The sequence below is a fragment of the Panthera pardus genome, unplaced genomic scaffold (genome assembly GCF_024362965.1).
Source record: "Panthera pardus isolate Hobbes unplaced genomic scaffold, ASM2436296v1 HiC_scaffold_8, whole genome shotgun sequence".
NCBI lineage: Eukaryota > Metazoa > Chordata > Mammalia > Carnivora > Felidae > Panthera > Panthera pardus.
Genome location: NW_026527013.1, coordinates 84,180,856 through 84,325,034, shown reverse-complemented (window position 1 = coordinate 84,325,034; position 144,179 = coordinate 84,180,856). Strand labels below are relative to the sequence as shown.

The 144,179-nt window shown below is 37.5% G+C and overlaps 1 protein-coding gene across 1 annotated transcript; it reads right to left on the bottom strand.

Annotated features, from left to right (window-relative positions):
- Positions 1 to 46,293: 46,293 nt before the first annotated feature.
- GNAI1 (G protein subunit alpha i1) lies at positions 46,294 to 131,370 on the bottom strand. The gene is made up of 9 exons (XM_019451292.2): positions 131,250 to 131,370; positions 130,552 to 130,720; positions 75,687 to 75,729; positions 75,445 to 75,586; positions 66,051 to 66,208; positions 62,137 to 62,265; positions 55,850 to 55,979; positions 54,285 to 54,438; positions 46,294 to 48,364 (listed from the first exon to the last, which is right to left on the bottom strand). The coding sequence occupies exons 2-9, from the start codon at positions 130,667 to 130,669 to the stop codon at positions 48,174 to 48,176; spliced, it is 1,065 nt and encodes a 354-aa protein (XP_019306837.1). The 5' UTR covers positions 130,670 to 130,720; positions 131,250 to 131,370; the 3' UTR covers positions 46,294 to 48,173.
- Between the last annotated feature and the right edge of the window lie 12,809 nt (positions 131,371 to 144,179).

Below are 144,179 nucleotides of genomic sequence, written 5' to 3'. Positions count from 1 at the left end.
GAGCTTTGCAAGAAAGAACAAGGCCAGGGTATGGTGCAAGCAGCCCTGTCACTTGGGTCGCCAACCTGAAACACACCAGTCCTAGCATTATCTGTAGTGAGAATGAACACTGTGTGGATCTTACAAGCCCAATAGGAGAGAGCATCTGATCCTAGAGCATCAAGTGACTGTGTGGTCAGTTCCCTCATGAACTGTAATCACCAAGTAATAAGTGGGGGAATTCCAAGCAGAAATCAGTGGTAAGATAGAAGTAGTACATCTGGAACTGCACATGAATAGAGCCAGAAAGCACTAGTAAACTGCATGAACATGAGGCCCAGACATTTATCACTGTTGTCTTGCCCTTCCCGCTCAGACTGCTCCTACTGCCTCATGGAAAGCCCTTTATGGTTTCCACAGAGGAGAAAAAAGAAGCAGGATTAGTGGATAGGGCAAGCAAAGCATGGATGTTTCTGTACTGCAAGTAACAGGTTCTGGCCTCAAAAGAAATCAGTAAGAAAAAATCCTCCCGATGGGCAGACCTTCCTTTGGTAGACCTGGTCATCCATTTTGTAGGAAAGAGACATGGCCTGAGATAAGTGCCTCATCCCTGAGGTTGAGCAGGACCCTTAAAAGTTGCACCCTAAGTCAAGTCCTCACTTGCCTCACCTGGTCCTGGTCCTGCACAAGATCAAAGGAATCACTGGTCCTATCACATTACTACACAACTCAGAACCAGCCTCATAGACATAGATTGGCCTCTCCAAGCACCAGCTTGGAGAGGATACCCTGTAAAAAAGGTACCACCTGCCCAAGTGTCATGCAGAGCCTATTTAGATTGAGCTGTGTTCCACAGAAGTAGAATTCAGGGCTTGGAAATCAAAGAGATAAAGTAGGGTAGCTTTGATTGCCATCATTGGCAATGACCCACTTGGAGGGTTTAGTGTTTTCCACCCATTTAGTTTTAGATTCTATAGGTCTAGAAATTCTGGTTCCCAGTAACAGGATAATTGGGCTTTAGGCATCCATTGCCACCCAGTCTTCCAAGATCCTAATGCCAAGAGACCAGCAGGGAAGAAAACGAGCCACTATCCCAGCAGGGGTGATTGATTCCCTCTTTAGGAAGAGGCAGGACAGCTGTTACTCAATGCGGGGAGGGAGGAATATGTTTAAGCCTCAGGTGGTCCTCTGGGATGTCTGTAGGCACTCCTCGCTTGGCTCTAATGATATATGGAAAAGTAGAGCAGCCACAGCCTGGGAATGGCACAGTAACCAGGAGCCCAAACCTCTCAGGAAGGGTGGTGAGTCACCTAACCAGGCAAATTGCCTAGACCCGCAGAGGTGTCAGCAGAGGGAAAGGGGGATCTAAAATGGGTGGTGGAGGAGGGAGAAGATGAGCGCCAGTTTTGAGATCAGGTGGAACAATGAGTGTAGTTCATGTCACCAACCCTTTCCTCATAATTTCTCCCCAGGAAACCAGACTAACCAGAATCCTGGCAAAGCTTTTCCCTGATGGGGAGAAATCACTTACGGACCAAGTGGTTGTGAGCTCCTCAAAGAACAGATGTAGGGGATACCATGATGCTCCACCCAATCCCTTCTGGAGGGCCAAATACTCCATTCTTCAGCCAAGAATCACCATCTGCCATAGGCAGTTGCCCTCGGTTGCAGGGCACAGTCATGCACAAGGAAGTTCAGGCCAATGACTGTCTGTGAGGGGATTTAAAGGTCAGTCCCCTTGTTTCTGTTGGAAGAATTCTAGTGCTCCCCCACACGATCAACCGAGCACTCAGTAGGAATTACACTGTGGGTCACCTTCTCCATCTGTTTAATTCTGCCTTCTTTACTTCCTTCCTAGTACATCTTCTGCAAGCATCTCCTGAAAACACTTTTGTCTACAATTCTCTGGTCACAGAATCTATTCCAGAGACCCAGTGTAAGACATGGGGTCCTGCTGTAAGTAGAAAAGTAGAGGGGAAGCAAAGACAGTAACAGCAGAGAACTCTTGCAAGACAGAAAGAAACATGGTGGTAGCTGGAAGAAGAAGGTTGGGTTGAGAGTTTTTCTTTTGTTTATATTGGTTGATTGGTTGTTCAAGATAGTAAAGTCTTCAGTATACTTATTTGGTGATGGAGCAGAGAAGGAGAGGTGGAACATGCAGAAAAATATGAGATAAAGGAATGGAATGAAGTTATAGAGGTAAAAGGAAGGATGGAATCAAAGGCTTCAGTGGAAAGGTAACCCTTAACCTTATTTTAGTGTACAGTCTGATTTATAAGTCTGACCAAATGTTTTGCAAATGGTTAATCACTCTTCAACACTATTTTTTCCCATTTAGATAAATTGCTGCTTTTACCACAAACTAAATGCTTATATATTCACGAGCCTGTTTTTAGACTCTTCTATTGCATAACCTCTTTGTCATCCAATTAAATTAATAAAATTACTCTATATTTGTATAACATTTTGATAAATGATAGGAAAATCCTTCCTCTTTGTTGCCCTCTTATTTTTTTAATTTCAAGATTTATTTCCTATATATCCTATGCTTTACTTTACTTTTTGGGTTGATTTCCAAGACTTTTTTTTTTTTTTTTTTTTTTTTTTTTTTTTGCTATTCAGACAGTTTCCATTACACATTCAATTTTTTTTGGTGTTGTTGTTGAGATGGGAGGGCTATAGATGTTATTGTACTGATCTTTTATTGATCCCTTCATGGAACTTTTAAGAGTTTTTTTCAGTTTTTAATTTTCTTTGGGGTTTTTCAGAAAGTAATTTTTTTGTTTTCAGTAATTTATATCTTATTTATTTCTTTTCAACTTTATTAGCTAGAATCTACTATACTTCCCTCAGAGGTGGAGATTTGAGTGTGGGGAGATTAGGGGGAGTGCTCATGGATGAACGTCTGTGAGCAGGGGGAGAAAACAAGTTTTGGCACATTGAGAACGTGGGTGCTTATGCAATCACAGTAAAGGCCTTAGCCGCCCACAGAGAGCTCTAAAGTTCATCTGATCTTCAGAGTTCAGGGGACCTTCCACGTCCAGTCACACGATGGTGGATGTCCCTGAAGGGAGCATGGCCTTAAGCAGGTGATTCACAGCAAATGGCACGATTCCTGAAGACAGCTGAACCTGAGGGCTATGTTGGTTTGTGGGTTCCTCAGGAGCTTGACTGATGTGATGTGAAGCTGGTCCCTGTACTCAGAGGGTAGGGAGAGAGCAAAGAAAGAGTCAGGCCATCCAGGTTCATAGGTGGTAGTTTTACCAAGCAAAGGGAACATATATAGGAGGCTTGTCTTGGGTAACAGTAAGACAAATGGATCCTTGCATCTGCCTGCCATATCTTAAAATCTATAAAGTTTAACTGGGATCACTCATGGGTACTACATAGGTGTTCTCAACACCACATTACTGTCTCGAGGTTTTGTCCTTGGAAGAGCCTCTGGCAGTGGGAAATGCAAGCAGAACCCAGGTTCCAAGGACAGAGGAGGGGGTACAGAACTCTGATCACCCATATTCAGCTCACAGGTGAGCTGGCAGTCACTTCTTGATGACCTTCCCCAACAGGCCGGTGACTAGGCAGCACTCCAGGCAACCTTCCGACAGCGAGAAAGTGTCAGTACTGAAGGGGGATCTGGGCGGCATGTCATAGCATTCGCTACACCCCGTACATGAAAGATGAAGACATCTTTGCATGTATGTGTTCTCCCATTTCTGGTCTCCCATTTCAGGGGCACACTGCGGATTTTTTTTTTTTTTTTTGTCTTTTAGAGAAAAATTGTTATTTTTGTTATGCAGCTTTTATTTCAAGAATTGCAACTTTTATGTTCTTTTCTATAATCATATTCTATATTTTTTCAGTATTAATTCTATGTTTCAATGGATTCCACATTCATAACTGGTCTTTTACACAATGACTTCTGATTAATTAATTTATGTACGTACTGAGCATGAATCATATATTTCTTGGGCTTTGCTTATTGGAGAATGTCTTTCTGATGCCTTAAATTAATATCACATTTTTGTGGAGCAAATTTTTTTCCTTACAACTCAGCAAATATCGCTTCATTGATTTCTGGTATAAAATGCTGAGAAGATTTCTAAAGTCAGGGGAGTCATGAAATGGACAAGTGATCAACTTCCCTAAATCCAGTTTTTTGATATTTAAATGATAAATGTTTTATGTTTATAAAATAAAAGGCTCACAATACTTGAGTGGAACTACAGTCTGTAATCTAAAATCTAAGTCCTTCTTTCTCCCTTTCCTGTCTCATCTCGTTGACTAGTTCAATGTCTATCAGATATGCCCATTTCTCCACTTAATGTATTTATTTTTTTAATTTTATCACTGTGACTCTGGGCATACATATAGTGGCTGCATTTTGCTTTGTTCATTCAATAATCTATCATACTCTTTCCCTCCAATGTTTCTTTCCACATTTTTCCCATAAAGAGGTCTTAAATTTTAATACGTTGATGATGTTGAATTTAATCTATTACCTTTCTGATTTCTTCTACCCAAGCATTTCTAAATGTGTACATGGAATCTAACATGTGTTTAGATATTGCAGCAACGGGGGGCATTTCATTTACTGAGAGCAAATGATATTACTTTTTCATCTCGCCAAAATATAACTAATGTAAAAATAAGGATTCGAGAGAAAATTGAAGAAAGCAGAGCATTTGAAAGTTTGGCTCTGTGCTAATGTGATGATCTGATGGTCTTGGTCTCCCCAAATCAGTGACAGCTTCGATATCCCTGTTTAGCGTCGTTTTGTGAAACCAGATCTTTTACACCAGGGATATTCTGTTTCGATGCCTGATTTTAAAATGGCGTCTGCACGGGGACAGATCTGCTGGAAGTCAGTCAAGCTAACTATAATCTTAATAACTTCTTTCTATTCACTGATCTCTTATTTCTAATGCAATGCTTACTGCCTTGGTTGCTGCTTCCCCGTATGGTTACACCTTTAACATTCATTAATGCCTTTGTCCCTCAAGCTCCTTTCTTATTTTCATTTTTAACATGGCGCATAGTGCATTCACTTGCCTAGGGAATGTGAGACCCACTCCTGTATATTTAAAACACCTCTTTCTCTCCTGTATTTTCATTTAAAGTATGACTTACTCTGTGCAAAATTCTATTTTCCAAACACAGATTTGTGGCCCTGCTTGTGATCTCTTTGTCTTTGCTTCCAAAGTCTACTCTTTCTATTAATAGCTTACTTGCACATATAAGGATAGTTTTAGATGTCCAAGTGGGATTCTACATTTGGGTACATGCCAAAAAAGCAATGACTTCTTTCATTGATCACATAAGTTTTTGGTTTTGCTATGCCTCTCGATCACATGTATACTATTAGTCACAGTGAGCAGTCTGGTCTCCTGATCACCTTAACGTCAATTTTTTTTTTCCTCTCTTTTGGGGACGTATTTTTTTCCTTTTCTAAGAGCCTCAGATCCTATTAACCCCTTCATATATTGAATATGAGCAAGGATAAACTGACTTTTATAGTTTGGAACAAACTACTGCTAAAACTTATCTGCACATCTTTGCAACATTTTATGCTAGCAGATGAACACAATTTCTCCTCTCCTAGTTTCCCGCCATCCCTCCCCTGTCCACCCCATTCCACCCATGGCTGCACCCACCCGTTGTAACACTAGAAGCCTGGGAACTGCATTGTCTAGAATCTTTACCAGGAGCTTCCACTTTAGGCTCCACTAATAAGAAACACCTGCTTGAGATTTGGAGGCATAAAAGGAGCAGAGGCCATTTTATTGCTCTTTGGGCAACAATAGAGCAGATGTATGGGCGATACCACAGCAGCCTCTGGGCATTTTTCTCTCTCCCCTTGCACAGCGTGATCTAGCCCGGTTGGTTTTCAAAGAATTATCAGCATCATCGGGGAACTTGTGGAAGGAAACTTCTTGAACCACCCTCCAGTCCTACCCATTCAGAAGCTCTGGAGGTAAGTGTTCTGCTGAGTCCCTTAGTTGATTTTATATGTCTGTTGACTGGGTAAAGAGGCAGAACTGAAATAAAATAAAAGCATTTATTTGGGGTCTTAGAACTGTAATTCATGGAGCACAGATTGGGTAGCAATGCAAATTATGTCCCACTAGGGAGCAAAAGTCAGTGGTTTTAAAGAAAAAAAGGAAATGCTTGTGTACAAGGTTTACGAAGCATTTTGATTGGTGTTGGCCACAAAAAAAAAAAAAAAAAAAGAAAAAGAAAGAAAGAAAAGAAAAGAAAACTGACCTTAGCTGAATATAATTGGTTGCTAAGGGTATCGCTAGGCAAAGTCCCTTCCTGTATAAAGTTGCAGGTGTTCACAGTCCTTGGAGGATTTGCAGTTTGGCCCAGTTCAAAAGTTCATGGTCCCCCCAAGTGATGGCATGCATGAGGCCCAGCTCCTTAATAGGCTCCCAGCTCATTTTTTAAACCCCTTACTATGAGGGAGTCCATTTTATTTCCGCTTTCGCATACCAAAGTTGAGAACTGTTGAAGTCGATTTTAACACAATAAGTCATGACCTAGTTTTCAAACTGGGTTGGTTATCGGAATTATCAGAAGTGATTCTGAAAAGTACAGATTCCTGAGTACCACTACATACCTTCCCATACATAAGACTTTCCAGAAAAGGGGCCTATGAATCTGTATGTTTACAGGTAACCCCAGGTGATTCTGATTGTCAGGTGTGAGCAGTTGATCAAGTATTGCTCTGTGGTCTTCACAGTTTCTTAAACAGCATTCCCTTTTTTTAATGTTTTTTTTTTTCCCCTTTGAGAGAAAGGTGGGGGAGGGGCAGACAAAAGGAGACACAGAATCCCAAGCAGGCTTCAGGCACTGAGCTGTTACCACAGAGCCCAACATGGGGCTCGAACTCACGAACTGTGAGATCATGACCTGAGCTGAAGTCAGACGCTTAACTGACTGAGCCACCCAGGCACCCCCAGCATTCCCTTTTACCTTACAGTTGCAAAGAAAGGGAACAGCCATTATGTTTTGATGAAAAAGCTGTCCCTTATTTGGAAAGATGTGCTCAATGAACATAAAGCCCTTTTGTGAAACTTTCCATTCTACAGTTCTGCATTTCTCATTATTAAGGAAAGCTGTACCACATCACAATCAGTAGTGATTTTCTCACCATCACTGTTGAAATTGCAGATACCTGGACTCCATTCAGACACAGTGCACTGCTTGTCTGTAGCTGGGGCATGTTTAACAAATACACCGACTCACTAAAATTTGAGAGCCACCAACCAATTTTTCTGTAGTTGATATATACCACACCAGAATGTGTCCCCAGCTGTGCCATCTATACTACAAGGGCAAATATGACAAAAAGACATCTACAAAGAGTCCTGGTATTAGCTCTGGGTTTCAGTTTCTTCATGGGTAAATGAGGGTATAGAAATAGATTATCTCTAATTTCTTCTCCTTTTCTAAGGTGATATGATTAAATTGTATATTATCAACCTATACACATGTCCACTTCCAAGAACTATAAATAATGTTATATGGTTTTCCTTGGGGTTCCTGCTTGAACATGTCATTTATTGCATTGCATAGAAGCAAATATTTAAATTTTATTGCCCTTTTTGGCACAAAACAAAGGGGAAAGAGAGGAGTGCTCTAAATATTTGTTCATACTTTGATCCAGTTCTTACAAATTTGTTTTTCTTTTTTCTCAAAATATTTAATCACATTCTTAGACAATCTTACAAAATGATTGGATTAAATTATACTTCCAAATGAAAATATTATCTACTTAAACATCAGAAAACCAGTAATTCCCAAACATTGCATTATATTTCTATGCATAATTTTAGTAGTAAATATTTTTATAAAAACATAACCTAGGGGCGCCTGGGTGGCTCAGTTGGTTGAGCATCTGACTTTGGCTCAGGTCACGATCTTGTGGTTTGCGGATTGTCGGGCTCTGTGCTGACAGCTCAGAGCCTGAAGCCTGCTTCGGATTCTGTCTCCCTCTCTCTCTGACCCTCCCCCACTCGAGTTCTCTCTCTCAATCTCTCTCTCTCTCTCTCTCAAAAATAAACATTAAAAAACAAAATGAAACCAAAAAAATACCCCTATAATCTATCCTAATATTCTATTAATGACTAATATGAGTAAATGTTTAACCATGTAGACTTTTTATTATTGAGTTAAAACATGTCTTTTCACCCTGTGAATAAGTAACAATAAACACTCTGTTTCTACTGAAACCAACCTTGTGTTGAGAAGCATCTAGCACCATGTCTTACATTGGTGCTTAGCAAATGTTTCTGGAATGGTGAGTAGGTATGCCCACAAATTATTTCTGACACAAATGATTTTTGACAACATCTTTTGCATGATTTGAAAAAATGGAAGTAAGTCTTTCTGTGGGCTTGCAGAGGCTTCGGTTTTCTTTGCCTGTAATCTTAATGTATTTTAAAATAATTTCCAGGGAGCCTGGGTGGCTCAATCAGTTATGCATCTGATTTCAGCTCATGTCCTGATCTCGTGGTTCATGGGTTCGAGCCCTGAGTTGTAGGCAGCCTGGAGCCCACTTTGGATTCTGTGTCTCCCTCTCTCTCTGAACCTCCCCTGCTTGCACTCTGTGTCTCTCTGTCTCTCAAAAATGAGTAAACGTTAAAAAATTTTTTCAAAAAATTTCCCATTGCCCTGAAATGCAGAAGATGCTCTGGATAAATTAAGAGTTCCTAAGGGTGTGAAAGTGATGATTGTGAGCGTGGAAAAACCACATTATTTCTTTTGTAATGGAAATTTGGTGTGTGTAGGGACCTTCTTATTGAAGAAAGGTGAATGAAGAAAAATTTGAGTAAAGGTGAAATTGAGCAACCAGCCAAAATTGATTAAAAATTCTCATGGTGTTGGTGACTTAATCTGAAATGATAAATAAATAAAAAGTGTTTTGTTGTTGGCCCTTCTTGTCAGTAGTTATGATGTTCCCCAAAGCTAATTTAATAGTCACCTTAGTTCTGGAATATTCCAGTCTTAATAGTGGTAAAGTGTTAGGAGTTAAAGGAAAGGGCAAAACCCTGGCTAATGGTCATGGTCCAATAAAGCCAAGTTTATCCTCCTTCAGGGCTCAGTTCAGAAGCCATCTGTTTCACCAGATTTTTCCCAATTGCGAAGCCAGTCAGTTCCTAATTTCAAAATTGCATCATTTCATTTTATTTTGATGGCTTCACTTTTATATGCGTAGTTAGTGATGTTTAAAGTTAGTACATTTTTAGAAGTAAAAGTCTCTAATGATAATGTTTTTGGTCTTTGAGTAGATTTCATTTTGTTACTGCCAAAAATAATACTGATGCAATAAAACATACAGTTTGTACAAAACATGCCAAACGTATTTTAAAACATGTATTTTTTAATAAACTATTCAATATGAAAGTTCCTCACTATGTGGAAGACATTATTCTGAAACAAAAGACTCCACATACATAAATTAATAAAGGAACAAAATAATAAAACTTAGTTCCTCCAGCAAAAAAAAATGTTTTCTAAAAATCTCATTTCCAAAATGATTGCCTAAGATGAGTGGTTCTCAAAGTGGTGTCGGGACCAGCAGCAGCAGCACCTTTGTACTTGCTATAAATGCGGATTCTCCGGTCCCACCCACACCCACTGAATCAGACACTCTGAGAGTAGAACTCATCTGTCTGAGTTTTGACAAGCTCCCATGTAATTCTGATGCCTTAGACTATGGAATGTAAGTTAACAAAACTAAAATAGATAGGTCTGAATTTCTGGGTAGACTCATTGGTTCTCATTAAATCTCAGTCCTACTTACTGATCCCACTCTAGAATATTTTCAAGACCCCAGTCCAGATCAAACGAATCAGAATCTCAGCCTTAGTGACAGCATTTTAGAAAGTTCTCTGGTGGTTCTAAAGAGCAGCAGGACTAAGAGACGCTGTTAGGAGTTACGCCTACGCATTCTATACGCCAGCCACTGGCTGCATCCGCTGCACAGACTAATGTGGGGTGATTCCTGTTGCCCTTTTCTGCTGATCCTCCTTCCTGGCTTTTCCTCATGACCCCATTAACTGAAGCCACCGAAAGTGGAAGACAGCAGGGATCAGTTGCCAGAGTGGCTTATAGGAGTTGCTGCCACTTGGGGAACTTTCATGTTTAACTTAAAATTTAGCCAGCTACCCTTGCTTTTAGTCTTAACCCTTTTCAATCCATTCTCCACAGCATAGTCAACATTATCGTTCTAAAACAGAAATCCGATTATTACCAAACTTGTTTTATTGTTTACTTTCATTCCAGTACAGTTAACACAGTATTATATTACTTTCAGGTATACAGTATAGTGATTCATCAATTCTACACATTACTCAGTGCTCATCATGAAAAGTGTCCTCTTTAAACCCCATCACCTATTAAACCTATTTCCCCACCCACCTGCCCTCTGGTAACCATCAGTTTGTTCTCTGCAGTTAAGAGTCCGTTTCTTGGTTTGTCTCTCTGTCTCTTTTTTCCCTTTGTTTATTTGTTTTGTTTTTTAAATTCCACTTATTAATGAAGTAATATGGTATTTATCGTTCTTACTTTGCTTCGCAATATACACTCTAGCTCTATCCATGTTGTTGCAAATGGCAAGATTTCATTCTTTCTGATGGCTGAGTAATATTCCAATGTGTGTGTGTGTGTGTGTGTGTGTGTGTGTGTAAGTAACATTTATCCATTCAACTATCAATGGACACTTGGGCTGCTTCCATAATTTGGCTATTGCAAGTAATGCTGCTAAAAACATAAAGGTGCATGTATCCCTTTGAATTAGTGTTTTTGTATTTTTGGGTAAATACCCAGTAGCTCAATTCCTGAATTGTAGGGTACTTATATTTTTAACTTTATGAGGAGCCACTATACTGTTTCCCACCATGGCTGCAGCAGTTTGCATTTTCATCAGCAGTGCAAGAGGGTTCCTTTTTCTCCACATCCTTGCCAACACTTGTTTCTTATGTTTTTGGTTTTAGCCATTTTGATAGTTGTGAGGTGATAATCTCAATATAGTTTTGATCTGCATTTCCCTGATTATGAGTGGTGTTGAACTTCTTCTTATGTGTCTGTTGGCCATCTATGTCTTCTTTGGAGAAGTATCTGTTCATGTCTTTGGCCTATTTTCAATTAGATTATTTGTTTTTTGGGTTTTTTGTTTTGCTTTAGATTATTTGTTCTTTATATATTTTGAATACTAGACCTTTATCAGATATGTCAGCGGAAAATATTTTATCCCATTCTGTAGGTTGCCTTTTAGTTTTGTTGATTATTTACTTCACTGTGCAGAAGCTTTTTATTTTGAGGTAGTCCCAGTCGTTTATTTTTGCTTTTGTTCCCCCTTGCCTCTGCAGACCTATCTAGAAAAATGTTGCTAGGGTTGATGTCAGAGAAATTTCTGCCTGTGCTCTCTTCTAGGATGTTCATGATTTCAGGTCTCACATTTAGGTCTTTAATCCATTTTGAGTTTATTTTTGTGTATGGTATAAGGAAGCGGTCCAGTTTTATTCTTCTACATGTGTCTGTCCAGATTTCCTGACACCATTTGCTGAAGAGACAGTCTTTTTCCCATTGTATATTCTTTCCTCCTTAGTTGAAGATTAATTGACCATATAAGGGTGGGTTTATTTCTGGGTTTTCTGTTCTTTTCTTTTGACCTGTGTCTCTCTTTTTATGCCATATTGTTTTGATTTCTACAGCTTTGTAATGTAACTTAAAGTCTGGAATTGTGATACTTCCAGTTTTGTTTTTCTTTTTTAAGATTACTTTGGCTATTCAGGGACTGTTGTTGTTACATACTAATTTTAGAATTATTTGCTCAAGTTCTATGAAAAATGCTGTTGGTATTTTGATGGGATTGCATTAAATGTGTAGATGGCTTTAGGTAGTCTAGACATTTCAACAAGATTTCTTCTTCCTCTCCAGAGGCAGATCAAGATCATGTCCAAACTCTTAAAAATGGCTTGCAAGGCGGTGCCAAAGTTCTTGCTCCCTGTATTCTCCTCCCCAAACTCCTTCTATGCTTCAGCCATGCTAAATGTTTAGTATGTTACTTTGAACCCAGCACATTTTCTCTCTCCTCCTATCAACAGATCACATGCTATTCTCCCTACTTGGAATGCTGCTCCCTGATACGTGGCCACTGCATCACTCATTCATCAAAATCTTTGATATGGTTCCTTCCAAGAAACTTTAACTGATCACTGATCATCAATCTTGTGATAACACTTGGAGTTTCCTTAGAATCTGCCATGTGATACTTTGTTATATAGCTTGCTTACTTATCTCAAATTCCTGGTGGGCTGAAAAATTAAAGAAGGTATTGTTCATATAGTTACTATTAAATTTTTATTCCTACGTCTAGCACAGACCCTATACATAAAGTTTTCAGTAAAATTTTAGTAAGTATTTGAAAAAAAATGAATGTAAAACAACCTAAGGACCGGTAACACAACTAAATAGCAAATTAAAAATAAACAGAGAGACACCTGGATGGCTCAGTCAGCTAAGCCTCTGATTCTTGGTTTTGGCTCAGGTCATGATCTCATGGTTCATGAGTTCAAGCCCCATATCGGGCTTTGCACTCACAGTGTAGAGCCTGCTTGGAATTCTGTCTTTATTTCTCTTTCTCTGCTCCTCCACTGCTTGTGTTCTTTCTCTCTCTCTAAATAAATTAATTAACTTTAAAATAAATAAAAATAAGCAATAAATTTACCAAAGAAAAAACCAAAAAGGTGATATAGATTCAGAAGTTAAAGTTGTGCATTAACTGTACTGTGATAGACAACAGGCCCAGATGGCTGATCTCCCAGGTAAATGGCCTTTTTCCTACACCAGCCTGACACTTTAATCCTTTTCTTTTCATCTTGCATGAAAAACATGTCAGAGATGGCAATGTCTTTTAAAGGAAGTTAGTATCTCTTCATTTGTCAGCATTCTACATACTTTGTTCCTCAAGCACTTAGCTTTACAAAATTGTAATAAACATGTCATATAAAACTGTTCTCTGGTCAAATAAGTTTGTAATGTACTAGGTTAAATTAAGCAATTTTCTTTAGTGCAGGCACATTCATAATTTCTATTATGCTAACCTACTTTGTAAATCTCCAAAAATCTTTTTTGAGAGCCATCTTGCAATATTAATTGTCAATATATTGAAACAGCTTGAGTAATATTAGTTTAAAAGTATTAGATTTTTTATGCCAAGAAAGTTGGGGGGAAAAAAGAGGGGTGTTGCAGAGAGATTTCTTCCATCCCACAGGAAACTAATTCATCAGAGTTATGTTCTGAACTATGTAAACTTTGTGGGATTAAAAAAAAGCCTACATATATAAATTTATACATTACCAAGGCTATTTAAAAGTGTGCATTAAGTGCATACAGTATACAATATGATACATAAAAGATATTCATCTTTCTATAACTACACTCTTGTGGGACATACAGTTCACTGTGGTGTATAGATGTTCTGAATTGTAAAGACTATAAATATATAACAGTTCAGAGAAAGATGAGGAACAATATGTCAGGTGAAATAGACAAGGAGAACATAAAGATGTAATTGGCCCTGAGGGAAAATAGTATGACACCTTTTGGGAGTCTTGGAACTTAGGGTTCAATTTATATTGAACACAGTGGAAGGCACCATTCATTTCCAAAGTTAGGCTTTGAGTGTCACTGGGTAGCTTTAGTGGGTACCTCTACCCTGTGCGCAACATTTATACTTAAAATCCTCCCAGGAGAAAAGGTACTGACACCTGATGACTGGGATTTGAAGGCATGAAACCCTAACTGACTGTCTAGAGTGGAACTGGCTGAATGAGTCTTGCTTTCCTCAGGCTTGAATTCCTCAGAAAGAAATTCCTCTCAGTAAGGGAAGCTTGGCCATTGAGCAACACTTCAGTGTGCCAAGGTCTAAGTGATCAGAGGAAAGTGTCTTTTCAGGCCCCTTGTGCTACTAATTGTGTAACTTTTCTGAGTGGCCATTCTGGCACTGAAGGAAAACTTAGAGACTGATAATTTGAAGGTTCGTGCCATAAGAACCATTTCAGGTTTCTGTTATACGTGGAGACATGGAAGTCTTTAGTGTAGTATCTTAACTGGGCTTATTTTAGAGGGCCTAGTGGACTCTGTGCGTGTGTGTGTGTGTGTGTGTGTGTGTGTGCGCGCGCGCTCATGTGTGTGCATGTACATGCACACATGTGTTCATAATTCATTACTCTTTCCACTGAGGAAATGTTCCTCTTCCTTTCATCGTGGTTCTGAGGGGGCCTGTCAATCACATAGTCTCACCCTCTCCTAACCACAAAGTTTGGCCTAGTTCATCAGGATAACTTATCTAGTCAATGACTTTGATACTCCAAGGGGTAGACTTGTAATCCTAGCAGGACATATCTGAGTCCTTCGTGAGATTAGACAAATATTGGGAAACAGAGAGGCTCTCTTTCTATCAGTTCATAAACTATGGAGATAATGGCCTGAGGCTGACAGCTATTCTTTCCTATCATGTGGAAAAGCTTAAATAAGAATAAATTTGTCTTGTAGAGGGAGGCAGAGCCCAGAGACAAAGAAACTGAGTCAGATAGCTTTGTTAGAGACCCTGGATTGAAGTGCACTCAAAGTCTACCTCATGCTTTCACTTCCCAGGTGTATGAATCAATGTTTATTTACTTATTTGCTTATTTAAGGGATCTTGAATTTTCTTTTGGTTCCTTTTAGAAAGAGGCTTTTACTAATGGATAGACATTTTTACAAGAAGGAGGCAGGAAATGGATGAGGTCACTGGCAGAAGTTTTCACCAGGATCTTGGGGAGCATGGCTTTAGGGATTCAGGAAGAGATATTTGATGTTTAGGTGAGCCACAGACTTGAAGAATTGCTTAGGGCTTCCAGCAAAGTTAGCAGTGATGTTTTATGTCCAGCTTCACCATTAAGAAGAACAGCCATCAGTCACTGGTGATGTCACATGCGCCATGCTCAACTAATGAAAGAAAAGGGTTTGGAAATGAAGTTTGACCTCTAGGAACCTGACCTGAAGTAGTGCTTCCTTGGAGTCTGAAGGGTAAGTCCAGAGACAAATATTTGATAATTCATCACAAACAAACGTTAGAAATTCCTAAAAAAATGGAAGTCCTTACAAATACTGGAATTTCTGTAATCAAGATTGGTGGAGGGTTGTAGCAATTATGATTTAAGATACAGTTTTAAGTATAACTTCAGACTACTTATATAGAGAAAGAAATTAGGAGAGGTCCTTCTAAAGAGAAGGAAATACTGACAGTGAAATCTTGACATATTCATAAGACTATGAGAACATCAGACTGACAAGACAAGGTGAAAATTTTGGAGGAGGTTGTGAGAAATAAGGCTGGCTAATTATAAGAAGGATGTGTTATGGTGCAGCTTGTCAGAGAAGTTTAAGTCACATTTAGTATATAATAGGGGATAAGAGAAGGGTTCTTATATCACCAAGTGGTATAAATTCAGCAACACCGGTTTAACTTGCTTGCAATATAAATACAATCACACTTTTTCTGTTCTAGTTAGTTGTTTGAGTTTTCAAGCTTCATTCTAGAAGTTACTTTATTTCCTTTTTTAAGATGTCCTGCTGCACTCCCACCCCAACCCCACACTGAATTGTCGAAGAATTAAAGGGCTTACTCAGTGCAAAGGAGATTAGTTCTGCTTCAAACACCACACAGGGAGAGACGACTGTAAGGTCAGACGGGCCCACATCCACCATTGGTTGGGTCACAGGCATCTCACACAGTTGAATGATGCTCCTGTCCTTCGGAAATGCCCTTGCTGGTCCAGATACCTGCACAGGATGGACTGGTGACCAGTTTTCAGCTTCGAGGGTATAGAACTTAGGTAAATATTTATTTTCCCAGATGTTATTTCCAAAATCAGGACACCATATACTGCAAGGACTGGGTCTCAACTCACGCTGCCTCACAAGGATGCTAGAGCAGAGGAATGTTCTTTGAGGGTAAACTCAAAATTCCACAAGTTCTGCCTCCCAGCACTGATCATGGAGTACATTTTTGCTGCCCTGCTGCAAATTGGCTACAACTTGAACAATACCAAGTGTTCTTGGGATTGTGAATAAACTGCAAGTTTTATACAATGCTGGTAGGAGTACAAATTGCTACACTCATCTTGAAAAACAATTTCACATTTAGCAAAGTTCAAGCTGTGACTATGCTTGTGCTCCATAATTCTGCTTCCTAAATATAAGCTCAAGTTGAGCATGTTCATGGCAGTATTGATGAAAGAAGGGACATCAAAATGTTCAACAACGAAGAATGACTACATAAATTATGATATGGTTTTACAGTGGATTAGAGTTCAGTGACAATAAACAAGAATTACACATGTCAACATGGATAAATCTCACAATGTTGAGCAACAACAAAAGAAGCAATTTGTAACAGCACATGAAATTTGAGGCCGTATATCATATATCGTTTCAAAAAATATGAAAAACTAAGCAAAATATAGTTTAAAACTATGTACATGTGTGATAAATCAATAAAGTAACACAAGGATTGATAAAGACAAACTTCAGGATCCAGATTAGTTCCGGAGAGGATGGAGAGAGCTATGCTCGGGGTTAGGCATGTGGGGGCTCCAAAGATATTAACTTCATAGAATAAAACACAGTGTCTGTTTTATTCTTTAAACCATGCAGATAAACTCTGTGTTTTGCACACACCTATCTACATAAAAACACATATAGGATTTCATAATTAAAATAAACAATTCTTGATCATTTAAGTGAGCTCTGTAGCTCTCTAAGTACAAGTCCAGTCCAAAAATCTTGGCTCTGTCTTGACTCCCTGGTTTGCAAAACTCTATGGAGGTGAGGAATCATTAGCATGAGAGTCTCAGGGACTTTCTGAGAGTGGAAGGGCCAAAATAGCAACTCCTCCCTAGCACTTCTCTGCAAGCAACCACAGATACTTGTGACCAGACCATGAGATACTGGGAGAGCCTCCTTATACAAAAGCCTTCCTGTGGACAATGACCACTCACATCTTCTTGCAGAAGTTTTACCTCCAGGTGTCTCCCTTTCAGGTGCCCGTGGCTCAAGAGTGTCCACCTGTGTACCCATCTACTCTACATTTGTTCAACATTTGTTCACTTCTTGCTTCTTTTCTCTCTTAAGGCACATGGTAATAGAGAAGAAATGGGGTGAGAAAAAGACAAAGAGAAAAGGAAATACTTCAAAAATACTGTTCTAAATATACTCATTGTGTCCCCGTAGGTGTTCGAGAGGGATAGAGCCCCCCTTACTCAATAAGTATAGCAAATGTAAAAACAAGTTTTGTTTTGCATCAGGACTTATCAGAATCTTTAAAACTCTAAGAGGAGGAGCGAGTACACTATTTATTTTCAAATTGAAAAAAGTCCTTTTCCACATATCTTTCTTGAATAATACTATGTTCTGTGGAGAAATTATGGGAATCCTGAGTTTGAATTATGACCAATAATGTTTTCATAATAAAAGGAAAATAAGTTATCTATTACACTTTTTCTACATGAAATATTAGCACTAAAATATTTTAATTGAATTCTCCTACTTTCTATAATGGATTCTTTGTTGATATGTGTGCAGCCAATTCTCTATGGTAAATACTGCAGTTTAGTGAATATTTTCTCGACATAATCACCTTAAAAAAAAAAAAAAAACTTACCTCATGCTTTCTCTCCCAATACTGAATGAGTGTCTGCCCTGTATTAGGTACTATGTTAGTGCTGGGGACACAGTAGTGACAAGTATAGACATAATTACTGTTCTAATGGAGCTTATATGTAAGAAAAATAAATTATTAGAAATTAATCCCCTCTCTATCAAGTGCACCTAATAGTAAAATAAGGAATAAAATTTTAAGGCCAATTTAAGGTGATTTTTAGCCCCAAATATTTTTTTCAACTTATTATAACTCTATTCAAGTAATAGCCTGAATTAGTTACTGGATTTCATTATTTGAAAAAAATTAAAAGTAAAAAATATTGGGGCGCCTGGGTGGCTCAATTGGTCGAGCATCTGACTTCCACTCAGGTTATGATCTCGCGGTTTGTGAGTTCAAGCCCTGCATACAGCTCTGTGCTGACAGCTCAGAGCCTGGAGCCTGCTTCAGATTCTGTGTCTCCCTTTCTCTCTCTGCCCCTCCCCTGCTCACAATCTGTCAATCTCTCTCAAAAATAAAGAAACATTTAAAAAATTAAAAAAAATAATAAAAGTAAAAAATAGTGCTCAGGGAAGAAAAAGTCATTATATGAGAAAAACATTTATTTAGAGTTTTGGATTTAGTTAGTCCCTGCTCAAACATCCCTCTTCTATTAATAGCAGTACATTGCATCCCAGGACAGAAACACTGTTATCCCTCTAGGCTTTTAATTATTGTATTTGCCTTTTATTACCTGAAATTTTATGTAAATATAAGTCAAATCAATTGAGGAGTCAAATTATCAATGCCATTGAGAATATAAGATTTAACATAATTGATGAAAATAATGATGGAAAAATACTGTAATCAAATCTGAGATAGAAATAATGACCTGGCAGAATAAGTCATGATTAAAAAAAATAAAGAAAAATACTTATAAGAATGATAACAACATGAATTACTCAGGGATGAATTATTAAGATAGATGCTTGAGAAATTTGGTAAGCCTGTAATGTATTTTCAAAATACCTCTTTAAGATCATTCTGTAAAAACAAAATGTGAAGGCAGTCATACTCTATCACATTTATTTATTTATTTATTTATTTATTTATTTATTTATTTATCTATTTATTTATTTATTTGGAAAATACTATACCAGAAGTATATATTGCTTTACTCTCTGTTCACCAAATTAGAGCACAATTAAAATGTAATCTAAATGCTGTTTAATATAAGTTATGTGTATTTTTCAGAATCTTACGTTTCATCTGTCAGGAAAATACCCAGGCAACTTTATCATTATATATTATACATTTTTCTCTCTGTTTTAAAAGGATTCACTTTAAAAGGCTTTCCCATTGTCAGTTATTCTCATATAAGGAAGATTTCCTACACTGGGTATCCTCCTAGTTTAAACATATACTTGAAAGTCACACTAAAGTATAGAGCCCTATTTTCTCAGTAAATGACTTCCTAATTCCACTTTTGGAAATTGCAGTTAGCTGACTTAGCCATGTGTCTGAGGTGGCTAAAATATTGAACCTTTCATTTTTAATAGGATGGTATTTAGCTCCAAGGACTATGTTCTTGACACCAAAGCAATGAATACAATAAGTCTCTGTGGTAGACAGAATAATGGCTCCCCAAAGATGTCTATGATCTAATCCCTGGAACCAGTGGATACATTATATAGCATAGGGAAATTGAGTGCGGGGGAGAGTAGCCTGGCTTATCCAGGTGGGCCCAATGTAATCACAAGAGTCCCTATCAGAGGGAGGCAGGAGGGTCGAAATATTTATGGAAAATATAAGGATGGAAGCTGAGGTCAGAGAAGAGAGGTTAGCCTGTAGGAAGAAAGGGGCCTGTGAGGCAAGAAATGCAGGCAACCTCCAGAGGCTTGAAAAAGCAAGGAAATAGATTCCCCCCTAGAGCGTCCAGGTGACATGCAGTCCCATGGACCCATTTTAGACTTCTGACTCCAAAATTGTAGAATGTTTTTATTGTTTTAAGCCACTAATTTGGTGGTAATTTGCTGCAGCAAGAGGAAACCAATACAGTCTTGTTTCAATTTTTTCTGTTTTCTGCTCTGCTGAAAATGCAAAGAAAACTTAGCTTTCCCCTATTCAGGTCCCTTTTAGGAGGAGCTTGGCAAGGAACAAAGAAATGGTTTTTCTTTTCTAACTGTTCCTTTTATGGATCAGTTCAAATGTCTTTCCTCCATGAGGTCTTACATCCATCCCCTGGCCTCTTATATCAGTGTGCTTTTATTTGCAGAGGCCATAGGACAGTTATGAAGGTGCAGTAAGTGACATTAATAGCCCTGCTGGGAAAACAGGGATAAACTAGAACTTTCCTGGGACAGATGGTCACCCTACTTATATTTCCACCACAGTGCTCATCAGTTTTCTTTGAATTACAATTAAACACTTACTTGTCTGTCCCTCCCATCTCCTTTCTCCTTCTGCCAAAGATAAGGGAAGACTTCCTCTTCATCTCTATTCTCCATAATATATTTAGCATCATCATTACCATTAGCATCATCACTACCATCAGTATCATGATCCTTAAAATCACTAAAACTCCCATCATACTTATTATGTGTCGGGCAGATTGTCCACATCTCGTGTAATAACTCAATCCTTACAACAACTATAGAGGATGGCATTAATGCTATCCTCAGTTGATAGAGAGGTTATCAAGGCTAAGTTATATGCTCAAGATCACACAATGGAAGGTGGTAGAACCAGGATTCCATTTCAGAGAGTCTGGCTTCTTAATCACTATTGCCTTCCCAAGTAGAACTTTTCACTGACACAGTGTGTGTAGTCATTTGAAAAGTAAAGGCTGCACATGTACAGCCCTAATTGTACATGTTAATGGAAAAAGGCATTTAGGAAGCAAAAAATTTCAATATAATACTTTGTGTGGTGGGACACCTGGACGGTTCAGTTGGTTAAGTGCCTGTCTCTTGGTTTCAGCTCGGGTCATGATCTCACAGTTTATGGGACCAGGCACCACGTCGAGCTCTGTGCTGACCGTGCAGAGCCTGCTTAGGATTCTCTCTCTCCCTCCCCTGCTTGCGCTGTCTCTGTCTCTCTTAAAATCAATAAATAAACATTAAAAAAATTATTTGAAGCAAAACAGATATCCACACAAAATGCTGTCCCTGATGTTTTAAGAAGTAAATTAAAATTATTAGAATTAACTTGGGGAAATAAGAGTTACTGGGAGGATCAGATGCATCTTTATTTTATTTTCCAGTTTTGTTAAGATCTACATATGACATACAGCACTGTGTAAGTGTACAGCATAATGATTCGACTTAAATATATTGTGAAATGATTAACACAGTAGGTTTAGTTAACATCCATCATTTCATGTTTCTTTAATTAAAAAGTTGTTTTCTTTGTGTGAGAAGTCTTGTGATGAGTAGAATCCACTCCCTTAACAACTGTCAAATATACCAGACAGCAGTGTTAACTATGTTCATTATGTTGCACATCATATCCGTGGTATTTATTTATAACTGGAAGTTTATACCTTTTGACCACCTACATCCAATTGCCCTTCCCCACACCACTCATGTCTAGTAACCACAAGTCTGATCTCTTTTTCAAAAAGTTTGGTTGGTTGTTTTTATTTTTCTCTTCTTTTTTTTTTTTTTTTTTTTTTTTTAGATTCTCGATCTAAGTGAGATCATGTAGTATTTGCCTTTCTCTAACCTGTTTCACTAATCATAACCTGAAGGTTATATCACAAATGGCAGGATTTCTTTCTTTTTTATGGGTGAATAATAGGGCATCGTGTGTGTGTGTGTGTGTGTGTGTGTGTGTGTGTGTGTGTGTGTGTGTCTGCACACATGCACCACATTGTCTTTGTCCATTCATGCATCAGTGGTTAAGTTTGCTTCCATGTCTTGATTATTGTAAATAATACTGCTGGTAACATGGGGCACAGACATTTCTTTCACACAGTGTTTTAATTTCCTTTATATAAATTTCCAGAAATGGAATTGTGGGATCATATGGTAGTTCAATATTTAATTGTTGAGGAAACCCCATACTGTTTTCCATAGTGTTTGTAAAAATGTACAGTCCCACCAACAGTGCACAAAGGTTACCTTTCTGCAACATCCTTGCCAGCAGTTATCTCTTCTTGATGACAGATTTCTCATCGTGGTTTTAATTTGCCTTTCCCTTGTGATTAGTAATGTTGAACACTTTTCCTTGTTCATGTGGGTCATTCATATCTTCTTTGGAAAAATGTCTTTTCAGGTCCTTTGCCCATTAATTGGGTTATTTGGGTTTTTTTTTTGTTGTTGTTGTTGTTATTGAGTTGTCTGAGTTCTTGATGTATTTTGGATATCATGCCTTTATAAGTTATATGGCTTGCAAATATGTTTCCCATTATGTAGTGTGTACTTTCATTTTGTTGATGCATTTTTTTTGCTTTCCATCAACTTTTTAGTTTGTTTGTAGTCCCACTTGTTATTTTTTTTAATTTTGTTATTTGTGTTTTAGGTGTCATATTAAAAAAAAATCATTGCTAACGCTGATGTCAAGGAGCTTACTGCCTATGATTTTTTCTAAAAGTTTTATGGTTTCAGGTCTTATATTTAAATCTTCAATCCATTTTAGTTAATTTTTGTGAGTAGTGTAAGATGGGCTGTCTAGTTTCACTCTTTTACACATGAATACTAATATTCCTAGCACCATTTATTGACAGGACTGTCTTTTCTTTATGGAGTATTCTTGGCTCCCTTTCAAATATTAGTTGTCTTTATATGAATGTGTTTATTTCTAGGCTCCCCATTCTGTGCCTCAGATCCGTATGTCTGTTTTTATGCCAGTACATAGAATTTTGATTACTGTAGCTTTACAATATAGCTTGAAATCAGGAAGTGTGATGCCTCCTCCTTCTTCTTACCAGGATTGCTTTGGCTATTTGGGGTCCTTGGGATTCCAGAAAAATTTTAGGGTTGCTTTTCCTACTTCTGTAACAAATGCCATTGGAATCTTAAGACAGATTGATTTAAATCTATAGATGGCTTTGGGCAATATGGACATTTTAACAATATTAATTCTTTTGATCCATGAACAAAGGATCCTTTCCATTTATTTGTGTCTTCTTTGATTTCTTTCATCAATGCCTTGTAGTTTTCAATATAGTGAACTTTTATCCCTGCAGTTAAATTTATTCCTAGGCATTTTATTGTTTCTCATGCTAACATAAATGGGATGATTATCTTTACTTACTTTTCAAATAATTTGTTAGTATATAAAAATGCTTGTTTTGCTTATTAATTTGTATCCTAAAACTTTATAGAACTTGTTGATTAAATCTAACAGCTTTTTGGTGCTGTCTTCTAAGATTTCCTATATATAAAATCATGTCATGTGCAAATAAAGACAATTTTACTTCTACCTTTCCATTTCTGATGCCTCTTATTTATTTTTCTTGCCTAGTTTCCTGGCTAGGATTTTCAGTACTGTGTTAGATGGGTGTGGAGAGTGGGTATTCTTGCCTTACTCCTAATCTTAGAGAAAAGCTTTCAGCCTTTGACCATTATGTTAGCTGTGGGCTTGTCATGTATGGTTTTTATTATGTTGAGGCACATTTCTTTTACACCTAATTTGTTAAAAGTTTTTATCCTGAATGGATGTTGAATTTTATCAAAAGCCTTTTCTGCATCTGAAATGATCACATGATTCTTTTATTCTATTAATGGGATGTACCACACTGACTGATGTGTGTATTTTGAACAATCCTTACATGCCAAGGATAAATTTCACCTGATCATGGTGAATAATTCTTTAAATGTACTACTGAATAAGATTTGCTAGTATTTCACTGATAATTTTTATATCTGTATTCATCAGAGATACTGGACTGTAGTGTATTTTTTTCTTCCTAGTGTTGTCATTTTCTGGCGTTAGTATCAGGATAGGGCTAGCGTCATAAAATGCATTTGAGACTATTCCCTTCTCTTTGATTTTCTGGAAGAGTTTGAGAAGGATTATTATTGATTCTTCCTTAAATGTTTGGTGAAATTCACTAAGGAAGCCATCTGCTCCTTGGTTCTTCTTAGTTGGCAGATTTTTTATTGCTGATTCAATATCCTTACTAGTAATTGGTCTGTAGAGATTTTCTATTTCTTTCTGGTTCAGTCTTGGTACATGGTATGCTTCTAGGAATTTTTCCATTTTTTTTTTTTTAGGTTGTCCAGTTTGTTGACATATCGTTGTTCATCAAAGCCTCTTATGACTCTTTGTATTCTTATGATATCATTAGAGTGTTCTCATCATCTTTTATATTTTGTTGATTTGAGCCTTTTCTCTTTTCTCTTTGGTTAGTTTAGCTAAAGCTTGCCAATTTTATCTTTTTAAAAGAAATAACTCCAAGTGTTGTTAATATTTTCTTTGGTTTTCTTCCTTTCTATTATATTTATTTTTCTTACAATCTTTATTTCCTTCATTCTGCTAACTTTTATGCTCCATTTGTTCTACTTTTACTAGTTCCTTGAGGCATAGATTTAGGGTGTCAATTTGAAATCTTTCTAATTTCTTAATGTAGCCATTTATTGTTATGAACTTCCCTCTTAGAATTATATTCACTGCATTCCGTAAGTCTTGGTATGATGTTTTTCTATTTTCATTGTTATCAACAAGGTTTCTTATTTTCCCTTTAATCTCTTCTTTTATCAATTGGTCATTTAGGAGAGTGTTGTTTAATTCCCATGTGTTCTTGAGTTTTTCTGTTTTCCTCCTGTTATTGATTTCTAGTTGCATACCATTAGAGCAAGAGAAGATACTTGGTATAATTTTTGTCTTCTTGAATTTACTAAGACTTGTTGTGTGACCTAAAAAATGGTCTGTCATAGAAAACATTTCTTCTGCTCTTCAAAAGAATGTTTTCTCCTATTCCCAGGTAGAATGTTCTGTATATGTCTGGAAGGTCCGTTTGGCCTACAGTGTTGTTAATATTCACTGTTTTCTTGTTGATTCTCTGGATGATCTGCCCATTGTTAAGAATCAGGTTTTAATGTTTCCAACTGTCATATTGTTAGTTATTTTTCCCTTATACCTCTGTTAGTTTTTGCTTTATATCCACAGGTACTTCAATGTTGGGCACATAAATATTATAATTGTTATATCTTCTAGAAGTTTTGACTCCTTTATCATTATATAATGACCTTCTTTGTTTATTTTTACCATTTTTAGTTTAAAGTCTATTTTGTGTGATATAAATATAGCCACTTTTCTTTTGGTTTACCATTTGCTTGAAATGTCTTTTTCTATCCTTCACTCTAAGTCCCTGTGTCTTTTAAAGCTAAAGTGGTCTCTTGTAGACAGCATATCATTGGATCTTTTGTCTTAGATCAGACATTCTGTGTCTTTTGACTAGAGAATTTAATCCATTCAGGTATTAAGTAAATGTTGATGGTTAAGGATTTGCTGTTGCCATTTTATTAATAGTTTTCCAGCTTTTCTAGATCTGTTGTAGAGTTGTTGTTTTTTTTTTTTCTTGTCCTGCCTTTTTTTGTGTGTGTTTTCATGTCTCTTGGGTTTCAATATGATTTAACTACTTTATCATATTCTTTTGTGTATTTATTATAGGTTTTTGCCTTGTGGTTTTTATGAGCCTTATATAAAATACCTTAAAATTATAATACTCTATTTTAAACAGATAATTTAATTTGGTAGAAGTCTTAAAGTTTACACTTTACTTCTCCTCCCCCTTATATTTTAATTTATTGATATTACTGCATTCATATTTGATATTGTGAATCTAATAACAGATTATTGTAGCTGTGATTATTTTTCCATTTGTTTTTAAACTTTTAAAAAACAGTTGTAAGTAAACTATGCACCACCATTTACCATATTACAGAATCGAACTCTATATACTTATTAATGCCAATGAATTTACACTCCCTTATTATATTTTTATGATGTTAATTAGTATGAGTTCTTTCCACTCAAAGAACTCCCTTTAGCATTTCTTGTAAGGCGAGAATGGTGATGAATTCCTTTAGCTCTTGTTTATTCTGGTGAGTCTTTATCTCTCCATTTCTGAAGAACAGCTTTGCCAGGGATAGAATTCTTGGCTGACAGTTTCTTTCCCTTCAATATTTTAAATATATCATCTCATTCTCTCCTGACCTAATAGTTTCTGTTGAGAAAGCCATCAGTACATTTATGGGAGTTCCCTTATATGTAACTTTTCTCTTCTTGCTGTTTTCAAAATTCTTTCTTTGTCTTTGACTTTTGACAATTGAGTTACACTGTGTCTTGGTGTAGCCATATTAAGGTTCAACCTATTAGGGGTTCTTAGGGCCTCATGAATCTGGATGTCCATTTCTTTCCCAGGTTCTTTCCTAGGTTACTTTAAATATACTTTCTGTCTCTTTTTCTTGATCTTTTTTCTGGAATTCCCATAATGCAGATATTGTTTCTTTTGACTGTGTATTGTAAGTCCTGTAGGCTCTCTTTGCTTTGTTTCATTCTGTTTCCTTTTTGCCCTTCTAACTGGAGATTTTCAAATGTTCTACTTTTGAGGTCACTGATTCTTTCTTCTTCACAATCAAGTCTCCTTTTGAAGTTCTCTATTCTGTTCTTCAGTTAAGTCATTGTATTTTTTTAGCTCTAGGATTTCTGTTTGGCTTCTTTTATCTCTTTGGATAGTTTCTATTTTGTTGAACTTGTCATACACGATTTTCGTAATTTCATTTAGTTGTCTCTGTGTTCTTATAGTTCACCAAACGTCTTTAAGATTATTTTGAATTCCTTATCTGACAGTTCATAGATCTCTATTACTTTAGGGTTGGAGCAATTAAAGCTTTATTAGTTTCTTTTGTGTTTTCATGTTTAAGTGATTTTTCATGATCCTTGATTCCTTCTGTTGGTATCAGTGCATTTGAGTAAGCCATCTCCTCTTCCAGACTTTAAAGATTCACTATGGCAGAAACAGTTCTTTACCAGTCAGCTCAGTTTGGGCTTCTGCATGTGTCCACTTATAATGTGCTTTGTGAGATGGAGCTTGCTTTATCAGGGTCTATTTATGAGTGAGGCCACTGCCCAAGCTCTGAGGAGAAGTGGGGATGGTATTGCTGGCTGAGAATAGTTGGATAAAAGTCCTGGCTTTGTTTGCTGCCCAAGCAGAGGCTGTAGGGTGGGGTCTACAATTTCCTGGGTTCTGTAGTTGAGCCTACTAGATGGTCAGGATTAGGAACTATACTGCATAATAAGTAGGAATATGAATTAGCTTTCCTGCCCTGGTGGGGCAGCCAAAAAGACCCCAGGGTCTGAATGGTTCATTGTTTGGGAACCTGAGTCAGGTAAGACTATCACTGAATTCCCTGGTATTGGGGCCATCAGTTTTGTTCTGCACATGGGGAAAAAGCCCCAGTCTATGCTTTTTGTTCCAGTACCAGTGTAAGCATGGATGTGGGATGAACTATGCAGCTTCTGTGTGCAATATTGACATTCAGTGGTTAAGTGGGATGAGGCTGTATTTGGCTATGGGTGGGGCTACAAGTTAATTTTCCTGCCTGGGCAGGGTGGGAAAACTGGCTCGAAGGCCAGAAGGGCACTTTGTGGTCTTGACTCAAGTTGACCCACACCCTAAATTCTCTGGTTGAACAGGGCCAATGCATTTGTTCTGTGGATAATTGGGTCCGCCTGCTGGACTCTGCTCAATGATTGCTGGGCTATACAACATTCCAGATGTTTTTGGCCAGGCATTCTGGTAAAACAGTTTCAGGAGCTACACTTAGCATAGGGCTGGGCTATGACTCAGTGCTAGGGCCAGCAAGGTCTTTATTTGAAGACCCAAATCAGGCAGACCTCTCCCTGATCAGATTGCACCACTGTCTTGGCTTTGCAGATTAGTACAGCTGCTGGTTGGGACTGCAACTCGGGTCCTGCAAGTATAAACTCAGTCATTCAAGATCTAAATGCTGGTTAGTGCAACCTCCTCCCTCCCTTCTCCATTCCAACCAGATTCCCAGTGGTCAAACCCCAAAGATCCCACCACAGTCTCTGTGGGATGGGACTGGAGTGGGAGTTCTCAAGAAATGACCCCCAAGGCTGGGGGAGCTGGACGTCTACCCTGGGTTCTCTTTCACCACTGGAAGGATGATAGGCTCAGGGGTGACCTCTGTGCATGGTCTCTATTGGTCTCTGTTGGTCTCTATTGGTCTCTGTTGTAGAGTGGGTCCTTTAGTCTCAGCCCTGTGTTCTAGGATTCTCTCAACATTGTCTTGTACATGAATAGATATTAGTCCTTCTTGTGAGGAGGAGCAAAGAGATGGATGACCTATGTTGTCATTTTGGTGACCTCACTTCTGTATTTTTAAGTTGCTTTTTGATTAGAGATTAACCACAGTATCTGTAAGTGGAACTGGCAGCTATATTTTCCTTAAAAGGTAAAATGCTTTCCAATTGCCCTTACCAATAACTAAACAAAAGGCCTTTTTGCCAAAGCTTCAGGAAAAAGAAGGATAGCATTTATTTAGAAAATATGGAACATTTATATGGCTTATTAGATAAACTCTTGCCACATTTGAAAAAATCATGTTGAGAAAGAGTCCCGGGCTGAGACTACCAGCCAAGTGTGTGAAGTCTTCTGCAGCTTAGTAAACAGAATAACCATGATATTGATTATCCACATACTTATTCAAAAAAAAAAAAAAAAAAGACCAGTAACAACAACAACAACAACAGAAAGGCCTAAAAGATGAAGTTCGATTCTGAGAAATTACATTGCAGGACTGATAGCTCGTCTCTATGGAAAAGTATTGCTTCCAATGTGAACCCTGGTGTGTTTAAGTAAAGGTGAGCTCATCTTATTGCTTTAGGGATACAAAGGGTAGAAACACTTGGAATTACCAGAATGCAGATGAGCATAGTGATTTGATTTTTTAAAAATGTATTCTTTTTTTTTTTTAATTTTGTAAATGTTTATTTATTCTTAGAGAGAGAGAGAGAGAGAGAGAGAGAGTGTATGAGCAAGGGAGGGGCAGAGAGAGAGGGAGACACAGAATCTGAAGCAGGCTCCAGGCTCTTAGCTGTCAGCACAGAGCCCAATGTGGCACTCAAACGCACAGACCATGAGATCATGACCTGAGCCGAAGTTGGACGCTCACCAACTGAGCCACCCAGGCGCCCCTTAAAAATGTATTCTTGGGGATCCTGGGAAGATGGTGGCATAGGACGCTGGGCTCACCGCGCGTCCTGCTGATCACTTAGATTCAATCTACACCTGCCTAAATAACCCAGAAAACATCCAGAACACTAGCAGAATGGAGTCTCTGGAGCCAAGCGCAGACGAGAGGTCCACGGAAGAGGGTAGGGAGGGTAGGAAGGGCAGAGAGGTGGTGCGCGCTCCACGGACTGGCGGGAGGGAGCCAGGCAGAGGGGCGGCCCGCTGGCCAAGTAAAGCCCCCAAGTCTGGCTGGCAAAAGCGGAGGGACCGAATGGAGTGTGTTCCGACAGCAAGCGGGACTTGACATCTGGAAGGTTATAAGCTAACAACTCTGCTCAGAGAGCGGAAGGCTGGAGGACAACGGGAGGGAGAGTTGTTGAGCCCCGGATGAAAGAGCTCAGCTTGGCGGGAAACAAAGGCACTCGCCAGCGACATCTCCCTCGCCCATTCCCCAGCCAAAATCCCAAAGGGAACCAGTTCCTGCCAGGGAACTTGCTTGCACCGTGCAAACACCCAAAGCTGTGCTTCTGCGGATCCATCCCTCCTGCGGTCTGACTCCCTCCCGGTGCCGCAGGGCCCCTCCCGAAGGGGATCACCAAAGAGAAGCGAGCTGAGCCTGCCCCTCCCGCCCCCGTGCACCTTGCCTACCCACCCCAGCTAATACGCCAGATCCCCAGCACCACAAGCCTGGCAGTGTGCAAGTAGCCCAGATGGGCCACGCCACCCCACGGTGAATCCCGCCCCTAGGAGAGGGGAAGAGAAGGCACACACCAGTCTGACTGTGGCCCCAACGGTGGGCTGGGGGCAGACATCAGGTCGGACTGTGGCCCTGCCCACCAACGCAAGTTATTTAAGATAGCACAGGGGAAGGGCCCCGCAGTCCCGCACCACTCCAGGGACTATCCAAAATGAGGAAACGGAAGAATTCCCCTCAGAAAAAACGTCCAGGAAATAACAACAGCTAACGAACTGATCAAAAATGATTTAAACAATATAACAGAAAGTGAATTTAGAATAATAGTCATAAAATTAATCGCTGGGCTTGAAAACAGTATAAAGGACAGCAGAGAATCTCTTGCTACAGAGATCAAGGGACTAAGGAACAGACAGGAGGAGCTAAAAAATGCTATCAACAAGTTGCAAAATAAAATGGAGACAACTACGGCTCGGATTGAAGAGGCAGAGGAGAGACTAGGTGAACTAGAAGATAAAATTATGGAAAAAGAAGAAGCTGAGAAAAAGAGAGAGAAAAAAATTCAGGAATATGAGGGGAAAATTAGAGAACTAAGTGATGCACTAAAGAGAAATAATATATGCATAATTGGTATTCCAGAGGAGGAAGAGAGAGGGAAATGTGCTGAAGGTGTACTTGAAGAAATAATAGCTGAGAACTTCCCAGATCTGGGGAAGGAAAAAGGCATTGAAATCCAAGAGGCACAGAGAACTCCCTTCAGATGTAACTTGAATCGATCTTCTGCACGACATATCATAGTGAAACTGGCAAAATACAAGGATAAAGAGAAAATTCTGAAAGAAGCTACAGATAAACGTGCTCTAACATATAAAGGGAGACCTATAAGACTCGTGACCAATCTCTCTACTGAAACTTGGCAGGCCAGAAAGGAATGGCAGGAGATCTTCAATGTGATGAACAGAAAAAAATATGCAGTCGAGAATCCTTTATCCAGCAAGTCTGTCATTTAGAATAGAAGGAGAGATAAAGGTCTTCCCAAACAAACAAAACCTGAAGGAATTCGTCACCACTAAACCAGCCCTACAAGAGACCCTAAGGGGGATCCTGTGAGACAAAGTACCAGAGACATCGCTACAAGCATGAAACCTATGGACATCACAATGACTCTAAACCCATATCTTTCTATAATAACACTGAATGTAAATGGACTAAATGCACCAACCAAAAGACACAGGGTATCAGAATGGATAAAAAAACAAGACCCATCTATTTGCTGTCTACAAGAGACTCATTTTAGACCTGAGGACACCTTTAGATTGAGAGTGAGGGGATGGAGAACTATTTATCATACTACTGGAAGTCAGAAGAAAGCTGGAGTAGCCATACTTATATCAGACAAACTAGACTTTAAATTAAAGGCTGTAATAAGAGATGAAGAAGGGCATTTATATAATAATCACAGGGTCTATCCATCAGGAAGAGCTAACAATTACAAATGTCTATGTGCTGAATATGGGAGCCCCCAAATATATAAAACAATTACTCACAAACATAAGCAACCTTATTGATAAGAATGTGGTGATTGCAGGGGACTTTAACACTCCACCTACTGAAATGGATAGATCATCTAGACACACGGTCAATAGAGAAACAAGGGCCCTGAATGATACAATGGATCAGATGGACTTGACAGATATATTTAGAACTCTGCATCCCAAAGCAACAGAATATACTTTCTTCTCGAGTACACATGGAACATTCTCCAAGATAGATTACATACTGGGTCACAAAACAGCCCTTCATAAGTATACAAGAATTGAAATCATACCATGCATACTTTCAGACCACAATGCTATGAAGCTTGAAATCAACCACAGGAAAAAGTCTGGAAAACCTCCAAAAGCATGGAGGTTAAAGAACACCCTACTAAAGAATGAATGGGTCAACCAGGCAATTAGAGAAGAAATTAAAAAATATATGGAAACAAATGAAAATGAAAATACAACAATCCAAACCCTTTGGGATGCAGCAAAGGCAGTCCTGAGAAGAAAATACATTGCAATCCAGGCCTATCTCAAGAAACAAGAAAAATCCCAAATACAAAGTCTAACAGCACACCTAAAGGAAATAGAAGCAGAACAGCAAAGACAGCCTAAATCTAGCAGAAGAAGAGAAATAATAAAGATCAGAGCAGAAATAAACAATATAGAATCTAAAAAAGCTGTAGAGCAGATCAACGAAACCAAGAGTTGGTTCTTTGAAAAAATAAACAACATTGATAAACCTCTAGCCAGGCTTCTCAAAAAGAAAAGGGAGAGGACCCAAATAGTTAAAATCATGAATGAAAATGGGATTATTACAACCAATCCCTCAGAGATACAAGCAATTATCAGGGAATAGTATGAAAAATTATATGCCAACAAAGTGGACAACCTGGAAGAAATGGACAAATTCCTAAACACCCACACGCTTCCCAAACTCAATCAGGAGGAAATAGAAAGCTTGAACAGACCCATAAACCAGCGAAGAAATTGAATCAGTTATCAAAAATCTCCCAACAAATAAGAGTCCAGGACCAGATGGCTTCCCAGGGGAGTTCTACCAGACATTTAAAGCAGAGATAATACCTATCCTTCTCAAGCTATTCCAAAAAAAATAGAAAGGTAAGGAAAACTTCCAGACTCATTCTATGAAGCCAGTGTTACTTTGATTCCTAAACCAGAGACCCAGTAAAAAAAGAGAATTACAGGCCAATATCCCTGATGAATATAGATGCAATAATTCTCAATAAGATACTAGCAAATCGAATTCAACAGCATAAAAAAGAATTATTCACCATGATCAAGTGGGATTCATTCCTGGGATGCAGGGCTGGTTCAGCATTCGCAAATCAATCAATGTGATACATCACATTGATAAAAGATAAGAACCATATGATCCTGTCAATCGATGCAGAAAAGGCCTTTGACAAAATTCAGCAATCTTAATAAAAACCCTCGAGAAAGTCAGGATAGAAGGAACATACTTAAAGATCATAAAAGCCATTTATGAAAAGCCCACAGCTAACATCATCCTCAATGGGGAAAAACTGAGAGCTTTTTCCTGAGATCAGGAACACGACAGGGATGTCCACTCTCACCGCTTTTGTTTGGAACTGCTAGCATCGGCAATCAGACAACAAAAGGAAATCAAAGTCATCAAAATTGGCAAAGATGAAGTTAAGCTTTCACTTTTTGCAGATGACATGATATTATACATGGAAAATCCAGTAGACTCCACCAGAAGTCTGCTAGAACTGATACATGAATTTAGCAAAGTTGCAGGATACAAAATCAATGTACAGAAATCAGTTGCTTTCTTATATACTAATAATGAAGCAACAGAAAGACAAATAAAGAAACTGACCCCATTCACAATTGCACCAAGAAGCATAAAATACCTAGGAATAAATCTAACCAAAGATGTAAAAGATCTGTATGCTGAAAACTATAGAAAGCTTATGAAGGTAATTGAAGAAGATACAAAGAAATGGAAACACATTCCGTGCTCATGGATTGGAAGAATAAATATTGTCAAAATGTCAATACTACCCAAAGCTATTTACACATTCAATGCAATCCCAATCAAAATGGCACCAGCATTCTTCTCGAAACTAGGACAAGCAATCCTAAAATTCATATGGAACCACAAAAGGCCCCGAATAGCCAAAGTAATATTGAAGAAGAAAACCAAAGCAGGAGGCATCACAATCCCAGACTTTAGCCTCTACTACAAAGCTGTAATCATCAAGACAGCATGGTATTGGCACAAAAACTGACACATAGACCAATGGAATAGAATAGAAACCCCAGAACTAGACCCACAAACGTATGGCCAACTCATCTTTCACAAAGCAGGAAAGAATATCCAATGGAAAAAAAGACAGTCTCTTTAACAAATGGTGCTGGGAGAACTGGACAGCAACGTGCAGAAGATTGAAACTAGACCACCTTCTTACACCATTCACAAAAATAAACTCAAAATGGATAAAGGACCTGAATGTGAGACAGGAAACCATCAAAACCCTAGAGGAGAAAGCAGGAAAAGACCTCTCTGACCTCAGCCGTAGCAATCTCTTATTTGACACATCCCCAAAGGCAAGGGAATTAAAAGCAAAAATGAACTACTGGGGCCTTATGAAGATAAAAAGCTTCTGCACAGCAAAGGAAACAACCAACAAAACTAAAAGGCAACCAACGGAATGGGAAAAGATATTTGCAAATGACATATCGGACAAAGGGCTAGTATCCAACGTTTTTTTATTTATTTTTGGGACAGAGAGAGACAGAGCATGAACGGGGGAGGGGCAGAGAGAGAGGGAGACACAGAATCGGAAACAGGCTCCAGGCTCCGAGCCATCAGCCCAGAGCCTGACGCGGGGCTCGAACTCACGGACCGCGAGATCGTGACCTGGCTGAAGTCGGACGCTTAACCGACTGCGCCATCCAGGCGCCCCAAGGGCTAGTATCCAAAATCTATAAAGAGCTCACCAAACTCCACACCCAAAAAACAAATAACCCATGAAGAAATGGGCAGAAAACATGAATAGACACTTCTCTAAAGAAGACATCTAGATGGACAACAGGCACATGAAAAGATGCTCAACATCGCTCCTCATCAGGGAAATACAAATCAAAACCACACTCAGATGTCACCTCACGCCAGTCAGAGTGGCCAAAATGAACAAATAAGGAGACTATAGATGCTGGCGAGGATGTGGAGAAACGGGAACCCTCTTGCACTGTTGGTGGGAATGCAAACTGGTGCAGCCACTCTGGAAAACAGTGTGGAGGCTCCTCAAAAAATTAAAACTAGACCTACCCTATGACCCAGCAATAGCACTGCTAGGAATTTACCCAAGGGATACAGGAGTACTGATGCATAGGGGCACTTGTACCCCAATGTTTATAGCAGCACTCTCAACAATAGCCAAATTATGGAAAGAGCCTAAATGTACATCAACTGATGAATGGATAAAGAAATTGTGGTTTATATACACAATGGAGTAGTACGTGGCAATGAGAAAGAATGAAATATGGCCCTTTGTAGCAACATGGATGGAACTGGAGAGTGTTGTGCTAAGTGAAATAAGCCATACAGAGAAAGACAGATACCATATGTTTTCACTCTTAGGTGGATTCTGAGAAACTTAACAGAAACCCATGGGGGAGGGGAAGGAAAAAAAAAAAAAAAAAGAGGTTAGAGTGGGAGAGAGCCAAAGCATAAGAGACTGTTAAAAACTGAGAACAAACTGAAGGTTGATGGGGGGCGGGAGGGAGGGGAGGTTGGGTGATGGGTATTGAGGAGGGCACTTTTGGGATGAGCACTGGGTGTTGTATGGAAACCAATTTGACAATAAACTTCATATATTGAAAAAAAAAAGTATTCTTAAGTAAATAAATAAATTTATTCTTTCAAACATTATATTGCTTGATATAAAAATGTGGATATAAATTTACTTTAATCTTAATGCCTTTATTAGATTACATAATCATTTAATCAAATTATAATTAAGTTGATATAAAACTTTTTTTTTCTTCTTCATAACTGCCAGAGCAACTTAAATAAGCTTTAATCATGTAAGCTCTTACAAACTTAAAAAAAAATATATACACACATACACATTCCTAAAATGTTTAGTGTCTTGATAATTTCAACTAATTGCAAATGAAATTCTTCACATATTCCAATATAATTAACTTTCTTTGTGCATATTGTGCCAAATAGAACATGGTGATATTTCTCATGGAGTGATTTATATATGTGTATTTTTAAAAGGAGTATAACTAAACAATGCACATATATATAACAATCTTTCTTAGATTAATACTATTAAATGAATGAGCTCAAATCCCGAGGGAAGTCTGAGAATCTAGAAAACTTCAATTATATAGATAAACAGATGTGATCTTATTGAAACTTTAAGAACAGATGTGATTTTATTGCTGTCTTCTGTCTTTATCAGAGAGCAAAATACACATCTAAGGCATTGGAATATTTGATATGCTATCATGATTTAAGTCCTGCAGAATATGAAATTCCTGTCCTCCTCCACAGCTCCAGGGAGCTACTCTTTCCGAAAAAAGTTCAGAAGCTTTTTTAATGCGTGACTATGCTAAGCCCAGTCCTGTGGGAGGTGTGGAGGAAGAAGGAATTTGGCTAAGGGAATTGAAACATAATAAAAAACAAAACACAATACAATAACAACATTAAAAAAAACAACAACAACAGCTAATCTTGTGATTTGGCTAAAGAACACTGAAGAGATGGGTTTGTAAACCAGGGCTTAGTAATTTTCTGGTACCCTGATGGGTCTATATCCACTCCATGTATTGGAACTAAAAATAAAGACAGAAGCTAATTTAAAAATTCAGTTTGAGAGTATGGATTTTAAAATGTGTATTACTCTTTTTTATTACAGCTGACATATTTGAAGTGAGAATGAGATAGTCCCCCTTACGCCCACAGTAAAAGGCTGTATTACATCAAACTGTAGCATTTCAGAACTGGAATAGTCTTCACATCTTAGCTTTTCATCTATGGTATCTGCTTCTCTAGAAATTTGGGAACTGTTCCATGGAATGCAAGTTGAGTTGTGGAAGAAAAAAAGTGTTTTACTTTTCAAGTAGAAATATAATCCTAGATGCTTGAATATTTTATATATTCCAGTAGCCACATTAACGATGTAAGAAGAAAGAAGGAGGCATTTTAATGATACATTTAATTTAACCCACTATACCCACAATATCAGTGTAACATGTACATTCTTTTTTGTTCACATCTTTGAATTCCTGTGTGCATGTTTCCCTGGCTGCCCATCTCAGTTTGGACTAGCTGTATTTCAAATGCTCTATAGTCACATATGGGTTGTAGTTGCTGTGTTAGCACCGCTCTGTTTGTGAAACAGCGGATAACATACCAGGCTTCTTTCCTGCAGGACTTCTCATAGCCATCAGCATGCTGGTGTGCAGCACCATGCACACTTATTAACATTTGCTTAGGCAACAGCTTTTGGGATATGCTACTCTATACCTTGTGGCAGTCTTAGGAAAAACATCCTTATGCTCCTGGATATTGAAAACATGTCTAACAAATGACCTATAGCCCTGGATTTTAGCCTGCTTCTGCCACTTTACTAGGTAGTCAGCATTATACCACATACTTAACCTTTCTTAGTTTGTCTCCTTATCTGAAAAATGGAACTTTCATCAGTAACTTTGTGGGACTATTCTAATGACTAAAAGAGAACATTGGTGGTGCACCTGATGGGTCTGGTACTACAGGCACTGAGGAGATACCTCATGTATGTATTTTTTAATATATTTATGATGTTAGGGGAGGCAGATTATCTGTAATATATTTGAAACTATGTACAGGTTTATGATTTTCAGTGAATCTTATCACACTAGTAAAATTTTTCAAGGGACTCCATTTGGAACTATGTTGTTTTGAGTCTGCACCGAGAAGCCTTAGGAGATTACAGGTGGTCATCTTAGAGAGTAGAAAGGGTACTTTATACTGGCTCCAAGTTTTCCCTCCCACCTTCAGTCATTAATTACTAGACTTAGATGAGCTTCCTTTTGAAGAAAAGATAAACAGCTAACATTAATCGGTACTCTACTGTAATAGAGAGTTTAAGAATGGAGTAAAATGTATGTCCAAGCCTGCAAAAATGTTCTGTTCAATTAGAGGTTAACTGGTTTGTAAAATAATTGCTTGAGAAATGATCACTTATATTGACAGGTACTTAATTTTGTTAAAACAACAACAGAAGGAAACATATGTGATTCTCTAGTAGAGTGCTGCAAAAGGATTCCAGAACAAATCAGATGAATGAGTTTGCGGCCAGGATGGTTCACATTCCACAGGCTTAAGAACTGACCATTCAGATTTCTTTTATCCATTCATCCATGGTGGAAGCTTAGGTTGCTTCTGCCAACACTTGTTATTTCTTATCTTTTTGAAAATAGCCATTGTGGTTTTGATTTGCATTTCCCTGATGATTAATGACTTTGAACACCTTTTCATGGACCTTTTGTCCATTTGTATGTCTTCTTTGGGAAAGTGTCTATTCAGATCCTCTTCCCATTGTTTAATTGAATTGTGTGGCTTTTTTTTTTTTTTTTTTTTTTTTTTTTTTTTTTTTTTGCTCGAGTTCTAGGAGTTCTTTATATATTTTGGATACTAACTCATCAAATATATGGCTTGCAATTTTTTTTCCATTCTATAGATTGCCTTTTCATTTTATTGATGGTTTCCTTTGCTGTGCAGAGCTTTTTAGTTTAATGTAGTCCTTGTCCACATTTGCTTTTATTGCCTTTACTTTTGATGCCAAATCTAAAAAGTCATCAAGGCCAAAGTCAAGTTACTTGCTATGTTTTCTTCTAGGAGTTGTATAATTTCAATCTTACATTCAAGTCTTTAATTCATCTTGAGGGTTTTGTTGTTTGTTTTGTGTGTGTGTGTATGTATGTGTGTGTGTGTGTATAGGGTAAGATGGTTGTTCAGTTTTATTCTTTTTGCATGTAGCTATCCAGTTTTCCCAACATCATCTATTAAAAAGACTGTCGTTTCTCCATTGTATATTATTGCCTCTTTTGTTGTTGATTAATTGGCCATATATGCCTGGGTTTATTTCTGGGCTCCCTATTCTGTCCCTCAGATCTTTGTGTCTATTTTCATGTCAACATCATATGTTTTGTATATAGCTTTATAATATAGTTAGAAATTAGGGTGCATGATGCCTCCATCTTTGTTCTTCTTTCTTAAGATTGCTTTGGCTATTTGGAGTCTTTTTTGGTTCCACACAAATTTTAGGATTGTTCATTATATTATGTGAAAAATGCTTTTGGCATTTTGTTAGAGATTGCATTGGGTAGTCTTTCCATTTATTTGTGTCTTCTTCAATTTCTACTTTGGGTACTATTGTCTTTTGTTTGTGTCTTCTTCAATATCTCTCATCAGTATCCTGGTGTTCAGAGTACAGTCTTTTCCCTCTTTGGTTATTCCTTTGGAATTCCTTTGGTATTATTTGGTTTATTCCTTAGGTATTTTATCCTTTTTGATGCAATTGTAAATGGGGTTGTTTGCTTAATTTCTTATAGTTTATTGTTAGTGTATAGAAATAGATTTCTGTATACATGGGGTTTATATCCTGCTACCTAACAGAATTTGTTAGTTCTAACAGGGAGCAGCTTTGAAAATATGAAGATATATACTTCAAGCCTAAGTCTCATTGGCCACCACATCCAGGTATCCCGGAGGTGTCCTCTGGGTGGCAGTGGCAAAAATTAGGGTGCCAGATGAGTGTAGTAGCTCCTTTCCAGGAGATACTGATGACCTGCAGTGAGGCAGTAGAAGGCAAAGATGGTCCACCGGCCTCTCTCCCTACAGAACGGTTCAGTAGACCCTTAGATGTGTGCCACATGGGAAGCCTGTCCCTTAGGTTGAAGCTCCACAACAAGCAAAGAGGCCACTTTCAAAGAAAGACTTGGGGTAGCTCTCAGTCTGTTGTAGGTGCTGTGCCCTGAGGGTGGAAACGAGCCAAGAACTGTTTCCTCATTTGTTCCAGTCCCATGGAACCCATGAAAGCAACCTCTGCTGAGCTACCAGAGACAAGTAATCAAGGGGCATCCCTGGGTGACAGTCACAGAAACTGGGCCACCAGACACATGTGCAAGCTCCCATCTGGAAGACTGCCACTCAAGAGCACAGCAGGATAGCACAAAGACCGGGCCAACCGTCTTAGGTCTCTGGAGAAGATTACATTTCGCCCTTAGATGGGTGTTTAATTAGCCTGATGCTCAAGCTGCAGGTACGAATATCTGTGGGGATGAAAAACTTCTTTCCCTGAAGTACTGGGAGCCTCAGTCTGTTGCCTCGTGCTGTGCCCTGGGGGCAGTAGCAGTTAAGAACACTGTCTCTGGTACAGTCCTGTGACTGTGTGAGCATAATCCCTGCTGGCCACCACAGCCAAGAGTTCTGGAGGTGTTTCCTGGGCACAGCCATAAAAGTCAGGGCGCCAGATGAGGGCACGGACTCCTTGGGAGGAGATAACAGCAAGCTGGAGTGAGCCAGAGGAAGAATGCCAAGATGGTGCCTGCTGACCTCCATCCCACAGAGTATTTTAGTAGGCCAGGTGTGTTTTGAATTAAATACCTGCCCTTAGGCTGAACCTTGAAGATAAGCAAATAAGCTTCTTTTATAAAAGTCTGGGCACTTTTTCAGTCAGCTGCCTCTGCACTGGGCACTGGGGTGAAGGAGTTTGTCCACTTGAGCCCTTTAAGAAGTATTTTCTCAGTTCACTGTAGTCTTGTGGGTTTCATGGATGCAAGGCCCTTTGGCTTTCAGAGCTGGATGTTTAGGGGGGTCATCTCTCAGGTGCAGGGGTTAAAAGTTGTGGTGACCAATGCCAGGTTCAAACAGAGGTTTTGAGGGGTTTGATATTTTTCCCAATTGTGGGGAACCATGCTTGGAGTGGGTTGTATGGTGAGATTGTGACTTCATCTCTCCTAGGTACTGCAGTTTGGGTTTTTAACCCTCAGTCACCCAATGTTTAGGAGTTGCTCAGCTGGTTTGGGGCTTTTTGTTTAGTTTGTTTTGTTTTTGTATTTTTTTCAGAAGAAATTATTTCTTTTGTAGCTATAAATTCAGTGTGTCTGTGAAAGGAGAGGAGTTTGGGATCTTCCTAATTTGCCATCTTGAACCAGAACCATTTAATAAAAATGAAGGACAGAGTTGTCTGGGAATAGCTTTGACTTCATTCCTTTTTGATTTCCAAGGGAAGGATTGAAGCTGTACTGTGAAGTTGCACAGAAAATAATTAAAATTAAAGAGCACCTAATATAAAAGGACTTATTTCACAATGACTTATTTTCAAGACTCGCTTTACACTGAATTTGTATAAACGTCTCTCAATTTAGTATAAATGGGCTCCAAAATTTCAGATCTAAATTAATAATAATAATAATAATAATAATAAAAGAAAATCCTGGTAAGATAGGAAATACACGCGTAGTTTGGGCAGGAATAAAATTAATTTTAAGAATCTTTTCATAGATACTGCACTTGGAGAAGTAACTTCTTTGGATTTTATTCTTAGCTTATCATCATTCCTACTCTCTATCCTACTCTTTTTCAGGTGAGGCCCTGTGCAATTCAGGAGAAAACAACACCTCCTTTGTGATTATTATTACTATTGTTATTATTAAGTTTCATTTAAATCCAAGTTAGTTAACATATGTTGTAATACTGGTTTCAGGAGTAGAATTTAGTGATTCATCACTTAGATATAACACTCAGTGCTCATCCTTTTATTAAAAGCGACACTCTATCACCTGCTAAAGTAGTAGTTAAAATCTACCTTGATCTTCTTTTTTTATTTTTTTTAACGTTTTTTAATTTATTTTTGAGACAGGGAGAGACAGAGCATGAACAGGGGAGGGTCAGGGAGAGGGAGACACAGAATCTGAAGCAGGCTCCAGGCTCTGAGCTGTCAGCACAGAGCCCGACGCGGGGCTTGAACTCACGGACCGCGAGATCATGACCTGAGCCAAAGTCGGCTGCTTAACCAACTGAGCCACCCAGGCGCCCCTACCTTGATCTTCTATACATGCTTTCCTCAACACTGTTGCTTAATTTTAATCAGTAGAATAACACATTCTTAATTTGAACAACTGTCTCTTGGCAATGGCAGTGTTTCCACCCACTTTGTTGGTATGGGAGCTCAGGAGGATGGCCAGTAAGTCAAGGAAGCTGGAAATATTTGCCTTTCTATATGGTGCTTGAGAAGCTTATTCACACAGTAGGACTGTCCCAGGGCCCTGGTCTGCATGACTGCAGCAGATTCCTGCCGATGCACATTTGGGTGTTCCTGGACTTGATGAAATGTGTCTCACAACTTTTAAAGTAGCTAAAAAATCCAAGTAAATAATAGAAATCACAACAGACGCCAAAGCAATAGTTATTGGTTAAAGGAAAAATGCCTGGGAAACAGGTCAATGGAGTTTGTGACATAGAAAACTCACAATAGTTGGGGCGCCTGGGTGGCTCACTTGGTTAAGTGACTGACTCTTGATCTCAGCTCAGGTCATGATCTCAAGGTTCATGAGTTCAAGCCCTGCATCAGGCTCTGTGCTGACAGGATGGACCCTGCTTGGGATTCTGACCTCTTTGCCCCTCCCCTGCTGTACTCTCTCTTGCTCTCAAAAAAAGTAAACTAAAAAAAAAAAAGAAAAAAAACTTTGATAGAAAGCTATTTTAACTATCGTGGTACAGTTTCAAAAAGCAAGTACAAAAAAAAAACTTTCCAAGTTAACTTTAAAATAACAGAAATATCCCGTATCTTTGGTTACATGAAAACAAGAGAAGTATCCTGAAGTTGAATAACATAAAGAATATAAAATAAAAAAGATGAATTTTTCTCCTCCTTCACATTTTCCATTATATCAATAGCGACATGAGATACTCAGAAGTTTTAACTATAAAGATGAAGCATGATGTTTATTTTGTTTTTGAGGCATTTCATCAAAGGCTCATAGGAACAACCATTGGTCAAGCACTGATTAGGATTTTAAAGTTGCCCCCAAATTAAAATTTTTTTTAACGTTTATTTATTTTTGAGACAGAAAGAGACAGAGCATGAACGGGGGAGGGTCAGAGAGAGGGAGACACAGAATCTGAAACAGGATCCAGGCTCTGAGCTGTCAGCACAGAGCCCGACGCAGGGCTCGAACTCACGGACCGTGAGATCATGACCTGAGCCGAAGTCGGCCGCTTAACCGACTGAGCCACCCAGGCACCCCAAAGTTGCCCCCAAATTAAATAGTCTTTGTAATCAACAGTAAATTTATTTACCAAGTGCTAGGTTCACTTCTGAGTGCTTAACATGCATGATGAACTTATTAAATGATGACAACCAAATTAGTGGTTTGGTTAGTTAATCCTTATGTTTTCAGGTTGATAAAAAGGAAGCAAAGAAAGGTTAAATAAATTGCCCAGGGTTACCCAATGAATAAGAAATAGAGCCCAGATTTGAATCTATACTGGATGGGAGGGTCCAGGCCACCACCACCACTCTCTACTTGTCTCTACAATAGAAGACTAGGCAGTGAAAATAGTAACATCTGTAACATTCATTACATTATTAATGAAATTCATTTACACAAGGTACCAGGGTTGGTTCTACAGACAGGGTTAGGGGTTAGGGGTTAGAGTTAGGGTTCAGGTTAGGGTTAAAACATCTAAAACTGTTCATACTCTTAAGTAGCTTTGGGGTGCCTGGGTGGCTTAGTTGGCTAAGCATCTTAACTTTGGCTCAGGCCATGATCTCATGGTTTGTGCGTTCAAGCCCCTGGTCAGTCTCTGTGATGACAGCTAAGAGCCTGGAGCCTGTTTCGGTTTCTGTGTATGTGTGTGTGTCTCTCTCTGCCCCTCCTCCACTCATGATCTGTCTCTCTCTCTCAAAAGTAAATAATCATTAAAAAAAATTGTTTTAAGTAGCTTCAAATCAAATGGATGTTAAGATAGCATAAATAGCTTTGGTATAAGATATAATAGGTATCATACTTTTTAAGTTTTTAGTTCATTTTTATTGAGATATGTAACATAAAACTTTATATTAGTTTTGGGTGTACAACATAATTAGATATTTGTACATATTGCAAAATGATCTCCACACTAAGTTTAGTTGACATCTACCACCTTACATAATTGCAAATTTTTTTTTCTTGTGCTGAGAACTTTTAGGATTTACTCAGACTTTCAAGTATGCAACACAGTATTAACTATTATCACCATGCTGTACATTATATTCCCATGACTTTTTTTTATTTTTGTTTTATTTTTTCATTTTTTTAAATTATTTTGAGAGAGAGAGAATGAGCAGGGAGGGGCAGAGAGAGACACAGAATCCAAAGGAGGCTCCGGGCTCTAAGCTCTCAGCACAGAGTCCAATGCGGGCCTCGAACTCATGAACTGTGAGATCATGACCTGAGTCGAAGTTGCACGCTTAACAGACTGAGCCACCCAGCTGTCCCTCCCATGACTTATAACTGGAAGTTTGTACTTGTTAACAACTTCTTTCACCCATTTAGCCTACCACCTTGCTACTGGCAATCACCAATCTGTTCTCTGTATATATGAGCTGCTTTCTTCCTTTTTAAAAAAAAAAATCCACATATAAGTGAGAGCATGAAGTATTTATCTTTCTGTCTTATTTTACTTAGCACAGTGGCTTCAAGGTCCATCCATGTTGCTGCAAATGGCAAGATTTCTTTTTTTATGGCTGAAAAATATTCAATTGCATGTATATACAGCATATTTTCTTTATCCATTCATCTGTTCAGACACAGATTGTTTCCATATCTTAGCTACTGTAAATAATGCTGCATTGAACATGGGATGCATATTATCTTTTTGAATTACTGTTGTTTTCTTCAGATAAATACCCAGAGGTGAAATCGCTGGATCATATTATAGCTCTGTAATTTTTTCAGGAACTTTGATACTGTTTTCAATAGTGGCTTGTACCAATTTACATTCTTACCATCTGCACATAATCATTTTTTTCTCCACATTCTCACCAACTCATTATTTCTTGCCTTTATGATAGCTATTCTAACAGGTGTGAGGCAATAGCTCATTGTGGTTTAGATTTGCATTTTTTTCTGATTAGCAATTTTGAACACATTCATGGACTTGGCCATCTGTAGGTCTTCTTTGGAAAAATGTCTGTTTAGATACTCTGCCCTTTTTAAAAATCAGAGTGTGTGGCTTATGCTATGGAGTTTTAGGACTTCTTTATATATTTTCAATATAAACCCCTCATCAGATTTATGAATGTATTCTCTCATTCCATAGGCTGCCTTCTCATTTTGTTGATGGTTTCCTTTGTAGTAAGTAGCTTTTTAAAAGTTTGTAGTTCTAGTTGTATGTTTTTATTGCCTTTAATGTTTGGTATCACATCCAAATCTATTGCCAAGCCCCATGTTAAGGAGCTATGGTTTCTTCTAGGACTTTTAGGGTTTCATGTCTTGTATTCAAGTCTTCAATCCACCTAGTTATTTTTTGTGGATGTTTTGTAATAGTGGTCATTCCATTCTAGACCACATATGGCAGTCTAGTTCTCCCAACACCATTTATCATAGAATGTCCTTTCCTCATTGTATATTCTTGGTTCCTTTGTTGTAAACCAGTGGAGCATAAAGAGCATGTTTCTGAGCTCTCTAGTCTGTTCCTCAGATGCATGTATCTATTTTTATGTCAATACCATACTATTTTAATTACTCTGTCATATAGTTTGGAATCAGGCATGATGCCTCCAGCTTTGCTCTGTCTTATGTATTTATAATCTAAAAAAGTGTTTAGATAAACTCAGATGGTTAAGAGTGGGGATAAACAACTTACATATTTTCTAGAAATAAGGTAGCATTCTCAAGAGTTCTACAATAGACATGAAGTTGAAGTGATAGGTTTGACACCTTGATTTGGTCTTGGTCAAGTTAATTAACCTCTCTGAGCCTTTTCTGATCTTACAGATCCTTTGACATTCAGTAAGAACATACGCATTTTGAGACTTTTTCAAAGTGATTGAATCTGAATTTAATGAAGTATATAGAGTCCTTTAAAAGGATACTGAAATGAAGGGAATTTTAGAAACCAGAACAGCTTTCATAAATTTAGGGATGATAACTGGGACTATGACTGGTTCATTTTGGGTCACATGCCTAGTGATGAGAGACCAGGACTGGTCAGGTTTGATCCTATGCCAGGGAGGATTGGCAGCCCTACTGGAACCATGTAGTTCCCCAAAAAGCAGACTAAAGAGATGACAGGTGAATCTAAAAAAGGTAACACAAACAAAAGTCCTAATAAAAGTAACATTACTAGATATGAATGAACACTTCCCATGTTCCATGGATTGTTTTAAGCATATCTCACACAGTATGTAGACAAATACTTGGAGGAAGGCCCAGGCTATGCACAAAGTACTTTTAGGATGTAGTGTAGAAGAGGAGTGGAGACATAATGAAGTGGGATCAGATAGTGGATGAGCTCTGAATAGGAGGCAAAGTTAAACTTGGTTCTATTGAAAAGTCAGAGCCAATGCCCTGATAACACAAGATAACACAATCAGGATAACTAGCCTGTATGAGAGAAAGGAAAAATGGGAAGTGGAGAATTTAATTAAGCCATTTCACGCAGAAGTGAAGCAAAAACCTGCATTTGGTAGGTGGTAGTAGGAATGGAAAGGAAAAATAAAAACTGGCAAGGCATTGGAAGACTAGAGTTGTGAGCAAAATGGTGGCTTATCAGAGATGGAGATGAGGGCTAAAGAGAGTTATAAGTGGCTAAAAAGTTGCCTGTTGAGGCACTGAAGAATGATGGTACTGAGTGGTTACACTGGCAAAATTAGGGGGTAAGAACTGGTTTAATGAACTGGTAAGAACTGGGAGAATGGTGATGAACGTGGTTTGGGACATATGGACTTAAGGGCAGGCAGTAAATTCTCAGAAGGGGATATCAACCAGGCAGTTCTAAATGTGGCACCATATCTCCTGAAGAAACTTGAGGCAGGAAAAACTCAAGTTTGTGGAGATGAAATTGCAAAAAGATAAAGAATAAATGGGCATTCCATAGACTGATACTTAGTAAATCCTAATGTAAAACATGTGTTTAGTCAACAGGTTTGTAAAATTTTAAAAATTTAAATTTATTAGGATTTATTAGTAACACAATTACACAGAATAAAGTTCAGGAATTCACCAATTATGGTCACCAAGATGTGCTTCTTTGTGGCTTTTTAAACAATATTTCTCAGGATTCATATTTATTCATAGTATAGGTGAATTTCATACATAGCTTCACAATAAGGATGTTACAGGTCTTCCATCAGTAAAATTAATGAAAACATCTTTCATGAAAGGCACGTAAAGAATCTAAACTAACACATTTAAGAAACTGTGATAACTTTGAATTTCTTTACATCACAAAGAAGAAAAACAAATCCCCAAAATATAACAGATGAAAATGTAGTCTGTGGTTACCCACACCCACACACACTTCAAGAAATATACTTCAACAAAATGACAGCACGTAACTAAGAAACTACTTATCCACAAAGCTTATTGAAGGACCTTTTTCAAGATGAGTAAAACAACAGAAGTAGGGTAGGGAATGCTGTTCATTTTGTTGAAATGAAGTCACAGAGACACATCATGAATCATGAAAAGAAATGACTATCAAAGTCCAATATCTAGCTGATATGTAACACTTATTTGAGCATACATAAAATCACTGACTTTATTAAGTACTATTACTCATTTTCTAAGTGTAATTGCCCATTTAATTGTCAGAAATAATAGCACAATTTAAAAAGAAATATTAACTCAAGCAAGTGGTGGAAATTTGAGTACGAGAAAAAAGTAATTTTAATATATAGTGTGACAATTAAATTTGAAAGTAGTTACATATAGGAATCTAAAGCTTGCATTAGATCAGCAGCTGAATATTCAAAGATCTTTCTTGTTATCTTCCAAATAAGGAACTATCATGTATGCTAGGTACAAGGGATTTCCCAAAGGAAATACACAAATGAATGTCTCAAAATTCATTATGCTGACATATTTTTACCCACAAAATGCTCTCAATAATCCACCTAAACTTAGTTATAAATAAGAATGTAGTTATTTAAAGTGTATAAAAATTAATCTGGCATCACCTTTAAGGAAATGCATGAATACCATCCAAATATTAAAATCCAAAGTGAAAACAAACCAACTGAATAAAAATTAAGTGTTTATAGTAAGTCTGAGAGTATAGCCTCAAAAATCTGAAATTTCAGTTTTTCAAACCAAATCTAATGTAGAATTAGATCAGCATGCACTTTTAGAAGAAAAATTAAAATGCATACAATGTTTATATAACTGATCCAAAGGCAGGTATATTCATCCTAAGAACATTTCAATAAAACACATTAAATTTAAAGAACAAATCATGTTATTAAAATAGTCTGTGCAATGTTTGTACAAATAACTTTGTTAAGATTACAAGTATACATATAATCAAGATAAGGGCTGCAATGTTTCCTAATATTAATAACTGTACTTAAAAATTTACAAGACATGAACATAAATAAAGCTGTTTAAAACTGGCAAACACGGTAATAGTCTGTCATTCAGTACAAAGTACTTAGTATTTCTGTTTATTACCAAAGCCATCACGCTAGAATAAGTTGCCACTCTTAAAGCCTAAAAGTAATGTGGAAAACAAAAGTTATAAATACATGTATACATACATTTGCATATTTACACGTAGGCAGAAATCATCAATACACTAGAGTCGAGCATTAACACTGCCCTTAGTTTCCCAGTGCAGGACCACCTCTCACATTTAAGAAAGGTCCTTCTATTACTTTCAGTTAAAAAAACACAACAGAACAACTTTGGTCAGGTCCCAGATACATCTGCTGTATACTACATTGTGTTGCTGCAAGACTCTAATTTAGAGAGATCCACACAGAAGTACTCATTTGGTTTGAAAATGCATTTTACCATTAACTGCAAAATTTAGAAGAGACCACAATCTTTTAGATTATTTTTTATGATGACATCTGTTACAGCATCAAAAACAAACTGCACATTCTTCGTATCTGTGGCACATGTGAAGTGGGTGTATATTTCCTTTGTGTCCTTTCTTTTATTGAGGTCTTCAAACTGACACTGAATATACGCAGCTGCCTCTTCATATGTGTTTGAGCCTGAGATGGGAGAAGGCAAGAACCATAAGGCGAAAAGTTAAAATGAGTACACATCTAAGCAAAATGGACCTGAAAATATTGAAATCAGTTCCATACATATAAAATATGTGGATTATGTCACTGTATTTTTCCTTCTAGAACAAGAGGAAGGCGTTCCTCTAAATGAAAAATACCCAATGTTAATTACCTTTCAATGACTGTTAAGTTACCCTTAAAAAAAAAAAAAAAAAAACAACACAACACACCAAAAGCATGGTATTCTTGGCTCCCCGGGGTCTTTGTTCCTGCCCAATCCAAATGCCAGATCTTCCTTTTTCTTCCCCTTTATACTCAACATCCCAACACCAAACCAACTCCCTTCCCTGATGGTGGTATGCTATTTCATTTCCAGTCTAGTGGATGATCTAGAAATTACCTGGTTGAATGGTAATCGGTATTTTTTATTCCCTTTCCTCTATACACATTAATTAGCATTTGTCACTCTTCTTTATTCAAAAATTGTAGACGGGTCTACAATGTGGTTTACGGCCATGAGGTTAAAAACTTCTGAGTAAACACTCCAGAAATGGTCCGTAGCTAATGATAATCACATGCACATGCAGCAATAGTTTCTAGGCAAGCCCTTGACAGACCTACCTACCTATGTTCATCATTAGACACATAAAGACTGTTAATAACAGAACTAACTTGTTAGGAAACAACCCAAAAGTTTTGGTATATCTATACAACGAGCTGCCATACAGGAATGAGAAAGGAGAATAAAAGGACTATTGCCACATACAACATGAATGTGTTCCATAAATACACTGTTGAACAAATGAAGCCAGACACAAGAAGAGTATATACTGTAGGACTCAACTGATGTTGGGAAAAAGAAGTTGGAAAACAATACAAATTAATCAATGAAGACAAAAGTCCTAATCACTCGGTGTGTTGAGGGTGGGGGCATTTGTTTAGACTGGGAGGCACGATGGAGTTTCTGGGAACCTGGAAATAATGCTGTCTCTTGATCTGAGTGCATATACCTGTGTTTTCCCTTTTTAAAATTTCAGTGAGCTTCACATTTATCCTAAATGTGCACGTATGTATAGATTTTATATGTGTACACACATGATACTTCAAAAACTGTTCCATTTAAAAAAAATTATTAGATCTCTCTCTTGCAGTGTAACACAAAAGTATTTGCTGGGCTTTCAAGGTCCTCGGTTACCCAGCCTGCTTCGTAAAGCTATTCTGAGATCCTGTGGTCCACACCTGTAGCTTACTCTGTGTCAGCAGAACTCTATATAACCAACTCCCACCTGGGACCCTGCTCACAGAACTCTACCAGCTGCTTCACCAGCTACTGCAAATGATGCTGCAATAAACATGCAGGTAGCACCTATCTTTTTTAAGTCAGTGTTTTCATTTTCTTTGGAGAAATTTCCTGAAGTAGAATTGCTGGATATCTCTAATTTTTTTGGAATCTCCTTACAGTTCCCACAGGGGCTGCACACCAAATTACATTTTCACCAACAGGGCAAGAGAGTTCCCTTATCTCTATAACCTCACCACACTTGTTTTTTTGCTAATACCTATTCTAATCAGTGAGGTGGTAGTTCACTGTGGTTTTGATGTGCATTTCCCTGATGATTATAGAGATTCTGAGCACCTCTTCATGGACCTGCTGGCCTTTGTAGGTCTTCTTTTGGAAAAATGGCTCTTCAGATCCTCAGCCCATTTTTTAGTGGATTGTGTTTTTTGCTATTGAGTTGTAGGACTTCTTTATATATTTTCAATACTAACCCCTTATCAGATACATCATTTGCAAGTATCATCTTCCATTCCATAGGCTGCCTTTTCATGTTGTTGGTTTTCTTGGCTGTGCAAAAAACTTTATAGTTGGATGTGGTACTACTTGTTTATTTTTGCTTTTGTTGTCTTCACTTTTGATGTCCGATCCAAAAAATCATCACCAAGACTAACATGAAGGAGCTACTGCTTATATTCTTTCAGCAGTTTTATGGTTTGAGGTCTTTGATCCATTTTAAGTTAATTGTTTGCATGGTTTAATATAGTGGTCCAGTTTTCCCAGAACAATTTATTGACGAGACTATCTTTTCTTCATTGTATGTTCTTTGCTCATATGTTGTAATTTTTTGATCACATATGTGTAGGTTTATTTTCTGGGCTATTTCTCACATCTGTGTGTCTATTTTTGTGTCAATGCCATAATGTTTTGATTACTATAGCTTTGCAACACAGCTGAAAATCAGGGACCCTGCTGCCCCCAGCTCTGTTCTTTCTCAAGATTGCTTTGGCTATTCAGGTTCTTTTGTGGTTCCAAACAAATTTTAGGATTGTTTATGCTATTTCTGTGAAAAAGAATGCCACTAGTATTTTGAGAGGGATTGCACTGTATCTGTAGGTTGCTCTGGGGTAGTATGGTCATTTTAACAATATTTTTCTAATCCGTGAACATGAAATATCTTACCCTTACTTTTTCTTCTTCTATTTCACCAATGTCTTGGAATTTTCAGTGTAGAGATATTTTTTTCTCCCCTTCTTACATTTATTCCTAGTTATTTTTTTTCTTTTTGATGCAATTGTAAATGGTATTGTTTTCTTAATTTCTTTCTGATCATTCATCACTAGTGTATGGAAATGAAAAATATTTTTGCATATATACCATGTATCCTGCAAATCTACTAAATGCATTGATTAGTTTAACAGTAGTTTAGTGGAGTCTTTATATATGTATACATATATAAAGATGTTGAATAATATGTATATATAATACTATAATCAAATAATACTATGTTGAATAAAAGTGGCAAGAAAGGCAGTCCTTGTTTTATTTCTGATGGGTTTCCTTGTTTTGTTGAAGTATGATGTTAACTGTGAGCTAATAAATGGCCTTTCTGTTTTGAGGTACATTATTTTGAGTTTTTAGCATAAATGAATGTTGAGTTTTGTCAAGTGGTTTTTCTGTATCATTTGAGAAGATCAAGATTTTTATCTTTAACATTTGCAAATCAATATGATATACCACTTTAACAAAATTGAACTACCCTTGTATCCCTGGAATAAATCCCACTATATCACGGTGTATAATTATTTTAAAATATTGTTGAATTTGGTTTGGTAACATTTTGTTGAGGATTTCTGCATTTAAGTTCACCAGGGGTACTGGCTTGTAATTTTCTTATGCCATCCTTGTCTAGTTTTGGTATTAGGGTAAAATGCTGTCCTCATAAATTGATTTTGGAAGTGTTCCTTTCTCTATTTTTCTTTTGCAAGAGCTTTAGAAGGACTGGTATTAATTATTCTGTAAATGCGGGTAGAATTCATCAGTAAAGCCATCTGGTCATGGACATATTTATTGAGAGATTTTGATCATGAAGCAATTGGTCTGTTTAGATTTTCTGCTTCTTCATGATTCAGTCTTAGTAGGTTCTAAGTTTCTAGGAATTTTTCTACTTTTTCTAGGCTGTCAAATAAGTTTATATTTTAACTCTTTAGGTGGCTAGCAGACAACCATATACTTTACAAATCAAAACTGAGTTTATTGGTACTCTGAAATTCTAAAGCAATAAACTGTGTCTTATTGACAGATGTTAATGCAACCTGTCAGTTAAAAATATGTTTTGAGAAAAAAGCTTCTTGAACAGAGTGCAGAGCTTAACTTGCTGTATATATTATGGGTAGCTAGACTGCAAAATGCCAAGAACTAAGATACATGAATAAACTCATGAGCGTATTTCTCAATCTGACTTTAATTCTTAAGAATGGCAAAGATGTGGTGAGAAGGTAATAGGTATTTTCTAGATGTGATAGAACCGTCATGTATAAAGGCAAGTATGATCTGGTTCAAGAATGAAGAACTGGGAAGGATTGGTAATATAATTGAAAGGGAGATGGAGGATATTTGAGAAAATAGTAACAGGAGTTTCGGGTGTTAAAAAAACACGTATATGTTCAATAAGCAGCTGGAAACTCAAGCCTGAGGCTCTAGGGAGAAATTAGAGTTGACAATGGAGTTCAACGTGGTGAGGAAAAACATGACCATGAAAGCAGGGAGCGCTAAAAGATTGCAGGTTGCAGATGGAATGTGGTGAAATGCCAACATATTGATATTTTAACAGAACAGGTGCAATAGGAGCAGGCAGAGGTGGAGATAAACCCACCTCTGCCTGCTCCTAGTTTAGAGGCTACACAGGCAGGAATTAAAAGTGGAGGTTGCAGCAAGAAGCAATGGAATCATGACTTAGAGCATGTAGTGAGGACTTTACATTCTAATCCTGATATTGGCATTGTGAAAACATTATGCAATACTCTCTGTGTTCAAAGATTGTGAGATCACGGATTCTTAGTAACTTGACAACATAAGAAATATCCTTTCTTGGCTGCTCTGAAATCCCTGTAGGTATGTGATATTTATGGATTCATTTGGGCAACTCTGGTAATATTAGAAAAAATGGCTACTTCATAATAGAAAATGACAAAAATAAACTGAAAGACAGATGAAAGTAAAGGCAAAACTGAGCCACCTTGACTCTGGATAACTTCAAACTCAGGCCTACAAATAGTTTTATTCTTAATGAGCACTAAAATGTTTCTGAACAAGGTGACAGGATACGAGGACTTTCAAAAAGAACACGGAAGTTTAAAAATAAGCAACTGTGTGAAATTTTTTTGAGTCAACGTATGGAAGTACACAAAATGACCTGCAATAATGAGTAGTGTGATTATATTTATCCAAGAATCTTCCCCTTTGGTTCTAATGAGAATTTAACTCTGGCAGTCTGGTTGTTAACGGGCTGGGTGCAGGCGCGCCCATAGACCTGGGGTTGGATTTAGACTGTCCTTGAGCCCCAGTGTTCTCACCTGCATGAGTGGGATGTAAGAGCACTGAAATCATAGGGCTGTTTTATCTTAGGCCTGTGAAAAGGCAGTAAATACTCAGTGTACTATTAATATACTCAATACAAGACTACCTTTGTGTTTATAATGAAACAGATTCTTGAGACTTTAAAAAAAATAAAGGATATGGTCAGGGCAACTTGTTTTCAATTAGCTAAATTAACCAGACTCTTCAGAATATTTGGGTTTAGAGACCATATAAACCAGTGGTAGTCAAACTCTCTTTGAGGCACAGAATCTTTCTTCCTCATTAAAATAAAATCTTATTCAGAAACCTAATATGTAAAACAGAGAAACAAAGTCACCCTGCTTTAATAAGAGAGATGCTGTGTGCATGGATAGGGGAGGGAGGGAAGTATCTTTAGTCCCTGTACCTACTTTTCAGTAGCAGCCCAGGAGGTGCTCTAAGGAGCTAAACTAAAACCAAGTTTTAGCTCAACTTCTGATTTTACAAATGGGGTACTGAGACCCAGATAAATTACCTGCCTTGTTCAAGATCAAAGAGCTAGTTATGGAAATGCCAGGACCGCATCTCAGGTCTCCTTTTCTAAGTTCAGGCCATTGTCCACAGCAGGCGAATTACAAGACCATTAACAGTCTCCTTACCAGTGTTGGGATTACTTGTGAAACTGTGTGACTCCCCTGAAAAATAAGTGGTTCGCGGATTCCTTCTTCATTTATAACCCTTATAACTACGGTTCATGTTCTCTTATAGTAACATGCAGCTTTTTTTGTGTGTAAGAGTACATCCGTCTTTGAGATTAGACCGTGAACACAGACTGGTCTTATTTACTGTGCATCACACATAGCTGACAGAAGATCATCATAAAAAAATTACCTAACAGCTTTTCTATTTGAATATGTTATTTCCAATAATCTTAGCTACACCTCAAGGAACTACTTGTACTTGAATGTAGTTTAATAATTTTAATTAAAGGTGATCTACAACTGAAATCTTGCCTTAGGGGAACTTCAGTTAGAAATACATGACTTGACAAGTTATCCACAAGTAAAATACCTGCGTATTCTGGATAGCATATAGTGAGAGGGCTCTTTTTGATTTTTTCTTCAAAGAGATCCTTCTTGTTTAGAAAAAGTATAATAGACGTGTCTGTAAACCATTTGTTGTTACATATGCTGTCAAACAACTTCATGCTTTCATGCATTCGATTCTGTAACAGGAAAGAATACAGTTTGTCACAACACGAAGGGTTTTGAAAGTATTACTTTTAAAAAATAGTGTTATCAGAAGAGAGAGCTCGGTCAGCTGAAAAATAATGTAGCACAGAAATACATTCCCGCCATTTAAGAACAAGTATTGATTGCAGGTGAGATGAATGTGTACACTACTCATCACTTTTTGCATTCAACCCGTACTCGCACAGTGCCCACTATGTGTCACTGTACCTGGGAACACCCTGCTGCAGGACCCTGCAATCTAGAGACACCAAGTGTGAACATTCAAAAAGAGATCTCACTGTTACAAAGTTAATGGAAGCTTCTCCATTAAAAGATAAGTAAAGGTTTTTAAACATTAATAAATTGAGCAATTAGCCCAACCCTCTAAATATAATGGTGTGTGAGGGACGGAATCCTCCACCCCAGTTTCCTGTTCTTCTAGTATACGTGGTATCAAAAGGACACTGACAGAAAGGAATATGTGATGGTGAACTGCACTATAATTGCACGTGCCTGATTTTAAAAATACAAAAGTGACATTTTGATCTCTTTTTCCCCAGTCTGTACTAAAGTTAATTTAGAATGACAGTGCTCTGAGGCGCCTGGGTGACTCAGCTGGTCAAGTGTCTGACTTCAGCTCAGGTCATGATCTCACAGTTTGTGGGCTCAAGCCCCGCATCGGGCTCTGGGATAATAGTTCAGGGCCCGGAGCCTGCTTCGGATTCTGTGTCTCCCTCTCTCTCTCAAAAATAAAGACTTAAAACATTTTTTTTTTAATGACAGCACTTTAGGAGTGCCTGAGTGGCTCAGTCGGTTGAGCATGTGAATCTTGATTTTGGCTCAGGTCTTGATCTTGCAGGTCATGAGTTTGAGTTCAGGCCCCGCAGAGCTTGCTTGGGATTCTCTCTTGCCCCCTCTCCCTCAAAAATAATAAACAAACATGTTAAGGATAAAAAATAAAATGACAGAACTTTAAATTTCTATATAAAAATATTTTCCCTAGATTAATGGTACATTGCAACACCTCTGAAAATTACACGGCAATAGCAAAGTATAACATGGATTAAAGATTACAGAGCTGGCAGAAGTAACAAGTGAAGAAAAATGAGCCTTGGACTATTACAGGAGTTTACTTTTAGTCACTTCCTAGATAGCAGATACAGGAAATGCATAATTAAGCATATCGGGTTGAAGGGAGATTAACTCTCAGTCTTTTCTTATTCTTGGGGTCCCTCTGTGCTTCTTTAGTGTACTTCCCTTTCAGTATATACAAAGAAGAGCCAGAGGAAAGAGCCTGAACTTTCAAATAACTCACGCCATTAGCGAGAATTACTCAAGAATTATTCTCAGAAAAATCCTTGGCAGTATCTCCAGCCCTTCATCTTTCACAGTGGTTCTACTTGCCATTTCCTCATCTTCGGCTAGAACCAGGTCATAGTCACTCAGAGCCACACAGAAGATGATGGCGGTCACTCCTTCGAAGCAATGAATCCACTTCTTCCGCTCAGATCTCTGTCCTCCCACATCAAACATTCTATAAGAGAAAAAAGGAGTTGGACATCACCTTAAATGTTAGAAAGGGGTTCTAGAATATCATCAAAAAAGCTCCAAATTGCAGGGGGAATGTGGCATGGGAGAAAAGAAAAGGACATTACACGGGAGGAAAATGATGTCACAAATTGGTTTTCGCAAAGGGAAAAAAAAGTCTGGTTTTTAAAATTTTTGATTGAAAACAAAGCTCAAAATACCCTCAAAAAACAACACATTCATTAACATACGAGAACACTTAGATCAGAACATGAAAGCAGATACAAATGAGTGGACTGCACTATGAGTAAACACTGAGAAGTCACAGGAAGCAACTAGGGAATGCAGAGATTAGAGTAAATTCAATTTGCCAGAGTCACAGAACATTAGAGGCAGAGGACATGGTCCCTTCTTCCCACCACAAAATGTTTTAATTCTTTCAGAGGCTAAAAGTAGGACTCTGACATAAAGGGGAAACCTCATTTCCAGGTAAGAAAATGCTGAGTGAGCAAGTGATACTTAGCTGGGGCCAACAGGTGGCCTAAATTAAAAAGCAAAGCCAAGGTATAGGAACAAAAATAAGAAATAGGAGACAAATGGGTTTCCTTACTGAATAGTCTTAAAAGTTAGAGGAAAAAACCCAATTTTTATACAATGTTTAACTGCAGACTATTGTAGCCTGGTGTACAAGGTAGTAACACAAGCAGCATACAGAAAATGATCTTTTCATTTTTTTCTTATAAGAATTTATGAAGTTAAGCAAAGGTTGAAATGCACATAGATTGTTATGCAACCTAGAAATAACCACTTATATAATGGAAACACTATGCAAACTGGTGCATTTTAAAAGGCTCCATTCATCTAGATGGTGCACTAATTAAAATAGTCCCTATTTAATTCTCAGGCAAAAAGAATTTCCCTGCAGAATAGTATTGGCCTATAAAGCAAATCGGAGTACATCAACTAATATTGTTACTTTTATCATTATTTCAATGCCGTTCATTCTATTGGGTTAGCTAGTGATTTGTTCCTTAAGTACGATATATAACAAAATGATTCTACCACACAGTAAATTAAAATGGGTTTAACACACAAAAAGGAGAGCTGGTAATAAAGATTAAATAAGAACAAAATAAAAGAAATTAAAATGATTACCCATTAACAGAATTTGAAAATAACCTTACCAAAAAGGCTTTATTTACTTTAGGTAACTTCTCTGATCCAATGTTACATGTATCTTGACCACTCAATATAAAATAACAAGCAAACCCTTTCCATCCCATCCGACATTTTCCTTCTGTGATGGTTTTGTGTGTCAATTTGGCTAGGCCATCATACGCAGTTATTTAGTCAAACACTAACCTAGGTGCTTCTGTGAAGGTATTTTACTGCTGTGCTTAACATCTAAAATCAGTAGTCTCTCAGCAAAGATTATCCCTGATAAGGGGAGAGACCTTATCCTATCAGTTGGAGGGCCTTAAGAACAAAAACTGAGGTTTCCCCCAAGGAAAATAAATTCTACCTCAAGACTGAAACATCAGTTCCTGTCTGAGCCTGCTGTCCTGCCCTACAAACTTGACACTTGCCAGGCCCCGTGGTCACGTAAGTCAATTCCTTGAAATGGACAACCCTGATGTTAGTGCTCAGAGTGGGGTGCTACTGTAACCAACACCTAAAATGGGGGAAGTGGTTATGGAATTGGATACTATGTAGAGACTGGAACAACCTTGAGTTACTACACAATAAAAGCCCAGATTGTTTTGAAAAGATGGCTGGTTCGAAACAGACATCTAAGGTAATAATTCTGGAGATGCTTGGGAGTGAAAGGATGGCAGAAAAGCTTCGATCTTAGAGGATATACATATATCATTCATGAACATGATGTTAGGAGATTTTTTGATGAGGTTCCAGAAGGAAATGAGAAATGTGTTACTGGACACTGGAGCAAAGGCAATTCTTGTTGTAAAGTCGCAAAAACTAGGGCTGGCTGTTAAGAAATTAACTTGAATGTTGGCTGAGGAAATTTCCAAGCAAAATGTGCAGGGTATGGCTTTGGTTCACCTTGTGGCTATAGTAAAATATAAAAGGAAAGAGAAACTGAGGCGGGAACCAGGGAAGAAGCCCATGTGTCAAAGGCCAAGGAACACCAAGGATTTCCAACCACTACAAGAAGCAGGAGGAGGCAAGAGAGGATTCTTCCCAAGAGCCTTCAGAAGGAGCACAGTTGTACAGACATGTTGATTTTACACTTCTAGCCCCCAGAATTATGAAAGAATATATTTCTGTTGTTTTATGCCACCGAGCTTGTGGTAATTTGTTATAGCAGCCCTAGGAAAGTAATATATCCCCCCTACCTTGTTTTATTCTTCGTTATAGTGATTATCACCTCCTGAACATCTGAACATTTATCTCCCTTCCCCCAACAATGTAAAGACAAAGACTTTGTCATACTTCACAAATTTGTTGAATGAATGCATGAACTATGTCTACAGAATATTTTAAAACACCTTCAAGCAATAATAGACTAGCTTTACTACGTTAAAGATCCACGTCTTGCAAGGCACCTGGGTGGCTCAGTCAGCTACGCTTCTGACTTCAGCTCAAGTCATGATTGCATGGTTCATGGATTCAAACTCCATGTCGGGCTCTGTGCTGACAGCTCAGAGCCTAGAGCCTGGAGCCTGCTTTGGATTCTGTGTCTCCCTCTCTCTCTCTCTGCCCCTTCCCAACTCATGATCTGTCTCTATCTCTGTTTCTCTCAAAAATAAACAAACATTAAAAAAAAAAAAAAAGAAAGATCTAGGTCTTCCAGTTATGCTGTGGGAATGTTACATATAAAAAGGCTTTTTAACTTATAATCAAGTAATTTACAGAAGAAATCTCCTAAATTTATTCAGTTTAGAAATGAATAAACTGATACTTCTCAAACTTCAGTATAAATCAGACTCACCAGGTGCATAAAGTTGATTCTGCTGGTCCGGGGACCATACTTTGAGAATCACTAGTCTAATTCATTAGCCAAGGAACAAAAATGACTAAAATCTAATGTAACAAATGACTGTGCATAAGGCATTATTCCTTTTTCACACATACTTTAGAATTATCTTCAAATTCTGAACTTTTTAAAAAGTCATCAAAAACAAAAATATGTTCTCCTTCATATGAACAGATGAAACTTTTTTCTAGCATCAAATTGGAAGTGGATTTGATTTTTCTCAGGTTTCTTTTAGGGAGAGAGGGGAAAGTACAAGGGGATATTGAAGATCGTGAGATTTTTTTTTTTAATTTTTTAATGTTTGTTTCTTTTTGAAGGAGAGACAGATAGAATGTGAGTGGGGAAGGGCAGAAAGAGAGGGAGACACAGAATCCTAAGCAGCATTCAGGCTCTGAGCTGTCAGCACAGAGCCCGATGTGGGGCTCAAACTCACAAACCATGAGATCATGATCTGAGCTGAAGTCAGATGCTTAACCTACTAAGCTACCCACGCATCCCCCCCACTTTTTTTTTTTTTTTTTAAGAAAGAGTGCAAGCCAGGGAGAGGGGCAGAGGGAAAGGGAAAATCTTAAGCAAGTTCCACTCCCAGCACAGAGCCCAAAGCAGGGCTCAATCCCATAATCCTGAGATCATGACCTGAGCTGAAATGAAGAATTGGACACTTCATCAACTGAGCTACCCAGGTACCCCCAAGAAGATCCTGAGATGTTCTGACATTCTCAGACTGTCATCTGATAGCACAGTGATCAAGACTCACTGGTACAAAGCGCTGACTGTAGGTGCACGTCAACCCTGTAAATACACTCCAAAACCCACTTTACATTTACAGTACTATATGAAAGTAACATAAATTTGTCTTATAATTTTATAATAGAAGGGATGCTTTAATTCTGTATTTGGCAAAAATATTATAGTAAAATTGCTGATTCCTTAAAAGCAATATAGTAGTCCACAGAGACACTTTCCACAAACACTCAGAGGTGATAAATATATTCTAAAATTATTGTGCTTTATTGCCTCATTTTGAATTTAATTCCAATCATACCAAAATTAAATGAAACTGAAATTTTACATCAGCCATTCATTAAAATGAGACGATGAATTATAATACAAAGCACACAAAATTCAAGAGTTCCCTGTAGAATTATTCTAAGTATATTTCTGCCCTCATTCTTCTGAGACTCAACATATAAAAAGCAAAGTTGGAACCATATGTTTACAATGATAGTAATTTAACAGAACCCAAATCCAAAATAAGACAAAGTTTATCTGAAGTTCCTGACAAACCTATGCTTAAGGCAGCAAGTGAAAACAGTAATGAAACACATCCTGTGAAATTCTACCTCACCCAAGGAGACTAAAGATAAAGGGACTTCCTGGGGGTATCATGGTGAGAGAGAATTTACAGAATCTCAGCACTTGCTTGAGGATGAAATGACAACTTCGAGAAATTGAGGGTAGAATGAAGAGCATGGTCGGGAAAGCGAATGTTTACGATTAATCTAACCAACACTGAAAGTGAATTTTGTACAGATTCCATCAAGTGCCACATGACAGACTGCGCATTTAGCACTGTGCCTTCCCACTGACAGAGCTCTTCCCTCTACAACATTCCCCTGAGAGGCAATCACCCCATTTATGTTTATACCTCCAACAGTGGGCCAGAGTGTAATACCTTCTGGTAAGACTCTTAACCAATCATCCTCTTTACCTAATAGGGAAACTTAATTCAAGTATTCTTACTTGCTAACCGCCAACTCCATGCATTTTCTCCTCAAACTACATTTGTTAGAACAAAGCCATTATCTGAACATAATGATTTAAGTTTGCTTTTAAAATATGGTCTTTAAAACAAAGTAAACAAAAAACAAAACAACAAACCTCTGGAGCCTCATTCTGACAGTGAGCTTCCTTATTTTATAACTTTAAGATAAATATGACAATAGTTCTCAGATCAGACATATCAGACTATTTAAATATTCATGTTTTACTATTCCTGACTGGTCATTTAATATCCTAAAAGTAGTAAACAGATGAAAAGAAAGTAAATGATTTTGATAAGAGCTATTGCCAGCAAGGAAAAAAGTCCAGTGACCGCTTCAACAAAACTTTACCAAGTATTAAAGTACAAAGTTACATGGTCAGATAGACTAATTATGATCTGTAATTCTCTTTAAAAAAAGGCAGGGCGATGTTTGGATTTGGGTTTTTTTCTTTTTGGAGGGAAGCTGCCATGGAAAATTAAAATTCCATTTTAGTTTGCTGGAAAACTCAATTACATGAACCAATGAATGTAGAATAAATCAGTGACAAGCGGTAATAGAAAAAATGTATTTAAGATATTCAGGGAAGGAGTCAGAAGTATAGTTGCATATAGGTAACTACTTTCCACAACTTATTTATAAAGAAGCTCACCAATATATTTGTTTTTTATCTTTGACTATAAATCTTTTTTAGATGCTCTCAGAAATTCTGCTTTATTATTTACTATTTCAGAGCACTAGAGTTAACTGAAGCAAAGTCCAAGTGGTTTTTTCATGCTTTAAAAAAGAGGAACACAGGTCTGTAAATCTGAATGTAATGTTTCACTGAGAGTCCCTGGGTCTGGTCTGTCACGACCCGAGTGGACTGGACAAAGTGAGCATTTCCAATGGCTCCAAGTCTGTGCTTCTCTACTCAAACCTCAGTAAGTCAATATTCATTACATTCTACATTAAACGAACATTTTTCAACCTAAAAAAGTACACACGTTTGCATGAAGAAGAATTTTCATGAAAACTTTTAAAAAGGTACCCTTCACTTTTAGTATTTCCATAAATAAGCATTTATTCAATCAGTATTTTTTTGTGAAGAATGTAGGACAACACTTTATAATATCAGAGTAATATTTTCTATTCAGAAATAAAAGTCAAAAACTATTTTTATTTAAATGACTTTGAAAAATCTAGGCAAAAGAGACTGCATGGCCATTTTTTCTCAAATAAAAATACAAATATTCCTTCTGAGAATGTTTGTTACCCTCTTTTACCCAAAAATGCTTTGTCCAATAACCTAAGAAAAGTTTTCTTTTGTAATTTTTAGCTCAGTTTTTAAATACTTTTACCACTTTTTTACTAAACAAGGTGTTTTATATCTAAATTTGTAAATTCTATGCTTTGCAGCTACTCACTTAAAATGAAGATCTTTGAAAGTAAAATGGGTTTCAACAATTCCTGTAGTTTTCACTCTAGTTCTGAGAACATCTTGTTGAGTTGGAATGTAGTTTGGTTGTGCTATTCTGTCCAAGTCATTCAAATAGCTGAAAAAATAAACAAGACAATAAGTTAATCGTTAATACAGCCATTAAAGATCTCCTCAATCAAGGAGTAAAACATTTTGATGCATGCAATATTCAAATTACTGGAAATCGTTACATTTCTCGGTAATAAAACAATTTAAGTTTATATGTTCTATTAACTCCCACTGAAATGAAAACGTTTATATAAGTCTCCAGCCACAAAGCTCTTTTAACACTTTTCAAGTGTTGTGTTCTTTGTTTCCTAAGCACACTAGTCATTCTCCTTGTTGGAAACAAAACAGAGTAACAACTTCTTAAAAACCACACAAAACCAACTGTACACTACAAGTTTGTTTCTTAAAATTCTTTACTACACATTTTTTATATAGCACTGTGTTTATTTTCCAGACATTACTCTTGAGGATTCTGAGAATCTTACACTTTAAAGAAACTAATGAGTAACCTCTAGTCGAAGGCTGAATTCAACACTGTTCCTTTTCAACCAGCCTTAAGTTACACATAGGAAAACAGCACACATGCTCTTTTACTCTGCATTTTACTGGCTCTCTAAATCAATATTCGTATTTTACTTCTCACTGATTTTAGTCACCCACCCATTCAAAACTCTCTGCCAATGATGCCAAATATGTTGTGCTATTCAAATGTAGCGGTGTCATACCACGAAATTATTCTGTGTAAATTATCTCATGCCATTTTATATAGTAAATAATGTTGTAGAATGTCCAAATAGATTAATGTGAACCTCGGTGGTTAAAGAAGCATTCATGGGTGGTGAGGGGTTTAAACAGAAATCTGAATGATGGGACAGAAAAAAAAGAGAATGCCATCCACATGAGGAGAATTAGTAAAACAGTATGGAGACAGGAACAGTCACATCTCGTTTCTCAGAAAGCAAGGCCCCTAGGAAGGGTGATGCAGAAATTCAAAAGAGAAGTCTGGACTTAATCTTAAGGTCAGCTGATCGTGGGGACCATCCCTACAGTGTCTTCTAATAGCTGAGAGTAATCAGTCAATGACGATTTAGAAGACACATCTATGTTTATTACAGAGAGGCACTAACTACTGCAATGTTAATTGAGGTTATCCTCTGAAACTGTTCCTTAGCCATTTACAACAGGTCTTGCGAACAAAAGGAGCTTAATAAATATTTGATTTGTAGACATGGAGGTCAAAAGCTATCCAAACACTGAGTAATCAAAAATGTTTTAAAGACAGTTAAGTATATGTATGTGATACTAGAATACAACGAGAGAGGACACCTTGAGTTATCTGTATTATTTGCTGAACTTAAAAGAATCTTATTATCTAACTGCACTGGTAATAATCCCCCAGTACTTATCTGTGTTTTTAATTCCACATATATAACGTTATGTATTATTGTAAGAAAATCTAACTTAATAAACAGGCCATGGCAAGATTTTACTCATTGTCCCTTTTAAGTAGTGTTACTCTCAAAATGGGCTTTGATTACTCAGATTCATTTCTTTGCTTAAAACTGCTTCAGAATTGCCTCTAAAGATAACGCACATTTATATTTCAACGTGACAAATAAGAAAAACTGGCACTATGAAAAACTCCAATTGTTTTAAATGATCACAAATTTAAAGTAAACTGGTGCTTGGACAGTCGTAATGGGCAACTTGGCAGCCCCTCCCCCCCCCCGCTCTGCCCCGCCCCCCCCAGTCAAAAACTCGGAAATCAAGATGTACTGTAACCACTGTGGAGGAGAAAATTTCTGTGACTTCCTTCATTCTTGGAAAATGGTTCCATTATTGCCATCTTAAGGTCAGAACCACTAGTAATGAACTACTGGGGAGACAAAATGGCTTATTCTTCTCAGTGCACTGTACACAGGAGACAAGCCTTGGCCATTAGACTGCAGGGGTCCAGGAAGTACCACCATATGGGGAAACACACTTCAGTCGATTGTCCCCGAGAAGCACCCCTTTACTACTGAAAAAGCTCCCCTTGGTGGGCTCGGCTAAGAGCACTCTTCTCAACATGACAGGGATTCCCATTTAGATCTTTCTGCAGGTGCTCGTGGTGCTAAAGCAAATAATATGGTGTAACAGTTATGTTCTTCTGTAAATAATTTTTTTTCTAATTTCTCTTCTACCTTCTGTAAAGTATGGTTTGTTAGTTCATTCATTACTAAACAAAGGCACAGTGAATGACAATTATGTGTCAGGCAATGAAGAAAGAACATACGGTAAAAGCAGACCTTACTGAATTTACAGTGTAGTGGCAGAGGCAGGAAGTAAATAATTTCAACAAAAATACAAATCAAATTATTCAAAGTAAATGTAAATCTGTCAGCGTTCTGAAAAAAAAATTTTGTGTACTGTAAGTATATAAAACAGGGAGGCAAAGACCTAATCAGTGAGTCAAACTCACTGATGAAAAGATGACAAAGGCAAAGATGACACCAGTGGAACTACATATTCAGTAACATGTGACTTATACGTGTATAAAATACGTACATACTAACATGTATGGTGTATAGAGTGGCAAAGCATTAAAACACAGACCAGAAAATAGAGCATGACAAAAATGGGCATGGGTTCCACAAAAATGTCTGTTATTTACTCATCTGCACTAAACCACTCATGTGACACATACTGAGTACTCTGATGTGTAACCAATGACATGCGACGTGGTAATCAGGAAGAGCCATACCCAGTTTGTTTTTCACTGTGAAGTATGTGTATTTACCTAAATCTTACTAATACCCATCATCTTCTATCTTATTCTCACTTGTGTCCCTAAAAGCCAATAGCTCTTTCAAGAAAATGGAACAACCTTGGGAAGCAAAATGAGTACAGCAGAGCACATGTCTGGAGACCAATCAAGGCCATTCATATCTGACATTTCTGCTGAGTATGTGTGCCAAATAATGGAAACAAATACTTGATTTTTTTATCAAGTGATCTGCTAGATCACCAAGCAGAAAGCTCCCTGACCAGGTTTTATCACAACTTGCTTTATGAACTTTCTGTGGCCACCATCCAAAAAAACCAGGGTAGATTTTTCTTACAAAATACTGATGTCTAGTGCAACAGGGAACAGTTGATAATTTTCAAGTGTACAGCTACAGAAGATATCTTGGGATCACCATATACCCCTTCACCATACACACAAAGTGCCTGTCACTGGATGAGTAACTCTTCTCAGGCACTATTAGTATAATGAAAAGAACAAAATCAGGGTTGCCTGGGTGACTCAGTCATTTAACTTTCTGACTCTTGGTTTCAGCTCAGGTCATCATCTCACAATTTCGTTGAGTTTGAGCCCCGTGTCTGGCTCCACACTGACAATGAGGAGCCTACGTGGGATTCTCTGTCTCCCTCTCTCTCTGCCCCTCCCCCACTCATGCCGTCTTTGTCTCTCTAAAAATAAATAAATGAAACTTAAAAAATAATAAAAAGAACAAAATAAGTTACCCTCCCCTTGGGCTAGTCCCGGGAAAACTAGAGATATACCCAAATTCAGAGTGAACTTTGTGAAGTTCCAATTACTTTCTTGGAAATTCACTGGAAAAAGTCCATTCTGCATGTTTCAATTAGAGTTACATAAGCATGAGTCTCTTGAGACACTTCTGAAGGCAGAGAAAATAACTGCAATGCTATCTACACATAAAAAATAAAGTTTTCAAATACTGTCATCCTGAATATCCTGAGTTTTACAAGAATGTGTCAGCCAATTCTGCAATAGCATTGACTTGGAGGTATATTTGACTTCCAAGTAATTATTCATGATAGTTTAGTTCTAAAGTTATGATTACTTACTATGCTGCGGAATCATTAAGCTGGTACTCTCGGGATCTGTTGAAACAGGCTTGTACACCACTATCTTTCCACAATCTCTTTATAACTCCGGCAAGTTCTGCAGTCATAAAGCCTTCTTCAGCGGCTCCAGCAAGCACAAACAGTTGGCGGGCATCATCCTGAACATTCAAAGACCATTTTTTTTTTTTTTTAAGTGAAGAGAGACACATTACAGGGTAAAATTACAAAGGGAGGCATTGCAGATTATAAGAAAAGTGCAACAGTGAACTTCCTTTGTTTTTCATTGGGGTCAGAACTTAATTCTCAATAGCACCACTTAAAAAACTGGCTTAACTAAAAGAGTAATCTTCAATCATGAGTCTATGTTTTATAATATCAGTAACAGCTATCAAGGCACTAGGAAAACTGGAAGAATGACACACTACACTTACAACTCAAGAGGGGATCCATTAAGTGACTATTCATGATCTCTCACAGTTTTTTTGTGCACTGATAATGATCAGTTTTGAAAACAGAGAAATAATATATGTGTCACCCCTCCCTCCCAAAATGTTTCTAAGAAACACACTAACACCATTAAAGATTATTTTAAGATAGAATCTAATTAAATGTTAGCTTTCTGATCTTCTTTACACAAGGAACAGATTTAATTCAGAGAAGGGAGAAATCAATGTGGAATAGGCAGTTTCACATAGAACTATTTTCTCAGATTTTCAGGAGACCTTATATATGTGTGTGTGTGTGTGTGTGTGTGTGTGTGTGTATATATTTTGTGACATATATATATACATATGTATGTATATACATATATATATGTATGTATATGTGTGTGTGTGTGTGTATATATATATATATATATATATATATATATATATATGTATTAAATCAATGGGCCAGGGGTGGGGGGCAGGTGTTTGCTCACACAGGCATAGAAAAAAGCAAAATAAACACAGCTATGAAGTAGAAATACAATGCATACTGAAGACAGCATGCAAAATATTTTAAGTGAAGGAATGCTGTGTATAAAGTTAATTAAATTTTCCTTACGTTTTGAGGCTACAAATATTTAGTATTATGATCCACAGGTAATCAACCACACTAGTTTAGTGCTGTCCAAAGGAAATACAACATGAGACACTGATGTACTTCTAAATTTTCTAATAGCCATATTTGTAAAAGCAAAAGAAAGGTGAAATTAATATAATAAGATGTTTTGTTTAACCTCTACCTAAGATGACATTTCTACATGAAATCAAAATAAAATTATTGGGATATTTCACATTTTTATACATATTTAGTGTTCAGAATCTGACATTTATTTTTACAAACAGCATATCTCAATTCAGATGAGACATTTCTAATACTCAATAACCATATGTGGGTGGGGGCTACACTGCTGGATAACAGCAAAAGAGTATAAAACTGGATTAACTATAGTTTTCAGGTAAGAACATAGTTAATCTAAAAATAGGGGAGATATGAAATTGCTATCTTCATAGAGATTCTCTGTAGCCTAAGACTTACAGCTTTACATTAAGTCAGTGGACAATCCCTAGTTTTTCTAAACAAGGGGCATTTTCCCAAAGTACTACAGTAAATGTTTATGAAGTGATGACACACATAAGGTATACAGTAGAGAAGCCATTTGGTGACACAGGACAGCAAACGTATTAGCTGACAGTAAAATTCATTCTGCTGCCAATTTGTGAACCTTCTCTTTTTTTTTTTTTTTCCAGATAGAACCCATACTGAAAAATAATTAAGTATCTCAGCATGGGAACATATTATTCAAGCATATGTTTCCCTTTTTAGTAAATCACAAGAGAAATGCATGCAAGCAAGTAACACATGTACAATAACCTTAATAAAACCCAATATAACATGGTTTCAAGTTCATTCGTAGCACCATTTACCTAATTACAGTAAACATTCAGTTTTCCAAATAACTGTCTATATATGAGAAATTTCTAAATTTGGCCATTGTTATTAACATCACACAGAATTTTCTCCATTTCAGAAAAGCACTTTTCACTTAAGTAGTTTTTAATGAGCTTTCATTATGATATATTTATTCAATTTCATTAAAATTTCTTGACAGAAAACACTAATGCCTTCTGGTATGGGTCTTAAGATCACATTCTCTTCAAACTGTCTAGGAAGAAGCCTGAAGAAAAAGACATGAGAAACTTTGGAAGTGTACTTATAAACTGTACTGTTACATTCAAAAATGTCTCTTCTTCACAAAATGTAAAATAGTCTCTTTTCCTTGAAAAACTAACTAGAATATTCACTACCGTGTCATTAGGAGGACATTCAGAGGTCTATCAATTACACCTTCTGGTAATACATTTAAACTTACTTAAATTTATTCTTATTCTTAAACTTATCTTATTCTTAAACTTATTCTAAAAGTACTTTAGAAATCATTCTACCTAAACTTTTGTTTTGTATAAAAAGACTCTGAACACAGAGTGGTTAAGCAACTCATTTGATGTTTCACAGCTAACCGGTCATCCAATCACACATATCAGTCAACAGCCATTGTCCAAGACAAGATAAATGTTAAAACTACAGAATGATAACAACAATCCTACCTGGCCATGGAATGAAGTCTTTTCAAAATGTATGTAACATAATGTTACCTAAGAACATTTAGAACGCTAAACATGGGTGTACCAAAACCGTGAGACATAGGGTCGAAAAAAGATTGGGATTGCTAAAGAGTGAAGTTTAGTCAGAAAGGATACAGGTGAGTAAAGCAGCACAGGCATTCTTCTGTGTGTGTTGAAAGAAATGTTATTTGCCAGGCAATTATTTGTGAGTAGCAAGGAAAAATCCTTGGATGTAGCCACGTTTAATATGTTTTCAAGCTACTAAGACTTAAATGAAAATAAGATGGCGGAGAGAATGTAAGTGCCTCTTTATACAACTGTGTGCTCTGGGAACTCAGGAAGAAGTTACGCAAGGCTTTCGTGTGAAGGGACATGGAACAGGGTCGCTTTTCCCACTGAGGGTCAGGAACTTGGCATGCTGTATTTATTTAGTGACAGCACATTTCATCTGAGGCTGTCACCTACTTTATGGGAATTCAGAAGAGTCCTTTTGGGATGGGGAAGAGAAGACTCTGAGGGACCAGGACAGGTGTCTTCTGACATTTGAAGTAAGGATTATTAAAGGTAAGAGTAGACTTCATATTTAGATATAAAGCATAAAAAAGAGAATTCTTAGGGCAAAAGATACCAGATTTCAATTCCATACAAAGAACACTTTTTAACAATCAAAGCCATGCCAAAAAAAAAAAGAAAAAAAAAAAAAAAAAAGGAAGGGAAATGAGAGACCAAGTTTTTTAAGCAAAGGCTAGATGATTATTTTAATATAGCAGACAGAATCATAAATGAGATTAAGAGTTTAAACAGAAAAAATCAGAAAGCCCTTCTATAATAGAGATTAAATAATATGATAAAATAGTCTTAAAAATAGTGACAACTCTAAATTTTTGGCCCCAATGATAATATATTGATGTCATGATTGATACAAGTATGGAAATCTTTTGTTCCAATGGCTTAACTCAGTTATTTCATTAATAACATTAGTGAATACCACATATGAGAACTACTCATATATTTAATCTGCCAAATTTCTACAGGATATAATCATTCCTATAAATTTAAGTCCACTATACTGCTTTTATCAAAGTTAGTATACCTTTAAAGAAATCCTGAGAATAGGGAAGTCACCACTCCATGGCCCATGGTGCCAATCCCAGACATTTCAAGAATTGCTTTAAGAATACATAGGCGTTAAATTTTTTTTCTCTCAAAACACACATATAATCAAAGTAAAAATGACTGAGGCAAGGAAATAGGAAGTCATTTTTCTTTTTTCCGATAGTACTGCTTAACACGATGGGGGAATGCTAAAAATAAAATAATCTAATTTTAAATAAATTGCAGAGAGCAAAATTTCTCATTAAATTGCAGTGAACATGAGCTTCTCTACATCAAGATAAGAGATTATAATAAATATGCTACATAAAATTAGCCTGTATACGTATACTTATGAAGCTTATAAATACGTGTATTTTTTATTTTCAAGTTCATAAAATAAAAAAAATACTTAAATGTTTTCTGGATGGACAATAAAACTTGTTGTCAAGAGCTATAAAAATATGTGCTGATATGTGAATTGAGGAAAAAAGAAAAACAGTGCTCGAGGTACATATTACATTTCAAAGGAAGATTAATACCACTTAGCCACATACAAAAATCAATTTTCCTCAGAATCAAAAATAATATAATCCTATAACAACCTCTTAGTTCTCAAACATAAGCCAGAATATAAAACCAATTCAAACATTCACCTGGAGAAATAACAAGTAGAAATGACTAGGAACATTTTGAGCAAGAATACTGGGGAAGGAGGGCTAAAATTATCAGATATTAAAAGCTTACAACATGTCGAACACTCTTGTATTAACGCAGATCAATAGAAAAAGATCAAATCTGAACTTATTACATGATAAAGGTGGCTAGGTAAATTAGTAGATAGGATATGATTAAGGAAAAAAACACAACTCTACTTGATAATTAGATAGCCGCCTGAAGAGGAAAAAAATAATGTAGATCTCAACTTCATGCATACCACAGAGTAAATTTTAGAGTAATTAAAGAACAAACACATGAAATAATGTTAAAATTCACTTCCCTAAAAAAAAAAAACATTTAAAATAGTATGAATACTTAGTAAATCTTGGAGAGATTTTCTAAATTTAAACATAATGGAAAAAATAACAGAGGAAGATGTAAGAAAACAAAACCCTAAGATTTAAAGGCAATAAGCAACATGTGAAAGAACATTAGTGGACAAAGGTTTCATACATAATCAACACACCAAGAATCCAAGTGGTAAATGACTAAGGCATAAAACAGGTCACTGACAAAGAGAAAGAAAAATATAGTCAGTAGAGATATGGAAAACTGCAATTACACTAAAAATTAAAAATGCACATTAAAATGAGATAACAGGTACTAATAAATTAGCCAGTATTTTTAAAATGTTAAGATTTCTAAATTTTGGCTACCCAGAGTGCTAAGAAAAGGCACTCTAGGAAACAGGACTGGAAGGTAAATTGTTACAACCTTTCTCAGACACAATCTGGCAATTTAGGCAGACAGACAGAAACTAACTAATGAAATACACTACAAAATTAGAAAAACCGAAAAGTAGCCATTATGCAGGTGCATGCTGAGGCTGGGGGGAGAAAGGGAGGTCTTTTCAGTCAATTCAAATCAGTTTCCTAAATTATTCCAAGTAAGTGCTTCTTAAACTATCCATGACAAAGGACCAGTCCTATGTTTTGTTCTCTTTTATTTCCAATCTGTTTCAAAATAAAATTTAAATCGCTCAAAATATAAACCTATTTTCTTAAACTATCAAAGTTACCATATAAATTACTCTGCCAATTGCATTAAATGTAAATTCTCCTTAATTCCTGTACTCATGTGCATGCTTGTGGACAGACACAGATTCATGAACCACATTTTGAAGAGAGCACTATTTTAAATGATGCAATGCCTGAGACATGTTAATAGGCTCCTACATAATGCTTCCCTAACTCCCCATTATTAAAAACAATAATTTATCATCCACAGATTGAGTAACTCATTCTGAGAGAGTTTTGAAAGGATAGTCAGCACAAAATCTGATTGCTCTATGCAATCCTTGAAAACAATTTTGTTTCCTCTGATTTTAAATAACTAATGTGTAATCTGCTTTGCAAATCTGGTAACTGCCAAATATGAAGCATACCACAGCAAATTAGTACCATTTCTGTAAGTTTTACATCTTTTTAGTCAATTCTCATCAAATTAACCTACATATTAAGATGTAATTCCAATCAAGATACCAACAGACTGTTTTTGTTTTGTTTCAACAGGGATGTGGGGCATTAAGTTGATTCTCAAGTTCACCTGGAGAGAAACGCAAAACCAACTTCATATTTTGGTAACAACAACAAAAAAAAACAATGGAATGAGTGCTCTTACCCTACCAAATACCAATTAACCCTATGAGGCAAGAGGAACTAAAATACATTGATTCTGAGAAGGATGACAGTAATATAATAATTATAAATGGCAACAATAGGAGCAATAAACATTTAGTGAGCATCTATTATGAACAAGACATGGTAAAAGCTTGATGTTCATTATGTCATTATCTCTCACAACCCTCCCAGGTAGATGTTATTATTTCCATCTTATTGTAATAAAAGACACTTATAAGGGCTAAGTAATTTAACAAGTGACTGATCTGGAAAAAAAAAGAAAGAATACATCAATGGAAAAAAATGGGGTTCAGAAAAACATCCATTTTGCTGCTACAGGAGGAATTTTCAAGTCACTAAGGAATGGCTGTAGGGGCAAAGGATGATCAGATTATAAAATATATTTAGATCCCACCCACCAAGAGACACAAATAACTTTTCCAGGTGGGTGAAGTGATCAGTCTAAAAAATAAAACTATAAACATTCTAGAAAAATAAGAGTATTTAAGTAATTGTAAGTTTGAGAAAGATCTCTCTAATAAGATACAGCAAAGTCAGAATTAATGCAAAAAAATTTAAGAGTTCTAAAACAAAGTTACTGCTATTTCAAAAAATTGAAAGAAACATATTGAGCAAAATTATCTGGAAAACTCAAAGAAAGGTTAATATACCTTATATTTAAAGAGAATCAATGTGAAAAGAACAAGTAATTTAACAGAACTGAATGACGAATACTCAGAGGAATTCACGGAAGAAATACTAAAAGACAAAGATTTCCCACCTCACTAACAGGAAAATAAAAACTAAAAAAGAAAAAAAAAAGGAAGACAATATTTTTCAGGCATGAGACATTAAAAATCAAAATGTTGATAATATCTAAGTTTGCAAGACTCTGGTAAACACTGATACACAGTTGTTAGAAAACATTATTCACATCACTTTCTGAGAGCTCATCTGTTGTTCCTATCAAAACTAAATATCTGGTTACCCTTCGACTCAGGGATAATATGTCCAAGAACTGGTATTTGAGAAATAGAAATATATTCAGCCTTTGAATATATTCTTATTCACAGAATGCTTTTTCCTGGCTTTTGTCTAGAAAACTCTTACACGTTTCAAGTTCCAATGTCCCTTATGTACATGTTTAGTTCACCTTTGTATTTCTTAGCACAATTCCAAAAGCCTCCAAATATTTTAAAGCTTAAGTAGAACACAAAACCAATCAAAACCAGCCTGAGAACATGAAGACATATGTGTGAAGGAGTTAGTAATAATGGCTAAAGCAAACAGAAGGAATAGTCTGAAGGTAGGAGGGAAACAGTTACTAGGCTACAGCTAGACAGTCTAAGAAGAGTGACTCAAACTAGCACTAAGTGAAACAAAGAGGAGAAAAAAAGTCCCACACGTAGATTTTCAAAGCATCAGAACCAAGGAAGGAAGGAAGGGAGGGAGGGAGGGAGGGAGGGAGGGAGGGAGGGAGGAAGGGAGGAAGGAAGGAAGGAAGGAAGGAAGGAAGGAAGGAAGGAAGGAAGGAAGGATGGATCGGAGTGAGGGGGAGAGGCAGGCAGGGAAACTTAAAAAAAAAAAAAGTTTGTAGTGACAGAGCAGTTACTTCAAGTCAGACCTGTCACTAAGTCCTTGAAAGAAAAATATGAAATAAAAAGACTTCATAAAAAACTGCTTGCACTGACTCTTCAATCACCTCCTAAAATGGAGGCTACAAAATCTTTCTAAATTATCACATATAACATCTAAATGCAGAATACCCTATATGTGATACGATAAACGATTTAAATCACTGTCAGTGGAACTGATGTAAACTACAATCTACATCAATTCTTTCTCCTTTAAGGATGGTTCCCCACTGTTAAAGACAAACAAAAGCATTTGTTGAATGAATCAATGATAAATGAATAAAGATAAAAATGATTAAATGAATAGTAGATAAGGCATAAATGTCTGGATATGATCAAATCTTGTTCCATAAAAAAAGGATTCAGGAAAATGTAATGAATTACTATTAAAAATAATCTTGTAATCTACTTGAACATTTTAGTTCATTAACACTAAGTTTTTAAATTCTTGTTTAAAAGGAAATGGTTAGTAGATTAATATGGACCAAAAACTTACAAAGATATGTTAGTATAATTTATAAATAATAAACCAGGTTTATTTTAGATTTCCCCAATACATATTTTCTAATATTGTTTTCTTTCATTTTTTTCTATAAGCATGAACAAAGCCTCAATGTTAAAAAAAAATTGACCAGACACTAAGAAGACAAAAAGAAAAAGTCTCAATATAAAAAATCCTCATGGTATTAGTATAGGTAGATGGCATGCGCGCGCGCACGCACACACACACACACACACACACACACACACACACACACACACACACATACAAAGCACTATAAAAAGCAGCCGTAGTAGTAATAGTACACCTACTCTGCACAAAAAAAAATGTTAAAATTTAAGCTAGAGTTTCAGTTAAAGTTTTATGGGAAGGTCAACTTTTATTATCAGTTATTAAAAACAAATCAGTTTTAAAAAAACACACAAATAATAAACTCTAAATAAACAGATTAAGCAAGCAAACGGGTGCAGTGAAATGAAAAATAAAGTGTCATATGGATTAGGCCAGGGTTGCTGCCATCAAATGCAAAATGTGTTATCAGGCCAAAGAAGTAAGTGTGGGCCCAGTGCCTTGGTTACCATCTTCACCTTGGTTACCAGTCTTCCTATCTTGTCAAGTCTTGGCTTCCAGTTTCTTTACCGATAAAATAAAGGGGTGGAACTTGCAGGTCTCCTAAGGTCCTCAATCCCTTTAGCTCTGAAATTCTGATGCATGTTTTCTAACAGCCAATATTTTCCTATTCAAAGACAGGCAAGATTTTATACCATTTCCACTATATGAGATTAGATTGCTTTTTAGGCTGGGCATAAATAAAATAATTAGATTATATCAGCATTCCAAATTATGAAAAAAAAAAATTCTGAAGAGAATCAGCACAGGAAGTTTACTAAACTCCACAGTAACTACTAAAAATCATCATGGAAATACATGAGTACCCAGTATCTCATGTTATACAGAAAATATTGCATGGTTATGGAGTTGTCAAAATCACCTGATGGATAAGGAAAAAATTCTAGTTATAAAAAGAAGATTACACAATCTTGTGTATTCTTAGGTCCTCACTTCTAAAGCTTCTGACTCACTTCATTCACCACTGTCCTTTTATAAAAGGGTCCCGAGACCGTGGATAAATCTACGTTATGTAGTATGGTATTATCATGTAAAAGTTATTCTTTGTACTCCAACAGGCCTGTTCTAATGAATTTAACAACTCACCGCCCGAGCTGAGTCACCGAAGTCTATCTTCAACCTCCCCATGGCCCTAATGATAGCAATAATTGATTGGATGGTGTTGCTGTAGACCACCGCTTTGTACTGTTTACATTCCTCCTCCGAATAACCAGCTTCATGGATAATTCTAATGAGACAAAAAGAAAAACACAAAACAACTTACTTCCTTTGATGGAAGGGTACACTTAAACATAAAAAAACAAATTTAATATTTTAAGTCTACTTACTTCATTTGCTTCACAATTGTGCTTTTCCCAGATTCACCAGCACCTAAAAAAAAGTAAAATAAAGGATTTCTAACTGCATCCTTGTGCTATATCCAATCCAAAACAGGCACACATACACACCTTCTCTGTCTCTGAACAGCTGAATTTTATTCGATATCAAAACAATCTTTAATGGTTTCCAAACATATAGAAAAATTATCAAGAATAAGTCCCTTTTGTTTATTACTTCATAATACTTAAATTCAATAAACTCAACTAAAAAATATTTTTATTGCTGTCTGTGTATATTCACTAAAGCAATAAAAATATTCAATTCTATAACTTAAACTTAAGCACTATAAATTAGTTTTATTTAAAATTTTGCTCCTTCTTGGAAGATGTTCTGTTTGGTCAGTTATTCTAATTTTAACCTTTGCTTCATCACAGATATGAAGTAGATGGCAGTGGTGTCCAAACCATACAACAAATAATTTAAAAATATTATTAAAAGTTATGTCTATGCAATGCATGTTCAACCACCGTTATTAAACATCTGACACAAGGCCAACATAATGTGCTAGCATGGTGATCCAATGGTATGGAGGACAGAAATGTCTCTCCCCCATGTTCTTCCAGCTTTCCTGTCACCCAAGTCAAAAATCCATTTTCAAAATGCTCCTTCACTTTCTACATATACGCAAGGTCTCTTCACAATCTGGGTTCCTAGCATTATGCCATCATAAGATAAAAATATTACTAAGGAAACAGCCCTTCATAAAAGTAGAGCCCTTTTATGCTTCACACTTAACAGTAGCTGATACCTTTACATCACATCATATCAACTATTTGTCAGGATCGTTCTGATTGCTAGATACAGAGAACATCTGAGCAAAGGACACCAAAGAAGATAAGACAAGTCTATCATTTCCCTTCATGTTGTCTTTGGCCAGGGCTACATATCATAGAGCTATTTATCACGGTTTGAGAGACACAGCTAGGATTTTTATTATCTGGGCCCCATTTTCCTACGGCCATTCCTACAGTGTTTTCTGATCCAGCATTACTGAACAACTTACAGTTCCGAGAATACCTACTGTGACCACACCACAAGTCTTCAAACATACTGTTTCCCCTGCCGAAATTTAATTTACTCTGCTTCTTATTACCACCCTGGTTATCCTCCACCAACCATAAATTCACCTCCTTTATCAACCTTTCCTGAGCCACTACCCCTGTGATCCCTGCTGCCCCTCACTCTGCACGTTTCCGTGAATATTTCTTGAAGTCTCAGCCCCTAACTTGTGCTAGACACACAATCAACCCCAAAATGTACTTGCATTTATTTAAGCTATTTGTGCCTATTATAATTAGATGTCAAACTTCTGGGCGCTGTTCCTTTTGCTCCCATCCCTCTCCAGCTACACACACACACACACACACACACACACACACACACACACATACACCCAATCAGAGACATCTGAGAACAGATCATAGTTAAACGGCGTATTTAAAAATCTAGGGGAAAAAAGCTGCTTAAACTTTACTTGTGATTTAATATTTAAGAAATTTTCTCAAGATACCAGCACATTAAGTAGAAAAGCGGGAGCTGAATAAATAATGAGGGCATTCTTCATTTATAGACAGCCTTTGATTCTTTCAGGGCATCTGCCAATAAAAACAATTCCAAGATAAACAATCCATTATTTATTAATCAGCAACAGTGTACTTGGCTCTGTGAAAAGCACCATTGTAGGCATTATGGCTCACACATTTCTCTCATTCAAGAGAGATCCACCCACCTAACATACCCTAGGCAGTTCCCGGCAGGGCTATCTTCAAGACGGCCCTCTGGGTTTCTAGAGCACTGCCAAGCTAGTCAGTAGCAGCCATGCTGTGAAGATGAGACCTTCCAGATCCCCATAACCACCTACAGAAGTGGTGATTCCACTGGCATAGTGAGCTTTGATGAACCACAGACCATTCTTAGTCAAACTCAACAACTGAAAGTCCCAGAGAAAGGCTCACATTATACAAGCCAGTGAGGTCTGAGAGCCAAGTGGGGTAAAATCAGAAATAGAAAAAAAAAATTATGAGTTAACATGAGAATTTTATAATCTTAACAAGAAAAAACATTTTCCTAATATTAACTTCTGATTCATTTCATATCTTTTAAAATAATAACATGGGACACTTAGATTACTTTGCAAGGAGCATCTTGGTCAATGGCTTGTGGTTCAAAATATCCTGAAATCTGTTTACCATTAAAGATTGAGGATGGGAGTGTTATTAATTGGATATCCACCTAATTTCTTCGTTAGTCACAAGGTGCTCTTTGAGGAATAGATATCCTAGAGGCAAAAATGCTGAAAAGAGTCTTTCAAAGCTTAGCAATTTATGTAATTAGTTTTCAGTTCTCATTTTCATGCAGACATTCTCCTAATAGGAAAATTACAAATGCTGCCTGCTTAGGGTTCCAACATTCTAAATACTGGTATTCTTCCCACACAGCACACAGAAAAGAGTTAAAAGTTGTTCTTTACAAATCTTAGCACAATAGTGTTTGAGAGACTGACATGAAGCGATACTGGAAAAAAAAAAAAAAAAATCTCCGAAGTAGTGGAAGGGCAGGGGAAAGGAGGAAAGGATCAATTTTCCTAGCAATACCTAACTAGGCAGCTATTGCTTTTCCCTTTAAATCCAGAGGCAGATTATAAAGAGTTGGGAGCACCCTTCTTTCAAGGAGAAACAAGGAATATACACTATGTACGTATGGAAAGATCAAAGTGTGTGACCACTGTGGTCGCAAGGTCAGGCCGGTCAAGGTGACTAAGAGACTTTATGAAGTAACTGTGAACAAGCTGGTCACTGTGAAATGAGAGACTTCAGAGTTCTAGGAAGGGAGATTTTAACTCGCAAAGGGCCACGGAGGTGTGCAATATGATCATGGTAGGCCAGTAAGCCAATAGTTATAAAGTCAAAGTTGGGATCACTGAGAGGGTCCCTCGGGCCTCTCTTTAAGGAGGAAGTGGCTAATAGAAAATTGCATCTTTGGGGCACCTGGGTGGCTCAGCTGGTTAAGCATCCAACTCTTGGTTTCAGCTCAGGTCATGATCTCACAGTTCATGAGTTCAAGCCCCACATCAGGTTCTGCACTGATGGTATGGAGCCTGCTTGGGGTTTTCTCTCTGCCTCTTTCTCTACCCCCTCCCTTGCTTTTGCTCTATCTCAAAATAAACTTAAAAAAAAAAAGAAAGAAAATTGCATCTCTGAGAGCAAACAGTAATAAACCCAGCAGGTGTATGAAATGGAGCTCAGCATCTGATGATAACGCATCATTCAGATGGTAGCAAAGAGCACCACCACAGTAACACTGAGAGGAAGGAAATTCATCGCAGTCTGGGGTCACATGTGCATAGCCACCTATTAACAATGAGATTTGGGAAAGGGAAACACATTCACTTAGGACAAGCAGGAGGATGGAACCAAAAACCAAATCAAGATCTAAGTAAAGTAACCCTTGGCTAGATTCTAATTCTTTCACTAGGATTATATAATTTACCATTATAAAATAACAATCAAATAGTATCTGCCCCTGATTTTGTTAAAGGGCAGTATAGTAAATCTGAAGTTTTAACTGCAAGTAATTTAAAGACAAAGAACCTCTAACCTCTTCCAAACACTCATTATTCCCCCCTGCCCCCAAGAATATTCTTTGTCCAATTCTCTGCTTAGGGTCACATTTATAACATTTATTTCTTGGTTCAGGATTCAAGCTGCCCAGTATCACATGCAATTCAGCTATTAAAATGGTGATTTAGTTATTTTATTCTGAATTCCTGACATTCCACTTTTAAGAAATGCAAATTTCATGTAGAATTTAACAATTTCAAAATTTTACACTGAATAAAACTACATTACAGTTTAGTTTAAATGAGAATAAAACCAAATTACAAGTTGCATTTAAAGTCACTTCTGTTTATCATGGTGCTACACAAGGGTGACCCAGTCGGTTGAGCATCTCTCTCTCCCTCTGCCCCTCTCTTCCACTCACATGTTCTAAAATAAAAAATGATAATAAATCAAATAAAAACAAAAATAAAAATAAAGATATGAGGCTTTATTAAACCCTCTGAAAGTACGGGTAGAGATAATGGTCCCCTCCTTATCCTTAGAACATTTACTTCAGAAAAATTAGAATTGTAAGTACCTTTTTTCCTCTTCCAAATTTGTGTGTGATACACACACACACACACACACACACACACACTTCAGAAAAACAACAGGCCAGGGAGCCTGGGTGGCTCAGTCGGTTAAGTGTCCAACTTTGGCTCAGGGCTCAGGGTTCGAGCCTCGCATCAGGCTCTGTGCTGACAGCTTGGAGCCTGGAGCCTGCTTCGAATTCTATGTCTTCATCTTTCTTTGACTCTCCCCCATTCATGCTCTGTATGTGTCTCTCTCTCAAAAACAAATAAACATTAAAAAAAAAAAAACAAAAAACGAAAAGAAAAACAAATAGGCCTTGTTTTGGTCAGCTTTATGACCCAGAATGTCTTTCTCAAGAGACTGGCAGCCATTTCTTTGAAATGTAAACATCAAGAGAGATAGCAACCCTATCTTCCATTTTCTGTGGAAGGGTAGGAGCCTAACTTGGGTGGGTACCTTGCTCCAAGATGCAAAGCTACCTCCTGTCATAAAGATATGAGATGTGTTTCTCCTTTGGGTAAGGCCAATTAGCTAACACAAATGGTCTATCCAACTAACAAAGTTAAGATGAAGTATGTGTATAAGGCTGTCAAGCCTCTTACTTAAAAACTAGTTAAATCTAACTTGAAAACATGTATGTAGTTAAGTTGTATTCATTTGGCTATATATGGAATGAGATTCCTTTCCATCTTTGCAATCTCTTAGTTGACTGCCTCTAACATACACCAAACTCTGGTTCAATGCTTATTCAAAAATTGATAAAAATGTTTTCTTTCTCTGCTACCTTTGTAAGGAGGATGTCTGGGTTGGGAGAAGATTTTGTTTCTAATTATCATTCCTCAACAGGAATCATAACCTAAAAATCTTTCTAAGTTGGCTATAAGAAGCTATGAACTATTTAAATAAATATATACATATTTATGGAATATATCTGGCATTCTAAGATATAACAATTTGATAATGACTATAAACACCAGAATCTAGTTTGCCCAAATGACCAACTTTCTCAATTTTTTTAAGAGAGACAGACAGAGAGACAGAGACAGCACCAGCAGGTGAGGGGCAGAGAAAGAGGGAGATACAGAATCTGAAGCAGGCTCCAGGCTCTGAGCTGTCAGCAGAGAGCCCGACACAGGGCTCAAACATGTGAACCAGGAAATCATGACCCGAGCTGAAGTCAGATGTTTAACCAAATGAGCCAGGAGTCCCTGGACTTTCTCAATGTTAACTCTCCATAAAACTAATCCCTAAGCCATTCATGCCTGAAATAGGTCCCATACTACTACACTGAGCAAGAATGACTGCACACTCAAGACTACTCTAGAAAGGTAGGACAAAAGGAGACAACTGTGGGCAGCACAGGAAGCTTTTTCCTGGCAGACCATGTCAATTCAGGTTTCCTCTACCCCAACATATCCCAATGCTTGTGCGGTCATCAGGTGGCTCTCTTCATGTTGCTCTTAAGGTACTGGGGTTTGGTAAATGGCCATAAATACAGATCTTCTGGCAACTACAATTGTTGTAATAAAGTCCTTTTTATCTCTGAACCAGGCAACTCCTGTCTTCTGAAGACAGAAGTTAGCATACAACTGCAGTAAGCTAATGTGTTAGCTTGTAAGTAAGGTAAAGCCTCAAATATTGAATAGTTCTTGACATCCTATTGTTTAATTTTTAATTACCTCCCCAAGTCTGGCAACTACAAACACTTCCAGTCATTGTTTCTATATCTGTACTACTTACCTTTTAAAAGCTCTGATCTTTTGGGTTACCTAGGTGGCTCAGTTGGTTGAGTATCTGAGTCTTGATTTCGGCTTAGGTCATGATCTCAAGGTCATGAGACTGAGCCCTGCATCAGGCTCCATGCCGAGTGTGGAGCCTGCTTGGGATTCTCTCTCTCCCTCTATCTCTGCTCCTCCCCCACTTGCACACACACTCTTAAAATAAACTTAATTTTTTTTCTTCCCACAGATGGTAAACTCATACACATTTGTTCAGTAAATCCAAAGGAACAGAACAATGGTTCTCAAAGTATGATTTCAAGACTAACACTATCACCAACACTTAAGAAATATACATTCCTAGAACCCACCCAGAACTTACTGAATCAGACACTCTGGGAGGGGGCCCAACAATCTGTATTTTAACAAACCCTCAGAGTGATTCTGATGGAAGCTAAAGACAAAGAACCAGGTAGACGAAAGAGGTAAAAGAAAGGTCACCTCCTTTTTTTTTCTGGATTAGTGATCAGAGTAACTGTAATCATTTAGTTGTTGACTAGGTCTCCCCTGTTCCAAAAAGTGAGATAAGTAATACTGCTTTACATTTCTGCAAATAGGTTATTAAAAGGCAGCTGGGTTCTCAATTCCCTGCATTTAATATAGTGCAATTACTTTTTACTTTGGTTGAGGTACATAAAAAAACTATTTTCACATAATTATGTAATTATTAGAAAAGGGAACAGCAATTTAACAGCACTTACAGATAACTGTAGATAGCCTTCTTTGATTCTATACCAAAATTTTAAAAAGGGTAGCTTTGGGGTACCTCGGTGGCTCAGTTGGTTAATGGTCTTTGACTCAGGTCATGATCTCACACACAGTTCATGGGTTCAAGTCCTGCATCAGGCTCTGAACTGAAAACTTGGAGCCTGAAGCTTGCTTCAGATTCTGTGTCTCCCTCTCTCTCTGCCCCTCCCCTGCTTGTGTTCTTTCTCTCTCAAAAATAAATAAATAAAACATTTTTAAAAAAGATTTAAAAAATAAATAAAAAAGGGTAGTTTAAAGACTGGTCATAACGCATTTCTATAAACTTTTCGTACTTTGATACATTACAGCTCATTGGTCTATCTTGTACTTGGATGGGTATTTTACCCATGTTTGATTTGAAAATTAGTTCACTGAGCTGTGCAGAATTGAATGTTGATGTATTTTTAATACCAAATAATAACAATATATATTATCTATATTATATGTATATAATCATCTTATTAATATTACCCATAATCATCAGAAAAGACTTTAAGTCTTGGAAAGATATCAAGCTCTCAGTGCTATGGATAAGTTTTTTAAATTTTCAAAAAAAATTTTTTTTTGCTTAAAACCTTTAATTTTATTATTGGCAACAAACACTGTTAGCTATTTTCCTTGCAATGACAGACTAACTCTGCCAAATCCCCAAGTAGGACTATACCACAATTTCTTTCAAGTATAAATGGTATTCCAGGAAAAAAGCAACTAGTTCAATTCACAACTTAATCCTACAACTATCTTTCCTCAAGATAACAAACATGGTTTGGAATATGGCAGCATACTTTGGTATATTTCATATTTGGTTACACAGCATATTGAAGAGGTATGTACCTAATGGTCAAGATTTAACAATGATTTTTACAACTTGAGCATTTTTTATCACAAGTGCACAGTAGTGAAGAATACAATGACTATTAGTACAATTTAGTGCTTTTGACATGATTCAGTATTTTGACCTATTATTATCTTGGTTCTATCACAACAAATAACAACACAATTAAAAAGGCAAATACCATCTTAGTACAATTATGAAAACGGTCCAGAGACCCCTAGGCCCATGGGTCACTCCTAGAATTGCTGGTTTAATGTCTTTCTCACGCCCTGGACTATAAGCTATGAAGGAAGGGAGCCCTGATGTTTTTCACCATGATGTCCTCCAAGTTTTCTCCTACACTTAGCACATGGCAGGAGTGAAGTAAACATATTCGCTGGCTGGCAGGCAGGCAGGAAATACACCATGAAGAAAGTATTAGAAAATGTAACAATATTTCCATGAACTGTGGAAAAGGAGAATTCTGTTAAAAACCGGAAAAAATAAAGGAAAAGTGTGGTGGAAGCTTGTGATTGCCCATTAAAATGGGTTCTCACCTATTGTAACAGGAGTAGTGGCTGGGAACATGGCAACTAAAGACTATATTTTCCGTCCTCACTTGCTGCTAGGTGTAAACCACATCAACACATTTCTCATCAAAGGAAATGATTTGTGTAAAAGAAAAATGTAAACTTGGATTCTCTCTCCTCATCCTTTGTATGAGCCAGAAATTAGGTGTGCCTATGGTCTTCTTCTAAGCATGTATATTAAGACAATGCTCAGGGGATGCTGGGGCAATGAGAAGGCAGAAACTTGGCTCCCCCCCTTTAGGCTGATGAGTTTACTTATTTATTTAGTTAGTTAATTTTAGAGAGAGAGCACATGAGCTGGGGAGAGGGCAGAGGGGGAGAGGGCAGAGGGGGAGAGAGAATATCAGCCAGGCTCCATGCTCAGCACAGTGCAGGGCACAGGGTTCAATCCCATGACCCTGGGATCATTATCTGAGCTAAAATCAAGAGTTGGACACTCAACCAACTGAGCTACCTAGGCACCACTATGCTGACAAATTTTTTAAGAGCTGTCTAGTTTAAATATATAAGCAAATATATAACCATATAAAGAAGTCCCCAAACCTATGAACATTTTTTTAAAAACATCACCATAAATAAAGTGAAAGGCAAAGAAATCAGTAATTAATGAGTATAGACTTAATGTATAATGAATTAACATCAACTGACCAAGAAAAAAATAATTTGTAGATAAAAAGAAACATATATAGTATTAAGCTATAAATATATATTCATGCAAAAAATTACATTAAAATAAATACATCAAAAAATGCTTATATCTGAGTAAGACAATTTTATTCTGCAAATATTTCTGTAATTTCTAAATTTTTACATTGTACATAATAATACTGACTCAAAATTATGCACTTTATTTAGAAAAACTTGGGTCATATCTCTCGATTGAATATGAATAAAATTATCTTTTAAAATCTCATTTGCTTCAACTCATATCCCCATATCATCACTCATGTATATAAATCTCACATTCTAATCACAGCAAATTACTTTTACTACCCAAACTTTCATGATCATCCCTACCGCCCCCTACTTTATCCTAAATGGAGCCCTTTATCAACATGGACACTAAAAAGGACCACACTATGTTTAGGTGGGGGAGCATCTGAGGTTGTTCCTTACCAACCAAGGCACATCCTATTTTCAGGAAATGTGGAAACTAAGTTGACAGACACTGGGTTTACTACATGGCCCATTATAGCAGGTGGGATGACCACAGCCCTACACAGACTTAGGTGAGAGATTATGAGGCCCGCAGTTAGAGGCAGCTCAAGCAGGAAGGCTCTATGCAACCATCACTGATTGCACCAGACACTTTGATTGTGATACCAGGGCCACCTAGGTAAGAGCTATCATGTTCATGACTAGAAGAGACAGAGCACAATACATCTAAGGGACTACTTTGTCCCCGTTACAATGAGTTGTAGTAAGTCACTCTGCCCTTTCTTCCCACTCACACACTGACCCTCACACCAATTATGGATAACAGCCAGGAAGGGAGGATGGCAAGTGATAAAACATTTTCATCTGAAAACCATACAGACTGTTTACTCAGCCATTAAAAAGAATGAAATCTTGCCATATGCAACATGGATGGACCTAGAGAGTATTATGCTAATCAAATACCCTATGATTTCACTTATATGTGAAACCTAAAAAGCAAAAAACCAAACAACAACAAAAACAAATAGACTCATAAATACAGAGAACAAGGTGATGGTTTCCAGAGGAGAGGTGTGTGTATTTGTATGGAGGGCAGGGAATGATGCACAAAACAGGTGAAGGGGATTAAGCAGTATAATCCTCCAGTTTCTAAATTAGTAAGTCACGGAAATAAAAAGTACAGCATAAGGGATGTAGTCAATAATATTGTAATCGCACTGTATGATGACAGATGGTGACCACACTTTTGTGATTAGCATTGAGTAATGTATAGAATTGTGAAATCAATGTTGTACATCTCAAGCTAATACAACACTGCATGTTAATAATACTTCAATAAAAAAATAAATGGGCTGTTTAATCATATTGGACTAAGGCTTAAGCAACATTGAACATTTTGTAACTTTCTCTACTAATTATAATTAGCAGGTAGGGGTTTAGCAGGAGGTAGGTTGATTTTAGGCTAAACTAAAATAAAAATGGTATCCCAAACACCACCACAGCCTGCTCTGACAAATTATCAAAAGGGACACAGAGGAGCATGTGTTGTTATACACGTGATGTATAACACCACTTTAAAAGTTTTCCTCTAGAAAGTAATCCGATGCATATACTACCATTCTACTTTTGTATTTTCACCAACTCAAATGAAATCATTTCTGTGACACCATGCTTTTGGTAGTATGGAACAGAACAGAAAAACCCAGAAATACACCCACAATTATATGGTCATTTAATCTCCGACAAAGGAGAAATGAATGAATACACAATGGGAAAAAGACGATCTCTTCATCAAATGGTACTGGGGAAATTGGACAACCATACGCCAAAGAATGAAACTAGACCACTTTCTTTCACCACACACAAAAATAAACACAAAATGGACTGAAGACCTAAGTGTGAGACCTGGAAACATAAAAATCCTCGAAGACAACACAGGCATTAATCTCTGACATAGGCCATAGCAACATCTTTCTACATAGGTCTCGTAAGGCAAAGGAAATAAAAGCGAAAATAAACTACTGGGACTACACCAAGATAAAATTTCTACACAGCAAAGAAAAACAGCAACTAAACTAAAAGGCAATCTACTGAATAAGAGAAGATATTTGCAAATGACATATTTGAAAAAAGGTTAGTATGCAAAATATATAAAGAACTTATACAGCTCAATACCCCAAAAACAAATAATCCAATTTAAAAAAGGGGCAGAAGACACGAACAGATATTTCTCCAAAGCTGACATCCAGATGGCCAAACACGTGAAAAGATGCTCAACATCAATCACCATCACGGAAATGCAAATCGAAACTACAATGAGATATCACCTCACATCTGTCAGAATGGCCAAAATAAAAAACACAAAAAACAACAAGTGTTGGCATGGATATGGATAACAAGGAACCTGAGTACACTGTTGGTAGGAATGTAAACTGGTACAGCCATTGTAGAAAACAGTATGGAGGTTCCCTCAAAAAATAAGAACAGAACTACCCTATTATCCATGAAACACACTACTAAGTATTTACACAAAAAACACAAAAACACTAATTCAAAGGGATACATGCACCCCTATGTTTATGCAGCATTGTGTAAAATAGCCAAACTATGGCAGCAGCCCAAGTGTCCAAGAATAGATGAATGGATAAAGAAGTGGTATACTGGAATGGAATAGCATAGAATGGAGTATTATTCAGCCATAGAAAAGAATGAAATCTTGCTATTTGCAACATCACTGATGGAGCTAGAGAGTATAATACTAAGTGAAATAAATAAATCTGTGAGAGAGAGACAAATACCATAGGATTATTTCATTCATATGCAGAATTTAAAAAACAAAAGAAATGAGCAAAGACACACACACACACACACACACACTTAATTATAGAGAACAAAATGATAGTTACCAGAGGAAGGTGGGTGGGGAGATGGGGATATAGGAGACGGGAACTGAAGACTACACTTACCATTATGAAAAAATAAAGTAAATAAGTAAATCATTTCTATGTGACACCATACTTTTGGCATATAAACATTTAAAGTTTTCAAAAAATTTTGGTTTAGGCAAAAGAAATGATTTAAACAAGAAAGAATACCACCTCTCTTTCACACAGCAGTCCAAGTGTAAGCAGTTCGGAGCTCAGGATCAGTGTGATAATGTTAGGGATCCAAGTGCCTTTTACTTTATTGTTCTACCTTAACAGTGTGAGACACTGTTAAATAGAGAGAGGAAAACATTTTTTAAATCTAGTAGAATTTTTCATTCAGATTCCTTTGCAGTTATCTTTAAATTCTCACATGAAAGAAACAGAAATTGAAAATAAGGGGTCCATTTTGGATATGCAAAAGAGACAACTCTGAACTGTAATCACACTCAAAAAAGGCCATAATCCCTCAATTTTTCACCACTATGATGTTAGCTGTGGGTTTTTCATACAATCCCACATCAAAAAATTGTGGTATAAAAATATACTTACATATTTTTAACTAAAAGTAAATGCTCAAGGTATGTTTGCAGTTTTTTTAAGGATCTCCTCTTAAGACAGGTAGTTTTTGACAGATAAATTCTAATCCCATCAGTGCAGAGGAAATTTCCCCCTGCATATCAACATATTCAAAACTTAATTACCTCAATCTCCCAATGCAAATTTCTCAGTGCGGCATTCTTGGCAAAGGATTTGAACCCAAATGCCTTTTATTCTTACCTCTGTACATGCCTGCAACCATTTTCTAGCCTTGTAAATCTTCAAAATAATCTATCTAATCCACACCACCAGAATTCTTGCATCTTGATGTCAACAACACTGTTAGGCAATCAAGTCAGTTAAGTAAGACAAAGGTTCTGATTCTAGGAAGTTGTATCCAGAATGTAAGTAGACAGTCAAGGAAATGAACAATCACAGTATTTTTTTTCTTTCATATATGAAGTACCCTCTATACAGAAGGCTTGATGCTAGACACTCAGGACAGAGTGAGTGGAAATGAGAGTTGTGGTCCCTGGTTTCATGAGGGGGAGAAACAGGTGGCAGAAACACTGCAGATTGTGTGATAAGGAAAGGCTACTTAGTAGGAAATGATTAATACACACAGTCCACTTAAAACCTTATAAGGTGTTCACTTATCAACACCTGCTACAAAGGTATCTTAAATGAATATATCTAGTAATTCACTAGAAGAACTAAATTAATAAAAAGACAGTAGAAAGTTACAGAAAAGTTAATACAAACAAGATATATACAAGTACATATAATTCCAAAATATAAGAACTATATAACCTATTCTACTTTCCCATTGCTCCATTAACATCTGAAATACTCTTTTTAACCACTCTTCTAGAAAGGACATTGATAAATGCGACGATGTCCAGAGAGGTGGCATACAGGTCTATAACTACTTCATTCCAAGAAAGGCAAAAGTTAAAAGAAGAAAAACATCAGGGAAAAGAAGATGTCTGATAAACAGCTGAGGAGCCGTCACGCAGAAAGAGAAGGCTGAAGAGAAGGCTGAATTAAGATCAATAACAGAAATCACAAAGAAGCAAATCTGGCTCAGTAAAAGTAATAATCTATTAATAATGTGATGTCAGAATCTATAAAACAATATCATCTGTCAATAGGATTGTTATTCTCCCAGTTCTCTATCACAGAAGGCATATACACGGCTTTGCTAGATGTCATTTTACAGCAGATATAAATTAAGAAGAAATGGGCCAACCCCACATTTCCCACATACTTAACAATACTGTATTGTACATTAAATATTTTGTTAAGAGGGTCAATCTCATGTTAGGTGTTCTTATCACAATTAAAGGAGGGGGTGGAGGGAGGAAGGGAGGAAGGGAGGAAGGAAGGAAATGGGGCACAACAGAACCCTGTATTACATTGCTGGAAATCATTAAAATTATTTGTACCATCCTGACTCATGCAGTTGTGTTAAAATGTAGGCTTCATATAAACAACATTAATAAAAGACTTGGTTGAGTTCATACATTCTGGCCATTCCCAGTTTCTATACAGGGTCAAAGTTCCATGGAGATCAATACAAGACAAGGCTCTACTGTTTTTTCTCATCAGCTGTCTCTACCAAACAAGAGCAAGTCTAACCATGATAAATGATGGGGCAGCTCTAACTAAATCCCTGCCCTTCTTCATGCACGTTGACACACACAGACCTCAAACTTATAAAGAAGAAAAAAGGCAAAAATTCTCACATAAATATCCCCTTCCCAATATTAATTTTTTACCAGGAAACAGGGAACTATTTTTTATTCAAAAAATGAGGATAAATAATGCACCCAATCACTGCCTTTGACATGACAAAACAGGTTCGCAAGCAGTGGCACACTAATCAGAAAGGTTTATAAAAACAAAACGGCTTCACATCATGAGTTATTTAAGTGTTGTCTGATGAAGTGCAGGAGAAAAATTTATATGATCCCAACTTGAGACTACTTTAGTGTCCAGTTGAACTAGTTGCTCTAGGGCTACGGAATCATGATTAGTAAACTTCTTAAATGAAAACTGGATTTTTTTTTTCAAGCTGTTTTCACTAAAACCATATTAATTAACACTTGGCATAAGATGCACTGATACCATGGTGTTAAATGTGAAAAATGTGTCTCTTCGAATGAAGGAGAGATATGATTGTCCCCTGTTTCATCCTCACTAGTGGATCTAAATACCAGGTTAGGGCTTCTGCTAGGGACTTAGTATACTTAAGCATGAAGAGTTAATAAACATGAAAAACTACTCACCATCAACAGTCATCTGGGAAATGCAAATCAAAATCACACTAAGATGCTATCTCACTTGCTAGAATGGCTACAATCAAAGAGTAAGATCATAATAAGTATTGGGGAGGATGTGGAGAAATTGGAACCCTCGTCATACACTAGTGGAATGTAAAAATGGGACAGCCACTTTGGAAAATATTCTGACAGTTCTTCAAAATGTTAAACAAAGAGTTGTCATTGGATCCAATATTTCTATTACTAAATATATACCCAAGAGAAATGAAACATAAAACCAGGAAAAATCATACTTGAATGTTCATAGCAGCTTTTTTTTTTTTTTTTTTTTGAGAGAGAGAGGCCAGGATAGAGCTAGAGAGAGAGAATTTTAAGCAGGCTCTACACCCAGAGCAGAGCCCAACATGGGGCCCAATCTCTTAACAGTGAGTAAGCCTGAAGCCTGAATCTAACCTGAGCCTAAATCAAGAGTTAGACCCTTAAATGACTAAGCCACCCAGGTGCCCCCTAGCACCATTATTCTTAGCATTACCATCAATTGATGAACAAATAAATAAAATGTGGCCAATCCATATATGCAAACAATAGATATCACTCCACCATAAAAAGAAATAAAGTACCAATAGATGTTATAACATGGATGAACTTTATAAACATTATTCTGAGTGAAAGAGGTGAAAGAGGTCAAACACAGAGACCACATATTATAGGATTCCATTTACATGAAATGTTCAAAGATGTCAAATCTGGAGACAAAACGATTAGTGGTTGCTTAAAACTGGGGGTAAGGCGGGGTTCAGGGGAAATGGAAGGTTATTGACAAAGGATATGAGGTTTCTTTTGAGGTAATAAAAAATGTTTATTTTTTACTTTTCTTAAACGTTTGTTTATTTTTGAGAGAGACTGAGCACAAGCAGGAGAGGGCAGAGAGGGAGACACAGAATCTGAAATAGGCTCCAGGCTCTGAGCTGTCCACACAGAGCCTGACACTGGGCTCAGACCCATGAACGACAAGAACATGATCTTGAGCCACAGCTGGATGCTCAACTGACTGAGCCACCCAGGCACCCCAATAAAAATGTTCTAAAACGGACTACGGTAATGGCTGCACTACATTGTGAATATACTAAAAATCGCTGACTCATATACTTTAAATTGGCAAATTTTGTGTTTGGTGAATCATACCTCAATGAAGATGTTTTTAAAAGTTAATAAGGGGTGTCTCGGTGTTCAGCTGGTTAAGTGCCCTACTGTTGACTTCAAGCTCAGGTCATAATCTCATGAACTGTGACATCAAGCACAGAGCCTCCCTGGGATTCTTTCTCTCCCTCTCTCTCTGTACCTCCCCTACTTGGGCTGGCTCCTACTCTCTCTCTCTCTCTCTCTCAAAATAAATAACTAAAATCAAAAAAATATTAATAAAAAATAAAAACTTTGTAAAATAATCAACAACTAATTTAAGAATAATATTTTAAAAACCTGATTATACATATTCCATTTACCTCCTTTCCACAAAATCTTCCCCAAACCTTCAAGAACACTTGGTTTCTTGCTCAGTATGATTAAAATTTTTCTAAAGGGAACCTTCATTCTACACCCCTTCCTCTGCTATGGTGTAGCATTTCTGACAGCACAGTTTGCTGGAAGACTAGTGATTTTATCTAAAGCGTTAAGTACAAAGATTTTATACCGAAGCAGACAGGTGGTGTTTGATATGAGAGAATGATGTAAGTTCTATACTTTAGTATTATTCTAGTACTAGCAAAACATTCATGAAGGAGGAAATTTGAGCCTGTGGACTTGAAAAAGTTAAAAGCTTTTAAGACAATCATTTTACACATAGTAATTTTAAAGCTTAATAAAGCTTTTAATAAAAAGAACCAGAAGGGCTCACAAAGAAGGAAGTGACTAGAAAAAGTCACCCAACTGCCAAACGTAGGACACAGAATTTTCCTACAATTGTCATTTCTCAACTCACAATTCTTGCTCCCTAGTTTAAATCCAAGAAAAAAGAATATACTTTTTAAAATTCTGACAAATAAGTAATGAAAATAAAAATAATCAGGGAAAGCAGCAGCAAAAAGGATAATGAGAAAATTATTATTTAAAACAGATAAGATGAAACCAATAAGCACAGAATAAGGATAGAACAAGTAACAGTGAAGAAACAAAAAACAAAGAACAACTGGCCAAAGGAAATATACAAACTCTGTAAACATAAAAAAATAATCTCAATGATCATCCAAAACAGTGATAAAATATTTTTAGCCAAACCAGTATAGTAAATTTTAGGAAATGGTGTGGGAGTTTGAGTAAGTTCACATACTATTACTGAGAATAGAACTGTTACAAGCTTTCAGAAGGCAATAAACAATGCATTTTTTAAAACTTTTAAACATAGCCTAAATCTAAACATTATGCTCTTTTCTAGATATTTGTCCTAAACACAACTACGCATTTTAACAATACAAAGAAGAATACTGTCAACCTAAATGTCCAGGAATAGGGATTTTATTAAATAAGATGATAGAGCCATATGAATATATTTTTATATAAGCATTAGAAATGTGATATTTTTGGGGCACCTGGGTGGCTCAGTTGTTAAGCATCTGACTTCGGCTCAAGTCATGATCTCACAGTTGGTGAGTTTTAGTCCCACATCAGGTGAGGATAAGCCCCACTTTGGGTAAAAACACAAGCCCAGGTGAACCCCGCTTCTCTCTCTTTCCCTCCCTCCCTCTCTCTTTCCCTCTGTGCCCCTCATGGGATTATCTTTCTCTCTGCCCCTCACTCACCTGACCACTCTTTCAAAAAAGAAATAAATTAAAAAATTAAATTTTAATGTGATGTTTTTAACATGGATCAACACAGAAAAATGTACAGAATACATTATGCAGGGGAAAAAGCAGGCTACAAAAGTATATGAATAGATCAAATATATATGGATATGTACATATATAATCAATATCTGAAAAGATATACACTAACCTGTTACCTTCTGAGGCTAAGATTATAAGTGCTTTTAATTTTCTGATTAATATTTCTTATTGTAAATTATTTTGATAATAATCAAATATCATCTTGTAATAAAAATAATAATCTTAGGAGCGCCTGGATGGCTCAGTTGGTTAAGTGTCTGACTTTGGCTCAGGTCATGATCTCGCAGTTCGTGAGTTCGAGCCCTGCATCAGGCTCTGTGCTGACAGCTCAGAGCTTGGAGACTGCTTCAGATTCTGTGTCTCCTCCTCTCTCTGCCCAGCCTCCCTCCCCTGCTCATGCTCTGTCTCTGTCTCTGAATAATAAATAAACATTAATATTAATAATAGTAATAATCTTACAATGGAACATACTGAAATGAAGTAAATAAGAATCTAGTGGCAAGACAAAAAGATAAGAGAGAAGAAATATGATGGCTAAGAGTACCTGGGTGACTCTATTGTTTAAGTGTTTGACTCCTGACTTTGGCTCATCCACGATCTCACAGTTAGACTTCGAGCCCATGTCAGGCTCCACGCTGACAACGCAAAGCATGCTTGGGATTCTCTCTCTCTCTCAAAATAAATTAAAAAAAAATAAATATGATGGCTAAAGAGAAAGGTAGAAAAAGAGAGCTAAAATAATTTCATAAACACACAAAAATGTGCACATCTTTATGAATAAAAATAACCTCATAATAAGAAAAATTAGTAGAATATTTTAAAAATTAAGTAGAAAAAAGTTACATGTGAAAAGATATTAAGAGATTAAAATGGTAAGAGTATAAACAAAAATTTTGAAAATTAGAAGTTAAAAACCTAGTAAGTTAGATAACCACACACAAAACAATGAAGCTGGACCATTACCTTACACCACATACTAAAATTAACTCAAAATGAATCAAAGGTCTAAATGTAGGGGATAAAAAACTCTTAGAAGAAAACAGAGGGGGAAGCTTCTTGACTTTGTATTTGGCAATGATTTCTTGGATATGTCACCAAAAGGATAACAGAAGATAAAATGAATTAAATAGGATTTCATAAAATTAAAAACTTGTGCATCAAAAAATACGAAAAGGAAAATGAGAAGGCTGCCCACCAAATGGAGAAAATGTTTTCAAATTATATACCTGGTAAGGGATTAATATTCAGACTCTCTCTCTCTCTCTCTCTCTATATATATATATATATATAAAATAGGCACACACACATATATTAACCTACATCTCAACACAAAAAGACAAATAACCCAACTAAAAAATGGACAAAGAACTTGATTAAGGATCTTCTGCAAAGAAGATATACAAATGGCCCATCAGCACATGAAAAGATGCTCTACATCGCTAATTACTAGAAAATACAAGTCAAAACTATCCTGAGATACACTTCACACTCATTAGGATAGCTGCTATCATAAGAATGGAAAAAATAACAAATGTTGGGAAGGATGTGGGGAAAGGAGGACCCTTGTGTTCTGTTGGTGGGAATGTGAAATAGTACAGCCACTACAGAAAACAATCTGGCAGTTTAAAATTTAAAGAAATAGAATTTTTTATTCTAAACAATAAAAATAAAAAATAAAACTACTGTGTGATCTAGCAACTCCATTTCTGGATACATACCCACAAGAATTGAAAACAGAGTCTTAAAGAGATATCTGTATACCTACGTTTACCGCAGCGTTAATCACAAAAGCCAAAAGGTGGAAAGAATTAAAATGTGTATCAATGGCCAAATGGATAATATATTAGTGGATAATATTCCATTGTATGTGTTTATACTGATATATATGTATCATGTATATTAAATATTTATATACTTACATATCATATAAAAATATGATAAACACATACAATGGAATATTAACCTTAAAAAGGAAGGAAATTCTGGGATGCCTGGGTAGCTCAGTCAGTTAAGCGTCTGACTCTTAATTTCGGCTCAGGTCACGATCTCATGCTTCCTTAGACCGAGCTCCGCACTGAGCTCAGTGCTGGCAGTGTGGAGCCTGCTTGGGATTCTCTCTCTTCCTCTCCCTCTGCCCCTCCCTCGCTCATGCCTGTGCATGCATGCTCTCTCTTACAAAATAAATAAAATTTTTTAAAAAAGGAAGGAAATTCTGACACATCCATGCCACATGGACGAACTCTGAAGACATTATGCTAAGCAAAATAAGTCAGACACAAAAGGTCAATTACCGTTTGATTCCACTTCTAGGAGATACACAGAACAAATTCATACAAATAAAAAGTAGAATGGTAGTTGCCAAGGACTGGGAGGAGGAGGAAATGGGGAGAGTTAATTTTAATAGGTACAGAGTTTCAGTCTGGGATGATGTAAAAGTTCTAAAGATGGACAGTGGTTATAGCTGAACAACAGTGTGACTATTCTTAATGCCACTGAACTGTACATTTAAAAATGGTTAAAATCGTGAATTTTATGTTATGTACATTTTATCGTAATAGAAAAAAATTTTCGAGTGTATCTAGTGCTGTAGGTATGCATGGCCTTTGTATGCATGAGGGCTTATTTCTAATAAATTTCACAGTAATCTTAAAATCTAGTAAATTGGTGGAAAGGAGTTAAATAGATAATTAGAAATTTCTAGAGCACCTTTCACACGTATAGATTCATGTTACGTTTTCTGACTGAATGTAGCTCCTAGGGCTTCAAGTTGCTATGTGATGTCCTACTGGAGTCAGTGTAGGGCAGTGATTCTCAAAAAGGACAGTACCTCCGTGGGCAGTGTAATGCAATTTATGAGAACATTTTTGTTGTTAGAGTGACTGTATGCAACATACAAACAAAACCTATCAATGAAACATTGTCCTCTCCTCTGCACAATTTCCAAATGACCCTAGCGACCTCCCTGTTGGTTTAAAAAAAAAAAAAGAAAGGTTCATAATCTGAGTCTAAATACCCACTTTCCATACAAACACAAAGACTTTTTTTTTTGGCATGGCTTAAATATATACTGAAGACTATATCCTTATCACTCAGAAATTTCACAGAAGTGGAGCCCCATTTCTGACAATGACATTCTCAGAAGCACAGCTATTGCAGTTTCCATGTGTAGCAAACTACAAATGATTCTACATATTAAAAAAAATGTATTTGAGTTTTATAATGTGGTGCTGAGCAACCACATATGGCATACCCTATGACAAATTATTTCTCTATACATTACAGTAGGTATTATATTGATTGTTTTTAATAAGTATATAAAGATAGGTTACTAGTATCTATACATTTTATTTCAGGATATTATGGGTAACATTAAAACTATTTGCTACAAAATGGATGTATGTTACAGATATTGTAAATGTCTGTTGTCCACAGAATGTGAAGCAATGCAAGGAAGAACTTTCTTCTCTTCCTTTCGTCTAACCTGTAGGCAGTGCCCAGAGTCAAGATAAGATGTAGAATGACAAAGGTCACTTGAAAAAAAATTTTTAATGTTTATTTTTGAGAAAGACAGAGAATGTGAGCAGAGGGAGGGAGGGAGAGAGAGGGGGAGGGGGGGGGAGGGAGGGAGAGAGAGGGGGAGAGGGAGGGAGGAGGAGGGAGGGGGAGGGAGGGAGGGAGAGAGAATCCAAAGCAGGCTTCAGGCTCTGAGTTGTCAGCACAGAGCCTGATGTGGGGCTGAAACCCACGAACAAGGAGACCATGACCTGAGCCAAATCAAGTACTTAGCTGACTGAGCCACTCAGGCGGTTGGTGGGTTCGAGCCCTGCATCAGTCTCTGTGCTGACAGCTCAAAGCCTAGAGCCTGCTTCGGATTCTGTGTCTCCCTCTCTCTCTGCCCCTCCCCCACTCACATTTTCTCTCTCTCTCTCTCTCTCTCTCAAAAAAAAACCATTATTATTGTTATTATTATTATTTTTTAGAAGTCATTCTTACATTCAATGTAAGGCTGGACAAGGATCAACTCCAAAAGGTCTATGAAACTATCAATGGTTCTTAGGTGATTTTAGATTAAGGAACACTACCAGAAAAAAAGCAATCCATTAACCCACTCACATGCATTAACCCACTCATTCCCACTGATTACTGTTTATAATGATGCCATCTACCTCATCAGTTCTCACATGCAACACGATGCCCGAGGTGATAAACACCAATGATGACAAACTTGTCATGAAACCTCTATAGAGCATGTCAACTAAAAGGAACATCTGAAGCCTGTTTGGGCAACTGTAGCAAATCACTTAAGAATCACAGGTATACATTTTTATAGAGCATTACATGTAAAAGAGGATCCATACCCATCACCAACCAATGACATTAGTAATAATGGGGGAAAATGAAATTGAAATAACTTTATAAATATATATTATTGCCAAACTCCCATATAGTTTGAAAGCACTAGAGTTAAATTATAATATGTAGAGTCAGAGAAACGAAATTAGAATGAAAACTGAATAGAAGTAATCATAAAGTCAACCTAGAATACTAAAATTATCAATATGCAAATATTCACAATGTTATTACCTGTGAGACGCCTCATTTCCAATAGTGTTCTGCACATAATCATGTACAGTCAAGCAAATGCAAAATGTATCTTTCTTACTAACCTTATGATTATTTACATTTACAAGAACAATTTATCAATCTACTTTGCACAAAGGAAAACAATTTAAATAGCAGCCCCCCCCCCCGTTTTTTTTTTTTTTTTAACACTTTGGAACCTCTGCTATTCCCAATAAGCCAGTTAAGACATTTATCCAACTACACTTTCTGAAAGACTCCATTTCTGTGATCACTCTCCTATCACAATTACAAGTTTCTTCCTATGTTTCCCATCTAAGAATGAGAGCTCCCCCAGAGGAAGGATGGATTTTCTCATTCTTACATACTCAGTGTCCAATATAATAAGAAAAATTAGTAGAATATTTTAAAAATTAAGTAGAAAAAAGTTACATGTGAAAAGATATTAAGAGATTAAAATGGTAAGAGTATAAACAAAATATACTCAGTGTCCAATGCCTAGTGGTAAGCAAACCATATCGGTTTATGCCAATGCATAAAAATGGCTATCTTTATAGTTCTTACTGTGTGACAGGGACTATGCTAAGCATTTTGCATTCATTTTTAACACCAACCTTAAAAAGTACTGTGACATCACCATGTCTATCATAAATGGTAAAACTGAGGCTTAATAAAAATCAAATTGCCCAAGGTTATATCACTTGTAAGCAGAAATCAGAAGCCAGAGATTTCTTATTAATTTACCTTCTCTGTCTTTAATTCTCAATGAAATAAAATATAATAAAGGTTAAGTCAGGTGACACTGTCTTAATGGCACAGTAACTGTTATGAGAATATTTTCCACATTTACTTTAATATTTTGGTTATATCCATGCCTTGTGTTATTTCTAAATCAAAAACAAACAAACAAAAAACCTGGGAGGCTATTCCCAAATAGCATCTGTTCTTTTGGGATACATAATATGACATGCCTAAGACTAATCCAGTTTCCAAAAAGTACTATAGTAAGAAATACCTCCAGTTATAGAACAATTTAGCTAAAAAAGCAAACTAGTAATGAAATATTTGAAGGAGAAAATAAATGCATGGCATATTCAATTTCATAACAAACACACACACAAAATACTGTGCCAAGTCTCTAAAGATAAACTGAAAATAAAAACTGTCACTAAAAATAAGTATCTTGTACCATTTAAACTAGTGAATTACATGAGGTATTTCTTTTATATAAACATAGTTTGCTTTTTATACTGAGAATAGCATGCTGAACTGCACAGTCACTTCTCCATTAGCAGATGCATGATGGAATGTTAACAGCACTTTAAATGACAGAAAGAAAAGAATAAAAGTGCCTCTAACACAACAGATCTCTAGATGTGAAGTGAGATTATGAAAAGACAAAAATCACTGAGCAAGAAAAGACTGGGAAAGGTCATCCAGCATCTCTGTGAGCCTTTGGGAGCACAATAAGACTACACCATTACTGAGAAATGAAAAAGCTGCCATTTTTGGAGACCATAGAGACAGAAATCCAACTTCCCCCTAAAAAGTCACCCCAGAGATCAACAATATTTAGAATCATAAAATTCCTACTTATACTCAATATAAATCCCTGAACAGTCCAGCTTAAACCCATCACCTTTTGTACAGTCTTTGTGGAAAGTGCACAGCAGTTGGCTGTTAGAATACATCTTCACGTATAAAGTCTTCGGCTTTCTCTTTTTGGGGGACAAATATGCCATCTTTAGCTTTTTCTCATAGGCTTTATTTTCTAACCTCTTACAAATCCTTTTCTCTGATGCTTTTCCATTACTCTTAAGAGGCCAAATGAACAAGCAGGTGGTACTCTCATGCTCTGAAACGTCAATCAGCTATTACTACTCCATCATTCTTGCTTCTCTAATTGCTGGTATCTTTGTAAGATCATAAGATGAAAGCTGAGACACTATGGAGAATGTTAAGAGAAGAGATGGGCAAGGAGGGGTGGGAAAACGAGTCTGGAATCAATTTCTGACAACTCTGAAGGCAACTCATTAAAAGGTAAACACTGAGGGCACCTGGGTGGCTCAGTTAAGCATCTGACTTTGGGTCAGGTCATGACCTCAAGGTTCATGGTTCGAGCCCTGTGTCCAGCTCTCTGCTGTCAGCACACAGCCTGCTTCAGATTCTCTGTCCCCCTCTCTCCCTCTCTCAAAATAAATAAAAAATAAAAATAAATTATTAAAAGGTAAATTGTGAGCACTCAGAAAAGTCGCGGGCATGAGGAAGTGGCATAGGTTCACTAAAAAAAAGCCAGTCCTGTTTTGTTAAGATTACTAGAGAAAAAGGCATGGCCAAACCTGAGAGCTAAAATAACTTAATTTCAGCAAAGCTTTAACAATGTATCTCATAATATATTTGTGCTCAATACAAGCAAGAACACAGAGTTAGACTCTAGTTCATTTAGGTGGGTTTGAATCTAGAATCTGTTTTAAAAATGTTAATTAATTACTATCAGTGTGTTAATCATGTGCTACAAAACCCACACTTTAATCATGAGGTGGGCAAGAAAACAGAAGGAAAACTTCTATCTCTAAATATCTTAAAATTCAGAAATATTTTCACATGTTAAAATGGATGTAAGATATAGAAGTTAGATGCAAAATGTCTCGTTTCTCAAATGTGTTACTGGTTTGAGAAAAAGTTACATCATGAATTTCAGTGGTATTAAAGTGCCAGTGGTGAAGAGTTTCCTAAACACAAAGCAGAATGATGAAGAATCTACTAGAGGACATCTGGAGATCAAGCACGATCTAAGTACCTACTATCATTCAAGTATACCTGGGTTTACAAACGGTATGGGCCCACCCACAGAAGGGCTACTAGGACACTAAGGTATCGGGGGGTAATGTATAAAGATAATTACTGAGCTAAAATTTCTTATGTTAAATAAAAAATTGACGGGTTCTAGGGTAGAGACCATTTTGTACTTCATCTAAAACCCTTTCAGATGCCAGAGGGAAGTGAATACAAGGACCACAAAGACAAGGACACTTAGATGTGTAAGTGGGTAGTCTCCCCTGGGTAGTCTCAAGTCAGCCCTGAGCCTGCCTTGAAGCTGCAGCCAGTACTTGGCCACATTCTCGAAAAGAAGTACAGCTTGGGGTGCCTGGGTGGCTCAGTCGGTTAAACATCCGACTTTGGCTAAGGTCATGATCTCACAGTTCGTGAGTTCAAGCCCCACGTAGGGCTATGTGCTGACAGCTCACAGTCTGGAGCCTCCATCGGATTCTGTGTCTCCCTCTCTCACTACCCCTCTCCTGTTCTCTCTCTCTCAAAAATAAATAGAATATTTTTAAAAAATTAAAAGAAGCCCAGCTTCACAATTTTTTTAAGCTTAACAAAGATTTTTGTGGAAAGATAAGGAATAAGATTTGTATCACACCATGCATACCAGAAACCTAACAATATTACCCACAGATATCCGTTCTTCCTTCCCCTGCTTTTATTCACCGAAAGTCACTCCAGCTCTCTTCCATTTCTTCTCACAGTGTCTCAAAAACCATCCACAACGCTCAGCCACACCAAATCCTAGTCAGTGGCTGAATAATGACCACTTACTATTTCTTTTTAAAACCCCTCTCCACCTACCTTGGGGAGCTTTTCAAAGTATTCATTCAATCCAAGAAGTTTCCTCCTAGGTGGACAGATTTCCCATTGCTACTGAAATGGTAGTTCCAAGAGCAAAATCTCTTTGAAAACATGAAACTGAAGAGAATTCTGATTTTGCTTGTGCATCAACAAAGCCAATTCTGGAAGATGTAGCATAGTTCTCTTCCTGCTGTTTAGATTAATCTTAGCATGCAGGTGTGTATCCTCAGTTTGAGAAGAATGTATTTCCTGACCTATCTCACCATGAGAACAGTATCAGTTTCCTGATCTATAAAATGAGTATACTACTACACGCTTCCTCAGCAAGTTGCTGTAGAATTTAATAAAATATCTTAAAGATCCAGGCAAACTATCTGGCACATCAGCAGACATTCAATGACTGTTAATGAAATACACTGATATTTTTACAGATCCCATAGGAGACGGTAAAATGGGAAGCACTGTGTAAGTACCTGTTAATAAATAAAACAACTGAGCACCTTTCCAGTGCTCATGCTATACAATCCCACAATCCACAAGGAATGTTGCAGGGACAATTTCAGTTCTCTGGAAAAGAGGACAGACTAAGAGACAACAAAAATCTCTCTGGACTAAAATTCCTATCAGGCTATGATTCAGTGTATTTGGGATAGTGCAGCTCACATTTTATAAACAAACACAGCCTGCCTTAACAAACACTACAGACTAACTTACATTTTTAAATCTAATTTACTAAGAACCCAGAGAGGTTATATTGTAGAGTCATTTAATGAATTTCTAAAAACATGTGACATTTAAAGAAATTCTTCCTTATTTTTGTTTTTTTTACATTTACTTATTTTTGAGAGACAGAGAGAGAGAGAGTGTGTGAGCAGGGGAGGGGCAGAGAGAGTGTGAGCAGGGGAGGGGCAGAGAGAGTGTGAGCAGGGGAGGGGCAGAGAGAGTGTGAGCAGGGGAGGGGCAGAGAGAGAGAGAGAGAGAGAGAGAGAGAGAGAGAGAGACAGACAGACAGACACAGAATCAGAAGCAGGCTCCAGGCTCCTAGTTGTCAGCACAGAGCCTGACATGGGGCTTGAACTAATGAACCGTGAGATCATGACCTGAGTTGAAGTCAAGACGCTTAACCGACTGAGCCACCCAGGCGCCCCTAAAAATTCTTTCTTATTGACACAAACACGATTAAGGAGTGGAAAATTTCACTAGCATGCCAATGATAAATAGTTGCCATTCTCAAGCTCTCATTCTCTAAATCAACGTCTTCTAACAGATTTCTCTTTAATCACCAAAGCTATACTCAATTAACTTCTCAAATACTTCTTAAATCAGCAATAGCATGTTATTTTGAGATCTAGTTTCCTTCTCGACATAAAACAGTCTCCAAATACATAAATATGTGCCTTCACGATGTAGCCAGTTTCTCCAACGCTCATTTACTTGCACCAGTAAAAACAATACCTAACAGGTTTGAGAGAATCAAATGAGGTAATAATGTAACAGTACTTTACAAACTGCCAAATACTATATATGAATGAGCTTCTCACAAACTGCATCTTTGGAGTACTAATACTATGAAGAATAGCCAGAGGTGTTCTGTGAATACCAGGCTACATATTACAATAAAGTGTGCACTATACTTTCTGAGAATTCACAATGCACATTAGCATAGTGAACATTCAAAAATGTCCTACATTTAAAAATCTGTTAACCTTTTTAAAAAAATATTCTTATTTTTTAAGTTTATTTTGAGAGAGACAGACACACACACACACACACACACACACACACACACACACAGGCAGAGAGAGAAGGACAGAGAGAATCCCTGGCAGGTTCTGCACTGTCAGCGTAGAGCCCAATGCAGGGCTCGAACTCACAAACCCTGAGATTATGACCTGAGCTGAAACCAAGAGCTGGACACTTAACACACTGAGCCACCCAGGTGCCCCAAAAGTCTGTTAACTTTAACTCAGTACTGTTTAGACATGATAAGCCAGTTTACTTGATTTATGGAAATTCAGTGTTCTGGAGAAAACTGGAAGATACCACACAATACAACATCGACTATTAGCTATCAAAATATTTTTTCTGAAAAAAATATTACTAAATGTAAAGAATATTAAAAATGTACTCCCTGCCTTTCTTAGGAAACATGAAGTTGTTTTACCAATATCCTCTTTAATAGATTTTCACAATGCTCTCAAGAATATAATGTGTTATAACAATTCAAGGTAATATTCTTCATCTTAAAAGTATTAACTGGTAAAATCACTCCATATAACACATTGACAAATAACTTGAAATGAAGCCTCTGATTTGTAAATGAATATCACAAGTATACATTTTAAAATAAAAAACTTTGAAGGCAACAACCAAAAGAGGTTTGAAGCTGTCTGATCAATTTCCAAACTCTGACTTCTACTGAGTTGCTCCTGGACACTTAATTATTCCATGATGAGAATACCGGAATACATCCTCCTTAAATGCAAACCACCTTCCTAAAATACAAAGTTGAGCACAGTAGATCTTATAAAACAACATATTTTTTTCAACAAATAAAAGTTCTTAAAAAAATCACCTGGTTCATTCCTCCCATTTTTCGTATAACTAAATTGAGGTCCAGAGAGCTACAGAGAAACTGGGCTCTCTGAGTTCGTGTTTTAATCTACACTCCGCTGACTATCACATGCTCTCACATCACGTGCAAACAGTTCTAATATCATTCCCCACATTTTCAAGGAAAACTGTCTCCAGTGAGCTAACCTAAAAGAGAGGCTACCTATAATATACAAAAGTCACTTGTGGAATAATGGTAGGATCATTTGAGAAACTGCCATCTTCCAGAGAGGCTTGCAGGGAACAGACATGCAACAGGGATGTCTCTAAGCACAGATCTATGAGGCAAAGTAACAGGAGGGATTTACTTCTTTACTGATGGTTAATGAGTGAGCCAACCAACTCAGGGAGGTCAACATTAACTAGCAGGTAATGAGCATCTAGCGTGTGCCCAGCACTTGACACATATCTAATCCTCATAACAATTCCTATGAGACAGATGTTTTCTGCCAATTTCACAGATGAGAAGATTGAGTTCCTCAGAAATTTAGAAAGGTGCCATGGTCATCACCCCCCACCCCCAAGTTAAAGTGTTTAAGTCAAGATTCAAACTGAATTCTGCCTGTTTGAAGACTGGGATATTTTAGTATAGAAAACTAAAATGGAGAAAACCTACCTGGATACAACCACAACTAAAGATTCTTGGCCATCCAAGAAGGAAACAAACACATTTCAAAATACCAACAGTTTGCCGGAAATGAAAACAACAAATAGAAATGTCTCAGGTGTCTGCAACGAACTACCCACTGAATGTATTAATTGAACTTAAGCTGCTGTCCTCTAAGATTTTGACTTTTCTAGACACTACAAGACACTATTTCAAAACCACAGAGAAGTGAGGAGGAATCAAGTCACACAGTCTGGCTCAAACACAAAGGAGACCAGACTCAGAGCTATGGTGTCACTAACCCAAGCCATCTGGATCTGAGCCAGAAAAGAGCACAAGGGCACTGCAATAAATGAGCAAGTAAAACCTAAAAGGGTTTTCATAAATGTGTCTATGGGACTGTGACAGCACAAGGCACGAGCAGCTGTGGCCCAGGACAGTACTCTCAACTTGACCCACAAGAGACATGGTGAAGTCACAAGATAGACAGGGCAAACTCAAGCCTGGGCACCAACAGTCCCAGCATGTCTGAGGTGGGTAGTATAGAGTGGCAGAAGCCAGGCCACCTCCGATCTCAATGGCTTGCTAAGACCTCCCTAAGGGGAGTCACAGCAAGAGGGGAAGAAAATGACAGAGTCAGTGAGGAAGCCAAGAGCAAAGGCAAGGCTAAAAGAGTCTCCAGGACGGATTGGGAAGAATCTGAAAGGGATGGGTTTCTGAGGCTGGCAAGATTAGCTTGGTGCATATTGACAAAATAGATTTCACCACTGGCAATGTGACATGTTATTTAAAGGTCATTCTCTGACAAAGAAAAAATTTAGTATTTAGAAACACTGTTAAATATTAGCAGACTGATAAGCATGTAAACCCACCATTAAGAGTTTCAAATTAGACAGAAATTATTTAATATCAGTACTCAATGCTCTCCTTCAGAGTTAAGCGGTTTTTGGGTTTTTTTAGTGATTTTAGTCGGTGCATAAAAGTTACCCAAAAAGTTTAACAGTCTAGGTTTACCCTACAACTTGAGTTTCTCTTCAGGGAACTCTATAGGTTTTCAACTGAAATAAACACCTCTTTCAGTTCTGAGTAAGGAGAAAGTTCCCCAGTGGGTGGTGGTTATTCAAATGTTTGATACCTTAAAAGAAATTTCAACTTGATTCTCAAGAAGTTCTCCAGAGTTATCTTTATTTTCTCTGTCCTTTACCTACTAGCCTTTATAATCTATGATAATTTCATAAAGGAATTTGAGGTGGACATACAGCAGGGCTATGGAAATATGAAAACAATGTATATTTGATTTTCTAAAACAAACCACCATGGATTTAATGGACTTCCAGAAAGCCAAATTAATTCAATACTATACTTAGATTATCCAATCTATTTCCACCTAAAATAAGTAAGAGAGTTGAGTTTCTAAACATCTAATCCCTGAGTATTAATTAGCCAAAAAATTTTTTTAAAAATAAAAATATTTGGGTGGGGGAGAAATCAATAGCACTGAGCGAAGGTTTAGTGATTATGTAATATAAGGAAACTTAGAATTTTAATGCTTTTCAGGGCTTCACAGGTAATTCAGGTGAAGAGTTTTAATCTTTATTTAAAAAGAAACCTTTTTCTTCTAATGTCGGCTTTCACTTACATCCAATGCCCTATTTCCCCCTGGTTGGATCCATTCAAACCATAACGGTCTCCTCACTATTCCTAAACACACCTGGCATATTTCCACATTAGGGCCTTGACACTCGTGGTTTCTAATCCTTGGAACTTTTATCCCAGTGACTTGTGTAATTTACTCCATCATCTCTTTTAAGGTATTTGTTCCAATGTTACCTTCTCACTCAACAATATATTTAATACTTCAACCCCTGGCCCCAATAACTTATCTGCCATTCCTGCTTCATTTTTCTCCACATAATCTAACAGCATATAACACAATGTTTAATTTATGTAACTTTATTGTCTTTTTACCCTTTCTCAGCTTTTTTAAAAAATTTACCCATTCTCTTGTGTTTTTAATTCAATTTACTTAAATTAAAAAAAAGAAAAATGGTTTACCCATCTCTCCCCTCCCCACACTGACAACCACCAATCTGTCATCTGTATCTAAGAGTTTAGTTGCTTGATAAGTTGATTGGTTGGCTGATTGATTTTTAGGTTCTACAAATAAGAGAAATCATATGGCATTTGTCTTTCTCTGATTTACCTCTTAGCATAATACCCTCAAAGTCCATCCATGTTGCCCAAATGGCAAAATTTCATTCTTTTTTTTATGCATTAATAATATTCCAGTGCATGTGTGTATATCATAGTTTCTTTCTTCATCCACTGATGGACATTTAAATTGTTTCCATATTTTGGCTATTGTAAATAATGCTGCAATGAATATGGGGGTGTGCATATATCTGAGTATTTTCATTTTACTTGGATAAATACTCAAAAGTAGAATTGCTGGATCATATGGTAGTTCTATTTTTATTTTTTGAGGAACCCCCATACTATTTTCTGTAGAGGCTGCATCAATTTACATTCCTACCAAAAATACACAAAGGGCCCTTTTCCTCCACATACTTGCCAACAGTTGTTATTTCTAATCTTTTTGATACTAGCCATTCTGACTCGTGTGAGGTGACATATTGTTGTGGTTGTAATTTGTATTCTCCTAATGACTAGTGATGCACAGTGTCTTTTCAACTACCTGTTAAAGATCTGTATGTCTTCTTTGGAAAAATGTTCAGATCCTTTGCCCATTTTTTAATCAGCTTGTTTGTTTTCTGCTACTGAGTTGTAGGAGTTCTTTATGGATTTTGCATATCAGCACCTTATTAGATATTTGGTTTGCATATATTTTCTCCCATTCATTAAGCTGCCTTTTCATTTCATTGATGGTTTCCTTTGCTGTGCAGAGGCTTTTTAGTTTGATGTAGTCTTATTTGTTTACTTTTGCTTTTGGTGTCAAATTCAAAAAAATATCACCAAGGTTCATGGGTGGCTCAGTCGGTTGAATGTCCGACTCTTGGTTTTGGCTTGGCTCAGGTTATGATCTCAAAATTTCATGAATTCAAGCCTGATGTGCAGAGCCTGCCTGGGATTTTCTCTCTCTCCCTCTCTGCCACTCCCCTGCTCATGCTGTCTGTGTCTCTCTCAAAAATAAACTTATAATTAGCACCAAGACCTTTCACCTAAATTTTCTTCTGGGGGTTTTATGGTTTTATGTGTTAGGTTCAAGTCGTTAATCCATTTTGAATTAATTTTTATATATAAGACAGTTCTCCAGTTTGTTTTGTATGTGACTGCCCAATATTCCCAGCACCATTTATTGAAGAGACTGGCCTTTTTTCATTGTATGTTTTCAGTTCCTTTTATCATAAATCATTATGTGTGGGTTTATCTCTGGGCTCTCTATCCTGTTCCAACTGATTTACATGTCTGTTTTTATGCAGATACCATATTGTTTTGATGACTATGGCTTTGCAAATAGTTGGAAATCAGGCAACATGGTATCTCTAGCTTTGTCCTCCTTTCTCAGCATCACTGGCTATTTGGGGTCTTTTGCGCTTCCATACAAATTTTAAGATTATTTGTTCTAGTTCTGTGAAAAATGCCATTGGAAATTTGATAGGAATTGTACTGAATTTGTAGATTGCCTTGGATCATATGGATACTTTATCAAGTCTTACAATTCCATGAGGACAGAAAACCTATTTGTATCCTTTCAATTTCTTTCATTAACGTCCAATACTTTCCAATATATAGGTCTTTCATTTCCTTGGTTAAAGTTATTCCTAGGTATTTTATCCTTTTTGATGCAATTGTAAAAGGGATTGTTCTATTAAATTATCTCTCTTGATAGTTCATCATTAGTATAGATAAATGTAAAAGATTATTTTTAAGTTGATTTTTTATCCTGCAACTTTACTGAATTTGCTTATTAGTTGTAATACTTATTTAATGGAGTTTTCTATATATAATATCAGGTCATCTACAATAGTGAGTTTTATTTCTTCCTTTCTAATCTGATGCCTTTTATTTCTTTTTCCTGCCTCATTGCTCTGGCTAGGACTTCAATACAATGTTGAATAAAAGTGGGAAGAGTGGGCACCCTTGTCTTATTTATGATCTTAGGAAAAAAAGCTTTCATTTCAGCTTTTCAGCACTAAGTATGGTGTCAGCTGTGTAAACGGCCTTTATTATGTTGATATGGAATAAGTGTACTTATAATATATGCTTGGGTATTTATTTCACCTTACAGAGGATATCTTAAATCCCTCACTCACCACTAGATCCAGGGTACAAGAACTTTCTCTTTCCTTGCTTTCACTTCTTCCAACAGGATACATGGCATGTGATAAGCATGCAATATGTGCTTACAGAATATAACATATGTATTTAAGACAGGGGAAAAGTGTTTGGGAGAATTATGCAAATCAACATGGCATTCTCAACAACTAAGGCCTGCTCCAACAGTATTTGTTAAAAGATGGCTAAGGATAAGCTCCAACAGAATTGCCTGCTCATACATACATTAGCTTTCTAATAGTCTACTCAGTGACACAGTGAAATTTTTTTTCTTAAACATCTAACTACATAGCTCTGTTATCATTCCTTCTGGAATGCCATTGCTACTTAAAATTTCAAAACCTCAATTATAATCACTGATCTTTAGTAATAAAGACACCAGCCTACTCACTGACTTTGACACCTTAATGACTAAGAGTGCAAAGTCTTGAAAACTAGACTACATAAAATATATTCAAAGAAGATAAGCATGTAGTTTTTGTCTAACCTTGATGAAATCATGTGATTTCAAAACAAAAACAGTACTTCCAACAACCAAATTCTGAAATCATGAAAACCTTTATCATAGACTTGGCACACACACACACACCCCGCCCAAAATTCATTTTTACACTTTATACATGTATTGTCTGGTAGAAATACAGAATTCGAAACTTAAATTGGCAACACTATCAAAGGAAATTTTGTTTCCATTTCTATGTAAGAAAAAACAATTCAGTTATGACTTAAATATCCAAAAAATCAAAACAATTTATTTGATTAATAGCAACCCTGAATGGTTTGTTCTTATTCATGCAAGGAGACTCAAAGCATTAAATTTTCTTTTTACCAAAGAAATCTTAATAGTTGAAAAGTTTCATAATCCTACTTATTGAGTCAATAATTTTGAAAAATCTCTGCGCTTTGGGTAGAAATACATTTATAGATAATCCATACAAAAATAAATTTTCAAAAGCATATTACAATGTTATAAAGAATAACTGACCTATGACTTCATTTTTTTATATGTGACACGTATTTTTGCTGCAGTAATATTTCTCACTAAAGATAAAACTATATTTTATAAAGATAACTTATTTTTAAAAATACTGTATCTGTGGCCTAATAAACTATAAATCCAAGTCTTTCATAATTAGACCCTACATATAATTCTGGAGCACAGCCCAGAAAGCTAATGCTGAAGTCAAAGCTCTAGTTTCAATAACTGAAATCTTTCTAAGTTCTTCAACTCAGAGAAAATACCATTTTCAAGAGGTTTTAATAGTCTTCTCTCAACTGTAAAACATACCCATCATTTGCTTTACTGTAAAGAAAACAATCCTAAACAATTATGTAGCAATTGAACCATAAACCTAAATAAAGCTACTCTAGTAAAGAATATAAACTATGGTAGAAGCGTATTTATCCAAATAAAAAATTAATGCCCTAGGGGCACCTGGGTGGCTCATTTGGTTAAGCATCAGACTTCAGCTCAGGTCATGATCTCATGGCTCATGAGTTCGAGCTCTGTATGCTAACAGCTCAGAGTCTAGAGCCTGCTTCGATTCTGTGTCTCCCACTCTCTGCCTCTCCCCTGCTCGCTCGCTCGCTCGCGCGTGCTCTCTCTCTCTCTCTCTCTCTCTCTCTCTCTCTCACACACACACACACACAAACGTTAAAAAAAAAAAAAAAACCCTAAATAAATGAAAATGAATGCCCCAGATAATATCAGTCTGGAAAATAACATACATTAGAGTTAACAGAATCAAGCTCTATTACCCCAACTCTGCCATTCTTTCCAGGGCAAACTCCTGAGAGTTTGGGAAAGATTAAAGCTTTATTTCTGAAGTCCCTATGCACTGAGTTCAATCCTAGTTTACCATAACTGTACCAAATATAAAATTTGCCATATTTTTACAGGTGCTTAAAAACACACCCTTAACAAAATATTTACAATCCCAAACTCAAATAAACACAAGACATTATAATAATAAAAATATCAAATAAAGGTATACCTCTTTATTGCTTTCCTAAAAAAAAAAAAAAAACCAGTTTAATGAGTATATAAACCAGATTTCCATAAAAACTTATGTAGTTTGGCTGCATGAAATCTTCCTAGGAATTACAGTACAGGAAACAGAACAGATATCACAAAAGAAGATTAATAAAACTAAATAATTTTCTAAATGCAAGGAAAGTATTATTTTCATTTCACTAATTTTTCTTTCTTCTTCTTGCCCATGGCACAAAAACTCTTTTTCTTTTGTTTTTTGTTTTTGTTTTTTTTTTTTTTGTAGTTTCTAAGTAAAGTACCCAGGGTTCTGTTTCAGGACAAGACCATTATCTAATATGAACCCTCAAAATAAGCTGACCAGAAGCACTCCTTTGTACATTTATTATATTTTAGCAGTTTGGGTGGAACAATCTATCCCAGGCATCTTTGAGTTATTAACCATCTCACTCTTTTTCTTCAATTATATCAGAGCAAAACTACTCCCAACATATTCCTGGTTAACCTGTAGAAAGGGAAATCGTCTTAACTTCAATTTGATAATTAGACATATCAGTGTTCAAATATACTTCCAAAGTTATTAGAAAAATACTATACAAGCATTAACTACAGCTTCCCAATTTTTAAGATACAGATATTATAATCAAAACCTTAAACCAGCGGGACACCTGGGTGGCTCAGTTGGTTAGACGGCCAACTCTTGATTTCGGCTCAGGCCATCATCTCAACGTTTGTGGGTTTAAGCCCCTCATCAGGCTCCACACTGACAGTGTGAAGCCCGCCTGGGATTTTCTTTATGCTTCTCCCCTGCTCATGTGTGCACATGCGCTCTCTATCAAAATAAATAAACTGTAAAAATAAAATTAAAAAATAAAAAACTTAAACCAGGGATTTAAAACTGTATATTATGCCTATATCAAAGAAAAAAGGATGCAAAATTAAAATGAACAGATAAATTAATCAAGCTTGTCATGTCTAATGTAATCTTCCCACGTAGAGTCTCTGTCATCATCATGCTTGGTGGGGCCAGCTTGTCAATGACAGGGTTATTTTCACATTGTAGCATATAATATTTTAGCTACTTTGGTTAATGGGCAAGTAATTGACACAAAAAAGGTCTTTCTAAAATATAATGATCCACATTTACTCTTTAGTGAATATAGTTGGTAAGTACAATTAACTCTTTCTTCAAAGATTCAGGATATTTCATTGTACATGTATTTTTAAAATATACATATTTTTCACTTGAAATACTTCCACCCTAGATAAAGAAGATGTAAGAGAGAAGATCGAATCTATACTAAGCCCAGATTGTACCCTGAAATTGGTTTCTCTCATTTTTAAAAAATGAAACACTGACACTATTTTAATGTATAGGTAGGAGTTATTCTTCCCTTAAAAAAATCCATTTACTTTCACAGATGCAAAAGCCCACTTAATAACATAAGGATGGGGGCTTACTTTAGATATAAGCATAAGAAAGTACTTGACAAATACCAAGAGAGTTAAGAACCTGGAATTTGATGAGGAGATGAGACAGACAAGACCTAGCCTGGCCACTTACCAGTCACATAACCTTGGGCAAATTACTATCTATCTAAGCCACAATTTCCTACCTTGCAATATGACATTAATATTCCCTATCTCCTTCTAAAAAACCGAAGAAACAGGGTCCATGAAAAAAGAAATGAGGAGAGCAATGAAAGGAGAATGAAGAACATAAATATAAAAGTAATCAACTCAATACAAACATTTCAACTTAATATTCTTATTTGTGCCCTTGAATAGCTAAAGGGCTGAATAGTTAACAGCTCTGACCTTGAAACTGTGCCTCCCCTTATAAGTTCAAAGCCCACCCCCGGAATTTATTCCTCCCATGAATAATGCTTCCTTTTGTTTTATTTTGCCACTAAACTCCTTGAGGACAGGACCCACGTTTGAGTCATGTTTGGATCCACACACCTGACATAGCCCATAGTAATATTTACTGAATGATATCTGCATTAAGGTCCAGAGATATTTTCCTCATGTATAAAATCAGGCTACATGGTAGGAACACTACTGAGCCTTATGATTCATGATACTCACAGATGATTTTTCAATGAGGCATTTATTCCAAGGAAGGTGGGAGCACCACAGGAATGAGGGTTTTGCAACAGCTCAATTACAGAAAGTGGAGGAGAGAATTGAGACATCGTGTGGGATTTGGTAGTATAGGCATGCCAAATGCAAAAGCAGTCAATACTTCATTCATATCACAATCAGCACAGAAAAAGTAAAGTTCATAAGAACTGTATAGTTTGTACTTTTGTTTGTAATATTTTTGGCTTTGTGAGTGCTTAGAAGTTAGATATGTATGATTTTTATATATATTGCATAATTGTATCTATTTAAGTGATACTGCAATAAACGTAAATCAATATTAGGAATCTGTAAGAAGTGCTTCCTCTTTATTAAAGACCCAGATATTATTCAACTTTGATAAACGCTGTCCCAAACTCTGCTCATAAGTGGGCAGGACTGGACACTGGTAAGGATGGAAAGGTATTCCTAGAAAGAACAGCAGGAGCAAGGGTATCAAGATGGGAAAGCATGAGACATACTCAGAAATTGCCAAGGGACAGTCACAGGAAATATGGAAAGGCAGGGTGGAAGCCGAAACAAAGAAGCTCTTGAATACCATACTAACAAACAAGGTGATACTCTGTAAATAATCACAACTACTAAAGACTTCTGAGAAATTACTGATAAGATCAAAACCGTCATTCAGGAGGACTAATTTAGAATGAAGGGCGGAAAGTGTGGAGGTAGGATGACCAGGTAGGAGGGTATTACAGCAGATTAATTTATGTGAAAATGGAAGGCAGGGGATGATGAACAAGGCAATGGAAATGAGAGTAAACAGGGATGGGAAATAACCAGATGTGGGAGCACAGAAAAAGAAGATTCCAAAATTGACATGATTTAGCCTACAATAACAAAACTTCTGTTTACTTATGAAATACTTCAATCATACAAAAGTATCCAGAAAATAAGAGAACAAACGTGTGCATTCAGCACCCTGCTTAAGAATTAAAACATTACAGGGGGCTCCTGGGTGGCTTAGTAGGTTAAGTGTCCAACTTCGGCTCAGGCCATGATATCACAGTTCATGGGTTCAAGCCCCACATGGGCTCTGTGCTATCAGTCCAGAGCCTGGAGCCTACTCTTAATTCTGTCTCTCCCTCTCTTTCTGCCACTCCCCACTGGCACTCTTTTTCTGTCGGTCTCAAAAATAAACAAACATTAAAAAAATTAAGAATTAAAACATTACAACACCCTGGATACCTCTCCCTCTTCTACCTCCCTTTTTCCCTTCTTCAATATAACCAACACTCTCACTCAATTTGACGTGTAGCCTCACCAGGCATTTCCTTATACTTTTGCTATATTTGCTCTACCTACAAACATAACCATGAAACAGTTTTGAAGATTTTTTAACTTTATGTGAACGTGTCACAGAACATACTATTCTTGCAAACTGCGTATTTAACAATGTTAATGAGACTTATCACACATTCATTTTCTCTAATATTTAATTTGTGTAATTGTATATAGTATTTAATGTTCAACATGTATTTATTCATTCTCATTTAATCACACCTGATGGTAAATAATTTAGGTATTTCAAAATTTTGCTACTACTAGCAATATTGCAGGAAACATTTTTCTTGGTAAAATACAACACATTCTCTGGAGTCTATACCTGTGAGTGGGATTATTACATCCAAGGGATATGTATCTTTACCCAAAATGGTTCTAGCAACCGCTGTTCCCACCCAATAGTATATTAAAGTTATCCCAGTCGGCATTTGGTGTTGTCTGATTCTGACAGGTGTAAAATGCATGTCATTTTAATTTGCATTTCCATCATAATAGGTGGTACCTAGTATGCTTTTGCTCCATTTTGTTTATAGTACCTATTTCATCAAAGTTACCATGGATGAATCAATTTTGTCTACTACAGTTTGCATTTTTCCCTTCTTGTTTAAGAAGGTCTTCTCTTCTACTGATGAGAAAAGTTCGCAGGTTTTATATTCAAAAGGCATATATAACGAACACAAAAATGTCGTTTGTCAAAATCACTCAAGGCACAGATACAGAGCCAACAATTCAAGCAATTCTAAATCTTCTTACTGAACTTGAAGTAAAACAAGGAATGTATGTCCAAAAGTTACAAAATCAAGAAGCACACAACTGGGGAAATAATATGCAACAAATATGCAAAGTATCACAGGACAGGTTCTGATGAATCTCAAAATGGACCAGACTCACTTCTTTAGAACAGACAGTCCTTCCACCACCCCTCAGCAAATTCCAGATTGCAGATTAAAGTAACAATGTGAAGCATTTTTACTCACCAGTTTAGTACAGATAATTACAAGAACCCTCAATGCTAATGAGGGTAAGACGAAACAGCAGCCTCACATGCCACCTGCAGGGGTGGAAAATGGAACATGTGGGGAAAGCAATCTAGCTGTACATATTGTAAGTCTAAAAACAGTTCAAACATTCTAAGCCACTAATCTTAGGAAATAATCAGGAATATAGGCAAAGATATATGCACAAAAGATGGTCATCACAGCATATCTGATTATAAAGCTGGAAGACCTCAATTTTCAACATTAGTGTGACTCAATAAATTATGGCACATCTATAAGACGGATTACTATGTAGACACTAAACATGAGAATACACAGGCGCTACTTAATGATAGGTAACTGTACGAGCCAAAAAAATATACAGCTATATACATATACAATCATGTCAAAATGCATACAGAAAAGAAGCTTACTCAAATGTTTATTTTCCCAAATGTTCAAAAAACACATGCAATACTTAGAGTCAGCCTTCAAAAATAATTAGAAACGAGAACACAAGAGAACAATGCCTGTATTTTCTTCCTATAATAAAATAATGCTGTATATAACTGCAGATTTTCAACTTAGAGATACTAGTAACATCTCACATAAGTCTCAAAACTAAACAACACAAAACATGTGAGACAGTGAACATATGTGCCATTGGTGATGAACAGCCTGGTGAAAAAGCCACTTCTTTGTTGTTTAGAAGGTAATAAATAATTTTTTGATACTAGATGTACAAAGGAAGGAGCACCAAACTTGTTTGTTTGTTTGTTTGTTTGTTTAAACAGAACCTAACAGTCCTTTCCTTGGCTTTCTGAGGAGCAGGCTCCATGATTCTGAACTGTTCCCCTACCACAGGTCCCTGGACCAGAGAGGATTGAGTATTTGACCAAAAGGTAGTCCAAGCGCTCCATAGCTGGGGATAAAAGGTGAGATGGGCAGATCAAAAGCTGTCTGATTTTGGAAAACTAAATGAGAGTTTGAGGCAGTGAGTGGTATAAACTAAGCATAAAGCTTACAGAGTGTGGAAACTAGGAGGCTGGAAGGACACCATTGCAATGCCACGCAGCTCCAAAGCCAAAGGCACAGTCTTGGTTCCCAACCCACCAGCTTTAAAGTTTCAGCCTGGGGTTTCCTCTGAGCTGTCTGTGTCATAATATGTTCTTTGCTGGAGCTAGCCTGAGGAGTACCTCTTCCTAGCACATAAAAAGCCTTGCCTATAAACAGAAGTACTCTTCACACACTCACCATGCCAATGTTTACTTTATCTACCAGCACAGATGCCATTTTTATGAGAATAATATATGAATATTAAATATAAGAGAAACAAAGATAATTAGGAAGAAAAACACTTTATGAATATTTTATGCCCAAGAAAGTTGCAGAACGCATCTTTCATGAAGGCTCTATACTGAGGTTATCACACTACTATTGCATTAAAGTATGAAACAATCTTGGATCTATACCACATAATCCATTATTAGAAGAAACACATTCAGAATTTTACTATAACAACAGAAATGCTCTGGTTGAATGCTTCAATTTAAGGCACTCACACATCAAGCTTTAGAATCTTAATAGCAGTAAATTAAACTTGGAAAATGCCCCAAACGGAAATGATACATTATTAAAAACCAACCTTTCTTAAATCAGACTATATACATAGGAAATACATGACAAGTGACATCTCTATATTCTTACTCAAAATGTTCTATCAAATGCACTGAATACCCTGTTGCAAACTTATCCACATAATATTTAATGGTTAAAACTATCATAAATCTAAATAACTAATCTTAACTTTCAAAAATCCACACAAACCATTATGCCAAATGATCTCTAGAATATCATGCAATTCTGAAAATATTAAAGTTGAGATCTCAACTGAGTCCCCCATGTATATGGATTCATTCTACAAAAACTATAAAGCATTTTCTACTTTTATTCAGAAAAATATAAAAATGAGTCTTTTATCTGAAAGACTCAGTCTGATGCTTATAGTTTCTACCTTTTTTAAAAAAATAACATTTTCTTACTGATGAACAAAAACATCCACATGCACCCAAATATAATTCAAAAATCTACACAGTCTATGAATTATAAAGCAAAGGTTCTGCTGACTGGTTCTCCAAAGATAGCCACTGTTAAGAGTCTGTTAAGAGTGTTCTATTTTTCAGAACTTTTTATACTGCTTACATTTGATACTAGAGTTTAAGTTATCTCAGATGTGTACCATGGGCCACACTGTTGGTTGATAACTTTTTAAGAAGTTAGTTCTAAAATTCTAAGCATCATCACCAGGTTTACAATGTAAATTACTTTGGAGTTTCTTACTTATTCTTTGCTCTGTAAGTTTTTGGATAGCTTTTGGCAAAAAGCAGTAAAATTCAACCTGATGTATAAATGCAATCATCCAAAAAAAAGTTAAAAGGATCTACTACAAAGGCACAGTATGACAAATGAGAGAGAAAAGAAATCCAGAACCCATGTTTTAAATACTTAAAATTGTAAGTAAACAAGTCAAAGTAAGCGTATTGCTTTCATCTTATGGTTAAAACACTTAAAGAATGTTTTCTCTACTTGAGTTAATATCGGCTTCCCAAACATTGTTCCATTTCCAGATACTTAGACAATGCAGGCCACAGAGCTGGCATCCTATAAACATCTGTTGAATGAATTTACATGTTTCATAAGAACCAGGTGTCATAACTTACCTAACAGCGGAGCCTAACCAGCAAATGAAAAAAGTGTAAATCATTTATGCTATATTTAATCACAAAATGTTACATATTTTGTAATACTTGCCAGTAAATATTAATGTAAAGAATACTGTCTAAGATCAGAATTGCCTTTTAAAGGGAATGGACATCATGTTGTATATGCGGCTAGATTAGGTTTAGATTAGATTAGTTGAGGTTATGTAAAAATAGTATGATTATTTCAAGACCAATGCCTATAAACTTTCCCAGAGTTTGCAATCATCCTTTATTTACTTCTGAGAAAGGAATTTCATCATGGACATTACCAGATGAGAGTGTTCATAAAAACATATTTGTAAGGTCACATTCAACCTGACCTGAAAAATCCTATCATTAAAAGAAGAAATTCACTTTAAAAAATATGGCTAAATACACAGAAGATTCGTTATGACTAATTATACTTTATGATCACTCTCCAGGAAGTGCATGTTTCCATGCAAGATAATATCAAATAGTTTTTCTCAAAATGCTCTATTAAAAAACCATTCCAGAGTAACATAAAAGCTTAACTACTAAGTGTGATAGGCTTCACATATGCACATGTACAGACATGCAAGTGTATAAATTACAGTGAGCACTTACTTTGTGCAAAACACTGTTTTAGAAACTTTACAGGTGAGGTTAAGGGAGATTTCATGAAGGTGGCAAAGATGGGATAAATCGTGAAAAATGCTTATGCAATGGATAAACGGAATCATCCAGGAGAATCACCCACTCTAGGACTCTGCTTCCCGAGGCATGGACTGGACTGGGGATTGGCAAAGGCAGCCCCCAAGGGCCTGTGAGAAATGTAGAATCTCAGGCCCCATCCCACACCTAGAATGAAAATCCACATTTTAAAAGATTCCAACTTATTTTTTTATGCATATTAAAGTTTAAATCTAAGAAGAGTTGCTTTATGAAAATAAGGTGAACATACGTGGTCCAGCAAGAGCATACAATAAAGACAAGTGTGATAAAAACCTAACTTCAGAGCATGAATGTAAAGAACAATGGAGAAAGTAATGTGAGAAATATTTTGAAAATTACTGATGTGTTTCCTTTTTTCTCCTCTGCATTTACGTGAATAATGGGAGAGGAGGCAGACAGGTTGTATTAAAGCCATCAGATGAAAACGGAGGAGTACAAGTGGCTTACTTTGCAGGCATCACATGGCAGAGACTGTAAGCCTGGCAGCCACAGGGCAATCAGTGGCACAGTGGCAACTGCTGAAGGCAACTACAGATAAGAAAGGCAGAGAGTCACTTGTATCTTGATATCCCTCTTTGAGCCATAGTTTCAGAGGTGAACAGTATGTCAGAGAAGATGAAGAGACTGCTAACAGCAGAGGGGCCTATTTGGGATCCTAAGAGAAGAAAGTCACCTAGGCAGGAACACATCCAAGCAGCCTAGTGGAGAAGTGCGGCTGAGCAGAGGGAACACCTGAGCTCATCTTTCTGCAGCATATCGGCAACACTGATAGGACATGATTTTCCTCGTGCTGGGTGTGACCAGAGAAAGCAGAGCACTCAAGGTAGCCAAGAGTCTGGCTACCAATATTGGCTGCAGCAAAGGGTTGCCCAGGAAAAACCATACCCATGAGACACAAAGGAGGGCCAAGACAGAAGAGGAGATGACCCTGGCTGTGAACAAAATGAGACATAATAAACCAATAAGCAGTGGATGCTAGCAGGCAAGAAAAAATCTGACTGCCAGGGACAGGGACACAATGGGAATTAATGAGGATCTCCACAACAGTACTGGGAGATGCAACCCACCATACATGCACACGCACACATGCACACACAATCACATAATCACATACCTCTCATCCTAAGCAGAGACCACATGAGTAAAGGGTAGAGGGAGGCAAAAACAAACACACAAACAAAACTGCACAGGAATGAAGCGAAACCATAAGTTCACTGTTGCCGGATGATAAAAACCAAGACAGGAAAATAAGTGGAATATTTAGAAAACAAACTCAATGGAGCTTTGGACTACCTGGGTGTGAAAGCAAATAAGGAATCAAGGATCTCTTGATTTCTTGCCACCAACTAAAATAAAGGAAACAGGGAGAAGAAGAAAGTGATTAAGTGGGTGAGAGATGACACCTTCAGCTTTGGAATATTGTGTTAATAAGGTATATTTGAAGTAAACCTGCCCTCTACTCTCAAGCCACGATACCAGGGTGCACAGGATTCATGGAGACAATGTGCTCATTAATATACGCTCACAATAAAAAAATTACTAGAAGATACAATCTACCTACTGTGAAATAGTCAAGACACTACAAGTATCTGAACCTTAAGAATTTTAAATAATAAATTTTTCACAAAGAGACTATAAAAGTACAGAATGATGAAAGTGGCTTCTTAAAAAAGGTGGAAAATATAAGAATAAACTATTTCCAAAAGATTAAAAATGGTTTCTAGAAATACAAATATTACTAATAAAATTAAAAATTCAGTATGTTAAAAGTCAGATGAGGTTATGGCTAAATGGATAAAAGTGAAGTAAAATGATATATAAGTAACATAAAAAGATAAGGAGATAAAAGAAAAAAAAAAAAAAAAAACGGAGACAAAGTAAGAGATAGGAAGTTACAATGAGAAGCCTGACCTAATTATAGAAGAAAATCCGGAAGACAGAGATCAACCATAAGCTCTCTGTAAAAATATATATATTTGTGTGAGTTATGTGAGTGCCCGTTTTATTTCTCAATACTTCTATATAATTGAAAGAGTCCACAATTTTAAAATAAAAAGCAATTTAAATAGCAGAAGGAAAGTGAAAAAGTAAAAATGGGAATGCAGCCTAACATTTTAAAATGTTTAGGTGAAAAATGAGGAATTAAAAATGATTTAAGGAGAGTGTGGATACTTCTGCTTAGATTTCATTACTTTTAATGCTGGGCATGATCTGACAGTGTTTATGGACGAGGATGCAGGAGTCTTTGGAGAAATGTGAAGATAGCAGAGAGAACCAGGGTGGACGGAAGAAGGTTCTGGGAAGCAAGAGAGGACGAACGAGTGGAAGCAGGTGCACAGCACTGGTTCCAAGGAGAATCATCTCATCGGTTCCAGCAACTTAAATGACCAGACTGATGACTTATTACAGTCACAGAACATCTCTTGCATATAATTCTTCATCTTGTTGCTGATAACACTGACTGCTCAGTTTGTGAAAACTCAGTAGATCAATTTTTAATTGCACTAGAAATAAATGTAACTCATGAAATTAGGTTAACTTCAGAACTACCAATAAGAAGACAGTTATCTTCTAATTCCTATTACACTGATCTTAAATGCAGTTTACTCACAGGTCCCGTGCTTCTTAAGTATCATGAAAGGCTGTCAAATAAAAGACATGTGCCCAAACAAACAAAAATACAATAAAGATTAGGTAAATAAATTACTAGAAAAAATTTTAGACTGTGCCTTCCAAAGGCAAAGTAAACAGAAAGGCAAATGTCACCAAGTTAATTCAAAGCTAAGTCTTAAGAAGACTCCTTTGAAATATTATTAAAAGAGATAAATACTACCACAGATTCAATGCTTCATTGTTTATCAGGGTTACTACCACTTTTCGAGAGATGCTTTTCTTAAAAGTAAATTCATGATAATTTTGGAGTTTTATTAGGAATTTGAGTCATCAGTGCAGAAAGTTTCAAAAGGTTTTTAAATTTGTGGGAAGTAATCGTAAATTCCCCTGAGAAATGGCACATTCATTTGAGTCAACTCAAATAATGTTTCATAACTTATACTAACAGCCTTGTTTTATTTTCAAGAAAGATAAAAGGAAAGTTTGCAGGAAATTACTCCATTTGTTCTAAAAATGGGTAATAAAAAGGAGAAAAAAATTACTTTTAAATCATTTATAAAGTTTTCCCATTACTTAAAATCCACTCTCTCTAGAATTCCTAACATAACACATGTATTTACCTGGTCTATTCCCAATGGGGAAACTATTAACATAAAGCCAAGTCCCACAAGGGAGCCATAGTAGGATCAAAAACTAGATACGAAAATTGATTTTAGGGGCAGCTGGGTGGCTTAGCGGATTGGGTGTCCAACTCTTCATTCTGGCTCAGGTCATGATCATGTTTGTGGGGTGGAGCCCCTGGGCTCTGGGCTGACAGCGTGAAGCCTGCTTGGGATTCTCTCTCTCTGCTCCCCCTGTGAGTGTGTGCTCTCTCAAAATAAACTTTTTAAAAAAGATTGATTTTATACTTCCTTATGTCTTCCCTATATACATACCCCTTGCTAAGAGGAGCCAACAAAAGGATTTAATGTCTATGACCATAAGTGGATCAAACTGCAAGGAGGCAGAGAGGGAGGGCTGACCCCAAAGAGGCTCTAAAGTATTTATCATAACAGCTTATATTTATTGAGAATTTCTGCACCATGTACAAGTCTGAGAACTCTGGATGCTTTAGTTTATTGTGCCCTCAACCCCTATGAGGTAGGTACATTTGTCATCTGGAATTTATGGAAAAGAAAACTAAACCTTAAAGAATTGGGATAACATGTCCAAGATCTCAAGGAGAACATTTTACTGCCAGAGTCCTAGGTCAACTGCCTTTCCCCGTGTAGAGAGTCTCTGGACAGAGCTAAATAAACCTCAGAAGACCAGAAGTCCTTCTATGTGGGGGAATGTAAGAAAACTTAAAGATAGCAAAGGCTCTTCCAGAATGCAGGTTTCTATACAATAAACTGCTTACAGCCAATCATGATTTAAAAAAATAACCCCAGAAATGCATAGAAATGAACAGATTTATAACCACAGTAATTTCTGACAGATATGTGACCTCCACCCCGCATCCCACAACGTCAACAATGAAGACCCCATTAAAGCTCACCTTCCCCAGTATCTATTATTATACCATTTCTTTCTTCCCTATTTGCCATTCTGAAGAACTGTAAATTTTCTTAAGGATTTGGTAAACCCAAGGCATAACTCAACACCAAAAATATAGAATGCACTTTGCAAAATGTCACCAATGATGATTCTTGCCACATGAGGACAGGCAAGACATAAAGAACAGACTGTGGTCCATTTCTGAGCACCCTGCTGGCTCCAGAAAGCCAAAGTTACAATCACATTGTCCTGCAGTGGTAGATAGGACTCAGAGAACACATTTGATGCCTTGTTGAATGACTGCATGCATTTTAAGAAAGTATTTGAATAACATGTGAAACAGCAATGCAACAATCCTGCTGAAAATACTGTCCAGAATACACAAATATAAAAATCACATTTCACTCTACACCTAATTTACCAAGAGTTATAATATTTTCCTGATCCTGCAACAAGAATTAGGTACCTCAAATTCCAGGTTTTAGAAGTGAATAATAATACAGTAGGTTTTAGTTACTCTAACCAGCAAGATATTAAAAAAATAAAAGAGCATACATTGGGCCCAAACTCACCAAAATTGCCCAATGCAGGGGCACCTAGGTGGTTCAGCTGGTTAAGCGTCTGACTTCAGCTCAGGTCATAATCTCACAGTCTGTGAGTTCGAGCCCCGCATCAGGCTCTGTGCTGACAGCTAGGAGCCTAGAGCCTGCTTCAGATTCTTTCTCTCCCTCACTCTCTGCCCTTCCCCCACTTGCACTCTCTCTCAAAAATAAAATATAAAAAAAAAAAAATTTAAAAAAATTGCCCAATGCACAAGAAAATATATCAACTTTTTCACTTTAAAAGATTACTAGTCAAAATTAATGTTCAATAATGTAACCAGTCATTCATTTAATCAACATTTATGGAAGGACTACTCTGCGCTATCAGCTGATAAACAAGTCAGACGGGATTCATGCTCAGAGGAAACCAATCCCACAGAGAGGCACAACAGACAATAAAAAAAAGTAAATGCACAAGATGATTTCAAAATGGTGTAATTAGGCAGGGAGGAGAAGGAAGATAAATTTAGACTAGATGGTCAAGAAAAACTTCACTGATGAGGAGGCATACCAAAAAAAAAAAAAAAAAAAAAAAAGTCTTATTCTTTAACTTACTGCAGTGAAATACTAACCATGGGTTCATATGGAGCACTAGAAACTGGTGATTTTGCTGTTATGATAATAGTCACATAAATTGCAAAGGACTGAGAAAATAAAATTACAATCATTCTGTATGCCCTAAAGTTATACATGAGATGTTAAGGATATCTAGAAGTGGGGTGCTGCTGCAAAAAAATACTAAAACTGTAGAAATGGCTTTGGAATCAGGCAATGGGCAGAGGCTAAAATTCTGAGGAATAAGACAGAAAAAGCCTAAATTGCCTGACACAGTAGAAATACAAATTTTAACACCTACATGAGTATATGTTGGAGGAAACATACGTGATCTCAGAAAATATTTTCACTGTCATGAACAGTCTGCTAATAGACATATGGACATTAAATGTGCTGCTGGCGAGGACTTGGATGGAAAGGAGGAACATGTTATTATAAACGAGCAGAAAGGGGATCCCTGTCACCTCACAGCAGAAAGCTTAAGCGAATTATGTCCTGTGGTTATGTGGAAAACAGAACTTACAAGCTATAAACTTGAATATTTAGATAAGGAGATTTCTAAGTAAACTGGTTTTGTTCAAGGTGCAAGCTGTTTTCTTTCTTGTGGTTACAGTAAAATGGGAAAGAAGAAAGATAAATTAAGGGAGTCCGAAATGGAAGAATGCTGTCAGGTCACAATAATTCCACAGGCAAGAAACGGGCTGATAAAATGACTCAGCGGCAGACCTGTGTTACCTTTCATTAAAAAGGAAGGGCGGAGTCCGGCTCCCAGAAGGTGGAACAGGATCACAGAGGATTACTCCCAGGCTCTGAAACCTAATGTAGTTTGAGAAGCTCAAGGGACCGATGACTCCTTTTTTCATTCCACTTTCTTTTCGAACAGGTTTGTCTATAACTGATACCCTGTGCTTGCTCCACTGCTGTATTATAGGAGCACATGACATGTTTCCAAGTTGTACAGGATCACAGGTAGAGAGGAATTTTGTCCCAGGATGACTTACACAGAGAATCTCACCCATACCTGAGTTAGATTATGAGATGTAGGTGAGATTTTGGACATTGTGTTGATAGGGCAATGGGTTGAGACTTTGGCAGATGGTGGAATTTGGTAAATGCATTTTGCAGGTAAGATGCACGTGCATCTTCAGCAGCCAAAGGGAAGACTATGGGAGGTGGAGTAATAGCTCCCAAAGATGCCCACGTCCCAATCCCTGGCACCTGTGAACACGCCATCCTACATGGCAAAAGAAACTGTGTAGATGTGGTTAAGACAAGGATCTTGAGATGAGGCTGTTCCCTGAATTATCCAGGTGGGGCCAATGTAATCACAGGGTCCTTTAAGTGAAAGGAGGCTTCCGAGAGCAATGCTACATGGAAAGACTACCAGCCACTGGGGTTGTGAAGATGAAAAAAGGTCCTATGAGCCAATGAAAGCAGGTAGCCTCTAGATGGAAGCTGGAAAAGACAAATAAATGGATTCTCCACTGGAAACTCTAAAGGAAAATTAGCCCTGCTGACCTCCTGATTCTAGCCTGGTGAAACCCATTCTGAATTTCTGACCCCCAGGAATGTAAAGTTAATAATTTTACATTGTTTTAAACCACTAAGTTTATGGCAATGAACGTTCACTTTAAAATTATTTTGCGCTATTTCTGCTAACGCTTTTAATTAGTATTTAACAAGTCATGACAGAGGCAGCCTCAGCACTACAAGATTAGGTGCTGTTGACCTTAGTTCATACAGCTCAAATGCCATCTGGGATCTGAGCTTCACCAATGTCACACTACGGGAAGTCACACATTGGGTAACTGCATGCCAAAACATGTGACCAAGAAATATGTGACCTAGAAGTGCAACAAATACATTCAGGTCCTCCCATGTGAATGTGTGGTAGCTTGAACTTTCCAAGGCCAACACATGCATAACAAAAACATTAAGATTATGGTTGGATGTTCACTTTTTGTTTAAAAAATTATAGGAATCTTTCTCAGGTTTCAATAACATCTCCCACTAAACTCTGTAAGATAGGCATTATATTTCCTAATATCTTCTATTAAATTCTCTAACACAGGCATTGTATTTCCTATCATTGACAAATCTAACAAGACTCATGGTCTTTATTTATGGTTAAAATAGGCCAGTAATAAAGATTAGAAAATGAGATCTTGAAAAAAGAAAAAAAAATTAAGAACACTACAACTGCAACATAGCAGACCTTCCTCCAATGAATATTTGCTGTCATTTTCTCTATTTTACCAAATAATATAAGGACTGTGAAAAGTTCTCACAAAAATGGAAAAGTATTCTTAAACCAAACGATCTGCTTTTAGATACCATGTGCTTATTTTGGTCATCATATACTGTTATTATTCCTTTTTTGTTGACTCTGTTTGGCTAGGTAGTCATTTATTCCCATTAACACTGAGAATGGCAAAGTATGTGGCTTGTATTCTAGGGAAGTCCTAATTCTACACAAGATATTAACATAATTAGGAACTAATTAAGCACATGAAAAAGTCAAAGGTTGTTAGGGATGGATACAAGTACAACTTACAATGATTCTGCCCCTGAAGTGCTCACACTAGTAGCAAAACAGGGCACAAGCCTAAACAACACTAGAAACCAGAGTGCAATATGCTTCGCCATATGCCCACTGTTCCTGTCTGGAGGAGGAGGGTGCCCTGAGGAAAAGAGCACAAGGATAGAGGGAAGCAAGGTCCAGAAGAAAGTTTTTATTGCACAGGCAATGGAGAAATCAACAAAGTTTCAGAGCCAGTAATTTGCATGATAGAAGAGCAGCCTAGAAGCAAAAGATCACAAGCCTTCTGGAATTAAGCTGCCAGAGGCATCAGAGAACTTGAACTATAAATTTTAAGAATGAAAAACGTAAGATACAGAAAAATCGGTCTTTTCAAAACACTCGTTAGTGTCATCTGCAGTGTCTATCAAAGTAACTGTTCTTAAGGCAGCTGAGGGAGAGAGAAGCACATAACCCATGTTGAAATATCAGGTCCATTTATTCAAGGAAATGGGTTTTCTGACACTTAGGATCCTGAGCCAATGCTAAAGAAATAGTGAAAGCAATGCAAAATCCAAAATCCTGCAACGCCAGAATTTCTCAACTAAGGAAGTCACACAGCAAGTTCACAGGGAACAAAAAAGATTAATGATGTAGCTTCTCAAATAGCTGCTTGCTGGTAGCAATGGAAAAAGCTCACTAAGTAGTAGAGATCTTATTCCCTCGCCTCATTTTCACTCAACCTATAATATTTAAAACAAGCGAAAGAAAGAGAGTGTGGATTTTTGTCTGTGAGGATGAGTGGAGAGGATAATGAGGCAGAGTAAAGAATTAAAACTCACCTTTAGACTAACTTATGTAAATGAAAATTTTACTTTCATATAATCTAACCCTTTACATCTTTGAAAATTATAATAAAATAATATTCAGTAAATGCTCATATGTACAATATAGTCTCACTGAAAAAACAGCAAAGCCTAATCATGCTGCCATTTAAAAAATGATAAATTGCAACCTCCTCAAAGGTTTGACAACAAAAAAATGTTTCCCCTGAGACAATGAGCCATCTATGATGGAAAGAAAACTTTGATTATAAAAACAAGTTCCACTATTTAGTATTATTATTCTAATACCAATGCCTGAAAACTAACCTAAAGACCTGAATCACCCAAACCCTGTCCTTATTTTCTTTAGGTCAATGATTAGATTAGGTCCTCTCTTTTTAAAGCCTGATTCACTGCTCCTAATAAGGACAGTGAAATATGTCTGATTAAAAAAAAAAAAAATTGTTTTAATTGTAACAGACAGTACCAAATTTTTTTTACTAATGATGTTCATCTCATACCTGAATCTCTCAACCCAGATGTCTAAAAGACAATGCATAAATGCCTTAAGAAAAAATGCAATATAATGAACTATTTATCTTTGGAGGCTTTTGTCTTAAATGGAAAAAATTCATTTGATGAAAAAAAAGAAAACAAAATAATTGAAGAAGATGACCTTTTATAAATGGAGTGACAGTGGTTACAGATTACCTAGAAATCATTTTCTATTTCTAGTTGATTCAGTTGTTTTATATGGAATTATTTCATCGAGCTGTTTACACATATGACTTTAAACATTCAAAAACGAACCAAAGGTCAGAACTTCACTGCTAAAGGCAAATTGGGAAAGAAAAATGTTTTGAAACATTCCAAGAATAACATTTATGAAATAAGCCAGCATTTTGTTTATAGGAACTAGAGTGCTGGGACCCTGCGGCAAAAGGGTAGAGTAGGAGTAAGACCTAAGGAGGAAGGGGAGGGACAGCTGGGCCAATAAGGCAGGGGTGCTAAAGGATTTCTACAGAGAGAGATGTAGGGAAAAGCAAAACACCAAAGCTAGAAAAGACAGCTGAAGGAACTCAGTTACCTAAAGATTTTTAAAAAATCATTTTGAAATCTTTCTAATGTTACTGGTATAGAAAAACAAAAATCTCAGTTTCTTCCAAAAATCATGACTCTGCTACACTTTTCTCATAACTCTCACTATAGCTGGTTGTAGAGATACAACTTTGACTTTTATATTATACATTCAACTCTGTTAATCTAGGCTCTCATTGGAGGTTGGGGACTTTGGGGACTATCTGGAGACATTTTTCAAGGATCAAAGGCTGAGGGAGCTGTTACTGGCATCTAATGGGTAAAGGCCAAAGAACACCCTACAATGCTAAACATCCTACGATGAAGAAGACAGCCTGCACAACAAAGAATTATCCTGCCTCAAATGCCAATGGTGCTAAAGTTAAGAAACACTGATGTCTTCTCAAAATAAGCAAAAACCAACTCCTCTGACCTTTTATCCTAGTCCATCGCTCTCTAATAGACATCTAATTAAAGCCTAAAACACCACCAGAGGACTCATTTTTTTCAGCTGCTTTAAACATGGTGGATGGCTGGCTCAAACTAGAGTCACACCGAAATACACTAAAAGAATACATCAGAGCAGGAGTACAGAAACTCCAAGAACTTTGTAATCTTCCTTTTGTTTCATGTTTGTCTCAAACACATCCACTTCCTAAGAGGAGTTATCTACATGTTTCCACATCAAGGTGCGTCTCTTCTATGCTCAATACGCTAAAAATACACTGACCTAGGCAAAATACATTATTTCTTATTAACGTAAAAACTTAGGGAGAGTATTAACTGAGAAAGATTTGTGTTGGTGGCAAGGGTGAAGAAAGCCACCCAGGTCTTTAAAATGCAAAGTTATTTCACAGTTTGTTAGCAAAATGACTCAGATCATTATTACTTTTAGTCATGCCAAGTTTGCTGCTTCTAAGCCTACTAGTAATGGAGAAAAAAAACCCACCATTTTTCCTGCAGTCATTAAACCAATGAAACAGAAGCTTACTGAAAACAGGTCTGTGCAATATTTCTCTTTTATTATAACTGTTATAAAACAAAAGCAATCGTTGGAATTGCAGATGAAGATTCTAAGAAATCTTTCACCTACCTAATAAATAGCTATAGTGTGTGTATGTGTCGTGGACGCGGGGGGGGGGGGGGGGCAGCAAACAAAAGAAAATCTTAACTCACAGATGTACAAGTCTTATGCTGTTAATATTTTCATAAGGTATCCTTCAGTCAAAACCCTGGCTTACTCCTTTTTTGGTCTCTCCTTTCAAAAACCTGGAAAAGACTTCCACATAGCGTTTCACCATGAGAACAATACTAAGAACAAATAAAAGCCTGGCGTGTACCTGGCAAAGCTCATTCATCAGAAACCGTGGCAGCTGGGAGAGAACTGTTTTCCGCGTGACCCTCTCGCACCTTTCACATAGGTTTTCTCCGCTCGAGTATCTGTCTTACCTACTACCAGAGCAAACGTTACCCAACTTTGATGGTTTCCATGTCTCCACAGTAATAAAAAAAAATCAAGCATCCAACATAGCCTACTTCCTTAGGCAAGGTAAATATAATCTGCGCTCCTTTAACACTGTGTCGCCACAGGAAGTTAACAGGAAAGACACATTTCAATCCCACGGAACCCCACAAAAGATGCACTAATATCACAAAACGTGACACGCTTGACACGGGAAAACCACAACCGCGATACGACATCCCACAGGAAGGGTTTTCGGGGGGGGGGGGGGGGGGGGAGGGGTGGAGGTGGCGGTGTGTGTGTGTGCGCGCCGCGAATGCCCCTTCATCTTCAGAAGGCTGAGCTAACTTCAAAGAAACAGCATTTACTCGCGACCCGTTCCTCGGCTCCTCGCGGGGTCCACACCAACGCCTGTGAGAGAGGTAAAGCGCCAGCCCAGGGCCGGCGGGTTCTCACTGGACAGGGAAGAGGGAGAAGGGAGGAGGGCAGCAGGAGACCAGGGAAAGGAGCACCCGCCTCGGCTCTGCACCGCACCAGCCCCGCTCTCGCCCGGAAACCATCCCCACCGCTCCAAGTCGCGTTCTCGGCCGCTCAGACACGTCCCCTCTGGGTTTCCAAACGCAAGGGGCCCACCGCGGCCACCGCGGGGCGCCGCGCCCAGCAACCCGCCCGACCCTAGGGCCCCCCGGGACGCGCCCGGCCGCCCTCACCGAGCAGCAGCAGCTTGACCTCGCGCGCCGCCTTCTCGCCATCCTCGCGGAGGTTCCGGTCGATCATCTTACTCCGCTCCACCGCCGCCTTGTCCTCGGCGCTCAGCGTACAGCCCATTGTGCCAGAAGCGAGAGCTCGCCGCTGCTCCCTCCACGTCCGGCGCGCTGCCTTCAAACACAGGTGAATTCTTTCTTTCCGGACGCGGGCGTTCGAATACCTCCCGACGCTGGCCACGAACCACCCCCACCCGCTTCCTAAATGGAGCGAGGAAAGCGCCGTCTGCTAAGCAGCGAGCTGCACCGCGCGGATCTTCCTCGCGGCCAGGTTCCACTCCTGCGTCCCTCAGCGCCCCCCAAGTCCCAGGTTTTCAGGCTCTGGGTACAACGTCCGCCGCCCTCCAGCTGGTGGCCGCGCCGCAGCCTCAAGAAGCCCGGCGGAGCTCGGCGTCCGCGCGCCGCCGCGGCCCCGCCCCTACCAGCCCCGCCCGCCAGCCAGCCAGCCAGCCAGCCAGCCACTCCGCGACCACTCCCCGGGCGCGCTCCCGCGCACGTGCCCTCGGACAGCGCCCCCTCGGACGGGCGCGCGCGCCCGCGCATCCGCGGACCCCGGCTCTGCGCAGCCCCCAGGGCCCGGCGCCCTCGCGCGCGGCCCTTGGAAGCGCCCCCGGAACGTTGAGCTGCCCAGCTGGCTCCCCTACCTCGCTTCCTCCGCGAGAGTGGGATAATTTCTTCCCGCTTACTCACACCAAGGGATCTGTGCGGACCTGCCCCTTCGGGGTGCGGGTGGGAGAGCTGCCAAAGTTGGAAGCTGAAAAAAGCCAGTCCTGGGCGTTTGAGCATGCCCAGCTCCGGCAGCCACGCACGGGTGTTCAAAATGTAAACCCCTGTCGGCTGGCCTTCAGGGTTGTGGGAAATAGAGGGAGCTGGGAAGGGAACGGAGCCACAGCGAAAGCAGAGATGGAGACAGTGGGGGAACAAGACTGGGAGGGGGTGAAGAGATTAACTTTCTTCCTTCCGGTTTTTCTTTCCTTCCTTCTCTTCCCTCCCATCCATTCTTTCGTTTCTTTTCACAGAACATTTTAATGGATTGGGAAAATGTGAGACAATATTCAGAGTATATTTTAAAATGACAAGAGCAATAAAACACACCTACACAGATACATCTGCTCTGCACCATAACTTACCTCCTCTGGGGCAGCATGTAAGCTTCCACGCCAAATTTTGACCAATTTAGTAAGTATTAAGCCACTAAGCATATCATTCCTTTTTTAAAGGCCTTACTTGCCCCCAAAATGAGTTGAAATTGATCCATATTATGACTCCATGCTTCTAGTGCTAACTACTCTCGGGTTCTCCGGGGGATTTATTTCGTCCAGGAGTGAGTGAGCACAGGTTTAAGGTCTGGGCTTATGTCAGTTACACTACACTTTTCCCTTACAGACATCGCCGGAAATGTTGGTTGATTAGAAGATGGGCTGGTAGCAAAAAGTAAAATATCTTCTTTGATGTAGTAAAAATTAGAAAATTGCTCTTTGTTTTCCATCTGGAAGTCTTCCTTTCTAAAAAGTATTTGTAAAAAATAAACTAAACAAACAAATAAACAAACAAACTGGCTTTAGTTTTCCATGAAGGTAAGGCTGAGCGGATGCTGTAGGCAGAACAGCTGTAGAGTGGGTCACTGAAGCCAGGCTTGTTGGCTGGCAGAGATCATCAGTCTCCTTCTTATTGGACATATCCTCTCCTGTTCTACAATAGTCAAACTTGCTCTGCTCAAGAGATGCAATTTCAAGAACTGCCTCAACTTTTCCTATGATGTTTCGCAACATAACAAAAGGGAGAAAGCTTTAAATTGTACTTAATCACCTTGTATGCCCTTTGTTTTTCTCGGTAATTTATCTTTTTAAGTCTTATTTATTTTGAGAGAAAGGGAGGGAGACAGAATCCCAAGCAGTCTTTGCACTGTCAGCGCAGAGCCAGAAGCAGGGCTTGAACCCACGAACTGTGAGATCATGCCTGAGCATGGAACCAACAGTTGGACCCTTAACTAACTCAGCCACCCAGGTGCCCCTTTCTTGGAACTTTTTTTTTTTATTTTTTTTTTAACGTTTATTTATTTTTATTTTTCAGACAGAGAGAGACACAGCATGAACGGGGGAGGGGCAGAGAGAGAGGGAAACACAGAATCGGAAGCAGGCTCCAGGCTCTGAGCCATCAGCCCAGAGCCCGACGCGGGGCTCGAACCCGCGGACCGTGAGATCGTGACCTGAGCTGAAGTCAGACGCTTAACCGACTGAGCCACCCAGGCGCCCCTTTCTTGGCACTTTAAATGGTGATGTTCATCAGAAACTCTGGAACTAAACTTGACAGAATGAACTTTCAACATAGTATTTGTGTATTAGCCATCTTGGATAATTGGTTATTAGGTCTTTTCTATAAGCTTCAGGCCATATCAAGTGAAGGGCCAACAACTGCAGGAAAAGAGGAAGCAACCATGGTGGGGATAATGACTATAAATCTCATATTTTAGAGAATAGAGGGTGCAACAGAATTATATACATTCCTTCTCTCATTTGACAATCTTGTCAAGTAGATGATGAGTTAAAATACACAGGCGAATAAGAATTGAAAATTAGCTTTATATGAAGCTAAACTTCCTAGAGGATTCAGAGTGATCAGTAAGGAGGGAAAGTCCAAGAAAACAAAGCTGCAAAAAAAAAAAAAAAATTGAAGGAGGCCATTTCTGGAATTAGTGAAGGGTTCAAGGGGTAAGTATTGGTCAGCTCAGGCTGCCATAACAGAATAGGACAAATGAGTGGCTTAAACAACAGGACTTTATTTCTCACCATTATGGAGGCTGAGAAGTCCAAGATCAAAGCACCAGCCAATTTAGGTCTCCCAAGAGGACTCTCTTCCTGGCTTGCAGGTGGTCACCTTCTTCCACATGGGTGCCCTCCATGTAGAGCTGTAGTCTCTCCTTTCTCTTCTTATAAGGACACTAATCCCATAAGGTCTTACCCTTATTACCTCTTCCAAATCTAATCACCTCCCAAAGGCCCATCTCCAAATACCATCATATTGGAGTCAGGGCTTCAACAAATGAATTTGGAGGAAAGGGGGAAGGGAAGACAATCTATAAAACAATGTATTTTGTTTGCCATGAATAACCAGCTAAAAGGGTTAATAGGTAAAATACATGTTGGAGAAGGCCAATTGTTTTATAATTGAAATGTAGTTTGGCTGTGAAGAATGATAGGAAGTGTGGGACAAAGTTGGAAGAAACCTTTAAATATTAAGGTGAAGTGTTAGACTTTATGCAATGGGTACTAAATGTTCCTTACATTCTCCTGAGTTGGGTAACACGTGTTTAAAAGAAAAATAATCTCTTACCCTACAAAACACACGAGTTTCCAGTAAGTGGATAGTGTTAGTAATCCAGATATGAAGTGGTGAGAGTCACTCAGACTAATAACTTACATAATTATGAGGTTGCAAAGTGTGATTCAATAACCTTGTCAAGGAGGTGGAGCAGATATTATTAACTCATCTATTTTATAGAATGAAATTGAAATACATAGGTTAAAGCAATCTACTTCAGAATACTGTTTTCCCTTCTGGACATCATATTTTTAAACAACTATATTGAGATATAATTCATGTACATATAATTTATCCATTTAAAGTATACAATCGAAGGGCTTTTAGCATATAAACAGAGTTGCACAACCATTATGGCAATCAATTATATTTTAATTACCCCCCAAATAAATCCCATAAACCATAGCCATTATCCCCAATTTTTCTATCCCTGACCCCAAGTCCTAGGCAACCACTAATATATTTTCTTTCTCTATAGATTTGCCCATTCTGGACATTTTATATAAAAGAAGCTATATAGTATATGGTCTCTTGCAACTGGCTTCTTTTCATTTAGCATAAGGTTTTCAAGGTTCGTCCATGTTGTAGCATGTATCAGGACTACATTTCTGTTTACTGCTGAGTACTAATAAGCATCATATGTTAAGAGAGTTAATTATACACCTGAAACTAATATAACATTGTATGTTACCTATATTAGAATTAAATTTAAAAAGAGACCTATTAAGACCAACTGGGACACATTCAGCTGAGAGTATTTAGGTCTTAAAGTGTCTCAAAACTGTGTTATAACTCAAAACTGTCTGGCTATAAGGTGGTACATTTAGAAGTATTGGAAGAAAGTATTGGAAGAATTTGATGTGAGGAAAAATGATGCACAATCCCCCACAAAGAGAATGGGCAACCTTAGAAACATATTCATTCATTCACTTTTTTTGAGAGGGAGAGAGAGAGAGAGAGAGAGAGAGAGAGAATCCCAAGCAGGTTTGATGGTTTGATGCTCAGCACAGAGCCCATCCCAGGGCTCAATGCTACCATCCTGGGGTCCTGACCTGAGCCAAATCAAGAGTTGGACTGAGAATGGACTGAGCCATCCAGGTTCCCTGAAACATATTCATTCGTGATGAAGATAGAAACATCTAGACTGGATGACTGCATATTGGGAAAGATCTAGAAATAGATAAACTCTTAGGATCCCTTCCAACTTTGAGATTTTATATTATTCAGAAGTCAGATGGGATTAGTGTCAGAAATGAGATTAAAATTCAGAAATTCCTTCTGGCCTCCAACCTTTTCCCTACTTATCCTGCTATATGAGAGATGTGTAAAAGTAGGGAAAGGGAGTGTATCTGAGATGTGTTTGCTTGGTACATTGATGGATTAGTGTAGGGGTAAGGAGGAACCAAAGAAGAGTCAGGACAACCTGACATGTGTACACACACACACACACACACACACACACACAAAGGGAGAGAGAAGGAGATCAGAAGGGCAGTGTGTATCTTTGGCTCACTGAGAACAGACATGACACATAGACACTTTTCCATTGCCTACATTGAGATTTTTGCCTTCTATGTGAGAAGGAAAGAGTTTGGTTTGGGGAGAGGCTAAAAAAATTTAGAAAAACAGAAGGGCTAGCATGGCATCTGTAGCCCTCTTTAGCCAGAGTTATAAAGGCCCAAACCAAAACCATTTCTAAATTTTTTTTATGTTTATTTACTTATTTATTTATTTTAATTTTTTTAACATTTATTTATTTTTGAGACAGAGAGAGACAGAGCATGAACAGGGGAGGGGCAGAGAGAGAGGGAGACACAGAATCTGAAACAGGCTCCAGGCTCTGAGCTGTCAGCACAGAGCCCGACGCGGGGCTCGAACTCACAGACTGTGAGATCATGACCTGAGCCGAAGTCGGCCGCTCAACCGACCAAGCCACCCAGGCGCCCCTATTTATTTTTGAGAGAGAGACAGAGCATGAGTGGGGGAGGACCAGGGCTAGAGGGAGACACAGAATCCAAAGCAGGCTCCAGACTCTGAGCTGTCAGCACAGAGCCCAATGCAGAGCTCGAACCCATGAACTGTGAGATCATGACCTGAACCGAAGTCAGACACCCAACCAACTGAGCCACCCAGGTGACCCCAGTATTTTTTTACTGCTTATTTATTTTTGAGAGAGAGACAGTGTGAGTGGGGGAGGAGCAGAGCGAAATATTTGGGGAACATTTTTAGGAGGCTTGATTTCCTGCTAAAGCAGGTAAGTCTTGAAGTTATTTTTGATGAGGCCAAGGGACATTGAGGAATGTAATAGGACATAAGTGAAGGAGGGAGAGGTTCAGGAAAAAGGGTAAAATGTGATTTCAAATACATCAGAAAAAATCCCCAGGGACGAGTGTAAAGAAAAGAATTGGCGGGGCGCCTGGGTGGCTCAGTCGGTTGAGCGCCGACTTCGGCTCAGGTCACGATCTCGCGGTCCGTGAGTTCGAGCCCCGCATCGGGCCCCTGTGCTGACAGCTCAGAGCCCGGAGCCTGTTTCAATTCTGTGTCTCCCTCTCTCTCTGACCCTCCCCCATTCATGCTCTGTCTCTCTCTGTCTCAAAAATAAATAAACGTTAAAAAAAAAATTAAAAAAAAAAGAAAAGAATTGGCAATAGTGGTATGGTAGAAGAAGCTCTAGGCAGGTGATCAGATAACTTTAGAGCAGTTCAGAGCTCTGTTTTCGCACATTTGGCAGTCCCTTAAGCTTTGTAAACTGCAGTATCCCTATCTATAAAAGTGAGTTTGTTGAATTAGATCATCTGCAAGGTCCCAATAATCCTGAGGACCTATGAGTCTATCATTTCAACAGAAGCTGGTTGCCAAAGATACAAAACACTCTGATGTACTGTTATGAGTGGAATCCATAGTGTGTAAAATTAAGGGTTAAATAAATGCTGACAATGCAGACCTTAGTGAGGAAACCTTTAAGAATCTTAATCATGAAGAATGGTAGACACATGAGATGGTGGATGGAGAAGTAGGTTTGAGATGTATTGTTTCATTTTGGCCATGACTCCTCTTCTCAAGCGTTATGCAGGTGTGGGAAAGGAAATGGTTATGGTGCAAAGGAAAGAACATAGCTGGTCCACTTGTTGACCTCAGCCTCTGATTTTTCCATCTCATTACCTGTGATACCTTAGTGCCACCAATTCTTTAATGCCATAGAGGCCTCCCATCCACAGACTATTTACCTTTCCCCTGTCCCTCATGACTCGTCATGTGCTAAGTTCTCTCATTACGCGACTTATATTCCATCCTCCACCAGGATCATCAGTCTTTTGCCACATACCTTCAAAACACCTTGAACATTGTGTTCAATGAAGAAAACCTCAAATTTTGTTAAATCAGGTCTTTGCCTATATGTGTACAACTGGGCTTGACTGGAGGAAAAGACTGTAGTCAGCAACTCCAACCATCCATTTGTTCATGCCAAAAATCAGAAGTCAACATTGATTCCTCCCTTTCCTCCAACCACAACATACCCAGCCTATCAGGAAATCCTATATCACTCTGCTTCCAAGTGAATCCAGGACATGGCCAAATATCAACGTCAACTGATACACCCTAGTTCAAATTATCTATGGAGTATTGCAATAGCCCTCTCCTACTTCCTCTGTGTCCACCACTATCTCCTGCTATTCTTTAGCTGGCAACCAGAACCATCCTTTAAAAATGTCAATCAGATATTGCCACTCCTGTACTGAGAACCATCCATTCACTTTCCATCTTACTTAGAGGAAAATCCCATCTAAAATTCTTATGATGACATAGGACTCACCTGATTTATCAAGTTCAGCTCTTTCACCCTGATATTATTTCCTGCCACATTCCTTCTTGCTTTCTGTGGTTCAGCCTCATTACCTCCAGGCTATTCCTTGAACTTGCCAAACACACTTCATCATTAGGCCTTTGCACTTAATGTTCTCCCTGAATGGAACACACTTCTGCTAGATTTCTGCTTGTCTCACTCCCTTCTTTCTTCAAATCTCTGTTCAAATGTCACCTTATCAGGGAAATAGACTCCCTCACTGCCCACCTGTCACTCTCCTTTTCCCTTACTATGCACTACCACTTTGCACACGACACACCTATTTTCATGATTATTTGTTTATTGCCTGTCTTCCCTCACTTGAATATAAATTCAAAAAAGCAGAGACTTTGTCCTCTTTTGTTTACTGTTTCATCTCCAATAGCTAGAACAGTAAATACCCATAGTAAGTGAATAAAGGGGAGAAGCTGGATTTAGAGCATAAATCTAGTCTTCTAAGCTATTCAGTAATTCATTCAACAAAATTCATTGCAGGCCCATCATGAGCCAGACAGTGTTCTTAGCACTGGGAATAAGGTGGTGCATAAAATATATTATACCGGGTTGTGAATGGGGACAGTGGTCACAGAGAGATGTTAAATACATAGGTAAGCTAATCAATTAAACTGGATGCAATCAAAAGTAGTTGTAAGTGCTACAAAGATAATGGAACCAAGTGTTTTACAAGAGAGCACACTAGTTTGGGTCTTTTGAGAAGAAGGCACCAAGACTGAATTAAATATGCAAGAGATTTATGGGGCGGGGGGAAGTGTAGGAGGAGAATAAAGGAGAGAGGGGAACAGGAAATGCTCCTTCAAGTGGGATGCAGCTCTGACACTTGGAGATGGAGCAAAGAAAAGAGGAAGGACTGGGTAGGAATAGCCTCAGACTATGGTGCAACTCTGAGAAAATCTTGAGCAGGCCAGTGGGGATACCTTCTCCCACCCCCTAGGAAATATTGCTCGCGGGAGGAGGCCTGCCTTGGGCAGAAATGGCCTGGGTCTCGTACCCTGACCTTGCTTAGTCATGGAGTGACTTTACCCTCAAAAAGAGTAAAGCCTCAGACATACCTGTGAACACTCCGGTGGGTCTCAAGGTGGGGCACTTGGAGGCACTCCCCTAAAGGGTTATCTGAGTGATACAATTCCATGGCCACAACAGGAAGTTACTCTGAGAGAAGAGGTAGGTACTTTCAATCAACTGTTTAGAGAGATCATTCTTAGGAGGTGACACCTTTGAGCTAAGAAGTGGATGATAAGAAGAAACCAGATTGAAGAAAGGGGATTCTAAGCTCTCTCAATGGCAAAGTGCAAGTGCAAAATCCCTGGGGTAGACTGAGGTTGGTCCACGCAAGGAACTCAAAAAGCATTTTAACTGAAATGTAAAAGTGAAGATAAGGGGGTAGGAGATGAGACAGATAGGGCTACAAGGTAGGCAGGGGCGGGATCCAATAGAGCTGAGGCAGGCAGGGGCCAGATCCTATAGAGCTGAGTAGACCATTCAAAGGAGGACAGAATTTATTTTAATTTTATTCTAAATTAGAATTTGTAAGCTTCAAAATTTTTCTTCAAAACTGAATATATAAGCAGAAGTGCTGTGATGATTAAATAACATAATGTATAACATAATTCCTGGCACATCATGCGCTCAGAGTTACAGTACTTTTCTTTCTGCTTTGTCAGATCCAAGAGTTTAACTATTTCACTCTTTAGCAGAATAGGAAAGAGAGGAGATTAAGGTAGAGAAGACAATCCAGGTCTTTGAGGGCCAAAACACCGGGATTTGCATAAAATCCAAAGAGGAGAGATTAGGTCATAGTCAAATTCATGACACATTTGTATCTTGATGGAAAATGCTACATTTTGGATAATCTAGTTTTGTGATTCCTATCTGCCTTGTATTTTCATGGTTATCAAGCTTCCTACTCTTCCTTTTGAGAATAAGCCTAAGAGTGGCTTTTTCTTTCTCCCATGTTTATTTGACTTTACAAAATTCCTAAAATGCTGTTCTAATAAAGAATCAACCAGGCCTTGGGCCAAGCTTGAAGCGAAGGCTAGCGTCTCAAGGAGAGACCTACCTGGCTTTATTAAAGTCTAAGTGTTTATTTACTACATTGGATTAAAAAAGAGCTATATTGACACTTCCCCCTCAGTTTATGCTTCCTGCTGGCTCAGCTGTTTCCCTTTCACTCTAGCTCTGTTTAAGCTGTGAAACTGACATGTGTGTCTCTTGTTCAGCTCAGCAGGAAATGCAACAGAAGGGTTGATAGGGACTAGGAGTAGGAGCCAGGCCAATGGGATTCAGGGAAGCACTGAGTGCCTTTTTTGTCCTAATTACGGTTATCTGGCAATATTATTCCAAATAATGGTAGTAAATAGTTGTGCACAAATTTGTTCAATATCAGCACCTTATGAGGTTATGTATGGATTAGGGACTAAATGGGACAAAACAAGTTTTATTTTATTAAGAAATGAGCTCTTTGTGAGAGTTCAGGGTCACTGAATGGGGGGGACAAATCACACATGAGGTACTTTAAGACATGAACTCTCCAGATTTTTCCATGTATCCAATTATAGCAGCATGCAAAATGGAGAGTTAAATAGTCAGACACTGAAGATCAAATTCTAAATGTCCTGTGAAAAGATGGGAGTAAAATACACGTACTGGCTCAAGGCCTGCCCAGAGTACACTGTTTTTTCACAAGGAAGCCTGAGCATATCAGCCCAAGAATTTTTAATATGTGTTGCCTGAGAGGTACTGCTCAGCCCTCAAACTTCAGTCCCCTATCCTCTTAACAAAGCTCTACTTGGGATATCCAGGGTTGCACAGCTACTGACAGTGTGGGATTTTGATTCACAAAGTACTCTAATTCCTTTTGAAAACAGCTCTTTGGGAACTCCTAGATGAGGAAGAGAGTTTATACCAGCAAGGCACTTTCAAGAATTTCTTGCGCCTAGAAAGTAAAATTTAAAATAATTTCAAAGCTTTACCCTAGTCTCCAGCAGTTTCTCAAGGCAGAAATGGACAACTGACCTATACTATGTTGAGCCACTAAAAATTGGTTTTTCAACAACAAAAAGTTTATTCTGAGACAGAGCCGGAATATGGAGAAAGGTAAAGAAAGGCAATCAGCTCCTTTTAGAAGTCCACCTTCCATAAAATTGAGACTTTTCTTTAGCAGGAAGCAACTCACTGAAGGGCATTTTGGATAGCACAGGAAAACAGTGGAAAGAAAAATGTAGCAGAAGTACTTGTGATTGCAGTGTGGTTTAGTGTTCATTTTGATAGTAATTTTATTGTCTTGAGTTTGTACACATAAAGGCATGTGATGTGATTAGCTTTTCTTAATTGAGATATAATCCATGTATGGAATTCAGCATGTTAAAGTAGAAAATTCAGTGGTTTTTAATATATTCGCAGGATTATGCAATCATTACCCCTAATTCCAGGACATTTTCATCAATCCAGAAAGGAAACCCTGTACCCTTTAGCAGTTATTCCCAATCCCCTACTCACTCCAGCTCTTGGCAACCACTAATTTGCATTCTGTCTTTATGGATTTGCCTATTGTCGACATTTCATATAAATGGAATCATACAATGTGTATTTTGTATCTGGCCTCTTTCACTTAGCATAACAGTTCGAGTCTTATCCATGATGTTGCATGTATCAGTACTCCATTTTTCTTTAAATTTTTTAAAGTGTATTTATTTTTGAGAGATTGTGTGTGTGTGTGTGTGTGTGAGAGAGAGAGAGAGAGAGAGAGCAGGGGAGGGGCCGAGAGAGAGAGAGAGACACAGAATCAGAAGCAGTCTCCAGGCTCTGAGCGGTCAGCACAGAGCCTGATGCAGGGCTCGAACCCGTGAACCACCAGATCATGACCTGAGCCGAAGTCAGATGCTTAACCGACTCAGCCGCCCAGGTGCCCCACTCCATTTCTTTTTAATTGCTAAATAATATTATTCTGTTGTCTAGATATGCCACCTTTTGTTTTATCATTCATCAGTTGGTGAATATTTGGGTTATTTCCACTTTGGGACTATTGCAAAATGGGATGATAAGTACCTTCATGTGCAAGTATTTGTTTGAATACCTGAAACATGAATTGCGTGATCCTCTATTACTGTTTGGTCATTTTCTTTCACAATGGTCAAACGATTTTTTACTCATAAGAATTATCACATATCATGGTGCTGGTCACAGAGCAGGAATTCAGCAAAGATCTATTAGATGAATGGATGACTGGGTAAGAGGTAATCTTAGTGGTTTCACTGAAAGCATTAAAGGCATCTTATTAAAAGAAATATCTTCTTTTCTTGCCAATAAAGTATGCTCCCACTGTTTTGTTGTCCTAACATTTGAAGGAAGCAAAGTAAGTCCAGTGCAGTAACATGAGCCCAGGAGTGAGGAGACATGTAGGCTTTAGTTCTGCTCTGAAACTAATTTGCTCTAAGCAATTAGGTAAAATGTTTATCTTCAGTTTCCTCATCTGTCAAGAGGTAATGATATCTGTTGTAATTACTTGACAAGTTGTTGGGTGGATCATAGGAAATAATACATTTATAACCCTGAGTCAGCTGCTGCTTCTCTGCCCTTGAAATCCTGGGTGGTGTATGCTCTGTCTCTGCTTCTGCTTTTGTACATGTTTCCTCTGTTTCCTACTGTTTGGGTCCAGACAGGCTTAACTTACACACACACGCGCGCGCACACACACACACACACACCTCATTCCTATAATGTCCACAGAGCAGACATATAGCCCAGCTTACTCAGGAACCACTAAAAATCACATATTGGTTATTTCTTTTCTTAAAAGTATTTTTTGGGGGGCGGGATGGGAATGCTGGAGTATTCCACCATAAGGGAGATTTTTACAAGTTCTTTATTCCATGCAGCTTTGTTTTCCAGCGTATCTTGGTTCCTCTGCCTTCTCCTCTCTTTTTCCTCTCCAATCCTCCTAGGAGAAAAATCTAACACCTTTCATTTTGTGAAGCAGAGGACCCTCAAGCACTCTTTTGTTCTTAGAACTCAGCTGGCACCCACACCCTCAGGATCTCATGTCTCTTTCAAATAGCTTGCCAAGCTATTTTCCCCCAACAAAAATAGTTCTATCCCATAGAGAAATTGTTTCTATCCATTAATACTTTTTTTTTCATTTCATTCACATGAAAAAGTGCTTTGGAAGTTTAGGATAGTAATGGATACTTTAGGGATTTTATGTTTGACAATCCATTTTCTTGGGAGGAAATAAGGGTCTATATTTCCAATCTATTGGAGAATAGCAGTTCTCATCAGGCATTCTAACTTGCTCTCATCGTTTATCACAATTTAGGATTATGGGTTGGCACATAATCCCAACATAAGGAGATTCCCTGTCAATTTATAGTTGGAAATGGGAGATCAACATCTTTAGGTGGCTATATCTATAAAATATATGTTCTGGCTGTGTGGGTAGCCACATTTTCATTCAAGGAGAAGAAGAAATCTTTAGGTGTTTTGTTTTGTTTTGTTTTGTTTTAATGCTTCAAAGCAACAGTACAAGTAGAAGAGAGAAGGAGAGGTCGCTGTTTCCAGTTCTTTCCTGAGACCTTGATATGCTCCTGGTTTCAGATACCAGGAGATGCTTTTGTATCCTTATAATACAACTCTTTCTTTATCTTTTGCTCCCCTTAAGCAACTTTGAGTTGATTTCTGTTGCCTGCAATGGTACGATTCCTAATAAAAGAAATATTTACAAAATGAGAACTTGTAATTACTATTAATTTTTTTCTAAGCTTCCAGGAATAGTATCTTCTTGATTTCTAAATGTATTTATATGTTTTACCTCATTTGATTCTCATGACAACCCTGTGATGTAGGCAGCATAAGATTTAATGTCCCAGATTATAAATGAGGAAATTGACTTTCAGAGAGATCAAGTGGCATACCCTTAAGAAAATAGTAATTAGCCAAGCCAGAAAGAGAGGATAGGGCTTCTGAGTACTTCTATGACATCCCAGAGATGATGCAGGGAGGAGTGGCTTTTAACTGAATTTATAATACATTGATATAAAAGTTGTAACTGTTAGAAATCTAACAATTCTTAAATCCCACTTACTACACATTAAATTGAAGGAAACTGTAGTAAAATTCCAGTGTAGGACATAGAAGGCAAAACCCTTATTGATGAGACAAATGAAAAAGACTACTGTACTGCTCCTATCCAAAAAAATCACATGATTTCATTTATACGCATGTAGCATAACTCGTTCAAGTTTTAAAAGGCTTTTTCCTAGCAATGTTAACTGCAGTATTTATGTAATACCATATGTAATTTATGTAATACCATACAATATTTCCTCTCCTGCATCTATAATTTTCTCTGTATTAAACTTGAATCTTTTGCTGTCTAGGAACCAAAGAATGGCCT

Coding starts and splice junctions, on each gene's coding strand:
- GNAI1 (XM_019451292.2), bottom strand. CDS start 130,669: ATGGGCTGTACGCTGAGCGCCGAGGACAAGGCGGCGGTGGAGCGGAGT. Junction 75,730..130,551: donor GGTCAAGCTGCTGCTGCTCG/GTGAGGGCGGCC, acceptor ACTTTTTTTTAG/GTGCTGGTGAATCTGGGAAA. Junction 54,439..55,849: donor TAGCCGAAGATGAGGAAATG/GCAAGTAGAACC, acceptor TTCCTGTTACAG/AATCGAATGCATGAAAGCAT.